The sequence below is a fragment of the Hippopotamus amphibius genome, chromosome X (assembly GCF_030028045.1).
Source record: "Hippopotamus amphibius kiboko isolate mHipAmp2 chromosome X, mHipAmp2.hap2, whole genome shotgun sequence".
Taxonomy (NCBI): domain Eukaryota; kingdom Metazoa; phylum Chordata; class Mammalia; order Artiodactyla; family Hippopotamidae; genus Hippopotamus; species Hippopotamus amphibius.
In genome coordinates, this window is record NC_080203.1 from 88,309,417 (window position 1) to 88,453,595 (window position 144,179).

At 37.9% G+C, this 144,179-nt stretch overlaps 1 protein-coding gene across 1 annotated transcript; it reads right to left on the minus strand.

Moving 5' to 3' along the window:
• Positions 1-1,516: 1,516 nt before the first annotated feature.
• Positions 1,517-80,200, minus strand: KLF8 (KLF transcription factor 8). Its single transcript, XM_057718436.1, has 6 exons — positions 79,588-80,200; positions 63,893-63,966; positions 50,858-51,422; positions 48,149-48,254; positions 47,352-47,491; positions 1,517-3,529 (listed from the first exon to the last, which is right to left on the minus strand). The coding sequence occupies exons 1-6, from the start codon at positions 79,592-79,594 to the stop codon at positions 3,348-3,350; spliced, it is 1,074 nt and encodes a 357-aa protein (XP_057574419.1). The 5' UTR covers positions 79,595-80,200; the 3' UTR covers positions 1,517-3,347.
• Between the last annotated feature and the right edge of the window lie 63,979 nt (positions 80,201-144,179).

Here is a 144,179-nt window from a genome sequence, read left to right on the forward strand (position 1 = left end):
GGACAGATATTAATTGAGGGACTCCTCAAAACTGTCAAGATCATAGGAAACAAGGAAAGTCTGAGAAATTGTCACAACCAAGAGAAGCCTAAGGAGATATGACTACTAAATGTGATGTGGCATCCTGAACAGGATGCTGGAAAAGAGAAAGGATATCAGGTAAAAACGAAGAAAATCTGAATAAAGTTTGGACTTTAATTAATAATAATGTATCATTATTACTTCCTTAATTGCAACAAATGTACTATTCTAATGAAAGATGTTAATAATAGGGAAAACTGGGTTTGAGATATAGGGAAACTGTACTATCTTCACAATTTTTCTGTAAACCTAAAGCTTTTTTAAAATAAAAAGTTTATTTTAAAAGAAGTTATTCTCACAAACTTTCTGTCTTATGCATAATTCACTACACCTAATGTACTCAGCCATTCATATTCTTCACAGTTTTTCCTGAATTTTCCAATCATAATTATCAATAGTAATGTTTAACTGCCAATCATCTACAAATGGAGGAATTCCAGTGCAACAAATTCCAAGATATTATTCAACCCTATCGAATAAGGCCATTTTCCATGCCCTAGGCAACTATCCACATAATGGTGGTTTGCTGGTGTGAGCACAGCAAATTCAATTAATTCCAAATGCTACCTAAAAGAGACAGTTCTTCTCCATCTCACTATTCAGCAAAGTTCTATGTGCTTTTGGTGTGGTACAGTATTACACTGTATTTGAGTACCTGTACTCCATGAAATACTCTTAATGAATGTTGACATATTTCTTAAAGAATATGTAAATAATTTGTAAAGATTTTATCATTATTTGGAGGGAAGTGGGCAATGAACATAGGATTAGAATTGTTTCCTGACCATAGACAATTAATAAAGCATTAACAAAGTCCCTCTTTCCTTTGCAGGAAAAAAATTTGAATAAAGGCTTAGAGATGTCAGGGATACCAATATTTGGAATCCTAATCTGATTATCCTAGTTAGTACAACACTCCGTTTGATAGCCTTTATTTATAAGTAGATCTTATTCTCCAATGCAAAAGATCCTAAGGTCTGAGGAGCACAGGTCAGTTATGAACTCTGGAAAAGGAGTCTCAAATCCAAACTCTGGAGAAAATGGGTAAGCCCTTGGACTGTACTGTGAAATATCATATCAACTACTCAATTATAAGCTTAACTTATGTATGATGGTAATTCATCTTTAACAATCTGTTTTACAGCTGCATAGAAGTCCCCTTTAACAGACTGGCCCTTAGCCCTAGATATTTCCTAGTGCTTTAACAATTAGTCTACAGTGTGGAACTTGCACACCAAAAGTCAGGGTAAAACCTACATCAAAATAACAAGGCTAAAACAGTAAAAATGTACATATCATTTTGAAAAATACAGGTAGTCCTTGAATTTATGAGGGTTTATGGTCTGGAAAGACATTGTAATTTGAAATGAGGTAAATCAAACCTGAGATATTATAGAAAGTTTTAGAATAGAAAAATTGTGTGCCTAATGTTATATATCAATGACAAGCACATTTTACTTATGGTTTAGTCAACTGTAAATGACTTTGAAGTATAACATACAAAATTGGACAAATACTGAGACCAATCATGTAAATTTTTCTTTAATTTGGTTTAATAATGTGATCCCTGGGAGAATGGGTGTGCAGGTTTGTAAGGCCTCAAGGAAACATCTGGGGAAGGAATCTGACCCGTATTTGTCTCATCTGTAAAATATTAATGAAGGGTAGGACTAGATAGTTAATAGGATCCTTTCTTGGTGCTAGAATTCTATGATTTAGTCAGAATAGGTGGTCTTGGGAGGTAATAACCTAAAGTATTCAAGAGATACTGGTTGAATATCTGCCAAGGAAAAGGGGTACTATATGAAGACGACCTTTTCCAGGAGAGAGGCTGTGTTCACAATTAAGTGATGCAAAGCCCCCTCCCCCACCCCAGGAGAGGAAATATGCCATGTGGAGGTAGATCTGAGGTCCAGGGCCTGGAACAGAGGGTTTTATGTCCCACAGACTATTATCAAACAGTATGATTAGGTAACCAAATGTGTATATTATACAACATGCTATAATGGCTAAAAGAAATGGCTTAGATGTTCACAGTAGTTGCACATCAAATTGCTTTCTGTTTGTCAGTTTTCACTAAAAACCTCTTATATTCCATTTGAAACATAGGAATGCATGCTAATAATGTCATGAAATTAACACATGTTTTTCTTCCAACCCCTCACCTCTGTATAACATGGCCCCAGTGTGTCATTTCTCATCATGTAATATGCACGTAACAGTTGCTTTATGTAAACAGAAGAATAAACAGTACAGTGTAGCCCTTCAAGACATTGTCTCAACAGATTGCCATGTGAATGAGGCTTGTGATTACAGCATTTTTGATACCCTCTCTAAACAAAAGTCCCCCTCTATTTGTTTTCAGGATCATCTTGGGTCTACTTGTTCTTGTCACTGCCCAGCTTTACTCTCTTGGAACACTTTTTACCCTACTGGCATGTCACAGTGTGCTTTGAATTTTTTGTCCAAATTTAACCTAACAAAGAATGTAATTGTGCAGCAAAATCTTTAATCCTGAAGGAGGAGGACGAAGAAGAGTAGGAGGAGAAGGACAAGAAGATCCTTCATTCCCTTTGATGGACTAAATAAGCAAGAAGCACCAGCACTGTCTGAAAACCAAACTATAAGAACAAATAGGATTGGATTTACAAAACCTTTGAGTTTGGTATGAGACTCATCTTATTCACCGAGAATGTGCCCTATACTCAGGACCCAAATCCCTGTAAATCTTACCAACCAACTACAATGTTATGCCCTCTTTTGTCTAGGAAATTGAAAGAAGTCATTTTAGGACACTACTAACCACTTTGATGTACTGATTCAAAAATATGGATAAGAATTCTATAAAACAAGAGGAAAATAAGAACAAAAAGCAGCGTATGTTTGTTCACAGCCTTGAATTTGATTCCTGTTTTCTTACTGTAGGAAAAATGTCCTATCTCATAACAGGGGCAGCAGGGGCAACCATGGGTGCCGCACTGGAATTCAACCCATGCGGAGGTTGAAAAAATTGGAGACTAGACAGTGGAGAAATGAAGGTGGAATATAAAGAGTCCCCATGGAAGATCATCTGTCTTTTCCCCCAATCTCGTCAGCCTGGCTCAGTGAGTTGTTTTCCAATCCCATTCCAGAGGCAAGCTGAGTCAAAGAGGAAAAGATGGTCATGAACTCATTGTCTGGCACACACACACACACACACACACACACACACACACACACACACAGGAAACCGACCAGTGCAGCTCTTCTAGTGCAGTCTGTGCAGCTCACATGGTGTCATGGCGCCGGCGGTGCAGAGACAGATGGTCAGAGCGAGAAAAGCTACGATTGCAGTCTGTGCACCGGAAAGGCTTGATGCCTGTGTGCTTGCGGAAATGGCGGGTGAGCTCATCTGAGCGAGCAAATTTCCAGGAGCAGCCATCCCAGGTGCATTTATAAGGCTTCTCTCCTTAAAAAAAAAAAAAAAAAGGGAATATGACAAAACAAAGAAGTCAGAAAAGAGACTTTTGAATACTGGAAAGATAAAAGAGTACATAATCTTTTATTTTTTTTTAAATTTTATTTATTTATTTATTATTTTTTGGGGGGTACACCAAGTTCAATCATCTGTTTTTTTGTTTGTTTTTTAAGCTCTTTTTTTTAAATTTTTTTTTTTTATTTTTTTGGGGGTACACCAAGTTCAATCATCTGTTTTTATACACATATCCCCGTATTCCCTCCCTTCCTTGACGCCCCCCCCTCGAGTCCCCCCCACCCTCCCCGCCCCAGTCCTCTAAGGCATCTTCCATCCTCGAGTTGGGCTCCCTTTGTTATATACAACAACTTCCCACTGACTATTTTACAGTTGGTAGTATATATATGTCTGTGCTACTCTCGCTTCGTCTCAGTTTCCCCTTCACTCCCCGCCCCCTCCCAAACCTCGAGTTCTCCAGTCCATTCTCTGTATCTGCGTCCTTGTTCTTGTCACTAAGTTCATCAGTACCATTTTTAGATTCCGTATATGTGAGTTAGCATACAATATTTGTCTTTCTTAAAAGAGTACATAACCTTTTATTAAGGCTTCTCAAATCTTTGACATTTTCCACTATATCACAAGGTAGTAATTATATTTTCTCCTCTAATACCTCCCAACAAATAGTCTAAAATAGAGCCATGCACAGAGGAAGAATGTGTGATTAACTGGAATGGGTCCTGAGCTAAGACTCCAGGTCTTTTTCTGTGATAGATCAGAAACTCAATGGCATGGAATGGGGTGAGAAGCGTTTTTGAGATAGTTATGTACTCAATATCCCCAGGTTGCACCTGGATTATATATGGAATATGTATGCTCTGGGTAGAAAACTAAATGAAAAAAAAGTAATATAAAAAACATTAACACAGTATGACCCCATAATGGTGTATATATCACATAACATATTTATATACTCAGAATAAAGGCAATGATATCAACACACTTAAATGTAAATTATGAGAAAAATTATTAACAGTAAGTGAATATCCAGAAAATGAGGATGAGAATGGTGAGACGAGGACTTTTTCTTTTTACTTTTCACCTTTCTGTACTGTTGGAATGTTTTAATAATCATGGTGTTGTATCATAAAAATTTAAAAGTAAAAAGGTAAGAAGCTATATGAGCAAAAAATAAATATTAACTGCGGTTAAGTTAAGGTCATATGATTAGGGTAATGATTGTTTTCTTTTTAATCTGTTTCTCTACTTCCCATTTTCTACAATAAGCATGTATAATCTTATAATCATAAATAAGCGATGATGAAGATATTGGGTTGGCCAAAAAGTTCATTCGAGTTTTTCTGTAACATCTCATGGAAAAACCCGAATGAACATTTTGGTCAGTCCATACAGAATGCATTGGTATTTTAATTGTCTCTCTTACTATGGCTCTTTCTCCCCTTTCTCCTTATAAATATTCCAGGGCATTTTATTTTATGCTGTTCTAAATTCTGGTGGCAATCTGGTTTACATATGCTGTTTTTCAACTTACTGCTCAACACTTACCAGTCCTCCCAAGTACTTACTAAGTAACTGTACAGCTTTCAAATAATGGGCAACAGAATGGAATTCAATCTGACTCACAGTTGTGGACAATACCAAGCATTAAAGATGCCAATTACTGATCATTTCAATATTCAGAAATTGCTGCATTAGCTGCTAAGAAGAATGTGATAGAAATGGATGTATTGTAAACAAAAGATGGCCAATGAAATGTTATAAAATGAAAAGAAGAAGCTACTGAATGGCTATGCACTACACAACACACACACACACACACACACACACAGAGTGTAGGTAGGATCCCATTTATATTTCCTAAACATCTCTACCTCTGTGTCTGTCTGTGTCTGTCTCTCTCTGTCTCTGCATCTGTCTGTCTCTGTTTCTCTCTCTCTCTCTGTTTCTTTCTCTCTCTCTGTCTCTCTCACACACACACCAAACAAAGAGAAAAGATCTGGAAGACTACACAGCAAATTATTAACAGTGGAAAAGAGAATGAGACTGCAAATGGTGTTGAGAGTGTGTAAATGAGATTTTTCAGTTTGGTCTATATAATTCTATTCCATTTCCACACCTCCCAACTGTCACATTGCTATAAATTTTGCTGCAATCTCTCAAGAATTCCTCCTTAGAATTTTTATCTTCTCTACAATCAAATGAAGAAAATTTGACTTGTAAAGCAGTGACATCCTGTGGTGATAAGAGCTCATTGCTAGAATACAGAGATTACAGAATTCAGCAAGGAGACCAATTTTTCCTATTGCAAAAGCTGTTACCTCTTATTATCATTGAACAGGCTCTTGTTTGTGCCAATGCACTTCATATGGCACAACACGACCTTCATCAATACATCACTGATATTGAATAACAAAACATACATAGGGAAAATAATTCATAATATAAGGTGTACATATTAGCTATGTGAGAAAGCTAAATAATCCAAGATTATCTAGTTACAAGGCTAGATAATCTGTGGGCTAGTGTGAAGGTATTAAGCTTGAAGCATGGGTAGGTTTTAGATGGGTAGAACAGAAGGCAGAAAGCAACCCAGTCAGTTAGGGGCATGGGCTGGTAAGAAAGTACAATAAACGATGCATGGGGTCAGCCATCCTGAAGCATGGGGTATCTTTACAGAAGTTCCATGAGATGGTCCCTATTACAAAGGCCAGACTAAAGAATTTGGATTTTAGCATGAAATGTAGTGACATACCAAACAGGGGGGCAGTGAGAGTACTCTACCTAAGATATAGGCAATAAGGGGATGCACTGACTATAAAGAAATTTAAAACAAAATAAACTAAAAGTTTCCTCTTTGTTATTATCATGTTCCAATTGTAAGTCAAGGGTAAGATACTCCTTCTGGCTATGACAGACAGCTCCCACTGCCCCTTCCCTCTTGGTACACCACTGCCAGAAGGCAATGACTGGGGATGGATGCAACACTAAACATTTTATAACTCAAAAGTGATGATCAAAGTTGAATATTGAAATGATCTAGCCATGATATGCAAAATAGATTATAATGAACACAAGGCTACTGGTGTAATCGATTGCCTGGCACATACAGGTACTCAAATTTTTGAATTGATGAAGGAATCAAGAGTAAATGTAACAGAAGATTGAAATAATAGAATCAGAAATAAGAGAAGAAACATTACAATGGATGCATCAAAAACAAAAAGGATCATAAGGTGTAGAGAACCACAGAGGACACAGAGGACAATGACTTGGAGTAACAATCCTGAGAGCACATGACTGGCTACATGGCTGCAGGCAGTTCTGAAAGCAGAACTAGTCTCAAGGAAAATCACTGAGATAAAGCAGTCATATAGCCCATGGCTCCAGGCTCCAGCTCCGTGTTAAAGATAAACTATCTCCCCGAGTAATCATAAGAAACAAGGTGTTCTGCCTTTTTCTCTAATTGAAGCATATACCTCGTGATGTCCATTATCATGATTTATAATCTAGAATGCAAGAATGCTTTTTCTCAATAAATACGCTATGGGAATCAGAGCTTGGGATTCTAGACTGGCTTGGTCTTGAGTCCCCTGACCCCATGCTTTCCTATACTCTTGTGTGGATTTCCTTAATTCTGCCATGCCACTCATATTCAGGTTCGTTCATGTGGATGAGATCTCCACAATAAGGGACAATTATAAACAGTTTTATGTCAACAAACTAGATAACATAAGAAATGGATAAATTCCTAGAAACATAACCTACAAAAATTGAAATAAAAAGAAATAGGAAGCCTGAATAAATCAATAACAAATAAAGAGATTGAATCAGTAATCAAAAATCTTTGAACAAAGAAAAGCCCAGGATCAGAAGGCTTCACAAGTGAATTCTACAAAACTTTTGAAGAATTTATACGAATTTTTCTTAAACTTTTCCAAAAATTGGGAGAGGAAGGAACACTTCCAAACTCATTCTATGAGGACAGCATCACCCTGATACCAAAACCAAACAAAGCACAAGATAAGAAAACTATATGCTGAAATCCTTGATAAATACACATGCAAAAATCCTCAATAAAATCCTATCAAACTGAATTCAACAGCACCTTAAAAGGATTATAGACCACGATCAAGTTGGACTTATCTCTGGGATAATGCAAGGATGGTCCAATGTATTTAAATCAATCAGTGTGGTAAAACACATTAACAAATTTCAGAGAAAATCTGCACGATCATCTTAATAGATGCAGAAAAAGCACTTGAAAAAGTTCAACATCCATTCATAATTAAAGGCAGAAGAATCAAGATGGCGGGATAGGAGGATATGTGCTCACTCCCTGTTGCAAGAGCACTGGAATTACAACTAACTGCTGAACAAAACAATCATTGACAGAAAGACACTGGAACTCACCAAAAAAAAAAAAAAAAAACAAACCACCCCACAACCAGAGACAAAGGAGAAGCCACAATGAGATGGTAGGAGGGGTGCAATAGCATTAAAATCAAATGCCATAAATGCTGGGTGGGTGACTCACAAGCTGGAGAAGAGTTATACCACAGAAGTCCTGAGGGTTCTGAGCCCCATGTCAGGCTTCCTAACCTGGGGGTCCAGCAAGGGGAGGAGGAATCCCCAGAGAATCAGACTTTGAAAGCCAGTGGGATTTGATTGCAGGACCTCCACAGGACTGGGGGAAACAGAGACTCCACTCTTGGAGGGCACACAAAAAAGTGTGCTCACCAGGACCCAGGGGGAAGGAGCAGTGACCCCAGAGGAGACTGAACCAGACCTACCTGCTGGTGTTGGAGGGTTGCCTGCAGAGGTGGGGGACAGCTGTGGCTCACTGAGGAGACAGGGGCACTGGCAGCAGGGGTTCCAAGAAGTGCTTGTTGGTGTGAGCCCTCCTAGAGTCCACCATTAGCCCCACCAAAGAGCCTGTAAGCTCCAGTGCTGGGTTGCCTCAGGCCAAATGACCACCAGGGTGGGAACACAGCCCCACCCATTGGCAGATGAACAGATTAAAGTGTCACTGAGCTCCACCCACCCAGCCCAACCCACCATCATTCCCTCCCATCAGGAAGCACCCACAAGCCTCCTAGACAGCTTCCTCCACAAGAGGGCAGACAGCAGAATCAAGCAGTATCAGCAGTATTTCATCTTGTGGAACTGAAAATCACAGACACAGAAAGAGAGAGAAAATGAAAAGGCAAAACACTTTGTACCAGATGAAGGGAAAAGATAAAACCCCAGAAAAACAACTAAATGAAGAGGAGATAGGCACTCTTCCAGAAAAAGAATTCAGAATAATGATGGTGAAGATGATCCAGGACTTTGAAAAAAGACTGGATGCAAAGATTGAAAAGTTGCAAGAAAAGTTTACCAAAGACCTAGAAGAATTAAAGAACAAACAAACAGAGATATGCAACACAATAACTGAAATGAAAAATACACTAGAAGGAACCAATAGCAGATTAACTGAGGCAGAAGGATGAATAAGTGACCTGGAAGACAGAATGGTGATAATCACTGTTGCAGAAAAGAATAAAGAGAAAAGAATGAAAAAAACTGAAGACAGCCTAAGAGACCTCTGGGACAACGTTAAATGCACCAACATTTGCATTATAGGGGTCCCAGAAGGAGACGAGAGAGAGAAAGGACCTGAGAAAATACTGAAAGAGATTATAGTTGAAAACTTCCCTAACATGGGAAAGGAAATATCTACCCAAGTCCAGGAAGCACAGAGAGTCCCAGGCAGGAAAAACCCAAGGAGAAACATGCCAAGACATATAGTAGTCAAATTGACAAAAATTAAAGACAGAGAAAAGGTATTAAAAGCAACAAGGGAAAAATGACAAATAACATACAAGGGACCTCCCATAAGGTTAACAGCTGATTTCTCAGCAGAAACTCTGCAAGCCAGAAGGGAGTGGTATGATATATTTAAAGTGATGAAAGGGAAGAACCTACAACCAAGAATACTCTACCCTGCAAGGATCTCACTCAGATTCGACGGAGAAATCAAAAGCTTTACAGACAAGCAACAGTTAAGAGAATTCAGCACCACCAAACCAGCCGTACAACAAATGCTAAAGGAATTTCTCTAAGCAGGAAACATAAGAGAAGAAAAGGACGTACAGAAATAAAAACAAAACAATTAAGAAAATGGTAATAGAAACCTACATATTGATAATTACCTTGAATGTAAATGGACTAAATGCAGCAACCAAAAGACACAGACTGGCTGAATGGATACAAAAACAAGACCCATATATATGCTGTCTACAAGAGACCCACTCCAGACCTAGGGACACATACAGACTGAAAGTGAGGGGATGGAAAAGATATTCCATGCAAATGGAAGTCAGAAGAAAGCTGGAGTAGTGATACTCATATCAGATAAAATAGACTTTAAAATAAAAATTGTTACAAGAGACAAGAGAGGACACTACATAAAGATTGAGGGATCAATCCAAGAAGAAGAGATGACAATTATAAATATATATGCACCCAATATAGGAGCACCTCAATACATAAGGTAAATTCTAACAACTATGAAAGAGGAAATTGACAGTAACACAATCATATTGGGGGACTTAACACCCCACTTACACCAATGGACAGATCATCCACACAGAAAATTAATAAGGAAACAAAAGCTTTAAATGACACAATAAATCAGCTTGATTTAATACATATCTATAGGACATTACATTCAAAAACAGCAGATTACACATTCTTCTCAAGTGCACATGGAATATTCTCCAGAATAGATCACATTTTGGGTCATTCATAATTAAAATGCTCAAAAAAATAGGTATATAATATGTTACCTCAACACAATACAAGCCATATAGGACAACAGCTAACATCATAATCAATAGCAAAAAACTAAAAGCTTTTGTCCTAAGATCCAGTACAAGGTAAAGAAGCTGACTCTTCCCATTTCTTTTCAATATAGTACTGGAACTCATAGAGCATTTTACAAGAAAAGGAAATAAAAGGTATCCAAGATGCTCAACATCTCTATTAGAGAAATGCAAATCAAAACTACAATGAGATATCACCACACACTGGTCAAAATGTCCATCATTAAAAAGTCTACAAACAACAAGTGCTGGAGAGGGTATGGAGAAAAGGGAACTCTTCTAAACTGTTGGTGGGAATGTAAGTTGGCACAGCCACTATGGGAAATAGTATAGAGGTTCCTTAAAAAATTAAAAGTAGAGTTGCCATATGACCCAGCAATCCCATTCCTTGGCATATATCTGGACAAAACTATAATTCAAAAAGATACATGCAACCCTATGTTCAAAGCAGCACTATTCACAATAGCCAAGACATGGAAACAACCTAATGTCCATTGACAGATGAATGAGTATTAGCCATAAAAAAAGAATGAAATAATGCCCTTTGCAGCAACATGGATGGACCTGGAGATTATCATACTAAATGAAGTAAACAGGAGAAAGACAAATATCTTATGATATCACTTATATGTGGACTCTAAAATGTGACACAAGTGAACCTATTTATGAAATAGAAATAGATTCACAGACATAGAGAACAGACTTATGGCCAAAGGGGAGAGGGTGTAGGGGAGGGATGGATTGGGACTTTAGGGTTAGCAAATGCAAACTATTATATATAGTGTAGATAAACAACAAGGTCCTATTGTATAGCACAGGGAACTATATTCAATATCCTGTGGTAAACCATAATGGAAAAGAATATAAAAAGAATGTATGTATATATATAACTGAATAATTTTGCTCTACAACAGAAATTAATGCAACATTGCAAATCAACTACACTTCAATAAAAGAAAGGCACCCAAACCAGAAAGGAGAAAAAAAGTTATCTTCATTTACAGATGATATGATCATACACATAAACAACCCCAAATTTTAAACAAAAAACTGAACTAAACAATTTAGAACTAATTAAAGAATTCAGTAAACTTGCAATATACAAAATCAAAATAAAAAAAATCACTCACGTTTCTAAACACACACAAAAAAGTATCTGAAACAGAAGTGAAGGAAACAATACAATTCAAAATAGGTACAAAAAGAATAAAATACTTAGGAATAAATTTAACTAATGAGGTTAAAGACTTGTACACAGAAAATTATAAAACACTGATGAAGGAAATTAAAGAAGACCCAGATAAATGGAAAGACATCCTATGTTCACAGATTGGTAAAATTAATATTGTTAAAATATCCATAATACCCAAAATGACCTACAGATTCAATGTGACTCCTAACAAAACCCCAATGGTATTCTTTACAGTAATAGAAAAACAAAAGAATTCTAAAGTTCATGTGGAACTGCAAAAGACCCTGAATAGCCAAAGTACTTGTGATAAAAAAGAACAAGATTGGAGGCATTGCAAGTCCTGATTTTGAAAGGTATTACAAAGCTAGTAATCAAAATAGTAAAGTACTGACATAACAATAGACATACAGACCAATGAAATAGAGAGCTCAGATAGAAATACATGCATCTACAGTCAACTGATCTTCAACAACATGTCTATAACAAACAATGGGAGAAGAATATCTTCAATAAATGGTGTTGGAAAAACTGGATATCCACATGCAGAAAAATGAATTTGGACCACTATCTCATATCATATACAAAAATAAACTCAAAATGGATTAACATTTTAAATGTAAAACCAGAAACCATAAAACTACTAGAAGAAAACACAGGGGAAACTTCTTTACTTTTATTGAAGTATCCTCGATTTACAATTTTGTGTTAGTTTCAGGTGTAGAGCAAAATGAATTGAATCATTTCACTGTATACCTGAAACTAACACAACATTGTAAGTGTATATATATATATACATATATATATATACATACATATATAATATGTATATTTGAAGTTATATTTATACATGTATATTTCTTACCAGATTATTTTCCATTACAAGTTATTACAAGGTATTGAATATAATTCCCTGTGCTATAGAGTAGATCCTTGTTTCTTATCTATTTTATATATAGTAGTTTGTATTTGTTAATCCCATAAATCTAAATTATCCCTCCCATAATCCCTTCCCCTTTGGTAACCATAAGTTTGTTTTCTGAGTCTTGTTTCTATTTTGTATATAGATTCTTTTGTATTACTTTTTAGATTCCACACATAAGTGATATTATATGATATTTGTCTTTCTCTGACCTACTTCACTGAGTATAGTAGTTTCTAGGTCCATCCATGTTGCTGCAAATGGCAATATTTTGTTCTTTTTTATGGCTAATATTCCATTATATATATATTATATCTTCTTAAACCAATCCTCTGTTGATTGGTACTTGGGTTTTTTTCCATGTTTTGGCTATTGTAAATAGTGCTGCTATGAACATTGGGGTGCATGTATCTTTTCAAATTAGAGTTTTTGTCTTTTCTGAATATATAACCAGGAATGGGATTGCTGGATCATATAGTAACTCTTTTAGTTTTTAAAGGAATCGCCATACTGTTTTCAACAATGGATGTACCAATTTACATTCTCACCAACAGTGTATGAGGTTTCCCTTTTATCCATACACTCTCCAACATTTATTATTTGTAAATTTTTATAATAGCCATTTTGAGCAGTGTGCAGTGATACCTCATTGTGGTTTTGATTTGCATTTCTCTAATAATTAGCAATGCTGAGCATCTTTTTATGTCCCTGATGGCCATCTGTATGTCTTCTTTGGAGAAATGTCTATTTAGGTCTTCTGCCCACTTTTTGATTGAGTTGTTTGTTCCTTTTATATTGAGTTGTATGAGCTATTTGTGTATTTTGGAAATTAACCCATTGTTGGTTGAAAAATTTGCAAATATTTTCTCCCATTCCATAAGCTGTCTTTTCATTTTCTTGATGGTTTTCATTGCTGTGAAAAAGATTTTAAGTTTGATTAGGTCCAACTTGTTTATTTTTGCTTTTATTCCTTTTGCATTGTGAGACTGATCTAAGAAAATCTTCCTATGATTTATGCCCAAGAATGTTTTCCCTATAGTCTCCTCTGGGAGTTGTATGGTGTCATGTCTTATATTTAGGTTTTTAAACCATTCTGAGCTTATTTTTGTATATAATGTAAGGGAATATTCTAATTTCATTGATTTATATTAAACAGTCCAACTTTCCCAACACCATTTGTTGAAGAGGCTATTTCTCTATTGTATATTATTGCCTTCTCTATCATAGATTAATTGACCATAAGTGTGTGGGTTTATTTCTGGGCTTTCTATTCTGTTCCATTGATTTATGATCTATAAGTCTGTTTGTGTGCCAACACCACAATGTTTGGATTCCTATAGCTTTTTAGTATAGTCAGAATTCTGGAAGGGTTATGCCTCAATTTTCTTCTTTTTCCTCAGGATTGCTGTGCCAATTCTGGCTCTTTTCTGTTTCCATACAAATTTTAAGATTTTTTGTTCTAGTTCTGTGAAAAATGTCATGGGTACTTTGATAGAAATTGCACTAAATTTGTAGATTGCTTTGGGTAGTGTGGCCATTTTAACAATATTAATTCTTCCAATCTAAGAACAGGGGATATCTTTCCATTTTTTGAATCCTCTTCAATTTCCTTTATGAATGTTTTGCAGTTTTCATATCCTAGGTTAACATCATTCTTAAAATTTTTTGATGTGACTTTAAATGATATTGTTTCATTGTTAGTGTGAAGAAATGCAGCAGATTTCTGTATATTAATCTTGTATCCTGCTAACTTTCTTAATTCACTTGTTAGTTCTAATAGTTTTTGTGTGGAGACTATAGGATTCTTTCTATATATAGATGATCATGTCATCTGCAAATAGTGACAGTTTTACCTCTTCCATTCTAAGTTAGATACATTTTATTTCTTTTTCTTGTTTGATTGTGGTGCCTAGAAATTCCAATACTATGTTGAATAGAATTGGTGAGAGTCAGCATCCTTCTTTTGTTCCTGAATTTAGCTGGAAGGCTTTCAGCTTTTGAGTATTGCATTGGCTCTGAGTTTGTCATAAATGGTTTTTAATATGTTGAGATATGTTCCCTCTATACCCACTTTGGTGAGCTTTTATCATGAATGGGTGATGAATTTTGTCACATGCTTTTTCCTCTATTGAAATGATCATGTGGGTTTTGTCCTTTTTGTTAATGTGGTGTATCACATTGATTTGCATATGTTGAACCATCTGGAATGAATCCAATTTGATCATGCTGCATGATCCTTTTTAGGTATTGTTGGATTTGGCTTGCTAGCATTTTGTTAAGGATTTTTGCATGAATATTCATCAAAGATATTGGTCTGTAATTTTCTGTCTTTTTTTTTTTTTCTTTTTTGTAGTGTCTTTGGTTTTGGTATCAGGGTGATGGTGGCTTCAGGGAATGAATTTGGGACTGTTCCATCCTCTTCAATTTTTTTGGAATGGTTTCAGAGGCATAGGTATAATCTCTTCTTTGTATGTTTGATAGATTCCCCAGTGAAGCCATCTGTTCCTGGACTTTTGTTTGTAGGAAGTTTTTAAAATTACAAATTCTATTCCACTTCCAGTGATTAGTCTGGTCAAATTACCTGTTTCTTCTTGAATCAGTTTTGGCAAGCTGCATGTTTCTAGAAATTTAATTTCCTCCAGATTATCCACTTTTTTGTTTACAACTTTTCATAGTATTCTCTTATAATTTTTTTATGTCTGTGGTATCAGATATTTCTCCACTTTCATTTCTTATTTTGTTTATTTGGGTCCTCTCTCTTTTCTTTTGGGTGAGCCTGGCTAGAAATCTGTTGATTTTGTTTATATTTTTTTTTTTTAAAGCTCTTGGTTTTATTGCTCTTTTCTATTTAAAAAAATCTATTTTATTTATTTCCTCTCTGAGTCTCATTATTTCCTTCCTTCTTCTGACTTTGCTATTTCTTATTCTTCTTTTTAAAAATTCTTTTAGGTGGTAGGTTAGGTTGTTTATTTGGGACTTTTCTTATTCCTTGAGGAAGTTCTGTATCACTAAGAATGTGCCTCTTTGAAGTGCTTTTGTTGCATCTCATAAATTTTGTAAGGCTGTGTTTTCATTTTCATTTGTCTCGAGGTATTTTCTGAATTCTTCTTTGATTTCATCCTTGACCCACTGGTTATCTTAGAGCATTTTTAGTTTCCATGTATTTGTTCTGTTTCTGTTTTTCTTTCTGTGTTTAATTTCTAGTGTCATACTGTTGTGGTCAGAAAACATGCTTGAAATTATTTCTATTCTCTTAAATTTGTGAGGCTTGTTTTGTTACCTAGTATATGGTCTATACTAGAGAGTATTCCAAGCACACTTGAAAAGAATATGTATTTTGATGCTTTGTTTCTTTTTATATTTTGGATGTTGTGTTTTGTAGATATCAGTTAAGTCCAGCTGGTCTAATGTGTCATTTAGGACCTCTGGTGCCTTATTGAATTTTCGGTCTAAATGATCTGTCCACTGATGTCAGTGGGTGTTAAAGGCCCCTACTATTGTTGTATTATTGTCCTTTTCTCCCTTTATGTCTGTTAGTATTTATTTTACACATTTAGGTGCTCCATATTGGTGGCATGTATTTAACAAGTGTAATATTTCCTTCTTGTATTGATTCCTTTATAATTATATAATGTCCTTCTTTTTCTTTCTTTACAGCCTTTGTTTTAATGTCTACTTTGTTTGATATGAGTATTGCTACCCCCACTTTCTTGTCATTTCCATTTGCATGAAATATCTTTTTCCAATCCCACACTTTCAGTCTGTGTGTGTCCTTTGCCCTGAAGTGAGTCTCCTATAGGCAGCATACTGTAGGTTTTTTTTTTTTTAATCCAATCTGTCACTCTGTGTTTTTTGATTGGAACTTTTAGTCCATTGACATCTAAAGTACTTATTGATAAGTATGCATTTATTGCCATTTTAAACCTTGTTTTCCAGTTGTTTTTGTAGTTCTTCTTTGTTCATTTCTTTGTTCATTTCTTTTTCTTTTTCCTTTTGTGGTTTAAAGATTTTTTGTAGTATGCTTGAATTCCTTTCTCTTTTTTTCTTTTTTTGTGTGAATCAATTGTATGTTCTTGATTTGTGGTTACCATGGAGTTCAAGTATGTTGACCCATAACTATATCTACCTGCTTTGAATTGATGACCATACAAGTTCAAACACATTCTAAAAGATCTACAGTTTTATACTCCCCTCTCCCACATTTCATGATTTTGATATGCTGTTTTACATTTTCATGTTTATCCTTTTGCTGATAATTGTAGTTATAATCACTTTTACAAAATATTTTGTTTTTTAATATATATATATATATATATATATATATATATATATATATACTGGCTTATTTAAGTGATTTTCAATCTTTGGATATATTTACCTTTCCTACTGTGATTTTCCCTTTTCTATAGATTCTTGCTTCTTTTCCACTTAGAGGAGACCCTTCAACATTTCTTTTTGGGTAGCTTTAGTATTGCTGAGGTCTTCTAGTTTTTGCTTATCTGAGAAATTATCTCTCCCATTCTGAAATATAATCTTGTTGGATAGAGTATCCTAGGTTGCAAAGTCCTTTCAGGACTTTGAATATATCATTCCACTCCCTTCTTGCCTGCAATGTTTCTGGACAAAAATCAACTAATAGTCTTATGGGGGTTCCCTTGTAACTGTTTTCCTCTTGCTACCTTTAGAATCTTCTGTCTTTCACTATTGCCATTTCAATTATGATATGTTTTGGTGTGGATCTGTTTGGGTTCATCTTATTTGAAACCCTCTGTACTTCCTGCACCTCAATATCTGTTTGCTTCTTTTGTTTTAGGAAGCTTTTACCTATAATTTCTTCAAATACTTTTAGATCCTTTTTTCTTTTTTCTGGAAACCCTATTATGCCTAAGTTGGCATGTTTTATATTATTATGTATATCTATGTTGCTTTCTTTCTTTTCTTTTTTTTTCCATTTGTCTATCTGTCTGATGCTCTGGTTGGGTGTTTTCCATTGTTCTATCTTACAGATTACTTATTTGTCCTTCTGTCTCATTTACTCTGATATTCATTGCTTCTAGATTGGTTTTTATCTCAGCAATTGAATTGTCTAATTTTGATCAGTTAATCTCTATTTTTTATACTTCCTGGTTACAGTGATCTATATTTCTATTGATAATATTTCTTAATTCCATTAGCTTTTTTTACATCCTTTTTGAACTATGGGTCTAGTAGACTGGTGAGGTCTACTTCATTATTTGTTCTTTCAGGGGATTTCTATTATTCTTTTAATTGAAAGTAGTTCCTCTGCTTCTTACTTTGATTTACTTTGATTTAACTTTCTCTGTCTGTCTGCATTTAGGAGAATCAGTTATGTACTCTGGCTTTGAAGGGGTGTTTTTATGTGGGAGCCTCCCTGTGTAGACTCTGTGTATCCAGTATGTTTTTTTGTGAGGGCTGGTTTTGATATGGATGCCAGCCATTTATTTCTTCAGAGTGTGCTGGCTGTTATCCCCTTGACAGGGGCTGTGATTGTGTCTAGAGTCTGTGCTGAATGTAAGGTGGGGCTTCCTTTTTTGCTCTATGGCTGTCACAATCTTGTTGGAGGAGGTTGCTCCCCAGTTGTTGGAGTAGAAGAATTGAGGGTCAGGTTTGATCAGGTTCCTTTGCCCTAGAGTGAGTGCCCTGTCCCAAAGGAGGTGATTGCTGAAGCAAGTGAGATCCATGTGGTCACAGTCAACCTATGTGGTGTCTGTGTAGGAGTCCACAGATTTGCTCAGAAGCAGCTGAAGGTCATGTACCCCTCTCTGCTGTGTTTGTCCCAGATCCAGTGCAAGGTTGTCATGTGAAGTAGGCTGGAGCTGAGGGTTGAGGCATTGCAGCTGCAGGACTCTTGGTGGCTGTGCTACTGCCTGGGTTCTGGGCTGCCACTGTCTGCCCCAGGTCTGTGCCAAGCAGTGGTGTGGAATCAGCAGAGGTATGTTGCTCTTGCTGGGAAATGAACCTTGCATGCTCCTGCCCCGGGTCTGTCTGCTGGAGACTCAGCACCCAGCTGCTGCACATTCCTGTGGCACCACCCACCACTCATGCTGACAATTTCTTTTGGGGATGGACCCTCCACCACCATGTCTACACCAACAATGTGCTCTTCAGCAAGGGAAAGCTTCTTGATATTGGTCTGGGCAATTATTTTTTTGGATATACAACCAAAAGCACAAGAAACAAAAGCAAAAAATAAACAAAGGGATCCCATCAAACTAAAAACAATCAACAGAGTGAAAAGGAAGCCTGTGGAATGGGAGAAAATATTTGCAAGCCACATATCTGATAAGGGGTTAATATCCAAAGTATATGAAGAGATACAATTCAACAGCAAAAAACCCAAAGAGCTCAAATTAAAAATGGACAAAGGACCTGAATGGACATTTCTCAAATAAAAGACATGCAAATAGTCAACAGGTATATACAGAAGTCAAAATGTATATGCTCAATTTAACTATTCATCAGAGAAATCCAAATCCAAATCCCAGTGAGATATCACCTCAGACCTATTAGGATGGCTATTATCAGAAAGACAAAAGATGACAAGTGTTGCAGAAGATGTGGAGAAAAGGAAATCCTTGTACACTGTTGGTCAGAATATAAATTGGTGCAATCACTGTGAAAAACAGTTTGGAAGTTCCTCAAAAAAATTAATATAGAATTACCATATGATCCAGCAATCCCACATCACAGTATATAGCCAAGGGAAATGAATTATTATTTCAGTGAGATATCTGCACTCCCATGTTCATTCAGCATTATTAACAACAGCCAATATATGGAAATAATCCACGTGTCTGTTGAGGGATGAATGTATAAAGAAGATATGTTTAATACATACAATGGAATATTATTCAGATTTTAAAAAAGGAAATCCTGCCATTTGTAACAACATGGATGAACCTAGAGGACATTATATTAAGTGAAATAAGCCAGATTCAGAAAGAAAAATACTGCATGATTTCATGCAGTATTAGGAAGGCATGCAGCATGTGTAATCTAAAAACATCAAACTTAGAGAGGAGATCAATATGGCAGAGTAAGAGGACACTAAGCTCATCTCCCCCCACAAACACATCAAAAATACATCTACATATGGAACAACTCTTGACAAATACAAACTGCAGGCTATCCAAAAGGCTCTTCTATAAACAAGGCTGTAAATAAAGATCCACAGAGAGTCAGGAAGAAGGGAGAAGCAATGATGTTGGGACCCATGCCCCTAGTAGGGGGCACAGAAGAAGCGAGTGTATCACAGACTCCAGGATCCTCCCTAGCAAGTGAGAGGTTTGAGCCCACCTATTGGGCATCGCAGCCCTGTGGTTTGACACTGGGAAGATGAGTACCCTTAGCTGGTCTAAAGACAAGTGGGGCTTACTGGAGGGCTGTAGGAAGCCAAGACTCTGCTCGTAAAGAGCAAGTGTACATGCTTTCTGACTCTCAGGAACAAGGTAGAGTAGGTAGATTGAAAATGGCCTGGGGCTTTAGTTGGTTTCCTATAACCATCGCAGTGCAGACCCCAGCTTGCACTTTGTGCCTGTTCCAGTCCCTCTTTCTCTAGCTCAGTTTTCCACTAGTGAAAAGATTTCTGTTGCTGAGTATAGTGCACATTTTGGAGGAAGGGGGATGGAGTTTGCTTGGTCCTGGCCCAGAATCTGAACAGAGCAGGGATGGCCATTGCTTGTGTGTGCAAGGAAGTAGCAGATTGGGAACTACCTGAAGCTGTGACTGGCATGCCAGGACCATCCCAGAGCATTTCTCACCTGCACCTGTTACTTGCTCCAGCTCCTCTTGTTCCAGTACTGCTCTCCTCTGAGGCAAAGGTGATGTTGCTAGGAAGCAGGGGTGCACATACTTGAAGGAAGCAGAGATGGTTTGTACCTGAACATGCACCTGAATGGGACAAGGGAAGCTATTGGCAGTGAGCAAGTGGAGGCTGTGGATTGGAAGCTGCCTGAGGCTCTGAATAGTTTGATGGGATCATCCCAGCATACACCTGCACTTACTCTGGTGCTGCTCTCCACTAGGGTGGAATTGCCCTTCCATGGGAGAGAGTGCACACTGAGAGGAAATGGAAGCAGCTCAGACCTGAACCTCAGGGCCTCTGCTTCAGCACCTTGGGCCCCTAGCATGATGTCAATAGGGTGGTGATAGCCATAGAGCATAGGAAAAGACCTATCTCACACCTGGAGCAGGCTCTGGCCTTTCCATCTCCAGGCCTACATCCTAACAAGGTGGTAGTTGCCAGCACACATTGGGAGAAAGTATGATCCACACTCACTTCATATCTAGCTCTCCCATCAAAGCCACTGGGCACATGCAGACTGCATAGCAATGTCCCCACATAAGAATACCACTTCAAGACGAGAATAGGTAACTGCATCATGTAATATCATAGAGTCAGAGAAAGTTAAACAAAATGAGAAGTCAGAGGAATTTGTTTCAAATGAAACAAGAAAAAAAAAAAAACCTGACAAAACCCCCTAATGAAACAGAGATAATACTAGCAATGCAAATCTAACAACACATTAAGAGGATCATGCATCATGATCAAGTAGGATTTATCCCAGGGATGCAAGGATTTTTCAATACCCACAAATCAATCAGTGTGATACACCACATCAACAAATTGAAGAATAAAAACAAATGCAGAAAAAGCTTTTGACAAAATTCAACACCCATTTATGATAAAAACTCTCCAGAAAGTAGATGTAGAGGGAACATACCTCAACATAATAAAGGGCATATATGACAAACCTACAGTTAACGTCATATGCAATGGCAAAAAGCTGAAAGCATTTCCTCTAAGATCAGGAACAAGACAAGGATGTCCACTCACACCACTTTTATTCAACACAGTTTTGGAAGTCCTAGACATGGAAATCAGAGTAAAAAAAGAAATACGAGGAATCCTAATTGTACAAGAAGAAGTAAAACTGTCACTGTTTGCAGATGACATGATACTATATATAGAAAATCCTAAAGGTGCTACCAGAAAACTACTAGAGCTCATCAGTGAATTTGGTAAAGTTGCAGGTTACAAAATTAATATGCAGAAATCTGTTACATTTCTATACACTACCAATGAAAGATCAGAACAAGAAATTAAAGAAACAATCCCATTTACCATCACATCAAAAAGAATAAAATACCTAGGAATAACCTACCTGAGGAGACAAAAGACCTGTACTCTGAAAACTATAAGACTGATGAAGGAAATCGAAGATGACACAAACAGATGGAAAGACACACCATATTCTTGGATTAGAAGAATCAATAATGTCAAAATGGCTATATTACCCAAAGCAATCTACAGATTCAGTGCAATCCCTATCAAATTACCAAGGGCATTTTTCACAGAACTAGAACCAAAAACTCTTAAAATTTGTACAGAGACACAAAAGACCCCAAATAGCCAAAGCAATCTTGAGAAAGTAAAATGGAGATAGAGGAGTCATGCTCTCCGACTTCAGACTATACTACAAAGCTATATTCATCAAAAGAGTGTATGGTACTGGCACAAAAATAGAAATATAGGTCAATGGAACAGACTAGATAGCCCAGAAATAAACCCACACACCTATGGTGAATTAATCTGTTACAAAAGAGATGAGACTATACAATGGAGGAAAGACAGTCTCTTCAATAAATGGTGTCAGGAAAACTGGAAAGTTACATGTAAAAATGAAACTAGAACACTCTTTATCACCATACACAAAAATAAACTCATAACGGATTAAAGACCTAAATGTGAGACTGGACACTAAAAAACCCTTAGAGGAAAACACAGGCAGAACACATTTTGATGTAAATAACAGCACTATCTTTTTTGATCCATCTCCCAGGATAATAAAAATAAAAACAAAAGTAAATGAATGGTCAATGCAATCCCTATCAAATTACCAATGTCATTTTTTCACAGAACTAGAACAAGAAACTTTACGATTTGTACGGAAACACAAAAGACCCCAAATAGCCAAAGCAATCTTGAGAAGGAAGGACGGAGTTGGTGGAATCAGGCTTCCTGACTTCAAACTATACTACAAGGCTAGAGTGCTCAATAGAGTATGGTACTGGCACAAAAAAAGAAATATAGATCAATGGAACAGGATAGAAAGCCCAGAGATAAACTATGGTCAACTAATCTATGATAAAAGAGACAAAGATATACAATGGAGAAAAGGCAGCCTCTTCAATAAGTGGTGCTGGGAAAATTGGACAGCTACATATAAAAGAATGAAATTAGAACACTTCCTAACACCATACACAAAAATAAACTCAAAATGGATTAAAGACCTAAATGTAAGGCCCGACACTATAAAACTCCTAGAGGAAAAATAGGAAGAACACATTTTGACATACATCACAGCAAGATATTTTTTGATCCACCCCCTAGAGTAATGGAAATAAAAACAAAAATAAATAAGTGGGACCTAATGAAACTTCAGAGCTTCTGCACAGCAAAGGAAACTATAAGCAAGATGAAAAGACAACCCTCAGAATGGGAGAAAATAGTTGCAAATGAATCAACAGACAAAGGATTAATCTCCAAAATATATAAACAGTTCATCCAGCTCAATATCAAAAAAACAAACAACTCAATCAAAAAATGGGCAGAAGACCTCAATAGGCATTTGTCCAAAGAAGACATATGGATGGCTAACAAACACATGAAAAGCTGCTCAACATCACTAACTATTAGAGGAATGCAAATCAAAAGTACAATGAGGTATCACCTCACACCGGTTAGAATGAGCAACATCAGAAAATCTACAAACAGTAAATGCTGGAGAGGGTGTGCAGAAAAGGGAACCCTCTTGCACTGCTGGGGGGAATGTAAATTGATACAGCCACTATGGAGAAGAGTATGGAGGTTCCTTGCAAAACTCAAAATAGAGTTACCATATGACCCAGCAATCCCACTACTGGGCATATACCCAGAGAACACCATAATGCAAAAAGACACATGCACCCCACTGTTCATTACAGAACTATTTACAATAGCCAGGACATGGAAGCAACCTAAATGTCCATCAACAGATGAATGGATAAAGAAGATGTGGCACATATATACAATGGAATATTACTCAGCTGTAAAAAGGAATGAAATTGGGACATTTGTAGAGACATGGATGGACTTAGAGACTGTCATGCCAACTGAAGTGAGTCAGAAAGAGAAAAACAAATATCATATATTAACACATATGCAGAATATAGAAAAATGATACAAATCAACTGGTTTGCAAGGCATAAATAGAGACACGGATGTAGAGAACAAACATATGGACACCAAGTGGGGAACGTGGGGAGGGTTGGGGGGGAATGAACTGGGAGATTGGGATACCAAATTGTACACTCTAAATATATGCAGTTTATTGTATGTTAACTGTATCTCAATAAAAGTTCATATAAAAAAAAGTAAATGAATGGGACCTAATTAAACTCAAAAGCTTTTGCACATCAAAGAAACCTTAAAGAAAACAAAAAGACAAACCACAGAATGGGAGAAAATATTTGCAAATGGTGTGACCAACAAGCAAATAGTCTCCAAAATTTACGAACAGCTCCTGCGGCTTAATATGATAAAAACAAACAACCCAATGAAAAAATGGGCAGAAGACCTAAAGAGACATTTCTCCAAAGAGGACATACAGGTGGTCAAGAGGCACATGAAAAGACGCTCAACATCACTCATTATTAGACAAATGCAAATCAAAACTACAATGAGGAGCCGGGACCAAGATGGCAGAGAAGTAGGAAGCAGAGTTCACCTCCCTCCACAGAAATGTTGAAAATACATCTATGAGTAGAAAGATTCACACAGAACAGCTACTGAGTGCCAAGAGAAGACCTCAGATGCCTGAAAAGACAAGAAAACCTCCACATAACTGGGTAGGACAAAAGGAAAAAGAAAAAGAAGGAATCAGGACAGGGCCTGTGCCCCGGGGAGGGAGCTATGAAGGAGGAAAGGTTCCCACACCTTGGGAAGGCTCCTCACCACTGGAGAAATTAGACTGGATGGAGGGAGAGTTTTAGAGCCTAAAAAGGGAAAGCAGCAATCAGTTTGTGGAAGGCAAAATGGAGAAGAATTCTTCTGTTGGTGAGGGGGAGTTTCAGGTGCTGAAGCTTAAACTCCAAAGGTCAGTCCCAGAGAGAGGCCCAGCGTTAGGTGTGGAAACAACCTGAAGAGGTTGGGCTGTGGCAGATGAGGGTGTACTAGGAAGAAGACTGGGCCCACAAGAGAGGCAAGGCACCACTATTGGGAGGCGCACAAGGAGGGGGTGGGACAACCATAACAACTTTTATCCCTGTGAGCACTCCCAAGCAAAAGGACAACACCCACAGGAGCTCCAGGGGTGGCTGTGGGTTGCTGCCACCATCCTGGGGTCTAGAAGTGGGTACTGGCAGCCTCTTCCAGGCATGTGGGAAGATGCCAGGCCCCACACATGCTGACCAAGAAGGGCATGGACAGATCCAAACACTAGCAATTCTGCCAACAGGCCCCAGGACCTGCCTCCACTGTCCTGGGGGTACACAGAAACCTCTCACTACTAGGAAATATGCCAGTTGGTGCCTCACTGTCTCAGGAGGGCACAGATAACTCACCCCACTTGTCCCCACTGTCCCAGGATCATGCAGAAACCTCTTGCTCCTAGGAAATCTGCCAGTGGGTGCTGGCACCTGCCCTGCTGTCCTGGGAGCATGCAGATAACTCCCCCCACTAGGAAATTCACCTAGAGGAGCGGCTGAAACCACAGTTGAGCCCCAGGGGCTATGTGACTAAGGAAGAAGATCTGAAATATTTCCTCACAGCTGAGTGAAATGCAGAGTTACATTTCTGCTGATGGCTCCCTAAATTCAGTGCTTGCAAAACATCTGAAAGGACAACAACTGCTCTTGCAGTTTAGAGGGGTCTGGCTTTAGCAGCTGTGGGCTCTGTGGGCATGTACATGTGGGGGTAGGGCCAGGCCAGAGTTTGTGCTGCCTCTATAGCTCCCATAGTGGGTCCAGATGCATGACTACTGCAGTACTGAGAGCTAACCTCAGTGGATCTGCACTTGGGGCTGGGTGAAAATAATACTTGAGTCACCAGGGGCAATTGCTGGCATATGCACAGTTAAGGCAGGATGAAGAGCAGGGCCAACAACAGCATACTTTGTAAGCCCAAACAATGGGTGAAAGGAGACACAAAAGAGTACATTCACAGGTGAACAGCTCCAAAGGAGGAAAACTCAGTGGCTTCTCTTCCAGTGGGAGTGCTCCAATCCCACCTATCTTGCACCACAGATCAGAATCACAGCTTAGAAACAGACCTAGGATCTCTACTCCAACAGCTAGGGAGCAGACATGGCCCCTGAAAAGGCAGTGAAAACCACAGAGCAAAGGGGAGAACCTGCTCAATACCTAGGGCAGGCTCTGATCACCACAACACCAATCAAACCTCCTATCAAGGGGATAACAGCACAAGCCTCTGAGCCAACCTCACCCACCAGGGGGAAGACCCTAGAAACAAGAGGAACTAAAAATCTGCAGCCTGCATAAAGGAGACCACAAATACAAAATGACAGTTTGACAAAATGAGATGACAAAGAAATATGTTGCAGACAAAGGGCTAAGATAAAAACCGATGAGGACAACTAAATGAAGAGAAGATTAGCAATCTGTCTGAAAAATAATTCAGAGTAATGATACTAAGATGATCCAGTATCTCAAAAACAGAATGGAGACATGAATCAAGAAGATAAAAGAAAAGACCTAAAAGAACTAAAGAACAAAAAAAGAGATGCACAAGATAGTAACTGAAATGAAAAATACACTAGAAGGAATCAATAGCAGAATAACTGAGGCAGAAGAACTGATAAGTGACCTGTAAGAAAGAATGGTGGAGATCTCTGCCACAGACAGAATAAAGAAAAAAGAATGAAAAGAAATGAAGACAGTATCAGAGACCTCTGGGACAACATTAAATGTACCAACATTTGAATTATAGTGGTCTCAGAAGAAGAAGAAGAAGAAGAAGAAGAAGAAGAGAAGAAAGGGCATGAGAAACATTTGAAGAGATTATAGTTGAAAAGTTCCCAAACATGGGAAAGGAGATACCCACCCAAGTCCAGGAAATGCACAGAGTCCCAGGCAGGATAAAGTCAAGGAGGAACATGCCAAGACACATATTAATCAAGATAATAAAAATTAAATACAAAGAAAAAACATTAAAAGCAACAGGGAAAAGCAACAAATAAGCTACAAAGGAACCCCCATAAGGTTATCAGTTGATTTTTGAGCAGAAAATCTGCAGGCAAGAGTGGAGTGGCAGGATATATTTCAAGCAATGAAAGGGAAAACCCTACAACCAATAATAGGTTTCCAGCAAGGCTCTCATTCACATTTGATGGAGAACTCAAAAGCTTAATAGACAAGTGAAAGCCAAGAGAATTCAGCACCATCAGACCAGCTTTGCAACAAATGTAAAAGAACTCTATGCACGAAGCACAAAAGAAGAGAAAAAAAGAGGAAAAGACCTACAAAAACAAACCCAAAACAATTAGGAAAATGTCAATAGGAACATACATATTGATAACTGCCTTAAATCTAAACGGATTAAATGCTCCAACCAAAAGACACAGACTGGCTGAAGGGACACAAAAACAAGACCTGTATATATGCTATCTACAAGAGACCCACTCCAAACATAAGGACATATGCAGACTGAAAGTAAAGAGATGGAAAAACATATTGCATGCAAGTGGAAATCAAAAGAAAGCTGGAGTAGACTTCCTAGGTGGTGCAGTGGTAAAGAATCTGCTTGCCAATGCACGTGACACGGGTTCAATCTCTGCTCTAGGAAGATCCCACATGCTGTGGAGCAACTAAGTCCAAGCATCACAACTATTGAGTCCGTGCTCTAGAGCCTGTGAGCCTGTGGCATTTGAGCCCATGTGCTGCAACTACTGAAGCCCATGTGGTTAGAGCCCATGCTTTGCAAGAGAAGCCACTGTAATGAGGAGAACACACACCACAATGAAGAGTAGCCCCTGCTTGCCACAACTAGAGAAAGCCTGTGTGCAGCAACAAAGATTCAATGCAGCCAATAAATAAATAAATAAATAAATAAATAAATAAATAACTTTATAAGAAAAAAAGAAAGCTGGAGTAGCAGTACTCATATTAGACAAAATAGACTTTAAAATAAAGGCTGTTACAAGAGACAAGGAAGGACACTACATAATGATCAAGGGATCAATCCAAGAAGAAGATATGACAATTGGAAATATTTATGCACCCAATATAGCAGCACATCAATATATAAGGCAAATGCTAATAGCCATAAAAGGAGAAACACACAGTAACACAATAATAGTGGGGGACTTTAACACCCCACTTACACCAATGGAGAGATTAACAAGACAGAAAATTAATAAGGAAACACAGGTCTTAAATGACACATTAGGCCAGATATACTTAATATTTATATTTCACCCAAGAGCAGCAGAATACTCTTTTTTCTCAAGTGCACACAGAACATTCTCCAGGAGAGATCACATCTTGAGTCACAAAGCAAGCCTCAGTAAATTGAAGAAAAATGAAATCATATCAAGCATCTTTTCTGACCACAATGTTATGAGACTAGAAATCAACTACAGGAAAAAACTGTAGAAATCACAAATATATGGAGGCTAAATAATACCCTACTAAATAACCAAAAGTCACTAAAGAAATCAAAAAGGAAACAAAAAAAAATACCTAGAAACAAATGACAATGAAAACACGATGACACAAAACAGGGGATGCAACAAAAACAGTTCTAAGAGGGATGTTTATAGCAATACAATTCTACCTCAAGAAAAAAGAAAAATCTAAAATAAACAACCTAACCTTACACTTAAAGCAAAGAGGAAGAAGAAAAAGCAAAATTTAAATATAAAAGAAGGAATGAAATCAAAAAGATCAGAGCAGAAATACATGAAATAGACAAAAAAATAGCAAAGATCAATGAAAATAAAAGTTGGTTCTTTGACAACATAAATAAAATTGATAAACCATGAGCCAGACTTATCAGGAAAAAAAGGGGGAAGAAGCAAATCAACACAATTAGAAAGGAAAAAGGAGAAGTAACAATTGACACTGCAGAAATACAAAAGACAATGAGAGATTACTACAAGAAATTATATGTAAATAAATTGGATAACCTGGAAGAAATGGATAAATTCTTAGAAAAGTACAATCTTCCAAGACTGAATCAGGATAAAAATAGAAAATATGAACAGACCAATCACAAGTATGGAAATTGAGACTGTGATTAAAAATCTTCCAACCAATAAAAGCCCAGTCCCGGATGGCTTCACAGGTGAATTCTATCAAACAGTTAGAGAAGAGCTAACACCTATCCTTCTCAAACTCTTCCAAAATAGAGCAGAAGAAGGAACACTCCCAAACTCATTCTACAAGGCCACCATCACCCTGATACCAAAACCAGGCAAAGATGTCACAAAAAAAGAAAATTACAGGCCACTATCACTGATGAATATAGATGCAAAAATCCTCAACAAAATACTAGCTAACAGAATCCAAAAGCACATTAAAAAAATCAAACCCCATGATCAAGTGGGGTTTATCCCTGGGATGCAAGGATTCTTCAATATATGCAAATCAATCAATGTGATAAATCATATCAACAAACTGAAGGATAAAAACCATATGATAATCTCAATAGATGCAGAAAAACCTTTTGACAAAATTCACCATCCACGTATGATAAAAAACTCTTCAGAAAATGGGCATAGAAGGAAATTACCTCAACATAATAAAAACCATATATGAGAAACCAAAAGCCAACATCGTTCTCAATGGGGAAAAACTGAAAGAATTCCCTCTAAGAACAGGAACAAGACAAGGGTGCCCACTCTCACCATTATTATTCAACATAGTTTTGGAAGTTTTAGCCACAGCAATCAGAGAAGAAAATTAAATAAAAGGAATCCAAAGTGGAAAAGAAGTAAAATTGCCACTCTTTGCAGATGACATTATATTATACATAGAAAATCTGAAAGACTCTACCAGAAAACTGCGAGCACTAATTGATGAATTTAGTAAAGTAGCAGGATACAAAATTAATGCACAGAAATCTCTTGCATTCCTATACACTAACAACGAAAGAGCAGAAGGAGAAATTAAGGAAACTCTCCCATTTACCGTTGCAACACAAAGAATAAAATTCCTAGGAAAAAACCTGCCTAAGGACGCAAAACACCTGTATGCAGAAAACTATAAGACACTGATGAAAGAAATCAAAGATGATAGAAACAGATGGACAGACATACCATGTTTCTGGATTGGAAGAATCAATATTATGAAAATGACTGTACTCCCCAAAGCAACTTACAGATTCAACACAATCCCGATCAAATTACCAATGGCATTTTTCACAGAACTAGAGCAAGAAATCTTACAATTTGTATGGAAACGCAAAAGACCCCAAATAGCCAAAGCAATCTTGAGAAGGAAAGATGGAGTTGGTGGAATTAGGCTTCCTGACTTCAAACTATACTACAAGGCCACAGTGATCAAGACAGTATGGTACTGGCACAAAAATGGAAGGTCAATGGAACAGAACAGCAACATGTCACAGAATGAAATTAGAACACTTCCTAACACCATTCACAAAAATAAACTCAAGATTGATTAAAGACCTAAATGTAAGGCCAGACACTGTAAAACGCCTAGAGGAAAACATAGGGAGAACACTCTATGACATACATCAAAGCCAAATCCTTTTTGACCACCTCCTAGAATAATGGAAATAAAATCAAGAATAAACAAATGGGAAAGATGGCAGAAAAGTAGAAGGACAAGGAGTGCATTCCTCTCCACAGATGCATTAGGAATACACCAAAAGTGGCAATAATTCCCACAGAGATCCAGCTGAACACCAGCAAATGACCTCGGACATCAGAAAAGACTGCAAAGATCCCAACATAGCCGGTAGGGAGGCATTTGAGACTATCAAAGACGGTGAAGCGGCTGAGATGTGGCAAATGGGAGGGAGTGCGAAACACACAGAGGGTCCACACCACCGCTCAGCATGCCAGGACTGAGACGTCGATTCACAGCTAAACAGGGGGTCTGGGAGTGGTAGCGTGGGAACCGGAGAGCTGGTTCAGGGTGAGAAACATTCTTGGTGGTGGGGAGTCAGACCGAGGGGAAAGGAGGGAAGAGGTCCGCAGCAAGGAGTGCCTACTGTAGAGAGCTGCAACACCATAGCGGCAGCTGGATACTGCTGATTCACAAGCAGGGGGGAGGAGCCGCAAGTGCAGCCTCTCTCTTGGCACCTGTGATGGACAGAGGAAGGACCCCCCGTGGGCCAAGCTAATGCTCTCAGGGATAACAAAGGCCTCTGGGTGGGGCTGGCTTAGAGTACCTGCAGCTGAGAGACAAAAGCCCTGCAGAGTGGCCCAAATCTGAGACATTCTGTTTAAACCTGAGCTGCCAGCATCCCTCTGATACAGGCACCGCCACACCCTATGGAACCACTGAGTCCCAGACAGGGTGCCACTGCTTACGCACTCCCAGGGGAAGGAACCATTATTGTGCCCTCTCCCTCCCCACACACCAGTGCTTACAGAGGAACAATAAAGGAAGCTCTGCTTGTCACAGAATAATACAAAAAACCCAAGGCAGGTAGAAGGACACTTACAGCTGAGACCCCAAGGAAACAGATATATTAGTATTGATTCTATTGAACTGGTCCATTCTGGAGACAGGTCTAGTGTTTTGTTTTGTTTTGTTTTTAATTACGAGCTTAGTCCTAAGGGATCTACAAGTTTTTATAACATTTTTTATTCCATTTTTATTCCATTTTTATTTTTAGCCTTTTTATATATTTCTATTTCTAGCTAAGTTTTTTGTAGTGCTGACTGTATCTCTCCTACCTTCTTTTCATCCCTATATTTTATACATTTCTATTTCTTTCTTTTTATTTTCATATTTCCAGTCACACAACACTCTTCTGTTGCCCTGTCTTCTATCCCTTTTTAGTTTATTTTATCTTAATATACTTATAAGCAATATTATCGATCTGCTCTGTATCCTTGCTGTATTCTCCAGATGACACACTGCTTTGGTATTTATTGTTAGGTTTTTGTCTTTATCTTAGTTCTAAGTATAATTGTCTGATTTCACTCTGAGAATCTTCAGTTTGTCTGGTGGTACTCTAGCTCTTTATTATATTTGATTCCAGCTTTCAATATCTACCTGGATTTGTGATTGTGTGTGTGTGGTGTTATTTGTTTCTTTGTTTTTGCTTTTGTTTCTGTTTTGTTCTGTTTTGGTTTTGAATTTCTATTGGTTTTCTCTTTGAATGTCTGATAGCATACTGGGGTTCTTCTGTCAGGTTTTTCTAGTGCCTTATGTTCTATTGGATTCAGTATTTGTGTGTCTTATACATGTATGCATTTCCTTGACTTAGTATATTTTTGAATCAACACTCTGTCATTAGTCTGGGGCTTGGACAGTCTTCTGTAAACCCCTTTATAGATGGGACAAGCAACCTCTGAAGTTTGGACTACCATGAGAAAACAAAGAAACACCATGCAGGCAAAGGAGCAGGAAAAAAACCAACAAGACCAAATAAATGAAGAGGAAAGAGGAATAATGCCTGAAAAAGAATTCAGAGTAAGGATAGTAAAAATGATACAAAATCTCAATAATAAAATGCAGAAAATACAAGAAACAGTTAATAAGCACGCAGAAGAACTAAAGAACAAACAAACAGCAATGCACAACAAAATAACTGAAGATAAAAATACTCCAGATGGTATAAACAGGAGAATAACAGAGGCAGAAGAAAGAAGAAGTGAGTTGGAAGATAGGATGGGGGAAATAACTGTCACAGAGCAGGAAAAAGAAAAAACAACAAAAAGAAAGGAAGACAGTCTCAGAGACCTTGGTGATAATATTAAGTGCAACAACATTCAAATCAAAGGCATCCCAGAAGAAGAAGAAAAATAGAAAGGGTCTGAGAAAATATTTGAACAGGTTTTAGTGGAAAACTTCCTCAACATGGGAAAGGAAATAATTAATCAAGTCCAAGAAGCACAGAGAGTCCCATACAGAATGAACCCAAGGAGAAATACACAGAGGTATATATTAATCAAACTAATGAAAATTAAACACAAAGAAAAACTATTAAAAGCAGCAAGAGAAAAGCAACAAATAACATATAAGGGAAAACCCATAAGGATAACAGCTGACTTTTCTACAGAAACTCTGCAGGCCAGAAGGGAATGGCAGGATATACTGAAAGCCCTGAAAGAGAGAAACCTACAGCCAAGAATACTCTACCCAGCAAGAATCTCATTCAGATTTGAGGGAGAAATCAAAAGCTTTCCAGACAAGCAAAAGTTAAGAGAATTGAGCACCAGCAAACCAGCCTTACAACAATTGCTAAAGGAACTTCTCTAATTAGGAAACACAAGAGAAGGAAAACAACTACAAACACAAACCCAAAACAACTAAGAAAATGGCAATCGGAACATACATGTCAATAATCACCTTAAATGTAAATGGATTAAATGCTCCAACCAAAAGACACAGACTGGCTGAATGGATACACAAACAAGACCCTTCTATATGCTGCCTACAAGAAACCCACTTCAGACCAAGGGATACATATAGACTGAAAGTAAAGGGATGGAAAAAGATATTACATGCAAATGGAAGTCAAAAGAAAGCTGGAGTAGCAATATTCATATCAGACAAATTAGACTTTAAAGTAAAGACTATTACAAGAGACAAGAAAGGTCACTACATAATGATCGAGAGATCCATCCAAGAAGAACATATCACAATGGTAAATATCTATGCATCCAACCTAGGAGCAGCTCAATACATAAGGCAAATGCTAACAGCCATAAAAGGGGACATTGACAGTAACACAATAATAGTGGGAGACTTTAACACTCCACTTACGTCAATGGACAGATCATCCAAACAGAAAATAAGTAAGGACACACAAGCTTTAAATGACACATTAGACCATCTTGATTTAATTGATATTTATAGGACATTGCATTCAAAAACGACAGAATACACTTTCTTCTCAAGTGCACACGGAACATTTTCCAGGATAGATCACATCTTGGGTCACAAATCAAGCCTCGATAAATTCAAGAAAATTGAAATCATATCAAACATCTTCTCTGACTGCAACACTATGAGACTAGATATCAATTACAGGAAAAAAAACTGCAAAAAATACAAACACATGGAGGCTAAACAATATACTATTAAACAACCAAGAAATCATTAAAGAAATCAAAGAGGAAATCAAAAAATATCTAGAAACAAATGACAATGAAAACACAACAACCCAAAACCTATGGGATGCAGCAAAAGCAGTTCTAAGAGGAAAGTTTATAACAATACAGTCCTACTTTAAGAAACAAGAAAAATATCAAATACACAAGCTAACCTAACACCTAAAACAATTAGGGAAAGAAGAACAAAGAAACCCCAAAGTGGGCAGAAGCAAAGAAATCATAAAGATCAGAGCAGAAATAAATGAAAAAGAAAGGAAGGAAGCAAAAGCAAAGATTAATGAAACTAAAATCTGGTACTTTGAGAAGATAAACAAAATTGATAAACCATTAGCCAGACTCATCAAGAAAAAAAGGGAGAAGACACAAATCAACAGAATTAGAGATGAAAAAGGAGAAGTAACAACAGATACCACAGAAATACAAAAGACCATAAGAGACTACTACAAGCAACTATATGCCAATAAATTGGATAACCTGGAAGAAATGGCTAAATTCTTAGAAAAATACAATCTTCCAAGACTGGACCAGGAAGAAATAGAAAATATGAACAGACCAATCACAAGTATGGAAATTGAGGCTGTGATTAAAAATCTCCCAACACACAAAAGCCCAGGGCCAGATGGATTGACAGGCGAGTTCTATCAAACATTTAGAGAAGAGCTAACATCTATCCTTCTCAAACTCTTCCAAATAGAGCAGAAGGAGGAACACTCCAAAACTCATCGTATGAGGCCACCATCACCCTGTTACCAAAACCAGGCACAAATGTCACAAAAAAAGAAAATTACAGGCCAATATCACTGATGAATATAGATGCAAAAATCCTCAACATAATACTAGCTAACAGAATCCAACAGCACATGAAAAAGATCATATACCATGATCAAGTGGGGTTTATCCTTGGGATGCAAGGATTCTTCAATATATGCAAATAAATCAATGTGATTCATCATATCAACAAATTGAAGGATAAAAACCATATGATAATCTCAATAGATGCAGAAAAACCTTTTGACAAAATTCACCATCCACGTATGATAAAAACTCTCCAGAAAATGGGCATAGAAGGAAATTACCTCAACATAATGAAAGCCATATATGAGAAACCAAAAGCCAACATCATTCTCAATGGGGAAAAACTGAAAGAATTCCCTCTAAGAACAGGAACAAGACAAGGGTGCCCACTCTCACCATTATTATTCAATATAGTTTTGGAAGTTTTAGCCACAGCAATCAGAGAAGAAAATTAAATAAAAGGAATCCAAAGTGGAAAAGAAGTAAAATTGCCACTCTTTGCAGATGACATTATATTATACATAGAAAATCTGAAAGACTCTACCAGAAAACTGTGAGCACTAATTGATGAATTTAGTAAAGTAGCAGGATACAAAATTAATGCACAGAAATCTCTTGCATTCCTATACACTAACAATGAAAGAGCAGAAGGAGAAATTAAGGAAACTCTCCCATTTACCATTGCAACACAAAGAATAAAATTCCTAGGAAAAAACCTGCCTAAGGACGCAAAACACCTGTATGCAGAAAACTATAAGACACTGAGGAAAGGAATCAAAGACGACAAAAACAGGTGGAGGGACATAGCATGTTCTTGGATTGGAAGAATCAACATAGTGAAAATGACTGTAATCCCCAAAGCAATGTACAGATTCAACGCAATTCCGACCAAATTACCAATGGCATTTTTCACAGAACTAGAGCAAGAAATCTCATGATTTGTATGGAAACGCAAAAGACCCCGAATAGCCAAAGCAATCTTGAGAAGAAAAAATGGAGTTGGTGGAATCAGGCTCCCTGACTTCAAACTATACTACAAGGCCATAGTGATCAAGACAGTATGGTACTGGCACAAAAACAGAATGAAGGTCCATGGAACAGAATAGAGAACTCAGAGGTAAGCGCAAGCACATATGGGCACCTTATCTTTGACCAAGGAGGCAAGAATATACAATGGAAAAAGACAGCCCCTTCAATAAGTGGTGCTGGGAAAATTGGACAGCTACATGTAAAGGAAAGAATTTAGTACACTTCCTAATACCATACAAAAAAAATAAACTCAAAATGGATTAAAGACCTAAATTTAAGGCCAGACACTGTAAAACTCCTGGAGGAAAACATAGGCAGAACACTCTATGACACACATCAAAGCCAAATCCTTTTTGACCCACCTCCTAGAATAATGGAAATAAAATCAAGAATAAACAGATGGGACCTAATGAAACTTTAAAGCTTTTGCACAGCGAAAGAAAGCATAAACAAGACAAGAAGGCAATGCTCAGAATCGGAGAAAATATTGCCAATGAAGCAATCTCCAAAATATACAAGCAGCTCATGGAGCTTAACACCAAGAAAGCAAATAACCCAATCCACAAATGGGCAGAAGTCCTAAATAGACATTTCTCCAAAGAAGACATACAGATGGCCAACAAACACATGAAAAGATGCTCCTCATCACTAATCATCAGAGAAATGCAAGTCAAAGCCACAATGAGGTATCACCTCACACCAGTCAGAATGGCCATCATCACAAAATCTGGAAACAATAAATGTTGTGGAGGGTATGGAGAAAAGGGGACCTCTCCTGTACAGTTGGTGGGAATGTAAGCTGGTACAGCCACTATGGAAAACAGTTTGGAGGTTCCTTAAAAAACTAAAAATAGAGCTATCATATGATCCAGTAATCCCACTACTGGGCATATACCCAGAGAAAATCATAATCCAACAAAAACCATGTACCATGTTTATTGCAGTCCTATGTATAATAGCCAGGACATGGAAGCAACCTAAATGCCCATCAACAAATGAATGGATAAAGAAGATGTGGCATATATACACAATGGAATATTACTCAGCCATAAAAGCAATGATATGTAGCTATATGTAATGAGGTGGATAGACCTAGAGTCTGTCATACAGAGTGACGTAAGCCAGAAAGAGAAAAACAAATATTGTATGCTAACTCATATATACGGAATCTAAAAAAAAAAGAAAAGAAAAGAAAAGATACTGATGAACCCAGTGACAAGACAAGAATAAGGATACATATGCAGAGAATGGACTGGAGGACACAAGGTTGGGGGGGCAGGGAGCAAAGGGGAAGCTGGGACAAAGTGAGAGAGTAACATAGACATATATACACTACCAACTGTAAAACAGATAGCTAGTGGGAAGTTGCTGTATAACAAAGGGAGATCAGCTCGATGACGGATGATGCGTTAGAGGGCCAGGCCGGGGCGGGTGAGGGGGGAGTTGCAGCAGGAGGGAATATGGGGATATGTGTATAAATACAGCTGATTCACTTTGGTGTACCTCATAAGCTGGTAGAAGAGTGTAAAGCAATTACATTCCAATAAAGAGCTTAAAAAAAACAAACGAATCGATAAAGAAGATGTGTCACCTATTTACAATAGCCAGGACATGGAAGCAACCTAAATGCCCATCAACAAATGAATGGATACAGAAGATGTGGCATATATATACAATGGAATATTACTCAGCTATAAAAAGGGATGAGATGGAGCTATATGTAATGAGGTGGATAGAACTACAATCTCTCATACAGAGTGAAGTAAATCAGAAAGAGAAAGACAAATATTGTATGCTAACTCACATATACAGAATCTAAAAATGGTACTGATGAACTCAGTGACAAGAATAAGGACGCAGATGCAGAGAATGGACTGGAGAACTCAAGGTATGGGAGGGGGCTGGGGGTGAAGGGGAAACTGAGACGAAGTGAGAGAGTAGCACAGACATATATATACTACCAACTGTAAAATAGATAGCCAGTGGGAAGTTGTTGTATAACAAAGGGAGTCCAACTAGAGGATGGAAGATGCCTTAGAGGACTGGGGCGGGGAGGGTGGGGGGGACTCGAGGAGGGGGGGAGTCAAGGAAGGGAGGGAATACGGGGATATGTGTATAAAAACAGATGATTGAACTTGGTGTACCCCCAAAAAATAATAAAAAAAAAAAGTGGGGAAAGCGGGGAAGGTTGTGGGGGGAATGAATTGAGAGATTGGATACCAAATTGTATGCTCTAAATATATGCAGTTATTGTATGTTAACTGTATCTCAATAAAAGTTCTAAAAAAATAAAAAAAAAAGACGTGCCGCATGTGTACAATGAATTATTATTCAGCCATAAAAAGTAATGAAATTGAGTTACTTGTAATGACGTGGATAGACCTAGAGACTGTCATACAGAGCGAAGTAGCCAGAAAGAGAAAAACAAATACCATATGCTAACTCATATATATGGAATCTAAAAAACAATGGTTCTTATGAACCCAGTGACAGGGCAAGAATAAAGATACAGATATAGAGAATGGACTTGAGGATACGGGGTTGGGAGCGGGCGAAGGGGAAGCTGGCATGAAGTGAGAGAGTAGCATTCACATATACACACTACCAAATATAAAATAGATAGCTAGTAGGAAGTTGCTGTAGAACATAGGGAGATATAAACTCGATGATGGGTGATGACTTAGAGGGCTAGAATAGGGAGGGTGGGAGGAAATTGCAGGAGGGCGAGGATATGGGAATATGTGTATATATACAGCTGATTCACTTTTGTGTACCTCAAAAACTGGCACAAGAGTGTAAAGCAATTATATTACAATAAGAGTTTAAAAAATAAAATAAATATAAAATAAAATAAAATATTCACTAGAAAAAAAAATAACAGCAGACTAGGTGATACAGAAGAATGCATAAGTGACCTGCAAGGTAGAATGATGGAAATCACCCAATCAAAACAGCAAAAAGAAAAACAAATTTTAAAAAATTAAGATAGTTTAAGGAACCTTTGTGACAATTTCAAATGTACTAACATTCACATTATAGGGCTTCCAGAATGAGAAAAAGGAGAAAAGTATTAAAAATTAATTTGATGAAATTGCAGGTGAAAACTTCCCAGATGTGAAGAAGGAGACTGATATCCAGGTACAGGAAGTATGGGGAATCCCTCCCAAGACATTTCATAATTAAAATGGCAAATATTAAACACAAAGAGAGAATTCTAAAGGCAGCAAGAGAGGGATTGATTAATATGGAGGAGGAAGAGGACGTGGAGCTCATCTTACCCATGAACACAGCAAAAATACAACTGTACATGGAACAAGTTACATGGAAAACTAACTGAAAACTGGCAGACTCTTGTACAACCAAGGCTGTAAGGAAGATCCACACGTAATATAGGAAGGAAAGTAAAGTCATTGGGGCAGGATCTGTGCCCCTGGGAAGGGACTCAGAGGAAAGGGGAGAATACACAGGCAGACACCTGCCCTTGGGAATGAGCCACGAGAGCTATAGATTGGGCACCCAAGTCCTGGACTCCTGTGTGTGGCAGATGAGTCCACTTGGCTGGTTGGAGGAATGATTGGACTAACAGCAGGTCTGTGGGAAGTCTGGACTTCACTAGTTACAAGTGCGTGCGTATGCTGGCTTGTTCCCAAGTCAGGGTGGAGAGAAGATTAATCTAGTGGCAGCCAGGTTTCCATGATCTCCTCTGTGTGCATCCCAGCCTGAGCCCAGCAAATGCTTTGGCCCTGCTCATTTCTTGTCACAGTGTGGCACTGGATCTAGGGTCACCATGACCAGGAAGAGAAGACTTGGCCATAGAATGCAGAGGAGACTCAGTCCTGGGGAGAACCTAGGTAGAGTGGTGGCAGCCATTGTCAGTGATAACTCAAGCAGTGCATCAGATGCAGCCCAAAACTCTGGTGGTGACCACTCTACCACAGCTCATGCTCTGATATATGTTGAGAATCCCCATAGGACTCTCACCTGCCCTACAGTGTGACTCCACAACAGGGTGGGTACAGCAGAAGCTGGGGACTAAATCAGCTGTGAGGGACAAGGGAGACTTCCATCCAAGGCTGTGTCTGAGCCAAGCAAGGCAAACAATTGTGGGTGCCTCCACAGGCAGTAAAATGGTGACAGCTTCAACTTCTGCCTATAGCTGACATGAGCCTAGAGCCTGCATAGAGCCTCATTGCTGCAGCTTTCTGCCCCTCTGGGGCAAGGGCCCCAATTCTGGGAGAAGTGAAAACACACACTTAAACAAAGCCAACTTAGGCCTTACCTTCAGGAGTTCCACTCCAGCAACATGGGATCAGACCTCATCCTTGCTAGTGCCATGACGGCTAGTGAGCAGAGGGGAAGTTCTGCCTCACAACCAGCTCCATCTCTAGTTTCTCCATCTCCGACCCCACCAAAGTGATAGCTGTCAGCACACCCTGAAGAAAGAAATGACTTGCATCCACCTCAAATCCAGCTCTCCCACCAAAGATATTGGGCACACACATTCTGTACAGGGCACTCCCATATAAGAATACCCCTTCAAGAAAGCAGTAGGTAACTGTTTCACCTAAATTAATAGACAGAGAAATTTAAGCCAAGTGAAAAGGCAGAGGACCTGCTCTCAATTGAAAGAACAAGAGAATATCCCTGAACAAAAAAAATGAATGATGAAACAGAAATAAACAATTTGACAAAGAATTCAAAGCATTGGTAACAGAAATGTTAACTAAGTTAGGGAAACAAATAGATGAACATAGTAAAAATTTTAACAAGTAAGTAGAAAACATTAAAAAAGCTCCATTCAGAAATGAAGAATTAAATAAGTGAAATTAAAAAAACCACATGGGAAGGAATGAATAGCAGATTGAGTGACACATAAAAACACATCAGTGATCTGGAAGGTACAATAATGGAAATCACCCAATCAGAAGAGCAAAAATAAAAGCAAATTTAAAAATAAAAACAGTTTAAAACTTATCTGGGATAACATTAAGCATATCAACATTCACATTATAGGGGTCCCAGAAGAAGAAGAGAGGGAGGAAGGGATTGAAGATGTATTTGAGGAAATTATGGCTGAAAACTTCCCAAACTTGAAGGAAACAGATATACAAGTACAGGAAGCACAGACGGTGCCAAACTAGATTAACCCAAACAGATCCACACCGAGACATACCATGTTGAAAATAGCAAAATTTAAAGGTAGAATTATACAGGAAGCAATATAAAAACAAAGTCATATACAAGGGAATCTCCATAAGACTATCAGCTAATTTCTCTGCAGAAACTTTACAGGCAAGAAGGGAGTGGTGGGCTTCCCTGGTGGCACAGTGCAGGGGACATGGTTTCGAGCCCTGGGCTGGAAAGATTCCACATGACACAGAGCAACTAAGCCTGTGCACCACAACTACTGAGCCCATGTGCCACAACTACTGAAGCCCATGCACCTAGAGCCCATGCTCTGCAACAAGAGAAGCCACCACAATAATAAGCCTGTGCACCTCAACAAAGAGTAGCCCCCACTCACCACAACTAGAGAAAGCCCACACATAGCAAGGAAAATCCAACATAGCCAAAAATAAAATAAAAATAGTAAAAATTAAAAAAATAAATATAATGGGATTAAAAAAAAAGAAGGGAGTGGTATAATATATTCATAGTGCTGAAAGAGAAAAAAACCTGCAACCTAGGATTCTCTACCCAGCAAGTTTATCATTCAGAATCAAAGAAGAGATAAAGAACTTCTTGGACAAGAAAAAACTAGAAGAGTTCATCAATACTAAACCTACCCTAAAAGAAATGTTAAACAGTCTTCCCTAACTGGAAAAAAAGTAAGAATCTGTTGGAAAGGGGAAATCTCACCAGGAAAGATAAATATATAGTAAGGATTGTAGATCAAACAATTAAGTAAGCCAGTACAAAGATTAAAAAGACAAAAAATTGTAAAAGCAACTACAACAGCAATAAACAGTTGAGATAAACATGAAGATGAAAAATATGACATAAAAAGAAAAAAACCCCAAAATGTGGGGGAGGGAAGTAAAAATTGCAAATTGTTCAGAATGTGTTTGAACTTAAATGACTATGAGTTTAAAAGTGTAGATATAACTATAGGTCAACATATATGAACCCCATGCTAACCACAAATCAAAAAACTAAGGTAGAGATCCAAAAAATAAAAATAAAGGAATACAATAATACTACTTAAAAAAAGCCATCAAACCACAAGGGAAGAAAAACAGAAAAAGAAATGAACAGAGAAGAACTGCAAAAACAAACAGAAAACAAGTAATAAAATGGGAATAAGTACATATCTATCAATAACTACTTCAGATGTCAATGGACTAAAGGCTCCAATCAAAAAAACATGGTGGCTGATTGAATACAAACACAAGACCTATCTGTATGCTGCTTACAAGAGACTCATTGCTGAGTTAAACACACATACAAACTGAAAGTGAGGGGTTGAAAAAAGATATTTCTTACAAATGGAACAAATATGAAAGCAGAGGTAGCAATACTCAAAGAAGACAAAATAGACTTTAAAACAAAGGCCATAACCAAAGACAAACAATGGCATTATATAATGATAAAGGAATCAATACAAGAAGATATTTTGTTAACATATATGAACCCAATATGGGAACATCTAAATACATAAAGCAAAATGACAATAATTCAATAACAGTAGGGACTTTAACACACCACTTATATCACTTGACAGACCATTTGTACAGAAAATCAGTAAGGCAACAGTGGTCTTAAATGTCACAATAGACCAGTTGGACTGAATAGGTATCTATAGGACATTTGATTCCAGAACAGCAAAATACACATTTTTTTTTCAAGTGCTCATACAACGTTCTCCGGGATAGTTCTCATGCTAGGCCACAAAAGAAGCCTCAATAAATTTAAGAGGATAGAAATAATATCACGTAATTTTTCCAACCACAATGGTATATAATTAGAAATCAATTATAAGAAGAAAAATGGGAAAAGCACAAACACATGGAGACTAAACAACATGCTTCTAAAAAACCAATGGTTCAATGAAAAAATCAAAAAGGAAATCAGAAAGTACCTCCAGATAAATGAAAATGGAAACACAACTTTCCAAAATCTATGGGATGCAGCAAAAGCAGTCCTAAGAGGGAAGTTTATGTCAACACAGGCCTACCAGAAGAAACAAGAAAAATCTCAAGAAAGCAACCTAAACTTCCATCTAAAGGAATTAGAAAAAGATGAACAAAGAAAGCCCAAAGTCAGCAGAAGAAAGGAAATAATAAAGATCAGAGAAGAAATAAATAACATAGACACCAAACAAAAACAAAACAATAGAAATGATCAATCAAATCAAGAGCTAGTTTTTTTTGAAAAGATATACAAAATTGATCAATCTTTAGGCAGGCTCATCAAAAAGAAAAGAGAGAGGATACAAATAAACAAAGCAAAGGAAAGAAGAAGAAATAACAACAAATTACACAGAGATACAAAAAAATCAAAAGAGAAAACTATCAACAGTTATATGTCAACAAAGTGGAGAACCTAGAAGAAATAAACAAGTTTCTAGAAACATACAACCTTTCAAAACTGAACTAGAAAGAGACAACCTAGTCAGACTGATAATTAGTAGTGAAATTAAATTTGTTACTAAAAAAAAAAATTCCCAGCAAACAAAAGTTCAAGATCCAGTGGATCCACAGGGAAATTCTATTAAACCTTTAAAGAAGAGTTAATACCTATCCTTCTCAAACCATACAAGAAATTGCAGAAGATGGAGTATTCCCAAATTCAATCTATGAGGCCACCATTACCCTGATAGCAAAATCAGAAAAAAAAAACTCTTAGAAAAAGAAAATTATGCACCAATATCTCTGATGAATACAGATGCAAAAGTCCTGAACAAAATATTAGCAAATCAAATCCAACAGTACATAAAAAGTATCATACACCATGATGAAGTGGGACTTGTTCTAGGGTGGAAAGAATGGTTCAATATTTGCAAATCAATCAAAACAGATTAACAAAAGGAAGAATAAAAATCACATGATCATCTCAATAAGCACTGAAAAAGCATTTGACCAAATTCAGCATCCATTTATAATAAAAACTCTCAAAAAGTGATCATAGAGGGAATATACCTCAACATAATAAAGGCCATATGTGACAAGCCTACAGTTAACATCATACTCAATGATGAAAAGATGAAAGCTTTTTCTCTAATATAAAGAACAAGACTAGGATGCACATTATTGCCACTTTTACTCAACATAGTATTGGAAATTCTTGTTGGAGAAGTTAAACAAGAAAAAGAAGTAAAAGGCATCCAAATTGAGAGAGAGGTAAAACTGTCACTATTTATAGATGACATAGAAAACCTGAGGTCTATACCAAAAAACTATTAGAACTGATAAATGATGTCAGTAAAGTTACAGGGTACAAGATTAATATACAGAAATCTGTAGATTTTCTATACCCTAATAATGAACTAGAAGAAATACGAATTAAGGAAACCATCTCATTTACAATCAAATAAAAAAGAATAAAATACTTGAGAATAAACTTAACCAAGGAGATGAAAGACCTATACTCTAAAACTATAAACCATTGATAAAGGAATTTGAAAATAATACAAAAAATGGAAAGATATTCCATGTTCTTGGACTTGAAGAATTAATATTGTTAGGATACCCATACCACCCAAAGCAATCTACAGATTTAATGCAATCTCTATCCAAATACCCTTGACAATTTTCACAGATCTAGAACTAGTAATCCCAGTTTTGCAAGATAAATAAGTCCTAAAAATCTAATGTGTGACAATGTGACTATAGTTAACAATATTGTATATTTGAAATTTGCTAAGAGTATGGATCTTTGGTGTTCTCACCACACACACACACACACACACACACACACACACACACAAGGTAACTTTGTGAGGTGATGGATATGTTAATCAGCTTGTTTGTGGTGAGTATTTAAGAATGTATACATATATCAAATCACCCAATTTTACATCTTAAATATAAACAATTTTAATTTTCAACTGTAAAGTTGGAGAAGAAAAAGAATAAATTAAGACAGAAAGCCTGTGTGGGAGTGAGAATGGAATTGAAAGGATACAAATAATAGCTCACATTTATTGAGAGTTTACTATATCTCAGACACTTTTCTAACTGTTTAAACTATTAATATTCCCAGATAAGGAAACTGAGGGAAAGAAAGGTGAAGTAACTTTCAGCTAATGAGTGAGACTGGGAGTCAAATCCAGGCAGTGTAGTTTCACAGTGTATGCTCTTGGCTATTCTGTTTACATCCTCAATAAAAGAACTATTTGAAGAAGGAAATAATAGTACTTTAGAAACAAGTAACTGGGGGTATAGAGAATGCTAAGAATCAATGATTAATTTTGAGCCTGAGTGAATGCGTGATGCTGTGATTAAAAACTGGGGCTTAACTGTATGTTTAATGGAAATTGTTGTATCTGTATTTTCTGCTTTGTGTGATTGTAAGCTCAGAGGAGATGAAAGGCTGCACTGCATACTAGAGGTGGTATCCAGATAAGCAAGAGCCTCATGGCTCTGTGCTAAGAATGTCTACCAGAGACAAGGATATCACTCTCTGGAACCCCTTGCAATGAACCCCAATCTTTATCAGGCAATAAATCAGGCATTTCTTCAGCTGCCTCAGTTGCAAAGAACTTGAGGAATACCAGCAACAGAAAAAAAGTATACCCAGGTTGCGTACCAAGGTTGGGTTCCAGGGGACTTTTCCCACTTACCGAATGTATGGTCTTGACAAACTCTCTATCTCTGTAAATGGTACTTCTATCTACCCAGTCACCCAAAAAAGAAATCTGAGACACTCATCAGTGTCCCCTCAATCATCAATGACTTCCTTCTCTCCACATTCACTCCTAACATCCTATCCATTCCATCTCATCACTTTTTGTCTGCAATCACTACAGTAGCCTTTCTTAAGTGGTCTTCCCCCTTCTACTCTTGCACCTCAATGCTTCTACCACTAACTACCATACTCAATATGCCTAGCTATGCTGGACATCTGTTATTTATCAGAACAAGGCAAGCTTATTCCCATCTCACAGCTTTTGTTCTCTACCCAAGAACACTCTTTACTCAAGCTTTTGCATAGCTGGCTCCTTTTCATATTGATTCTGCTAGTTCATATGTGAGTTTTGCTTAAAAGTTTGGAACAAACTTTTTAAAAAAATACTTATTAGACAATTGTGGAAATTTGATATTAAGGAATTTTTCTATGTGTTAGTAATGTTGTGCCTATTGTTAAACATCTTTGTCTTTTAAAGGTATATTCTGAAGTATTTATGACTAAGATAATATGATGTCTGGAATTTGCTTCAAAATAATACAGTGGGGAGTGGGAGAGTTGGTAGGAGTGTGAAGAAATAAAATTGGGCATGTACTAATACAATTATTGAAGTTGGGTGAAGAGTACATGGGAGTCCAGTAAACGATCTACTTGTGCATGTTGAAAATTCAGGTTTAAATATTTAAACATAATATACATATTCAGTGGAATCAACTTCCATCCTAGGTGGGGGAGACACAAATCAAACATCAATAAATAAGAAGAGTGTTATAGGAACATTGGGACAATGCAGCCTGGAAATCAGTCACCTGTTCACAGCCTTGGAGCACAGCAACTAAGACTGAATTCCTCTATACAAACTCTAATACAGTATATGTTTACAAGAAAAGAGGGCCCCTTCCTCGTTCAGGGTGTCCAAGCCTCACTTCTGAGCTGGAAATGATTGGGGATGAGGATTCTTCAAGGAGAGGGTACAAACTGATGACTGAAAAGTTTCTGGCCCATAGGCAGGTTTCTTTGAATATACAGTGTTATAAAATTTGTTTAATTAGATGCCAACATTCAAAATCTAGGATGTTTCATATAAAAATCTTGATTTTTCTTTAAATGTGGTAATACTTATTTGGAGTTGAGTGATAGTTCTCCTTCAGGTGGAGCAGTTTGCTCACTGTCCCAGTCCCCACCCTCAGCCCCCAGGTCTGCTTTACTTATCCTTTCTAATGGGCACCATTTTTTTTCTAATGAGAACAAATGTGTGTTATAGGTTGGTGGATGGCACTGAGCTCCAAACTCCTGCTTTAATTTCACTGTGCTTTTCTGGGCCGGGGGAAGGAGGTCCAAGAGGGGTGGGATATGTGTATAAATATAGCTGATTCACTTCATTGTACAACAGACACTAACACAATATTGTAAAGCAATTATACTCCAATAAAAAATTAACTGTGCTTTTCAATGCTCAATAAAATTTGTGGGGCTCTGGTAGCAAGGGAGGGAGTCTTATCTTCCTTAATCTTTGCATAAATGTTATGACTTCCCAATTAGAAATAACTATAGGTCCTCAATGGGGATGATGACTATTCAGAAGACACCAGGTTTAGTGTTTTCTTAGGCTGGTTTCATGAAAGCTACCATAGAGTAGAAACGAGATAGGGGTAAAAGCCATGAATGGAACCTGCGCCAGTGAGTATAAATAGATCAGCCTTTGTTTCAAGACTTTCTTCTCTTCCCTTCTCTGAGAGACTCTGTGTGTGTGTGTGTGTGTGTGTGTGTGTGTGTGTGTGTGTGTGTGTGTGTGTTGGGGTTAGGGTAGAGGTGGGCAGACCTGTATGGATTCTGCAGTGGGCTTTCAGGTGAGAGCTTTTGGTGTACACTTTGCTGCATCCTGCAAAATCACATTGGTGAATCCGTCTTCTCTTCAAGTCAAGGGACTCTTCTCCCTGCATTTGGGTCATTGCTGCTGGTCTGAGCAAAGAAAAAGAGATAGGGCCAAATAATGATTTTAAAGTGGAGGCTCAATAATGGACTTACATATAATCGGACCACTTCATACATTCATTTAAATTACGCAAATTTAATACCAGCCCCCCCACCCCCCATCGAGAAGAAATAATTGAAATAGTTCAAGCCATTTCCTCAAGTAGGCCATTCTGTTCAGTAAATGCAGTTCCCAGAAGGCGGTATTGTTTCTTTGGGTGGTTTCTTTTCCCAAGCAGTACGAACATTTCACTCTAATAAGCCTCGTCCTTAGGTTTAAAAAAATGTATTTTTCATCTAACATGGTTGCTAAAACAAAGGCCAATGATAAGGTTGCTTTAAACTTACAGAGATAAACAGAATGCAACTGTACTTTATAGGAAATTTGCAGATTTTCCAAGGGTAAAAATTGATGATCTATAATTAGAACATTATTGTGTCATAACATCCATGTCCACACACGTGTGCATACAAGCTCATATCTTCACTGAAAAGGCAGTTTACCTATATTTTGCTGTCCTCAAATTCTTACTATTGTGTCTGAGAATTTGTTCCACTTTTACTACACACACACACACACACACACACACACACACACACACACACACACAGAGACAGACCTGAAGTAAAGATAAAAGTACTTACTCTTGTACCTGAATACCCGGTAAGGCTGAGGATCCACTCTCAATTGCACTCTCCTCACTGTCACTTGGGATCTCCAGTGGAGACATGGAGGTGGGGTCAACTTTCACTAAAAGCAAAGAAAAGGAGCAGTGTGGGCTACAAATATATGAGCCTCTAATCATTTTCAGGATTTCCAGTTTGGCCACCAATAAGAAGTAGCAGCTAGATAGAGAAATAAAGAAAAAGCAAAGATGGAAGAAGTATATTTGTATGGAAGGAAGAGAAGAGTATTTAAAATTTTAGCATAGCAGGATACAGAGATTCCTTTGAGGGAAAGGTAGTAAAGAGCATTCTGGAGCGTTCTCACTAAAATGAGCTTCTCTAGGATAGTGAGTAAGATAAGATAGTGGGTTTCTCTAGGATAAGGTCTGGGTATGAATCAACTATCCCTAGCTCCCAGGACAGGGTCTGCTCAAGAGTCAGGTTCAATGTGTGTTTGTTGAATCAAACTCTAGTTCCCTGGCTGTCCTCAGATCAGTGCCTAGGCTCAAGCCAGAGGTGAGAACATCTCCTTTGGTTTTTGTGTTCCTAAATGGAAATGAGTCATTGAGATGAAACATAATGAGTGTCTAGTCTATGCTGGCAGAAGCCCTTTAATATATATTGTCAACCATTGGTGTTTCTGATTCCTAACAAAACTCAGTCAGGTGGTCAGCCATCTCCTAGATCTAGTGAAAGCTTCTTTTTAGTGAAAGTTCTAGTGAAAGATCTAGTGAAAGTTTCTTCTATATAGAAGAAACTTAAGGGTGGCAATGAAGTTTGGGGTGGGGAGTATTTGGCAAGCACAGTCACCTCCATATATTGTGTATCATTCACTAAAACGTTTTAAGCATGTATCTGTGTCTGTGTCTCTGCATGTGTATGTGTGTATGTTATAAATGTACTAGTATCCTAAAATTTTGTGTACGTTATGAAAAACAAACAAAATAACATATAATGGGTGAGAAAATATAAATAGAAGTTTTGATGCTTTCTTCTTGTGCTCCAAATATTTTGTGCAACACCTCCCTCTGCCCCTCACCAATGTGTAAGCATATCATTTTGGAGACCACTGTGCTAATGGTCTTAGCTTGAAACTACACTGAACACTTTTAAAATTTACTCTGTTTATTTAAAATGATTCTGATGGACTGATGGATATTATGGGGGGCGGGATTCAAAGCCCATCAAATGATCCCTTGATATCAGCAAATTCTCACACAAATAATTTTATTTTCCCATTTGCTTTTTTGTTTGGCTCTCTCCCTATATGAGAATCGCTAATTGTATTTTAATTAACCCCCTCAGGGGATCTCAAAAACAAGATTGCTATGAACACTTATCATTACCACAATTAACCACTAGTCGATAATGGCATTTTTATTCAAAAGAACACAGCAGAGTCTCTGGCAACTTGATGCTTAGTATGGTCTTCATTCTCCTACACTTAGTGATGGAGTGATCACAAGCATTGAATTTCAAAGGTAGAAAATTCTTAGAAAGTTTCTTTTTTACACTGAGCTAAAATCTGGTTCCTAATCATTTCCACCTACATATCTCCCCTTTGGTCTTTCTCATTCATGCTAAACATTTATCAGCTCCTCTCTGACCTGGGTTTTAGTCCTCTCACCATCTTAATCTTTCTCCTCTGATTATACTCCAACTTCCCAACATCCTTCCTAAAGCTGAACATCCAAAACTGACTGTAATTCTACAGATGTGGTGAAGCTAAATATCTTGAACCACTTCAAGAGGCCATATAATTTTCTTCCATCATTCTCCATTACAAACTAGATATGCCCCTAGGAGGTGAACTGGGTGGCTGGGGGATAGTGGGAAAGGGAGATAAACATACCTTTCTGAATTCTGAACTTATTTTAAAAAATAAATAAAAGGTAAGATTATAGCATATGAACTCTCTCCTGGACAAATTTTCAAAGTTGTTCATCAAATTATTTGTTACAAGACAACTACTATCTACCACTGTGCTCTCTGGAGATGCACAAATTAAAATAAGATAGAGTTTTGTCCTCGAGCAATTTACAGTTAACTTGAGAAGAGTACCCATACACTTGTAATACAGGCATGTAAAAAAGTAATATGGAGGGTGATAGATGCCAAATGAGGTGGAACACAGGAAAGATGGCAAAATTTCAAAGACTATTTTACCTGTAGGGAAGAGAAAAGGTACAGTGTTGGGAGAGGCAGGGAAGTGTGTAGGGCTAGAAATATTGTCAACTTTTCTACCAAAGCATTCCTAATGGCATAGGAGACTAAATACATCCTCCTGGAAAGTCCCAGAGTGGGTGCCTTAGTAGCTTAAAACTATATTTGAAGTTCATGTTTAATCCGAAAATATTATTCTAATATTATATTTTTCTCTTTAATAAAATCATATTTTAAAAATATAAAATGTTTTAAATTATTATCAAATAATATAGAGGTTCCAGAAAGATACATAGTATTTCACTCAAAGATATGTATACCCCAGTTTGAGAAACATGGGCTAAATGAAAAAGATTCATTGTACATTTGTAAGCATCGAAGAGACTTCATAAAAACAGCATTTATGAAAAACTGCTCTTAAAACTGTATGCCAGAATAATTGGAAAAGAAATAGGAGATAGGATATTCAAAAAGGGGATAGATGAAGGAAGGTAAGGTCCAGCAAAGGGGCACACTGATGCTCACCTGATCCAGCATTTTTGCCATCTCCTCCAATGAGTGGGACTGTAATGGCTGCAGAGCTCCCATCTGCAGGCAAAGTAGTATACACCATGGGCAGTGACTGCACCACCACTGGGATGGCCTTCAGGCTACCCATCTTACTTGGCAGATTGACTGAGGGGATGGTGTGAATCACATGTAAGATCTGCTGGCCACCAGTGCCCTGAGAGGAGGCCAGGATAGAGCCTGGAGTCAGAACTGTAGGGATGTTTGCTGAAGTGCCTGTGTCTGATGTTGAAGTGGACACTACAAGAGTCTGGGAAGCAGACTGTGGCTTGGGAGGACGTATTGGAGCTTGCAACATACTGGCAGGCTGAAGAGGAGCCTTTGGCTTGTGAAAGGAGAGGTCAACTGGTTCCACCTGGGGCAGGTTGAAATCATTAGCCAGAAGTTCTTCTGGGGGCTCAATCTTGATGTCATTTAACAGTGCTGGGTTCTCCATGGGATTAGCATCCAGGAGTGGTGAAGATGTCATATTACCTCTGTTTGCTGTCTTAAGGGAGTCTCTAATTTGAACAGGGCCAGTGACCTAAAATAAATACATAAACAAATGAGAGGTGCAAACAGTGAGTGTTAATACCCTAAAGAATAGACATGTGAGCAATGAAAGAAAGAAATCTCTATTCTCTTGTCATGGACAGAATATACAAGGAGTTGAGAAAAACGAGGTAAGAGGAAAAAGATGAAAAAATAAGAGTAAAGAGGAAAAAGGAGGGAAACTTTATTGAGTACCAGCACCAGGCACTGTATAAGGCAATTGATACAAATTATTTCATTTAATCTTTACAATAATTCTGCAAGATTAATTAGAATCGACACGTCTGAGTATCCTCTATAAGTACTGTGTTAAGCCCAGTGAGGGCACAAATGAATAAGGTATATCCATGAAGTACATACTAACATACCAACTATAATGATAGAATACCATGAGTAGCTTATGCCATACCATAATAAGTGATACAGCAGATATACAAACAAGGTATTTTAGAAAAAGAAAAGGGAATGACTCATTCTGTCTAGAAGATCAAGGAAGGTTTCAAGGAGGAAGTGATATTTTAGATGGGCCTTAGAGAATTAATAGAAGTTCTGTAGGCAGAGAAAGGGTAAGAAAGATATTTCTGTCTACAGAGATATAACAGACAGTATGCTTAGGGAATCATAATGCATTACAGTCAGTTGTATTATATGCTAAATCTGTGCAAATTTTAAACTTAAAAATACTAATTAAGGGACTTCCCTGGTGGTCCAATGGGTTAAGACTCCACACTTCCCATGCAGAGGGCACAGGTTTGATCCCTGGTCTGGGAACTAGGATCCCACATGCTGTGTGTTGCGGCCAAAAAAACCAACCAACCAAACAAACAAAAAACTATAGGGAGGGTGGGAAGGAGTCGCGGGAGGGAGGGGATATGGGGATATATGTATAAATACAGCTGATTTACTTTGTTGTACAGCAGAAACTGGCACAACAGTATAAAGCAATTATACTCCAATAAAGACCTTAAAAAAAAAAAAAGACCTCATCCCAACTCAGGCCTTGTTTGTGGTCCACATATTGCTTCAATCTGCTCCTCTAAGACATGTCTTCTGTGATTTCTGCCACTGTTTGACATACTTCTAATGTAATCCATCCCTCAAGGGTGGATTCACTCCCATCTAGGTAAGGTAGGCAGTAGAATTCTGTTGGTGGGGAGGGGGAGGATATGGAGAAGTTGTCAAGAATGGCTCTGCTGAACTTAAAAATCTCTTGTCCTCTGAATCCCTCAAATCAACTTAAGCTCCTATTTTTCCCATATTTCCTACTTGTCCCTTCACCTAACTAGCGCCCTTCCCAGATTAAAGAGCAGAATCCCAGGAATCTCTGGGATAACAGAGATTCAATAACACTGAGAAATAGAGTTACAACAGAAAGCATAAGAGGTTAGGTTGGGAATTCCCTGGTGGTCCAGTGTTTAGCACTCAACTCCTTCACCACCATGGCCTGGGTTCAACCCCTGGTTGGGGAACTAAGATCCCGCGAGCCATGGGGCATGGCCAAAAAAAAAAGAAGTTAGGTATAATATCATTTTTCAAGAAGTATATAGGTCATGGGTGCAGATATAAAAATAGTCCGCCAATATACATTAAGGAAAGATCTAGTTAAATTTTCCGGGACTTTCTGGACTCTATGCTTTAGGCTCAGAAACCTAATGAAGCTGAAGTTCTGAATGTTAAATATAGAATGGAGATACTTTGGCAACCTTATCATGTTTTGCTAAGTAGAGGCCATCTCCTAGATCTTGAGTGTTGCCCAGAATAATGCTATGAGTTCAAGGCCTTGTGCTTAGCTAGTACTCAATCCACAGTTATTCATTGTATTGACAAACATATTCAGGAAAATCCAAGATGGAAACTGACTGATGAAAGTATAGAACTTAAAGAACATATAGGCTATTCTTATTGACTTGATGAGATAAGATGTTGCAGGGTGCTGCTTCAGCAAACCATCATGAGTTGTCCTTCTGTAGACCAAGTCTGCCCTGTGGTCTAACAATTCTTAACAAAACCCTGTCCACAATAGGGCTTCAATCATTACCCTTCTTCTGCCATCATCACAAGACTTTAAAAGAAATGTTGGAAGGCCAGTTGTGTGGGTTGTATTGTTTTAATAGTAACTTCCTCAAAGCATATCATCACATACTTCCTTCTGTACATCACTTTCAAGTGTACCTGTTATGCCTGAATGAATTCAGCCTGTAGCAAGGATTCTCTGGCTTGTGAATACTGTATTCTGCATGTATACTTCCTCAATAAAACAGACTGTGCTTGAAAGCAGCTCTCAAGGTTTACCTTACTGTTTCTTGCTTTGTGGCCTGAAAACCTAATGGGATAAGCATTCCATAACTACATATTACTATAGTGAATGATTTTTGTGTGCACTGAGAATTCTTTTAATATGGTCAAAATAATTTTAGTAAGAATTTCAATATACTGTCTGGTTTCTTTCATATTTTGAATATATTTATCTTTATGGTTAAAAAACCCACACACTATCTGCTTTACCTTCTCCTTGTACATAGCAGACAATATTTAAAGGTTCTGGAAAAAATATAACATAAGGAGTGAGTGTGTTTTCAGCCCTACACTTTCAGAGATTTTTAAGAATTCTCACTAAGATGACTCAAGATGGCTCCCCATTCTACTTTTCATTGAATACAATTACCACAGCTTTGAAAGCTCATCTGAGAATTGATTTAAAGCTTGTTGTCAGATTTTTCTCTTTAAATCACCCCTTTTAATCTTCAGGATTGTGTGATGACTTCAGGTTTTAAGTGTTCTGTAGTCAGTCAGTATCATTTTTCAAAGAAAGGGAATACCTTACCCATTTTGTTATTTTAAAACTTCAGTTTGCAGCTTTCTAAGATTTCTGAGTATTTGAAGAAGGTTAGGTATGAAAAAAATACAGAAACTTGGGGGTAATTTGGAGAGGTTTTAATTTCCACAGTCCTTCCCCTCAAATGTCCAGAATTCTAATCACACTTTAAGCTGATTTGAGTTGACAAAAAAGATTTATTGATTGATATATCACCAAAGAAGATAAAGGCACCCAGTGCCTTCAATTCTAGAAAGAAACCCACAGAAAAGGTGATCAATTTCACAAATATTTAAACACTTGAGCATTTGGTGAAGGTAGGTAGAAAGGCCTTGGGAGGTGGAGGGTCAGGGGAATTAATTGCTTAAAACAGCTCTGATTTAGAGCTTGAAAGGGAAGGCAAGGCTAGGCAATCCTGAAGTATATAAAGAAATTGCAGTGTATTCCAAAAATGGAAACTAAAACATTAAGGAGGAGAACAACCTACTGTTACACACAACAGAATGGGTGAACCTTCATGAATGAGCATGAAGAAAGCTGGTTGTCACAGAACACTTTTATCATTTACATTATGTGATGGTCAAAATCAGGCAACATCCGCTATGCTGATGGAAATCAGAAAAGTTAAGTTTCATTTGGCGCATTGAGGAGAGAACAGAGTCAGGCAGTGGTGGTGGTGGTGGTTGTTGTATAGGATAGTTGAGGGGAACTCTTCTATCCTGATCTGGAGGCTGGTTACATTTTTTATATAGATTTCTTTGTTTATTTATTTATTTATTGACTGCATAGGGTCTTTGTTGCTGCAAGCGGGGGCTACTCCTCGTTGTGGTGGGCAGGCTTCTTAGTGCGATGGCTTCTCTTGCTGTGGAGCACAAGCTTTAAGCCCACGGGTTTCAGTAGTTGTGGCACATGGGCTCAGTAGTTGTGGCTCTCAGGCTGTACAGCGCAGCTCAGCAGTTGTGGCGAACAGGCTTAGTTGCTCCGTGGCATGTGGGATTCTTCCTAGCCCAGGGACTGAACCCGTGTCCCCTGCATTGGCAGGCAGATTCTTAACCGCTGCACCACCAGGGAAGTCCCGTTGGTTAAATTTTTACAGATCAGTGTATTCATTGATTTGTATACATTCAAGATCTCTTCGTGTTTCTGTTTTCAACATTTGTTTCAGTTAAAATTGAAAGAAAAAATAAAGAAAAAGAAGTGCCAAAAAGAAAAGAAAAGAAAAGAAAATGAAAGAACAAAATACTCCAGACAGCGCAGCAGGTGGAAAGGAGAGGAAGGAGTATTGTCATGGTAATAAGATAAAACTCAGGCTCCTCCCAAACTGAAAGAGGAAAGCTGCTTTTGTACACAGACCCCTTCTAGCTTTGCTCTAGGTTTAGACTAATCATTTTCATGCCCAGGTACACATGTATGCACATATATGTACACATTCATTGTTTAAGTAAAAAGTCACTTTAATCTGAATCTCCAATCCTTCTCCAATATGGAATCAGGTGTTTGGGTATTAGAGAAAGGAGAGGTGGGTGGAGTTGGATATTATTAGAAAGTTAGACCTAATGTAAACCTAGAAGGATTTTGAATTTTACTTCCCACCATCACAATAACATCAGGAAATGAAGCACTATAAGACAAAAGAATTCATCAATTTGTACAAACTAATGAAATAAGCAATCGTAAGGGGCTGTGAAAAAGTATCAAGCATAGTAGCAGATACATCCAGGCAAAATGAGGTCAGAAATGTATATAGGTAGGTACGTATGCATGTATGTATATGTGTATTAGGTATTTGATAATAAGATGAAACATTTTTTCTTCCTCAAAGCATCAAAGATTGTTTTTGGATGGTGCATTGATAAAGTATTTTATTTAAATAGTTATATATTTATTTATTACATCTTAGAAATAATACATACATAACATATTGTAGTGGGCTGAATGGTGTTCCCTCCAAAAGATATGTTCATGTCCTAATTCCCAGATTAGAGAATTCTCCTGGTTTATTTGGGTGGGCCCTAAATCCGATAACAAATGTCCTTATAAAAGGCACACAGAGGAGACACACATAGGAACACAGAGAAGAAATCAATATGAAGAAGCATGCAGACATTGGAGTGTTGAGGCCAAAAGTCAAAGAACATCTTCATCGACCAGAAGGTGGAAAAGGCAAGGAACAGATTCTCCTCTAGAGCTTTGGGGTGGTTCGAGGCACTGACAACACCTTAATTTTGAACTTCTGGCCTCTAGAACTGTAAATTTCTGTTGTTTTAAGCCACCCAATTTGCAGTAATTTGTTGTGGCAGTCCTAGGAAACTAATACCCCAAATCAAACCCCAAATTCTTCAGACTGCTTGGGACAAAACTAATATAGGTATTTATTTATTTTAACACATACGATCTAATTTTTTAAGTAAGTAAATAATATTGATGACAAGGATATGGCAGAAATTGTGAAAGTGGTACACAAATAATTGAAGTTTGGGAGACAAAAATATCACTGTGTAAATGAGATATTTACATGAAGTCGTTGACAATTAGAAAACAAGTAATAAGCAGAGCCACATGAGTGAATAATACAGATAATTTAGCATTCCAGGAGCTCAGGGCACTAGAGATTAGTGAGAGTTGTGGTTATCAGTGAAAGTTTTATGGAAGAGATGAAACTGGAATTTGGGCTCTACAGAAAGTGTGGGATTTGGTAAATTAAACAGGCTGATTGAAGCACATTCCAGACAGAAAGAATGCTATGGGGAAAAGTGTCACTGAGAACCATTGAGAAATGTATGACCCAATTAGATAACATTATAGAAATATTGTTAACGCTCTTGGGTATATTAGTGTTGATGTAATTATGTAGGAGAATGTCATTAGTTGTAAGTGATGCATGCTGAATTATTTAGGCTTGAAATTTCTTGATGTAAGTTACTTTTGAAGGCAAGAAATGAGAAAAAGAGAGAGAGAGAGGCAGAGAAAGAGAGAATATATGCAACTATTTGAGAATATGTGCCAAAATGTTAACAATATTAAGTTGGAGTGGGGAGGAGATGTATGATACAATACGAACCCTAGATCTGTTCATACACTTTGTCCAAGAAATCCTACTTTTGAGAAATAATCAGAAACTATAAACAAAGGGCAGGTGACAAGCAAGTGCTCATTCATTACATGGTACGGTGATGTAGAACTTCAAAGAAGTGAGAGCAGGATGTGTGTACTAAGCTAGACACCCATCCACCAATCCTACCTCATGACATAAACAAATCTTATAATGAACCAAACTAGGAGGCTTCTGCCCACTAGGATATTGACAGCATTGCATTGTTATAGAACACAAGCTCTGGGCTTGGGACATGGTTAGTGTTCTGCGGCCATGTACCACAAGTACCCTAGCTTAACTAGAAACAAGATATCTTGGAAATGGCGAGAAACAAACAAACAAACAAAAAGCTTAAATCATCTACTATCCAGAATTTTCTATACATTGCACCAATTTCAAAGTGACCTCAAATTCTGGAACCTTAGTATACTTAATGCATGGAAAAACATTTTTGGAACTGTACTTAGCTGTACTGAGATTTCAAAATAAGGTAGCTATCCACGCTTGACAATATCTCACTGAATATTTTTTTCATTACAAGTTTAATAGATTTTTTAAGCTTCTTATTGGAGTATAATTGCTTTACACTGTAGTGCCAGTTTCTGCTGTACAACAAGTGAATCAGTTGTATTTATACCTATATCCCCATATCCCCTCCCTCTCAACTCCTTCCTTCCCTCCCTATCCCACCCCTTTAAATCATCACCCATCATCCAGTTGATCTCCTTGTATTATGCAGCAGCTTCCCACTAGCTATCTATTTTATATTTGGTAGTGTATATATGTCAGCGCTACTCTGTCACTTCGACCCAACACCCCTTTTGCCCCCCACACACCACCCCTTGTCCTCAAGTATATTCTCTGTATCTGCATCTTTATCCTTGCCCTGCCACTGGGTTCATCAGTACCATTGTTTTGAGATTCCATATATATGAGTTAGCATACGGTATTTGTTTTTCTCTTTTTGGCTTATTTCACTCTGTATGACAGACTCTAGGTCCAACTACCTCACTACAGATATCTCAAATACATTCCTTTTTATGGCTGAGTAATATTCCATTGTATATATGTGCCACATCTTCTTTATCCACTCATCTGTTGATGGGATTTAGATTGCTTCCATGTTCTGGCTATTGTAAATAGGGCTGCAATGAACATTATGGTACATGTTTTTTTGGGATTATGGTTTTCTCTGGGTACATGCCCAGTAGTGGGATTACTGGATCATATGATAGTTCTATTTTTTAGGTTTTTAAGGACCCTCCATACTGTTTTCCATACTGGCTGCACCAATTAACATTCCCACCAACAGTGCAGGAGGGTTCCCTTTTCTCCACACCCTCTCCAGCATTTATTGTTCCTAGATTTGTTGATGATGGCATTCTGACTGGTGCGAGGTAATACCTCATTGTGGCTTTGACTTGCATTTCTCTAATGATTAGTGATGTTGAGCACCTTTTCATGTGTTTGTTAGCCATCTGCACATCTTCTTTGGAGAAATGTCTATTTAGGTCTTCCGCCCATTTGTGGATTAGGTTATTTGCTTTTCTAGTATGAAGCTGCATGAGTTGCTTGTATATTTTGGAGATTAATCCTTTGTCCGTTGCTTCATTGGCAAATAATTTCTCCCATTTTGAGGGTTGTCTTCTTGTCTTATTTATGGTTTCTTTTGCTGTGCAAAAACTTTTAAGTTTCATTAGGTCCTGTTTGTTTTTTTATTTTATTTCCATGATTCTAGGAGGTGGGTCAAAAAGGATTTTGCTTTGGTTTATGTCACAGAGTATTCTGCCTATGTTTTCCTCTAATAGTTTTACAGTGTCTGGCCTTACATGTAGGTCTTTAATCCATGTTGAATTTATTTTTGTGTATGGTGTTAAGAAGTGTTCTAAATTCATTCTTTTACATGTAGCTGTCCAATTTTCCCAGCACCACTCATTAAAGAGGCTGTCTTTTTTCCATTGTATATTCTTGCCTCCTTTATCAAAGGTAAGGTGCCCCTATATGCATGGGTTTATCTCTGGGCTCTCTATCATGTTCCCTTGATCTATATTTCTGATTTTGTGCCAGTACCATACTGTCTTGATCACTGTGGCCTTGTAGTATAGTTTGAAGTCAGGGAGCCTGATTCCTCCAGCTCCGTCTTTCCTTCTCAAGATTGCTTTGGCTATTCGGGGTCTTTTGCATTTCCAAACAAATCATAAAATTTCTTGTTCTAGTTCTGTGAAAAATGCCATTGGTAATTTGATAGGGATTGCATTGAATCTGTAAATTGCTTTGGGTAAGATAGTAATTTTCACAATGTTGATTCTTCCAAGCCAAGAACATGGTATCATCTGTTTGTATCATCTTTGATTTCTTTCATCAGTGTCTTATAGTTTTCTGCATACAAGTCTTTTGCCTCCTTAGGCAGGTTTATTCCTAGGTATTTTATTCTTTTTGTTGCAATGGAAAATGGGAGTATTTCCTTAATTTCCCTTTCTGCTATTTCCTTGTTAGTGTATAGGAATGCAAGAGATTTCTGTGCATTAATTTTGTATCCTGCTACTTTACTAAATTCATTGATTAGTGCTTGCAGTTTTCTGGTAGAATCTTCAGTATTTTCTATGTATAATATCATGTCATCTGCAAAGAGCAACAATTTTACTTCTTCTTTTCCACTTTGGATTCCTTTTATTTAATTTTCTTCTCTGATTACTGTGGCTAACATTTTCAAAACTATGTTGAATAATAATGGTGAGAGTGGGCATCCTTGTCTTGTTCCTATGCTTAGAGGGAATGCTTTCAGTTTTTCACCGTTTAGAATGATGTTGGCTATTTGTTTCTCTTATATGGCTTTTATTATGTTGAGGTAACTTCTATTCCCACTTTCTGGAGAGTTTTTATCATAAATGGATGTTGAATTCCGTCAAACACTTTTTCTGCATCTATTGAGATGATCATATGGTTTTTATCCTTCAATTTGTTAACCTGGTGTATCCCAGTGATTGATATCTGTATATTGAGGAGTCCTTGCATTCTAGAGATAAACCCCACTTGATCATGGGGTATGATCTTTTTAACGTACCATTAGATTCTGTTTGCTAGTATTTTGTTAAGAATTTTTGCATTTATATTCATCAGTGATATTGGCCTGTCATTTTCTTTTTTTGTGACATCTTTGCCTGGTTTTGGTATCAGGGTGATGGTAGCCTCGTAGAATGAGTTTGGGAGTATTCCTTCTTCTGCTCTATTTTGGTAGAGTTTGGGAAGGATAGGTGTTAGCTCTTCTCTAAATGTTTGATAGAATTCACCTGTGAAGCCTCTGGCCCTGGGCTTGTGTTTGTTGGGAGATTTTTAATCACAGTCCCAATATTAGTGCTTGTGATTGGTCTGTTCATAGTTTCTATTTCTTCCTGGTTCAGTCTTGGAAGAGTTTACATTTTAAGAATTTATCCATTTCTTCCAGGTTATCCAATTTATTGACATATAGTTGCTTGTAGTAATCTCTCATGATCTTTTGTATTTCTGTGGTGTCAGTTGTTACTTCTTTTTAATTTCTAATTCTGCTGATTTGTGTCTTCTCCCTTTTTTTCCTGATGAGTCTGGCTAATGGCTTATCAATTTTGTTTATCTTCTCAAAGAACCAGATTTTAGTTTTACTGGTCTTTGCTATTGTTTCCTTCATTTATTTTTCATTTATTTCTGATCTGATCTTTATGATTTATTTCCTTCTGCACACTTTGAGGTTTTTTGGTTCTTCTTTCTCTAATTGTTTTAGGTGTAAGGTTAGGTTGTTTATTTGAGATTTTTCTTATTTCTTAAGGTAGGATTGTATTGCTATAAACTTCCCTCTTAGAACTGCTTTTGCTGTGTCCCATATGTTTTAGGTCGTCGTGATTTCATTGTCATTTGTTTATAGGTATTTTTTTGATTTCCTCTTTGATTTCTTCAGTGATTTCTTGGTTGTTTAATAGTGTATTGTTTAGCCTCCATGTGTTTGTATTTTTTACAATTTTTTTTCCTGTAATTGATATCTAGTCTCATGGCGTTGTGGTTGGAGAAGATGCTTGATAAGATTTCAATTTTCTTGAATTTACTGAGGCTTGATTTGTGACCCAAGATGTGATCTACCCTGGAGAATGTCCCATGTGCACTTGAAAAGAAAGTGTACTCTGTAGTTATTGGATGGATGGTCCTATAAATATCTTCAAGTTTAATAGATTTTTTTATCTAACTCTTATACTCACCTTCCTCTTAATATTTACTATGACAAAGCACCAGCAAACAGCAACCGTTTTGCAACAATTAGCAACTTTGGATGTGCTAATAGTTCCTAAATGGCAACAGCTACAAGCAAGGTAAATAAGACATTACATTGGCTTTAACGTCATTAAAACAGTATAAGGGCATCTCATCCATATGCACATGTAAGTTAAGCAAATTCAATTGTACACCAAAAGCAAAGCATTTAATGATTTTAAAACTTTTTTTTTCTGAAATATTACTCCTAAATGTCAGCGAAGTAGTTTATCTGGTGACTTACATAAAAAAAGAGGTCAGTACTGGATACACAAAACTGTATACCCAAATACAGGCAATTTAAGGGATTTTCAAGGATAATGTTAACTGTATTTGGTTTTCACTTATGCAATGACTTTAGAACTCAACCTTGAGCAAAATGGGACTCCCACATCTTACACAGAGTGCTTAGCTGAAAAAATCAGATAATCTGTTTTGAATTCTTGTTCTGGGAATGCCCAAGGTCACAACTTTCTTATCTGTAAAATGGGAACATTAAGAATACCTACCTGTGAATGTCAATTTTGTCAGCTAGACTGGGCCGGGTGCCCAGATACTTGGTCAAACATTATTCTGAATGTTTCTGTGAAGAAGTTTTTTTTGGGTGAGATTAGCATTTAAATCATTGAACTTTGAATAAAGCAGATTACCCACCATAGTGTGGGTTGGCCTCATCCAATTACTTGAAAGATTTAATAAACAAAGACTGACCTCCTCCAAGGAAGAACAAATTCTTCCAGCAGTCTGCCTTTGGACTAGAACTGTAAATATTCTATGGCTCTCCAGCTTGCCAGTCTACCCCATCAGATTTTGGGTTCGCTAGGATTCCATAATCATGTGAGTCTATTCCTTAAAATCTTTCTCTCTTTGGGGTGTGGAGAAAAAAGGAATCTTCCTACACAGTTGGTGGGAGTGTAAATTGAAGCAGCCACTGTGGAAAACAGTATGGAGGTTCCTCAAAAAACTAAAAATAGTATTGCCATATGATCCTGGGCATATATCTGGAACATGGAGAACAGACTTGTGGTTGCTAAGGGGGAGGGGGTTGGGGAGGGATGGATTGGGAGTTTCGGATTAGCAGATGCAAACTATTATATATAGAATGGATAAACAACAAAGACTGTATAGCACAGGGAACTATATTCCATATCCTGTGATAAACCATAATGGTAAAGAATATGAAAAAGAATGTATATATACATTCTGAATCACTTCGCTGTATAGTAGAAATTAACACAACATTGTAAATCAACTATACTTCAATAAAATCAATTTAAAAAATCTTTTTCTCGGGAAATCCTGGTCGTACAGTGGTTAAGAATCCACCTGCCAATGCAGGGGACGTGGGTTCAATCCATGGGCAGGGAAGATCCCACATGCTGAAGAGCAACTAAGCCCTTGTGCCACAAATACTGAACCTGGGCTCTAGAGCCTGTGAGCCACAACTACCAAGCCTGTGCAGCACAACTACTGAAGCCCACGCACTCTAGGGCCTGCGTGCCACAACCACTGAGCCTGTCTGCTGCAAGTACTGAAGCCCACATGCCTAGAGCCTATACTCTACAACAAGGGAAGCCACCGCAATGAGAAGCCCACATACCTCAACGAAGAGTAGTCCCTGCTCGCCGCAACTAGAGAAAGCCCATATGCAGCAACGAAGACCCAATGCAGCCAAAAATTAAAAAAAAAATTCTTTCTCAATATATAGGTAGATAGATATATTTGGATAGATCTATAGATATAGATATACTTTTATTTTATATGTAAAGATGTATCTTTATATATAATATATATTACTTATATATATAGACTTATAGATAGAGATAGATACATATTTTATGTATATCTATAGATATAGAGATAGAGAGAGATGGAGAAATACACATTCTGGTGGTTCTGTTTATCTGGAGAACACTGACTAACACACTATCCAACAGAGTTATTGTGAAGATTAAATAAGACATTGCATTTAGTCTTCAGAGTGCCTGAAATATAGACTAGTGCTAGATAAATGATTGCTGTTGTCTAACAAGTGTCTAATTTTATCCCTATAGCCTTGATTTCAAAAGTTATGCTTATTTTACACCAGATTTACTCCCCACTTAAACCAGAAACCCAGACATGAAGCTACCTCCTGGAAACGTCCCTTCATTCACCCCTTCTCAATCCCCAACATGTTGTTAGAAAGAAAAATGAGCTTTAGCTTTATGACAATTACTGGGTACTCAACATTATTATGGCTCAATATTAGTATCTCATTTTCGTGATAACTGACCTGTTTGAATATATGCATTGAGCCACCTTCAGAATTAAGTTGGACCTCCAAGTTGTTTATGAGTTGATCCATATCTGGAAAAGAATCAAGGGAAAGACAATTTTAAAATAAAATTGAACCACTATATGCATACAGTATGCCATTTACCCCTGGTTACTCCTGTTTGTATTCTATGAACATTATTTTTCCGGACTTACTAGATACTGAGAAGTCACTATTTGGACAACATTCTAATTTACATATTCTACTCACCAAGATAGCCCTGATTGGTCCCCAAAAATATTAGCTGCCTCCTCCCCTCACATCCTGTATGCACATGAATCTGTTTCTTCCAACCTCTCCAACTAGCACTACCTTCAGAGGAATATCATCATGGCTACATAGTTTCCAGAATCTTCCCCTTCCTGGCCTAGTTCTCATTCTAAGGGGTTCCATGCTTCTGTGTGGATATTTACCCTAATGCATTTGCTTACACATTAGCTCCAAATCTTTCTAAGGAAGCATCTTATCTTTCTACTTCTCTTAAACATACAAGCCAAGTGGGGTTAATACAAGCAATTTTCTACTTCCTTTTTAGATACTTTTTCCTCCTTTTTTGTTTTGTTTTTTAGTTTATTTTTTTAATTGAAGTATAGTTGATTTACAATGTCATGTCAGTTTCAGGTGTACAGCACAGTGATTCAGTTATATATATGTATATACATATATGTATATATATACTTTAAAAATATTCACAACCTAAAATTTGAGAATTCTGTTTTATTAAGCAGGAATTTTTAGGACTTCAACCCCAGGAGGCAGCATCTCAAGTAACGCTGAGAGAACTGCTTAGAGGAGGTGAGGGGAGAGCTAGGATATATAGGAGTTTTGCAACAAAGGGCAGGTAGTCAGAACATCAAAAGAGTACTGTTAACTAAAGAAAACCAGAAATCCCAAGTTAAGGAAATGATTGTAATGGTGTAGGGCAGCTGAATGAAGCCGCGAAGTGTTTACTTTCATATGAGGAAAAAGTAAACATTTGGTGGCTTCATTCAGCTGCCCTACACCATCACAATCATTTCCATCATTAGTTTCTACCAGCGCCTCTTCAACTAGATTTCCTTTGATTTAGCTACATTCTAATCTCACTAGACATGAAAATATAGGGCAAGGAAGATGAATTCATAGCTTGCTTTTGACTTAATTGGTCAGTTTCAGATCACATTGTGTCTACAAGTCGATTACAATTAGTTTCCTCATTTATGACCTGGTTGCATTTCAAAACATAGCCCATAAATCAGTTAATTGTTTTGGATGTCAACTACATTTACCCATAGAAATATTCATTTTACAGGTCACTTCACAGTAGCCTTTTAAGACCTAATGCAGTTAAAATACAGCAAATGAACAATCAGCAAGGATACAAATTATAATACAGCCACACAAAAAAGTAAAAGATAAACCTATAAATAATTCTTTTATTTATTAACTGTCAGGAATTGAGGAAACCGATCCTAATTAGATAATTAGATAGGTAATAACACACAATGAATCTTCTATTGAGATTATGAGGAAAATTTCTGGGCCACTATCAAAGAGTTTGGAGAATTTTGACACTCTAAAATATCTCCAATTTTATCTCAAAACACATTTTCTTTTCTTATCCAAGTATATGAGCAGAACTTCTCACATATATAGTCAACATTCACCATATATTTATGCATAATTACTATGTGTCAGAGGTTACTCTAGGCACATTGTTATCAGTTTTAGATCTGGGTCAACCAGACATGGAGAGTCAGCAAGTACAGCAGAGAGCACTGACCTGGGAGTTAGATGCCCAGTAATTACATCCTGTAAACTTTGTCAAGGCATTTTTCTTCCTAAGCCTCGACTTCTCCACGTAGAATTAAAATATTTAAAATTGTTCTGTGCAGAGTCCTAAGGCTTCTATGAAGCCTCTTTAGGGGTAGGGGTTTGGGTTAATGAAGGAAGAAGCATATTAAGGAATAAGCACAGTAGAAATCAGATGCAGAAAACTCTAATTTCCAAGCGCTTTGAAGGCAGAGATTTTCATCTTTGATGTTTTTTTCGGTGATGTAGTTCAAGGGCTTAGAATAGTGTCCAGCATACGGTAGGTGTTCAATACATTTCTGAAAGTTTTTGATGAGTGACAGAAAAGGATAATGAAGTGTGTTTTCTCAAGTACAGGAATTGGACAAGAGTGGGAAAGAATAAAAGAAAATTAGAGAGGTTATGTATGAGAGATGTTTGAGGTGTAATTAACTGTGAAGTATGAGGTGCCAGAGAGTGCAGCCTTTTCTGATTTCAAGAAGGAGGGGAGGGGACTTCCCTGGTGATCCAGTGGTTTAGAATCTGCCTTCCAATGCAAGGGATGCAGGCTTGACCCCTGGTAGGGCAACTAAGATTCCCACATGCTGAGTGGCATGGCCAAAAAAAAAAAAGGCTAGAAGCTAGACTTTATGGTCCTTCTTCTAAGGAAGGGAGTAATGGAGGAAAAAATAAAGGAGGTGAGAGGGAGGAGGATTGAGCCCCATCCACAGCAGGTCAATGTCTCATATATTCAGGACATCACAAACCATGCTCCAAGGACCATGACCACAGAAATTTCACAAGATTACATTACCTTTATCATATTCCAAGTTTATTTTATGACCCACTGTTTTCCACAGTGATCTGCTTTTTTTTATGAAAGTGAACAGTGCCTCTAAGGGACAGGAGCAGGTGACTGACTAGTAAGAACACATCCCACTCTTTAGGACTTCCCTGGTGGCGCAGTGGTTAAGAACACATCCCACTCTTCGGCTCGCATTGAGGAGGAAAAAGTGTCTAGGGATGAAGTGAGAAGTTAAGCCTTTAAGGAGGAAAGCAAAACAGAGTCACTGGAGCCTACAACTACAAAAGAATGTAAAGCACTGGGAATCCTGACACTGACCTATGAAGGTACCTATTATCTTAACAAGATAGAGCATTTTGACAATACAAATAATCCTTCACATGCATCTACATAACTTTACAGTAGGAAAATAGACAGCTTTCATATATCATTCCCATTTCACAGATAATGAATTTGGAGCCCCAAGGTCACATAGTTTAGAGGTGATGGAGTCAGAACTGAAACTCTTATCCTCTAACTCAAATTACAGTGCTCCCTCACTGCTTTCTAATATCCCAAATCTGGTGAGCACCTTCTTCCTAAAACACTGTCTGCTGAAAGAAGAACAAGTTTAAGGACAATGAATCAATCATTTTGGAAGATCTTGAGCGGAAATCATTCACTTTCAGCCTCTGACCTATAAGAATTTCTGGAACTGCTTGAAAAATGAAAATCAATGTTTTAGGGTTTTGAGATTATAGATATTTCTTTGAAAATATTTGTCATTTTTATTAGAAAAAGGTAACTAAAGTACAACTAGATACACATATATTTTCAGACAGTTTAATTGTATATCTTCCAGGGAAATAGAGAGTTTTACGATGGGCCTCTGGGAAAACCTTCAAGATTGAGGCTACTCTGAGCATGACATTAACAATAGAAAGGTGGGACTTCTCTGGTGCCACAGTGGTTAAGGATCCGCCTGCCAATGCAGGGCACATGGGTTTCATCCCTGGTCTGGGAAGATCCCACATGCCGCAGAGCAACTAAGCCCTTGCACCACAACTACTGAGCCTGTGCTCTAGAGCCCACAAGCCACAACTACTGAGCCCGAGTGCTGTGACTACTGAAGCCCACGTGCCTAGAGCCCATGCTCCACAACAAGAGAAGCCACTGCAATGAGAAGCCTGCCCACCACAATGAAGAGTATCCCCCACTTGACACAAGTAGAGAAAGCCCGTGCAGCAATAAAGACCCAACAAAGCCAATAAATAAATAAACAAATAAATAAAAAATAAAAAATAAATACACAATTAAAAAAGAAAAAACAATAGAAAGGTGATATCTAGGAATAAACCTGCGTAGGGAGGCAAAAGACCTGTTTGCAGAAAACTATGACACTGATGAAAGAAATCGAAGATGACACACACAGATGGAGAGACATACCATGTTCTTGGATTGGAAGAATCAACATTGTGAAAATGACTGTACTACCCAAAGCAATTTACAGACTCACAATCCCTATCAAATTACCAATGGTATTTTTCACAGAACTAGAACAAGAAATCTTACGATTTGTATGGAAACGCAAAAGACCCCGAATAGCCAAAGCAAGCTTGAGAATGGAAGATGGAGTTAGTGGAATTAGGCTTCCTGACTTCAAACTATACTACAAGGCCACAGTGATCAAGACAGTATGGTACTGGCACAAAAACAGATAGGAAGATCAATGGAAGAGAAGAGAGAATTCAGAGGTAAACCCAAGCACATATGGGCAACTTATCTTTGACAAAGGAGGCAAGAATATACAATGGAAAAAAGACAGCCTCTTCAATAAGTGGTGCTGGGAACATTGGACAGCTACATGCAAAAGAATGAAATTAGAACACTTCCAAACACCATACACAGAAATAAACTCCAAATGGATTAAAGATCTACATGTAAGGCCAGACACTATAAAACTATTAGAGGAAAATAGGCAGAACACTCCATGACATAAATCAAAGCAAGATCCTTTTTGACCCACCTCCTAGAATCATGGAAATAAAATAAAAAATAAAAAAATAGGACCTAATGAAACTTAAAAGCTTTTGCACAGCAAAAGAAACCATAAACAAGACAAGAAGACAACCCTCAGAATGGGAGAAAATACTTGCCAATGAAGCAACGGACAAAGGATTAATCTCCAAAATATACAAGCAGCTCATGCAGCTTCATACCAAAAAAGCAAATAAACCAATTCACAAATGGGTAGAAGACCTAAATAGGAAGTTCTCCAAAGAAGACATCATATGGCCAACAAACACATGAAAATGTGCTCAACATCACTAATCATTAGAGAAATGCAAGTCAAAGCCACAATGTGGTATCACCTCACACCAGTCAGAAGGCCATCATCAAAAAATCTAGAAACAATAAATGCCAGAGAGGGTGTAGAGAAAAGGGAACTCTCCTGCACTGTTGGTGGGAATGTAAGTTGGTACAGCCACTATGGAAAAGAGTTCAGAGGTTCCTTATAAAACTAAAAGTAGAACTACCATATGATCCAGTAATCCTGCCACTGAGCGTATGCCCAGAAAAAACCATAATCCAAAAAGAAACATGTACCATAATGTTCATTGCAGCCCTTTTTACAATAGCCAGGACATGAAAGCAACCTAAATGCCCATCAACAGATGAATGGATAAAGAAGGTGTGGCATATATATACAATGGAATATTACTCAGACATTAAAAGGAATGAAATGGAGCTATATGTAATGAGGTGGATAGACCTAGAGTCTGTCATACAGAGTGAAGTAAGCCAGAAAGAGAAAAACAAATACTGTATGCTAACTCATATGTACAGAATCTAAAAAAAAAAAAAAATGGTACTGATGAACCCAGTGACAGGGCAAGAGTAAGGATGCAGATGCAGAGAATGGACTGGAGGACACGGGCTTGGGGGAGCGGGGGGCGATGGGGAAACTGGGACAAAGTGAGAGAGTAACATAGACATATATACACTACCACATGTAAAATAGATAGCTAGTGGGAAGTTGCTGTATAACAAAGGGAGATCCACTCGATGATGGATGATGCCTTAGAGGGCCAGGACAGGGAGAGCGGGAGGGAGTCGCAGAGTGAGTTGCGGAGGGAGTCGCGGGAGGGACAGGATGTGGGGATATATGTATAAATACAGCTGATTCACTTTGGTGTACCTCAAAAGCTGGTACAAGAGTGTAAAGCAATTATTTTCCAATAAAGAGTTTGAGAAAAAAAATAGAAAGGTGATAAAAGAACAATAATTACCAACAGTCACTGAGTACTTACTATGTGCTAGGCTCTACGTTGCTAAAAGAACAAATACATTAGCTCATTTAATCCTCATAATTCTGGGCACATTATTTCCCCATTTTTAAAATTAGGAAACAGACACAGAGAGATGAAGTAGCTTATCCCCAAATCACCCAGCTAGTAAATGGCAGAACTGAAATTTGAACTTCAGCAGTCTAGAGCTATCATGAAGCTATAATGCTTCTTGACTTGGGTGCCAGTAAGATCTCCCAACCTCTGCTTGAAGATTACATAATGGAGGGTAAGTAGCTGCTAGAAAAAAAGATACTTAATAAAAGGAGATTGCAAGATCCTTCAATTTCTATCATTTCTTCCAAACAAGGTCATACTTATCACCATAGGAACAATTGGAAAACCCAAACTCAAAGAACCTCCACTTGTGGCACCTCAGCAGGTAGTTTACGATGAGTTTTCTATCCAAGAGTCTCAACATACACAAAGTCTGGAGGGTGTCTGAGGTACTTAGTCCAAATTATAGGAACCACCACCAGAGCAGATACTCGGAACTGGCTCCAAGACAAGAAATGCCTGCAGCTTGTTTTCTCAGCTTTCCTGAACAAAATTAAAGAAAGTAGGGGCAACTGAAATGCTGGGGAAAAAAACATGAATTTAAGAGGAGAGAACATATTATTATGAAAAAAAAGTGAAGACTGACAGCACATACCATGTGAAAGAATGAAATTGAGTATTGCATCATTACTACAATAGCCAGCTAAGCTTGAAGTAGTGAAATAATGTGAAGTAATGAAAAGATAAGGTGATAAGAAACACCAGAAAAAAGCTGTTGTGACTTTGGGCAAGGCATTTGACTTTTCCATGTCTCAGTTTACTCATCTGCAAAATTGAGATACATCAGCTTAGCCCTACCCCTCAGAGGGTTGTCATGAAGAGCATTGTGATAACACATATAAAAATTATTTACAAGATGTAAATGTGAAATCTCCATAAAAGTTTTTGGGAATACTTTTGTCAGAAAATCCAAAACTAAAGTACATAAAAATATGTACAATACATACAGTCACATTTTAAAGATCCAAACCACTCACAATAACAACACCTAATCTTATGATTTTGGTATGTTTTTCTCCAATCTCACATGAGTTCATGTTCTACAAAATCACCTGCAAGGCTTCCAGTGCTTTCAGCCACTTTCATTCCCCCTGGATGCTGATGTTAAGCTCCATTTTCTTTTCCACAGAGAAACCTAGATATGCATGAAAGAAAAATCACCCTGGAATGTGCTAGAGATTAAGATTCTTGATTCTGGAAGAGATGAAAGTTAAAGGGAATTATTATAAATGTCTAAAACTAGTGGATTTGAGGTTCAATGAACTCCAAGCCAGAGTTTTAGTTCTAGTTTAATTACCAAATTGTTGAATAACTTTGGACAAGTCCCATCACTTAAAATAGAAAGTGAAAATAACTCTTGCTCACAAGATCACTGTGAACCTCATAGGATCGTTGTGAGGATCAACTGAAAGAACAGATGTAAAAATATTGTATAAATTAACCTCACATTTCTAGAACTAGTTCCCTTGTCCTCCATCAAACAGGTATATTTATTTTTTTAAAAAAATAATCTTATATGCAAGAAACTGATAGAACTTATGTTAAAAGTGCTGTAGTTAAGAAAGCAGCAGGAACAATGGGAAAATCTTTTACCTAGGAGCTGAAGACCTGGGTTCTAGTCCACTGTTATCTAGGAGTGTCATTTTGAGTAAACTACTTAGCCTTTTTCAGGTCTCTTCCTGTTATAACACTCTATGATATATGACAGAGGACACAGATGAAAGATCTATAGTTTTCCAAGTTTGTACTTAATCTGTGAAGTTGATATCAAGAAAGACAATTAAGTTCTCCACAAACCATTAGGCAAACTTGAGTTCACTCCTACAGCATTTAAAAAAAAACACAACTTTTTAATTTGTACAATTGCAAATGCATACAAAAGTTAAGATGAATTCCATGTGCCTATTCCTACGTAGTTCCAGCTTCAGCGATTTTCAGCTCATGGAAAATCTTGTCTCATCTGTACCCCCAACTCCCTCCCCCACCTCAATGGCTACTTTTAGGCAAATTCCAGATATATTTCATTCCTCTGGCATTTCCAAAGGGACATAATTAATCTTCACAATCTCCGTGAGGTAGGTACTACTGTTGATTCCATCATGCATATTGAAGAAATACAGGCTCAGAGAAATTAAGTAACCCCAAGGTCACAGAGCTGGTAAATTACTGGGATTTGAATCCAGGGATGATATCTGATACCAACAGTCTTTTTCTTCCTTAAAGTAATTGCTACTATCCTGCACTTTGAAATAGTTTGATTATGTTGAAAATAATAATAATGGAGATGTTTTTATATATTTGTTGTATGCTCTACTATTGAACATTTGAAAAGAATATTAAAGGATTCACACTAACTGTGATGTTAATCATCAGACAAAACCTCTAGGAATACAGAGCTTCAGCTTGGCACTGAGGCATTGGTTTAGAAAAAGGCCAAAAAGCCACAGCAAATCAAGCTTATCGCTCTGCAACATCATGTAAAATCTCACGCAATCCACTTTGTTACTTTATACTATTGTCTCATGCAATAGTCTCCTCTAACAAATTAAACATGGTGCCACTGCAGCAACCATAAAGAATGTACAACAATACAGTGGTCTTTGCTCATGCCTAGTACAAGTGCTTAAGGGCAGAGACTTTATCTTCTGAATGGTCTCTCCACTCACTGCCTGAGCTACCTGGCTCAGGAGCACCAAGTCCTATAAGAGTCCTGGGCCATCTCAATTTGTAGGACCCACGGAGGTCATGTAAATAAAGGTACCAATAACAATAATCATTGTTATTTTCAAGGCTACATATTGATTCTAGGATCTAGCTACAAAAAACTGGAGGAGCTACATTGTGCATGTTTATCAGAACTATTTTTTAAAATAAGAAAATGAATAGATTCACATCACACATTCTTATTCTCATTGAAGATGAAACAACTAAATCATTGACAACACAGAAAGAAACAACAGTCCTGGAAAAATCAGCCCCAAATAATTACTAGTTAAGTATCTGTTCAGCATTGTGAAGACCTTTCTGAGGATACCGTACCTTGTTTGTGAGTTTGTATTTCAAGGGAAATGAAATGGAAGAGAAATGCAGAAAAGAATGAAAGAAACTCTACAGAAATAAGTGATCAGTTTTTTAGAAAGAAAAAAATGGAGTTAAGTCAAGGAATTTGGATGGTTATATTTGGAAAAAAGGAAGTAAGGGAAAGGAAGGCTGTCCTGATAATTGCCTTCAAAGGCACATGTTAGGTATTAGGAGAAAGCAGAACTGCTATCTTATTATTGGAGATTACAGTTGACTTAAAGAGGAATTTACTGATGATAACCAAGTCTTTATAGATAACTTACTAAATAGTCAACACTGTAGTAGACACAGTGTATACATATGGAGCGGGGAGCAGATAATACCAAGCTTCTACCTGGTCTCTACCTTCAGGAGTTTTGCAGTGTACGTTAGATAGAGAAAATTGGCAACCTACTGAAGATGCTGGCCTGGTTCTCACAGTGATGTTAAAAATTAAAATCAAATTAGCTGATAATCTTTTTTTCCTCACCCTGTATTTATTTGTTTATTTTTATTTTTTATTGAAATATAGTCAATTTACAATGTTGTGTTAGTTTCAGGTGTACAGCAAAGCGATTCATATATATATATGTGTGTGTATATATATATATATATATATATATACACATTCTCTTTTAAAAGCTGATTTCTCTTTTTTTTAAATTCCATTTCTTGCTTTTCTGAAAAAGTTGAGAGATCTTACAACATGGAATCTACATTGGCACAAGAGAAAAATTAGCTGGAGTTGATAAATGGCTGCCTCGTTTTTACATGACATGCTTCTGTCATTTTATTGGGCCCTGTAGAGATCTGAGCTCCCAAGTCTATTTAGTGAGATATAACTATGCATCAAACAATAACAACCAAACATTACAAGATAATAGATGCTGAAGTGCTTAATTATGATTTAACACTAGGAACACTAACTAGAAGAGGAGATAACTGAAAGTGGAATAGTCAGAAAAAATTCCAAAGAAATGGTTTGTGGCGAGGTCAGCCTTGAGGAACTAAGGTCAGTCAAGAAGAGACAGAAAGCAAATCCAGATGAGATGAAGAGTAGACTATACACTCTGTGAAGGCAAGGGTCCCATCTAAATTGTTCGCTATTCTAACCCCAGCTTCTAGCATAATGCCTGGAACTTTGTAGGCACCCAGCAAATGACTGTGGAGCAAAGGAGAATGGCATAATTTTAAAAATGTGTTTTATGGAAGATATTCTGGCAGTGTTCTACAGAATAGAGAAGGCAAGAAGAATCAAGGTAGAACTAGAAACTATTGGAATATTTTACATGCACTGTGGTAAGCGCTTACAAAGGTGTCACAAACTCAATACCTGGAGGCACCAGGCAGGTTAAGATCACCTAGGCCAAATAGGGAATATGGTGAACTGAGAATATATGTCCTGTCTAAAATGGAAAGGAGGAAGCAGTTCACCAACTCCAGGAAATTGTTGACAAGAGGGAATACTGGTTCGGTATCTTCTGATTATTTAAGAGAAGCTGGAATTCTAGAGTTTTAAGTAAAATATGATTTTTAAATGTTGGCTATCAACAATTTTTTAAAAGTGTGGGTCTGAGAAAATTGACATACTACTACAGACTGAATTCTATCCCCTCCCCCCCAAATTAATATGTTGAACTCCCAACACCCAGTGTGACTGTATTTGGAAGTGAGGCTATTATGGAAGTAATTAAGGTTAAATGAGGTCATAAGGGTAGGGTCTTCATCCAATGGGATTAGTGTCCTTATAAGAAGAGACATCAGGGAGCTCACTCTCTTTCTCCAGGAGCACAAAGAAGAGGTCATATGAGCACACAGGGAGAAAGCAGCCATCTGCAAGCCAGGAAGAGGGCCCTCACCAGACCCCGATCATGCTGGTACATTGATCTTGCACTTCCAGCCTCCAGAACTGTAAGAAAATAAATTCCCATTGTTTAAGCCAGCTGGTCTATATAGTGTTTTGTTATGGCAGCTCTAGCAGACTAATACACATACCCATAATTTTTTTTACTGCTATTACAAACAACACTGCAAAAGTTTGGAAATATCTTAAATGTCATTCAATAGAAAACTGTTTAAATTGTGGCTCATCCATACAGTGAAAAACTGTGCAGTCACACAAGGGAATGAGATATTTCTTTACATACAGATATGGAAAGGTCTCCAAAGTATATTTTTAAGTAGAAAAAACAAGGTGCAGAACAATATGCAGAGTGTGTTACTATCTGTGTATAAAAGGGAAGGGGGACAAAAACTACTCATTTGTTTGATATGCATAAAATGTCTGTGGAAGAATTTCCAATAAACAGATAACTTTAGTTGCCTGAGGCAAGTAGGAGTCAAGACTAGGAGAGAGACCCTTTATTGTATATCATTTTGTATATTTTGAATTTTGAGTGATATAGAATGCATTACTAATTTAAAATACATTTTTTAAATAAATTTATTTATTTATTTATTTATTTATTTATTGGCTGCGTTGTGTCTTCATTGCTACACCCGGGTTTTCTCTAGGTGCAGTGAGCGGGGGCTACTCTTCATTTTGGTGAGCAGGTTCCTCATTGCAGTGTCTTCTCTTGTTGTGGAGCACGGGCTCTAGGCACATGGGCTTCAGTAGTTGCGGCACATGGGCTCAATAGTTGTGGCACACGGGCTTAGTTGCTCCGCGGCCTGTGGGATTTTCCTGGAGCAGGGATCGAACCCATGTCCCCTGCATTGGCAGGAGGATTCTTAACCACTGTGCCACCTAGGAAGTTCCTAAAATGCATTTTTAAATGAAAGTTTTATTAATTTAGGGGAAACAAAACACATGTGTAGGCTGTATTTGGTCTGCAGTTTAATTGGTTGTACCTCTAGACTAAATTAAGGTGGTGACAGTTAGAATAGAAAGAAAGGAACTGATGTCAGATACAAAGGGAAAAAAACATCCCAACATAGCCCTTGACAACCATGAGACAAGGAAACTGAGGAGGAGAAAAGAGTTGATGAGAGCCTTTTGAGCATGGAATATGGGAACCACAACAACCATTTTCCCCCATTGCTTAGTACGCTGTCATGCATTCTTCTAAGTACTTTACCAAATTAGCACATTTATTCCTTATTGCAACCCTATGAGGTAATTTCTACTATTATCCTCAATGCAAAGATGAGAAAACTCAAGTGCAGATTTTAAATAACTTCATCAAGATTATGATGATGGTAAGCTGTAAGGACCAGGTAAGTGAAAAGAAGAAGTCTTGAATGAGGGGTGAAGGAAGAGTCTAGGGGTGATCACAGATTCTATTTTAGAAATGATGAGTTTGAGGTTACAAAAAAATATCAAAATGCTAGTGATTTGATGCCTGGATTGGCATCAAATACCCGGATTTGGCTCTAGAGTTAGGTTATAGCTCCCTAATTTAAAGTGTTTAATACTTCCAGAGTTTGGTTTGCCCACATTACATCTATTTTGTCTAAGTACACAGATCTTTAATTTTTTATACAAAGCACCTAGATTGTTACAGACTTTTAAATCCAGCTTCCTGTCTCACTGAATTACCTTCCTTTTTTCCAAAAACCAAACATTTAAATAAAATAAACTACTCTAAGTAACAAAATGATGAGACTCTTCACTTAAGAAAGATGTATTAGAAGTCAGGCGCTGGATCCTATGTTTTACTTACATTATTTATAATCACAAAATACTGTATTATTTTACAGGTGAGGAAACTGAGGCTAGATGATAAAGCTGAGTTGGGGATAATAAACACAACAGAAACCCAACTTCAAGTATACAATCTGAATTGAACACGTTATTATATGAGAATCAAAAAGTACATCAAACAAGGTTTCAAATCATCTTTGGATAAACTAATGAGCCTGATACGACAATGTTATTCACCCACACTCTACTTAGTAATGAGATGACAACTGTATTAGATGATCATCTAGGTCAGTCATCCCAATCAAGTTTTCCTTCACTGACAAAAACATGACATTTTGGAGCTAAATCTTAGAAGATCATCTACAATATATGTACCCGTGGGATACACATATTTACATGGGAAAGTTAACTGGGTAAGTGCTTTGAAGAAACAATCATAGTAATGTCCTCAAGCACCTTTCTGTCTGAAAAGGGGGTAAGGGCTTAGATACGTACACAAATAACCAAAATACAGGGAAGAGAATTGTGTAGGATCTAAATAATGAAGGTAAAGTGATATGAAAACTCAAAAGAGTTTATTTCTATATGCAAGAATCAGGTAAGGTTTCATAGAAATGGCATTTGATTTAGGATTGATAATGAAAGGAATATTATAGATACTGTTTTAAGGAAAAAAATCATGAAAACAAGTACAAGGCAGTTCATTTATGATGAGTATCCACTGAGCAGAACAGACAGGAATGTACAATTTCTAAGGAATAGTTGAGGAGATAAGGAAAGCTTGATGTTGGGGCTAAGGACTAAAACAGGACTTGAAGGAAGATTGAAGTTTAAATGGGTGGGCAAAAGAAGTCATTTAAGATGTAAGGAATAGAAAATGAGTTTTTAACAATTTTTATCAGTGTCTGACACATAGTATGCCAACACATGTTTGCTAAATCTTCTCATTATTCATCAATGTGAGTGAGATAATAAACTACAATTGACTCAAGGCAAGGGTGAATATATAAAAGTGTCACATAATAATAATGCCCCTGCCAGGATGAGAAAAGGTTGATCTCCCTCACCACCAGATACACACAATCTGGAGAGATGAAAGATGACTAGACCAGGCTTGGTGACTTGGTTGTTGGATTCAGTTAACTGAACTAATAAGGGCCCCATTTCAGAAATGCATATACTAGAATGATAGGGATTGGGGGGATTGAAGAAATGGTGGTGGTAATCTAGTTCATGTTTTTTCCCCAATTTTCTTTCCAGGGTATCCTGAAAGCCTTAACAAGAGGTACCCATAGCTCCCCAGAGCTCTGAAAGTAGGGCCATTAACTAGTCTGGTCTTGAGGATGGAAAGGATTCACTTATCACTTTTACTTTTGAGTTTATATTTCTGCCCTTCCTATGTTTTCTGCCTGTCTACCTTCCAAGCTAACCTGAAGACACTGTTTCCAGCCCATTCTGTGTTCCCAACAGTCACCAAAGATTAACAATGCTCATATATAAGTGTCCTCCCCAAAATTCTGAAGAATGGGATGAGGTCATCTGTAAGTCACTGGTTTCCGTTGTCCAAAGATCCTGTTGGCTATATCATTCTAGTTATGTTGTCCAAAGAATGACGGGAAAGGTAGGCTAGTGGCCCTTTCTCTCAGAGGTGCTAAAGTCCAGTGAGAACAATGCTACATCAGAAGGAAGCAAAGCCTATATTCTAGTTTCAGCCTTTGTGCAAATTAATTAAATAGTATGAGGTCTCCTTTCACCCCCTGTAAGGTGTTTTAAGGACAGCAAAACACATTCTATCAGCAGTGCTCCAGAGAAAGAGTCTCAAACTGAGTTGGAAGTGAAACTAAGATATACATGGAGTGGCAGCCTCTGTCACATACACTAAGGTATTTAATCTACCCAAATATCTTTTGAGATAAGACTATCAATCCATATTCTCTAGAGGAGAAAAGCAATGCCCTGGGTCACATGTCAAGTGGTGGTATTAGGATTTCAAAGCAGATCTGTCTGTTACCCCAACCATCACAGTCTCCATCAGCTTCAAATTCAAACTTAGAGTTTATCTTCTTTGCCTAGTTATTATCGCAGTTAGTGCCATCAGACTGCTGCTTAATAAACGTTTTTCTTTACAATGTAGACAGTACAAAAGGAAATAAAGGATGGTTCCTTTGACCATCTGTTTGTATTTATTTTTCCAAAGAATAAGTTTTATTTATTTTGCGGTTTATTTTCCCCCAAATTCTTAGAGTTAAAAATAAAAAGCCCACAAAAAGGCAGCTCTTCTAAGTGACCACTGCAAATCAACACTCTCCAGCAATCCCAGCAATTCGGCCCAATCCTCCACCAACACAGACAAACCAACCGCCTTGGCCACGTTTTGAAGAGCTAGGGCAGGGCCTAGGCTTTCTCCTCTAACCAAGCCCAGCCCCTCCTTAAAGAGCCGGCACGCCCAAAGCAGCTCCTCCCAGGCGGCTGCCTTCAGGGCCTCGCCGTTCAATAGCCTCGTCTCAAACCTTAACCCCTTGCCCTTCTTCCTTTTAGAAGCATCTCTAGGTAGCGGCTACTATTTAGGGGGGTTACCTGGGAACGCTGGCCTTCCGAATCCTGTTCTCTCTGGTAGCAACTTTGGCTGTGTGGAGTTAAGTCAAAGACAAACCTTACCGCTTAAGGAAAAATGAGAGCGCCAAACCAGGGCGGACTAAATTAAACAAATGCATCCATTTGTGCCCCCCCTTCATTTCTCCCACAAGGTTCCCCAAAGTATTCCTCCCCTTCCGAACCCCTCTTCGCTCAGCCCTTTAGCAAAGTCATTTTCCCTTGAGTTACATCTGACTCCACATAATGTTTGTACCCTTCTCTCCCCACCCCCACCCCACCCCCGCACTCCCTCTTCTAAAACCTATAGAAGTGGGGAGTGGGAGTGGGGGTGGGGTGGGGGGTAGAATCCAGGGGGAGGAGATGGGAGTAGGTGGGTTCTAATTCCGGAGTCACTTACCGCCCATGTCACTAGCTGGGGACTCCTGAAGTGTCCGGAGCTCATGCGGTCCTCTGAGAGGCTCATACTCCTGATCGCAAGACAGCTGTTTCCCTCACACCCGCCCCTGTCTGACAGCGCGCCAGGCGACTCGCTCTAGCCTTCTCTTTCTCGGCCCCCCACCTCCTCTTTTTCTCCTGGCTGGAAAATGAGGAGGAGGGCCAGAGCAGACAGAGTCGATTCAGACCCAGCGGGGCCACCCTTGAAACAAGGGAAACAAAGCTCTCAAGCATCCAGCCCCAAATTGGGGAGCCAGCAAAGCCGACTTCCTAAAAAGAATCTTCCCCTTGCTGCCAATGCTCTTTTAGCTCTTTTCCTCGGCTAAAAATAAAGTGGGTTCGCTGGGCCCAAGTGGCCAAGGTTGAGGATCCTCCGTTCCCCTTTCACCTCTACCAATTCAGTTCCGGCCAAACCCACTCTCCACCCATCCTCTGAACTCCACACACCCTTGAAGAGAGTGCAGGGACTAAGAGCTAAGAAAACCAACCCAAACCCCAAAGCGCTACTTGAATACAAAGTTGAGGCGGAGGACTCCTTCAAGACAGGAACCTACGAGAAGATACCACAAGAGGATCTCTCTTTACTGCAGTTGTTGCTGCTGCACACCCCAGCGCTTTCCTAAAAAGAAAGAAGGGAGGGGCAAATGCCTACGATTGGTGGAAACACACAGGGGCACCCCAGCCTAGGACAGGGGCTTCAGCAAAAAATGGCAAGAACTGGTGCGGGTACTCTGGGGCGAGGTTTCTTGGGGGCACTTAGCTGCCCCACTGGGGACCTCGCGTTCATGCGGGTCAGTACCAACAGTGCTAGCTGGGCAACCCGAGTGGGTGGGGTGACTTGTCTCTAGCCTGGCTAGCCCCGGAGAAGAGGTGTGACTATTGTGAGGGTGGAGTTCCTTAAAAGGGACAGGCAGCCGCTAGAGGAGAGTGCAGAGTGGAAGGAGGTGGAGAAGGGTGGGGCTGAGACCAAGGAGGGAGAAGGGAGGGGGTGGGGCGGGGCCGTGGGCGGAGAGCTCTGGTCTTGCCCCTGGCGGCAGTCTTTCAGTCTCCAGCAGCAGCAGGTACAACTCAATCAATTTCAGTTTCGTATTCACAAAGAGGCTTGCAAGCACACCTTTTGGTCACCTATCCATTTGCGCGTTTAGCTAACTCACCGAGGGAGAGTGAAAGAGATGTGGGAATTGGAGGTGGGGGCTGTCTAGCAAGAGAGGAATAGGGAGAGGGAAAAGCAAGAAAGCTGGCAACTGAAAGATATTTATACTCCTAGCTCTCCATGGTAACAGTGTGACACTAGCAAGGACAGCGAGGTCACAGTATCTTCTCTGGGAGGAGACTGAGAGCAAAGGAGAATGGAGCTGGGGGCATTTTCTAGCAAGAGATAAGGGAAGGGGGTGAAGGTGAAAGGGTGGGCGGAGAATAAGGAGGAGTTGAAGGAATTGTGAATACAGAAAGGTTCTCTTTAGTCTCCCAGATACCAGACCTCTAAGAATAGAGTCCTCAACCCCCTGAGACGACCTCTCTTCCAGGCATTGTGGAAGATCCCTGCAGAGCTGAATCCATAGCAAAACAGCCACATTTCCAGGATTTCTTTGCCCTTGCTTGAAAGTCCCTCTCTAAACCATTTGTTAGGAGGCCAGGAAGTCACAGGCAACCATAGGCCTTTTTCAGTGCCTCTTTACCACTACAATTCTTTTAAAGGGGAGGAAAGAAGAGAGAAGAAACAAAGCAGAGGGAAGGAGGGAGGAGAGAGACTGGAGAAATAATAGCTACTGTGTATCAGCACCTAATATAGGCAAGCCACTAGGCCAGGTGTTTTTTACATTCATCATTTCTCATTTATTCCTGATAACAACCCTGGAGAATAGGTGCTATTATACTCTCCAAACCCCTTCTATATTTTTCTTTCTTTCTTTCTTTTCTTTTCTTTTTCTTTTTTTTTTTTTTTTTTGGCCACTCTGTGTGGCTTGTGGGATTTTAGTTTTCCAAGCAGGGATTGAACCTGAGCCCTCAGCAGTGAGAGCATGGAGTCCTGCACTGGACCATCAGGGAATTCCCAAGCCCCTTTTTAAAAATAAGAAAACTGATGTTTACAGCCCAGTACTTCCCAACACACATATGCCCACTTGCTTGATATTTCTGCCAGAATGTCTCTTAATCATCTCATCTTTTCTTATTCCACCCCAAACTCAATTATTCCTCTTTTAGTTCACCTGAATGACATCACCATGTACCCCAACATCCAAGGCAGCACGCTGAGACTCATCCTTTAACCTGCTGTGATCTGAACCCTGCCTACCTCTCAGGCAGCAGAGCTTTTGCTAATTTCCTTGGCCTTACCTGTATTACAAATCCTTGAGAATGCCAGGTTATTTCCATCCTCTATGTTTTGGCTCACCTTTCTTTCTCTATCTGAAATGGCCTTAACTCTCTGTCTACCTCCTTGAAAGGACTAATTCAAGATCATCTCTCCTCTTTACTTAATTCCTTCAGGCAGAACTGACCATTGCTTCCTCTGTGCCTTTCTCTACCTCAGGGTGTTACCGAGTCCAAGCTCACTCTGCTCGCTGCACAGCAGGCCAATGAATCGGAGACGAGGTGTTTCGACGAGGAATACGACCTTATTTGGAAAGCCAGCAGACCAAGAAGATGGCAGACTTGTGTCTGTCAAAAAACCATCTTATTGGGGTCTGGATGCCAGTTTGTTTTATAGAATCAGAGAGGGAGGGGCCATGAGGAAGTAAAGTAAAAGGGCCATCAGTCTTACAAAAGATCTCCAGGAATGGCCAGCCTTGGTGAGCGGATATGTTAATTTCAGCCATTCACACCGGTGGGCAGGGCAGATTGTCTGCCTGTGAGCTGAACAGAGACACTTTAGTTCGACATTCAGGCAGAGGGGCAGTGTTCCCTGAGGCAGGCCATCATGTATGATTACAAATAACAAAAGCAACAAAAAGGAAAGGTTAAAGTCAAAGAAACAGATCTAACATGGAGTCCGATTTAGGTCTACACGCAACATTCCCCACTGTCAATGTCCACTCCACAATCTTGTGGAAAAAAGGGTGGCAATGTTCTAACTGCTTCATCAGATGGATTTTTCTGGGAGTGTCCACCATCGGTGTCAGTGTTCCAAATGTTGAGATTTGTCTTTTGTTCCACTTTGGAAGTGTAAACCTGTAAACTTAAAAATATTCACAACCTAAAAGTTGAGTTATCAGGACTTTTGAGGGCTCAAACCCACGTGCTGGGACTTGAACACAGCTAAGCTCAGATTGGGACTCGAACCCACGTGACCGGGACTCAAACCCGGCCAAGACCCTGATTGGGACTTGAACCCAAGTGGCCACACCTCAGGTTAAAGAATCTAGCATTTTTCTATGTATGGGAAGATGCAAGAGGCTGGGCTCACTGAAATCATTTTTTTTTCATGTGTACCACATCTGTCTAGGGTCTGTATCCTATATTTTCACATCCTGCGTTTCCTCAGGGCTGACCATAGAAAGTGGCTGCAGTCTTATGGTTGCTAGATGGCAGGTATTTTTCTCTTTCCTGAGTTTCTTCAGGGTTCACCAGCTCACATTGGAGGCCTGCAACCACTGATGACTGATCCTCTCCTCTTGGTCAGGAATTTGACCAGTATTTGGGAGATATTTCATGATGAAATTTTGTCCCATGGTGCTGGGAGGCTTATCCCAGGTCAGGCAAAAATTCTTGATCTGCCACTCCAGGTGCTAATTTTGGATTAGACCCTAGTGATAAAGATTCTCTGGATCCTCTGTCTAATTATGATCCAGGAGACATTTACCCTTGATGCTTCTTCCCATACCTAGGATCACATTATTACAATTTTAGCCATAGAAGTTTAATTGGAGGCCTAGTTACACGTTGGGTACTGCAAGAGACAACAATCATAAAATAGACAGTATATAAGTAACACAGCTAGTAACATTGACAAAGACATAGTGCAGCAGGGAGACACAAAGCACAAGGAATTTGTAAACAAAGAACAAATTAAAATAATGATTAGTATAACTAGTTGTAATCCAGCTGCAATAAAATATCAAATCCACAGGAGAGACAACTGGAGACACCAAATTCTGGCAGGATCAGGTAGAGAGAAAAAAGATAAAATGTTTTGTCTTTGTTTACATAGGCATACTTTATCACCTTGTTGTAGGTCATAACATAAAAGGTTTTTTCCAAAAAGCAAGGATTAAAGCCAGTATATTTCCCAAAGCCATAAAGTTACAAATCATATTTACCAGTCCACTCAGTCCAGTGTAATTAATTTGCATTGATCTGGATGAAATAATCAAGCTTCCCATTAGTTTTTGTCATTTGTTACCCAGTCCAGTGATACTATCTAAAGGAAACTTACATTTGTTAAAAAGTTCCTTTTAAAGCATCAGGACATATCAGAAGTTAGGGATTCCATATAAATTTTGGAATATCCATATAAATGACATTTATCCATACACCATAACCTAAGGTTCATCTCCAATCACTTGACAATGTTTTTGAAATAATTTAATATACCAAATAAACTTAGCTTGACATCTCTCTCTCAGATGTCTCAGAGATGTTTTTTCCAAGTATCCCAGAGTCAGCTGGAGGCTAAAAAGCTGTAGTCATATTTTGATATTTGGGAAGTTTGTTAAAAATATCAAAACAGTTTTAAAACACAACAGGATCATAGGACACTGTGAAACAATACTTATTCATTTAACCAAAGTCACAAAACGATTGAAAGAAAACAAATATGGATCACCTAAGGGTGCAGAAACTCATACAATCTGTTATCAAAAAAAAGAGCATTTTTTTTAATGGTGGCGCACAGGTTTAGTTGCTCCGCGGCATGTGGGATCTTCCCTGAGTAGGGATCGAACCCGTGTCCTCTGCATTGGCAGGTGGATTCTTAACCACTGCGCCACCTAGGAAGCCCCAAAAAGAGCATTCTTAACAGATCAAATTCCAGTTGTACTAGGTTACTTAACAAATCCATTTACTTAGTTAACTTCAATCTAACTTTGCTTAATCCTGACCATATACAAAACTTCAGTAAAATGTAATTCCATTTCTCATAATTTTCTGAAATGTTTTATTATTTTCAGTAACCTAAAAGCTCTTACCTCATTTACATTTTACTTTAAAGTTTCATCATATCAAGTTATTTTTCTTGCTTGCTGACAAATTTGCAACAGATATAACAAGATTTCATTTAACATCTATTAAACCTAGGTACAGTGAAAATACTATACTTAATGTTGATGGCTCTAATAACATGTCTATATTAATTAAATCAACAAACATTAATACCAGGTATTAATTTAATACTAAATATTTCCCAGTTCACATGAACCTGAAACTCATTTAGCTTAATTTCTCTGTGTTTAGAAATGTTTGCTTGGTAAACACTTACTTTTCTTCAAGCCAATTAAATAGAGCTCATTTACAGATTAACCTCAACAATGTTATCCAAAGACAAGACACATACAAACACAGAAATAAACAGAGAGACATCATAGTTCTCATTTCAAAAATTCAGCTCTGAGTCAGATACAGCAATGTAAAATCCCATCAGTTTTACAAAAGGTTGGATCGAGATTTGGTTTCTGGCAGATGGAACAAATCAAGGTCACTTGTCTAGATGGCCAAACCCTACTAATATTTATGGAAAACAAGTCAAGTTCTAAATTACTGTACCCTCTTTTTCAAAATTTGCATTTTAAAAAGATGGTAGAGATAAGGGTTTTTGAGAAGACCAGATAGGACATTTGCATCTCAAAGATGCAAGTTTTTCCTAGGATGACTTTGTTTCCTCTTTGTTGGTTTCTTAGCAGACAAAGCCATTGCAATTCTTTGGGCCTTTTGCATATTTTTCTGAGTTTGTTAAACCTTTTCAGCCATATGCCTATTATTGAAAGCTGAATAAGCCAATTGGACATTGGAGTCTGAGGACCAGCAGTTGCTTTCTGAATTTTGCATCTGATGTCTGGGGCAGACGGGGCCATGCAATGCCTAGCCAAAAAGGGCCTGTACCTTGGGGGGAGGAGGGATCTATCTTCATTTGGGATCCATGTCCCTGTAGGTGAGGTTCCCTAGTTGGCCTTCTAAAGGTTGTAAAAATGAACAGTTTTGTACTTCTCCAGAAAAACTCCCATGACCAGGATAGACTGAGATGTTTTCTTTGCCACAGAATATGTGGCACCTGTATCTATTAGAAAGTCAGTCAACTTGCTCCCCACTGTCAATGTTACCCAGGGCCCCTGTGGGGAAATCAGAATTGGATGCCTCATGCCCAAGGGAGTCTCCTGGTCTCTTACAGGATATTGGGCAAGGGAAATTGCCCTGCTGCAGAAGTGGCTCCCAGTCCAAATTGGGTACCCTGTCGAGTACCTGTGCTCCAGGGGTTAATATCATGTTCCCCACTCTTATTTTTTTTCTTTCCTTTTAGAACAGGTTTCACTCTCATTTTCTCTCTCTTTCCTAGTAGAACAGGTTTTCCCTTGGGTTTCCTTTCAGATCTCTGCAGCATAAGGTGGCAGCCCTCTGATTCCTTTTCCTCCTGATGCAATAGCATAAATGCTGTTACCTACAGAATCTCATCTCTTTTCCCTGCTCTTTTGCAAAACACTTCTAATTGCTAGATGGTATAATAATTGAGTGAGCTATTCAGGGGCCATCATTCTTCTAATCCTAACAAATATTGGGTCCATACCTGATTAAAATAGTATATCATGCTTTTCTTAGTCACAGGCTCACAGCTCTGTTATATCCATTTACCTAAAATACACCCCAAAGGGCTCTCCTTTGGGATTGATGGAACATTTTCCATTTTATAAGTTTGATAACACCAAAACACAGAAGATGCAAATTCCTATACAAAAGGCACAAATTCTAGCATTGATGCACACAAAACCAAGACAAGACCAAGACGAAAACCAACGAACTAGTTCCCAACTCGGGTAGACTTACCCTACAAAAACCAATGAGCTAGTTCCCAACAAGCCGGCTCACCAAATCAGGTAAAGTCTAACAATAATTCACCCCTCTGACAGGTCCCCCAACCAAATTGGCTTGTCCCATAAAGGAAAAGCCCAGATTGAGGGGGAATATGTTCCCGGTGTGCACACCAGAGTGACTTACCCTCCAGAATCAAATCGAGTCCATGGACTCATAGCCTTAGATGGAACTGAAGCTCCCCAAATGGAACCAAAATTCCCCAAATGGAACCGACATCCCCCAAATGGAACTGAAGTTCACCAAATGGGACTGAAGTCCGCCAAATGGAACCGAAGTTCCAGAATTGATTCAAGTCCATTGACTCGTAACACAAAAGGATACACAAAACCAAAACAAGACAAGACCAGGACAAATGAACCGGTTACCAAATTGGGTAGACCTACCCTACAAAATCGAGTCCATGAACTCACAGAAATTGGTCAGTTCCTTGCTTCAACTGCCAAGCTCTGGGGTAGCCGATGCCGCTTCAGGGAACTTTGAAGGGAAGATCCTCAGGACAAATGGTCCTGGCAGCTGCTAGGGCCTTGCCCCAATATTCCCTGACCAGGGCCGGCTAGCCACAAGCAGCAAGGCTCCTGGCTGGCTAAGCCAAATTTGTTAGCGAATCCAAGCACACTCTACTGGCCACACAGCAGGCCAATGAATCGGAGACGAGGTGTTTCGGCGAGGAATACGACTTTATTTGGAAAGTCAGCAGACCAAGAAGATGGCAGACTCATGTCTGTCAAAAAACCATCTTATTGGGGTCTGGATGCCAGTTTGTTTTATAGAATCAGAGAGGGAGAGGCCATGAGGAAGTCAAGTAAAAGGGCAGAATAGAGAGGGAGAGGCTGTGAGGAAGTAAAGATAAAGGGCCACCAGTCTTACAAAAGATCTCCAGGAATGGCCAGCCTTGGTGAGGGGATATATTAATTTCAGCCATTCACACCAGTGGGCAGGGCAGATTGTCTGCCGGTGAGCTGAAGAGAGTCACTTTAGTTCGACATTCAGGCAGAGGGGCAGTGTTCCCTGAGGCAAGCCATCATGTAAGATTACAATAACAAAAGCAACAAAAAACAATGGTCAAAGTCAAAGAAACAGATCTAACATGGTGTCCGATTTAGCTCTACAGGGCAACAAAGGCACATATTTGTTAATATAATTGCCTGCCCATACTAGACTATAAAGTCCCTGAGGTTAGGCACAAGATGTTATCATCTCTGTAACCTGGGTGCCAGGTATTATTATTAATAATAATAATAGTAATTGGCCATTAACTATGTGCCAAACTCTTCTAAGCCATATGTGTGTGTGTGTGTGTGTGTGTATATATATACTTACTGAATATATATAAATGTATATATGTTTTATATACCACAGCTCATGGCATAAGCAGGACTTTTCCTTTATATTCTTTGCCTCTTGACACATCAGTAATCAGCAAGTGGCCTTGTAAGTCACATGAAAGGGTGTGGGAAAGCAGGTATGGAGAACTACAAACTGTGATCAAATTCCCTCTCCTTCTGGGAAGCAACACAGACTCTCCTTTGTATTAGCTTCCTAATACAATAGGATTAAATAAACCAAATAGCTACCTGTAATATCTTCAACTCCTTCCATCCCCCCCCAAAGGCTTAAGGAGATTGCCTGCTTGAAGTAGCAGCCTGTGCTTTCTTATATATAACCAAAGAGTCAGATGAGGGATGTAAGAGTTAAGTTAACCATGGAACAAATGAACAACAGCTAAGAAATATGCAGATACCCCAAGTGTCAGGCCCCAAGATATGCTATTTTCCCCTTTCCCTCTTCCTCCTCTTCATCCTCCTGCCTCTCCTCCTCCTTTTCTTGAAAGCCTGATGACAAACTACTAGGGTGGAGCCCAGTCTGAGGGCTAGAGGGAGGGGAGGAAAAGCCTCAGTAAGAGGACTCCACCCTCCCTGCTCCCAGTAGAACAACAACAAAAAAGAAGTCTTGGGGAGCTGGGGCTAAGAGGAAGTTGGGACAGAAAGGGGTGAAGTGAGGAAGGGAGCAGAGAGCAAGGGGAGATAGGGGCCCACCACAGTAGAGCTTGTCTGAGGAAGTGGTATATAAACAGAAAAGCCTGCATTCTTAAATCACTGTTGTCCATGGAACAACAAAAGTGCAGCTGAAAGTAGTGCATAGTTCAGATCTAATAGGAACAAAATTGCTCTCCTCATCCTCTTTCTTCTTGTTCTGCAGTTCCCCAGAGGGCATATACCCTCTTGAGCTCAGCTAGAAGGAGACCTTTTGCCCCTCTGCTAATGTTGAACCAGTGTTAATTTCCTCACCTATGCCAGAAGACAGTGCCAAGTTCTGCCAGCAAAGGATAAAGATATTTTAGAGAAGGAAATCTAGTTAGTTGAGAAGAGAAAGCCTGGAAGGAGATTGTAGGAGAAAAACAATGACTTAGTTTACAAACTGTACAACCTTGGGCAAGTGACTTGACTTCTCTAAAAGTCAGTTTCCTCACCTATTTCCTTTAAAAGTATACTGCTAGTATGTCTCAGAATTGTCAAAAGATTTAAAGAGATGCAGAGGTGGCCTTACAGTGAAATTAATGAAGCTTGAGCTTCAAGGCCCCTCATTTGAATGGGCCCTTTCCAAGACCCTGGGATGGATCAAACAGTGTGTTTTTCTTAAAAGAGGGTCCCCAAAGCTGTATAAGCTTCAGGCCCCACAAAACCTGAATCTGCCCCTGATGAGATTATAGCCTACAAAGCACAGCACCTCACAAAAAGGAAGCACTCAAAATAGGGTAACTATTATTCTTAGCAATGGCAGCTCTTAAATCTACAAGCTTTAGATTCAGTCCCTTTCTGGACATAGATATTGGGAACATGCATCCATGTTTCCTATAACTCCCATACTTGTGTATATGAATAACTTATAAAAATTAATATCTAAACTACTTGCTTGAGACATTCAGAGGCATGACTAAATTCACCTTAGGAATGGCCAATGGGCCAGGAGCAGTTGACCAGGGTTTGAAATTCTCTTGAAGAGCACCATCTTAGGCAAGTTCTAGCAGGCCTGCTACCATCCACGAGTTTAGTTGTGCCTCAGGTTGCTAACTTTATGAGCAGAGCTTGACTAGCAGTGTGTGTGTGTGTGTGTGGGTGGGTGGGTGTGTGTGTGTGTGTGTGTGTGTGTGTGTGTTGGGGCTAGAGGGTTGGGTATGCATGTATTTTTCACACCATTTAGACCCTAGATGCTACCACACCTGTAAATTGAAGGAGAGAAGAGGTTTTATAATCAGCAACCAAGCCAAAGCAGAAAAACTGGGATCCTCAGCCTCATCTGCAGGAAAGGAATAACATCCTTGGCCTGGCCCCAAAAATGTATATTCCTGAGTTAGGGAAGGATTCCATTGAGTATATAAGATAGAGACTTGCATTCTTGCTTTCATATTAAACAAATAAATATAGGAGATTGTCTAAGGAAATGTATAAATAGAACAGGAACTTCTTTATGACTGAGCTGGATTCAGAGAGGCACCAGGGCCCTGCAGCCCCTCCCCACCCCCTCCCCCCACCAAGGCAGGCTCATGATTATCATCCTTACATTACCACAAGTAGCTTTCACTTCCCTAACAGATGGGTTGTATCCATCTTCCACTGGTCCCCAAACCGATGGGAAAGTGGTTTTCTCTCTCCTGACTATTGTAGGCTTATCACTTCCCCGAGAAAGTAAGAGGTAGAGAAGAAAGAAGGTGGGGAGTATGTCTTTGGCACTTTCTTAAAACCTTTCCACTGGCATACCTATTGAAGTACTGCACCTTTATTCTTTCCTTCCTCTGCTCTTTGTTTGTCCAAATGGTCCTGTATTGTGGTAGCTCTTTCCTCTCAAGTCAATATCACAAATATAGTTGTAGCAGCCTACCATTAAGCCACAATGACAGCACATTACCTTTTCACGTCAGGCTAGTGAATTTAAAAGAGTAAGGCAAGCAGATTAGCAGTGGTAATTCACTTCAAAAGGTGAGATAAATGATTTGATCTGGGAATTGAGTCCATAGTATGTCATGGGGATATAGGCAACTGCACCTGTTTACATGGTGTAAACACAGCTGAAATGATCAGGACTATGTGAAAAACAGTGAAAAAAATATACACAAATATGATGAAAATAAAACATTGGAGGCACACACTAGAGGCAAGAGTTAGTCACCCAAGCACAGAATGTTGTTGTAGGAAGGGCCTGAAGAGATCATTTCATTCAGAATTTTTCAACATGTCTTAAGCATACCAACAGTGGTATGAAGGATTATCTTAGGCGGTACAGAGTTAAATATTTTCTAATAGTATGCATTTATGGTTGCCTTCTATTTATGGGGAGTTAAACTGGTTTTCTATTTATGGTAGTGATATTTTTGATGAAAAGTTTTAGTAAAATAAGTCAATTTATTTAAGGAAGCATATTAAATAAATAATAGTACAGGTAATACTCAGATATGGTCTAATCCATGAAGGTGAAATGTAAATAATTGAACTTTAACAAACAATGATTGAATCTAATTATCTTCCAAATTCAGGAGTTCCTTTATTAGACACTTCGGTTTAAAGGAGGGTCTAACTCCCAAATCAATAAACGTACAGCAAGCCTGCCTCCTCCTCCTCCTATGCCCATGACAGAATTGCTAATATAATATGGAAGATTTCCACTGAACTTGGATAAAACCTTATACTGTTTCTGAACACACTTCTACAGCAAGTTTTCCTTGAACCTCCAAGTTTGGGCTAAGGGGGTCTCTTCTGGCCCTTATAGCACGCTGACATAATTCTTTCATAAGACTCACCACATTACAGTACACCTATCTTTTTACATGGCAGTTTTATTAATTTGACTGTCAGTTCCTTGAGGTTAGTTTGATCATCAGTAGTTCAATCATCTTTATATTTTTACCTGTTACCACAGTACTTGTCATGTAACAAGTACTCAATAAAAATTGGTAGAATGGAATAATTTAGAGACACAGTGTCTGGGTGTGAATACTGACTTCACTGCTTACTAGCTGTATGACCCTGAACAAGTTATTTAATGTATCTGGGCCTTAGTGTCCTCATCTGTAAAATAGGAATAATAATAGTACCTACCTCATAAGATATTGAGAGGATTATGTAACTTAATACATATACATATGACATGCTTAGAACAGTACTTGGCACAGACTAAACACTATACAAACTTTTGCTATCATTATGTTGAACTGAAATATGCCTTTTGAAACTTCTACCTATGCATCCTGGGACTGACATTTGGAGAAACAAAGAGCAAGGCTACTCCTTCTTCCATGCCATGGTCCCTCAAATGTCTCACCTTCTTTTCCTTCCCATAAACATCCCTGATTGCTTAATCCATCCCTTACATAATATGGTTTCCATACCTTGAGCAACCTGGTTTTTTTGGTTGGTTAGAGCAAAATGATCAGAACTCCTAGGAATGCTGTCTAACAGAGACCAACGTACTTTCCCATATTGTTTACCAGGTAAGCAAGTGCAAGGATGAGTATAAATATCTCTATTACCAGAAAAGCAGAGATGGGGACAAAGGAAGCTCATCCCAAATATAACAATGAAAACTTGGAAAGAATCCGAATGTTCACAACAAGATGTTGGGTAGCTAAATTATAGTGCATGCATATGATTACACAACTATTCAAATTTAAGGTTTTCTAATACTCTCAGTGACCATGGAAAATATTTATGTAATACTGTTAAGTGTAAAAATAGGACACAAAAGTATACTTACACTATCAATTAATTTTTGTTCAACATACATGCCACACATTTTTACCACAGAAACAAATACATTTTAGTATTAAAAAAGTATAGCTGTAGAGTTTTAAGACAACTTTATTTCTTAAAAATTTTTTTCTATAATGAGCATGTATTATTTTTACAATTGGAAAAAATATTTGAGTTGGATGTCAAATTAAAGTTGTAGATAGTTGAAAGATTATGGGAAGTTTCCTTTTTTATACTTCTCTGTTTTCCAAATTTTGTATAACATACTTGCATTATTTCTATAATTAGAATAAAACAAATAGGATGAATTGATGTTAATCATCATCTTAGCATAACCCTCACTTGCCTGAATCACATCGGCTTAAAGAAAGGATACTCAAGTAGCATGTATATGTAACACTAGTAATAGGAACCCACTCACATCATTTCTTACCTAGATTATTGAAATAAACTCCTAATTAGTCTTCCTGTCTCCACTTTTGCTCTCATGCACTGTACCTAGGATGGATTATTCCAAAATCAGAAATTTCTCAAAGGGGTCTTATTGCTCTCAAGATAAAAGCTAAAACCTATCAGTGTGACCTACAAGCAAGGCCTTCATAAATGTTTCATACATTTTTCCCTAGCCTCATCTTCTCAACCAGGACTTGCCACCTGCTCAGGACAATGCTTTGCAAGCCAAAGTACAGGAATTCTGGTTGAATGTCCCTTTTCCCTCTTACACATTTGGCAGAACAATTTTCCTTAGTAACAATAACCACAATTTTTAATTGAGTATGCTGTGCATTTGTGTGATTACTTTTTTTCTTTATCTGTCTCTCCCACTAGACCTCTTTTTTTTTTTGGCTATGCTGTGCAGCATGCAGGACCTTAGATCCCTGACCAGGGATCGAACCCATGCCTCCTGTATTAGGAACGTGGAGTCTTAACCACTGGACCACCAGAGAAGTCCCTAGACCTCTTTTTTTGTGAAGGCAGAATCCAGGTAAATTTTACTCTCAGATATGTAATCCAGTGCTTGGAAAAGAATAGATGCTAAATAAATATCTGTTACCTCACTGACAAGCTAACTGAATAATATCCTTATCTGCTTTTTCTTTTTCCTTTTTTTTTTTTTTTTGCTAAGTGTTCATTTTTGACTGTTCTCCTCTATAAAGCTCCTGAATGTGCCTGGATGGCAAGGGGTCATAGTAGTGGGGGTATGGTAAAATAGAGTAGGTTTTTCCTATTAATAATAATTGGGTAAAGAGCTTGGGGCTGAAGTTAGTCTACATCTCTGTAATAATTATAATAACAATACACATGAATGGGGTGTAGTCACTCTTCTAAACACTTTACCTATAGAAAGACATTTAATTCCTGCAACAATCTTATTTACAGATGAGGAAATTAAGGTGGAGATAACTTAAGTAACTTTGCCAAAATCACATAGCATATCACCCTTTTCAGTTATCCTGACTGAATCTGGATCCAAAGAATATGGGACAAGCTCCAGTATCCTCAGAAATAGGTTCTAGGGATATGAGTAAGAAACTATTTTAAACCTGCACAAGTTTTGAATAGGGAAGTCTTATCTAATGACCCCAGTAGGAATGAAGCAGGAGGCACTTATTCCATGGTGACCAAAAAGGCCATTTGTTGTAGAATTATTTCTGCATTTAGAATTTTCTTTAAAATTAGTGCTGACAATTCCAGTCAATATTATTGTTCTCATTTTAGAGTATCAGAAATGCACAGTATTTGTGAAAAAGTGCCTTGCACAGAATCGAGATTTTGTGACAGCACTTAAAAACTCCAGTATATCATGGCTCTCATGTTTGAGTGTACATTAGAATCACCTGGACATCTTGCTAAAAACAGATTGCAGGGCACCACCCCAGGTTTTCTGATTTAATAGGCTGTGGGTGGGACCCAAGAATTTTCATTTCTAGCAAGTTCCAGGTTATGCTGATGCTGCTATTCTGGGGACCATACTTGGAAAACTAATGGTCTGAGTTTTGCCCTTAGGGTAATGGGAACATACATCCTGCTAGCCTGTTATTGCTCTACAGGTATTAGAAACCAACAGTTGACTGATCCATAGGAAATACTTTTTGTTGATTTTCAGAACAAAGAATGCTTTCTATGGTTAATAATTTTTTCTATTTTATAGAAGCAGCTAATAATAATGACTACCATATTCTGAGTACCTACTTCACTGCAAAGCACTTTATAGACATTACCTCATCTACTACTCACTACAACACTGAGATTCTCATTTTGTCCTGGGTAGGAGCTGAAGGCCCAGCGATGAAAAAGGTGGCTGAAGACAAAGGTGGCTCTGAAGAACACAACTGGAGAGAATAAATCATCATCATCACCATCATCATCTAACATCAGTGGGACACTGTGATAAGCCCAATATTGGCCTTATTTAATCCATGTGACCACCCTCAGAGTTAATATCCCAGTCTTATAGCCAAGTATATGCTAATGTGTGTGTGTGTGCTTACCCTCTACAGCCTCCAAATGCTCAGTGGGTCTCAGGCTTTTGAATTCACCCATTTTGAATTGGGTAGATGGGGAAGACAGCAATGTAAGTGGCAGAAGGAGAGGATACTGGAGAGAGGCTGGAGGTCAATGGGCATCTCTACCATTGGTCCAAACCTGGATATCCCTGGATTCTAGCCTTATGATGGGTAAGGATCATATTTTTGGGAGGTTATTTTTGTCTGAGAAAAAAAATGAGTCTGGTAGCTTTGGCAATGGCCCATTCCCCAGTTGCTAATACTAGGGCTTAGAACCACTCAGTATTAATCATCTATCTGCACAGGAGTCCTGGCAGACCCATTCCTCCTGTTGGAGAAGCTGTAATAACTGGCCACTCACCATCTGTGTTTGATGATACTCATTCTTCAGAGAGGTCTCCAAACAGCTTTAGATTCCTTCAATAGCCTATCACAGGCAGAGCCTAAAAAAATCACTTGGCCAAGGCTTCACATTCTCTAAAGACATCAAATTTCAACTTTTGCCTTTATTGCCAAATTGCAGCATTGAAAGATTTTATCATATAAATTCAAATGTGGAGCCCATGATTGGTCCATACTTCCTGTCGTACACTATTATTGATATTTATATATAAGAATTCTTAAAAATCTTGTGAATAGCATTGTATTATGAATGCTTATTTAAAATGTCATTTTGTTTAATGTGATAATTTAAAACAAACCACAACTTTGAAGACATTTCTGATATTTCATTTAAAAATATTCTGAGAATTTCAACAAAAAGAAGTAATCCAGAATCCTTTGATCACTGTGACGTCTGGCCCAATGTAGACTCCCTTCCCCAAACTGACTCTAGAGTCCCTAATCCCACAGCTTTACTCTCTCAAGATGAAAGCCTAACCTAATCTTCACAAACCCTTTTGCATTTCTACAAACCTGTATAGAGAACTTCTGAAAAGGAGATTTTTTTCCCCAAATAATCTAGGGTTAAATTAAAAGGGTTTTTCACTGGCCTTCTAACTTTCCTTACTATTTATGCCTAATTACAGTGAGGCTAAATAGCAATTATGTATATCAATAAAAGTATGTTAGATTAACTTTTACATTCTAGTTTGATAAAGTTACTAAAACATTATGAGTCTTTTTGATCTTCATAGTATATTGCTCAGGTAGAATGATGATCTGCTTATAATAAAAGTGAAAGATTATTAGTTTTAAGACAAGACATTAGCAGTATGTTTATTGCCAGCTTTGTATATAGGACACAGCCAACTTAGGAATTATCATCATAGAACATGTTTGGAATCAGAAAAAGGACTGTATTGTTTTATCATACCCCAAAATACATCTGCTACTGAGCAGGACTCTTTGCTTTCCATCACCCTAACCCAAACTCTGGGTTTAGCTCCCAGAACTCTAGCCTAGGTATACTACCTCACTACCCTCTGTTTGTAGCAGAGGAGAGTTTGGACACTTTATCTGGTACCTCAGACACTTATAGAGTTCTAAATTAATTGAATCCAAAGCATCAAGGTTCTTCATTCCTGCCCCTAGAAACAGGTTAACTTTGGATCCTCTCTGTACAGATACAGGCACTGGTACAGGTTTTCCTTTCTGCCATTGGTATGTGATGCAAGTCAGATGATTCTGCCTCTTACTAGGGCCACTGCTGCAATGGATGATCAGTAGTCCTATCTCAGACCCAACTGGTTGTTGGGATCCTGCCATTTACATCGCTAGCAGTGATTTCACTCCCACCTGGTCTGTAGCAAGTGACCCCAGCTATAGCCAGGAATCTATAAGCTAGGCCTTCCTACCCACTATCTGTCCTTCTTCAGTGTACTGTCCCTTTCTCATTAATCTCTCTCCATATTACCGATCCTAATTTACTTCTTCACTTCAATGTTCTGTCTGTCAGAATATTTGTTAATTCCAATGTTGTTTTCTTATCTCAAAGGCATAATTCCCTCTGTTCAGTAAGTTCAGTAAAATCCCCAGAAGGAATGTCTACTAGGCTACTGGGAGGGGCAGAAATCCCCTCCATAATACCTTTTGTTCTAACTCTTGGGTCCATTGAATATTATCAGCCTTTTAAAGGTACAATTGAGAATGACATGGAAGAATCCTGGATTCTACAACCCCAGTTAGTTAGAACCTGGAGCAATTAGCCTCTCATTTAGTTCTAGAGGATTCTATCAGGGAAGCATTATCAATAATAAATTCTTCTTCCACAGCATCAGAGTTGTAGTGATGTTCTGGTTTCTAATGGGCATTCTACATATGAAAGCATTGCCAAGATGTGGCTCACTATCCTTGAGTATGCCTCTAACGCAGAAAATCATTGAGTACTAATTTTTGCTATTAGTTATGCTCTTCAAATAGGCAACACATACTTTCACTACTATTGTGAAAACCATTGTGCACAAGTTCATGTTTGTTTGGCTTATACTATATGCTATGGGAGAAAGACTTGAGGTATCAAGAGAGATCAGAGAAAGCTTACCTGAGGTTGAGTAAACATTTACTAGGCCAAGAGGGAGTACATAGGAAGAAGAAATACCATGGGCAAAGACCTGGCAGCATTAGGGTCTTATATATAGGGCTTTATATATGTCCAAAAACCCAAAAGGCCAGACAGGTTGGAGGACAGTGAGAGTAGTACAAGTTGAGGCTGGAGATACAGGAAGGGGCCAGACCATACAGAAGTTTATACAGATCCTAAAGAATTTTGTTTTCCTCCAAAGAGCCACTAAATATTTTTAGCAGAGGAGCAACATAATCAGATATGAATTTTGAAATGTATCTTTGGCTGTATTGTGGAGATCAGATTGGAGGAGGCTGTGGTAAATTAGGGGAGACAAGCTAGGATGTGTAGGAGTTCAGCAATAAATAATTATAATTTAGATCATAGCTTAGATTATACCTTAGGTAGAGGCTGTGAAGATGCAGAGAAGTATACTGATTTTAGAGAAACTTAGGATGTCCTATCAATAGAATTTGGTAAAGGATATAATATTGGAGGTAAGGGAGAGGGAAATGTCTAGGATGATTCTTAGAATTCTGACTTGAAAAACTGGATAGTAATGTCATTCACTGAGGAATAATGTAAAAAAACCATATTTAGGGAGGGAAGATAATGAGTTTGGTTTTAGATGTGTTGAGTTTGAGGTGCCTTTTAGGCAATGCCAAGTAAGATATTGGATATGTGAGTTTCTGAGGAGTTACATGCTCACTGTAGAGGACCTCAACCTTATAGAGCACTGATTGCTTCTGCAGACCTCAGGTACTGTTCTACTTTATATAAAAGCATTTTCCAGAGCTTCTACTTGGGGTTCTCTTCTAACAGCATTTTAGACTTAAGTAGGGGAGATTAATTTGCAGCCAATTTTTCCTTTCTTTTTGCAAAATAACTTCTCTCTTGAATCCTCCAACCAACTCTTATTGAATTAGCCATCTCTAAAATAGTGGGGACTTCCCTGGTGGCACAGTGGATAAGAATCCACCTGCCAATGCAGGGGACATGGGTTCGATCCCTGGTCTGGGAAGATCCCACATGCCACAGAACAACTAAGCCCGTGTGCCACAACTATGGAGCCTGCGCTCTAGAGTTCACGTGCCACAACTACTGAGCCCACGTGATGTAACTACTTAAATCTGAGCACCCAGAGCCCATGCTCCACAGCAAGAGAAGCCACCGCAAAGAGAAGACTGTGCACCACAACGAAGAGTAGCCCCCACTCACTGCAACTAGAGAAAGCCCGAGCACAGCAAGGAAGACCCAACAGAGCCAAAAATAAACAAATAAGTAAATGAATAAATTTTTAAAAATAACATAAATCCTGATTTAAAAAAGAAGTTGTGTTTAAAAAAATAAAATAAAATAGTGAGGACTTCATTTTTTTTCTTTCAATCTTTATTGGAGTATAATAGTTTTACACTGTTGTGCCAGTTTCTGCTGTACAACCAAGCAAATCAACGGTATTTATACATATATCCCCATATCCCATCCTTCTTGAGCCTCCCTCCCACCCTCCCTATCCCACCCCTTTAGGTCTTCACCAATCATCCAGTTGATCTCCCTGTGTTACGCAGTTGTTTCCCACAAGCTATCTATTTTACATTTGGTAGTGTATAAATGTCAATGCTACTCTTTCACTTTGTCCCAGCTTCTCCTTTCCCCATTTCCTGTGTCCTCAAGTCTGTTCTCTATGTCTGCATCTTTATTCTTCCTCTGTGATTAAAAATCTTCCAACAAGCTGGGACAAAGTGAGAGAGTAGCATAGACAAATATATACTACCAACTGTAAAATAAACAGCTAGTGGGAAGTTACTGTATAACAAAGGGAGATCAACTAGATGATAGGTGATGCCTTAGAGGGCCAGGACGGGGAGGGTAGGGGGAAGTCACGGGAGGGAGGGGACATGGGGATTTGTGTATAAATACAGCTGATTCACTTTGGTGTTCCTCATAAGCTGGTACAAGAGTGTAAAGCAATTATATTCCAATAAAGAGCTTAAAAAAACATTATGAGGGATTAAACTAGTAAACCTAGCTAGAAATGATCTCAGAATGAAAACACAAGTTGGAAAATTGGGAACTGCTGTACATCCCTGCTAACTCTAACTTGCTCATAAACTCAACTTTCTGAAAAAAAAAAAAAAATCTTCCAACAAACAAAAGCCCAGGGCCAGATGGCTTCACAGGCGAAGTCTAGTAAACATTTAGAGAAGAGCTAATACCTATCCTTCTCAAACACTTCCAAAATAGAGCAGAGGAAGGAATACTGCCAAACTCATTCTATGAGGCCATCATCACCCTGATACCAAAACCAGATAAAGACGTCATAAAAAAAATTACATGCCAATATCACTGATGAACATCAATGCAAAAATTCTTAACAAAATACCAGCAAACAGAATCCAACAGCACATTAAAAGGATCATTCACCATGATAAAGTGGGGTTTATCCCAGGAATGCAAGGATTCTTCAATATATGCAAATCAATCAATGTGATACACCATACTAACAAACTGAAGGGTAAAAACCATATGATCATCCCAATAGATGCAGAATAAGTTTTTGACAAAATTCAACACCCATTTATGATAAAAACTCTCCAGAAAGTGGGCATAGAGGGAACCTACCTCAACATAATAAAAGCCATATATGACAAACCCATAGGCAACATCATCCTCAATGGTGAAAAATGAAAGCATTTCCTCTAAGATCAGGAACAAGACAAGGGTACCCACTCTCACCACTATTCAACATAGTTTTGGAAATTTTAGCCACTTCTTCATTTAACATACATATCACCAATGTAATAGTGGTTGTCTCAATTTGTTAGTTACATTCTCTTGATAAGAACAAGAGCAAATAGTTATCGAGTGCTTAATTTGTGATACATCTTATTTGATAGACTCTGGAGATACCAAAATGAATTAAGATCTGTTCACTTTATGCAAGAGACTCATAGTCTATTGATCAAATTGGCCACCTACCTCTGTCCTATAGCATATAACTTAGCAATAGTTATATTTTTAAATTGGAAGGCCACTGATGTGTTGAGCACCTGTTATGTGTCAAATATAAAACTGGTATTTGAGATGTACTTGTGCATGGAAGGCAGTATAAGGTAGTAGTTAAAAGAGAGTAAATTTTGGAGTTAGACTGCCTGAGTTCTAATCCTGTCTCTATGACTTGAGTAAGTTATTTATTCTTTCTGTGCCTCTGTTTCTTCCTCTCTAAAATGAGACTAATAGTAGTACCTATGTATAGTAGTTTGGTACAGCTGCCATAGCAAAGTGTCACAACTGGTTGGCTTAAATAACATAAATTTATTGTCTAACATTTCTGGAGGCTGGTAGTCCAAAATCAAGATGTCAGCAGGCTTGGTTCCTTCTGTGGGCTGTGAGGGAAGGATATATTCCAGGTCTCTCTCCTTAGTTTGTAGATGGCTGATTTATTTTCATATCATCTTCCCTTTACACACATCTCTATGTCCAAATTTCCCTTTTTTTAAGGATGCTAGTCACATTGGATTAGGGCTCACCCTAATGACTTCATCTTAAGAAATTACATCGGCTATACTGGGGGTTGGGACTTAAACATATGAAGTTTGGAAGGGGAGACACAATTCAACTAATAATGCTATGTCACAGGATTGTTGTGAAGATTAAAAAAGAGCATCATAAATTACTAAAAACAATTCCTGGCACATTGTGCACACTCAATGAATGTTAACTATTAAGCTGTATATTATTTCATTTAATCTTTATACCTATGGCCCATATTAAGTAGGTAATTTTTAACAATTAGGACACTGAGACTCAATGTCACACAGCTAGTTATTGGTACAATCAGGATTGTAACCTAGCTCTCTGACTTGATCTCAAAGCTGATGCATGTTTCACTATACCATGAGGCATCATCAGGTGACTAGGTTATTGTCTCTGTGAAACTGCCATAGAGATATTTTCAGGTATGGTCGATGACTTCAAGCATTGGTGCTGGGATCCCACTGTCTGTGGGTCTCCAATTAGCAACAGTAATAGGTCATATATATCCTTTGTCATCTAAGATAATACCGCCACCAGACCACCCAGGCTAACAACAGTATCACTGAGAATAAGGGTCTATCTAAGCAATCTGGGAAGAAATTTAGGTCCTCAAAAGTCTATTTGTTCTGTTGATTTGCATCTTCTCCCTTTTTTTCTTGATGAGTCTGGCTAATGGTTTATCAATTTTGTTAATCTTCTCAAAGAACCAGCTTTTAGTTTTATGAAAGAAATGAAAAAGGAGAAGTCACAACGGACACCTCAGAAATACAAAACATCATGAGAGACTACTACAAGCAACTATATGCCAATCAATTGGATAACCTGGAAGAAATGGATACATTCTTAGAAAAATACAATCTTCCAAGACTGAACCAGGAAGAAATAGAAACCATGAACAGACCAATCACAAGTACAGAAATTGAGGCAGTGATTAAAAATCTCCCAACACACAAAAGCCCAGGACCAGATGGATTCACAGGCGAATTCTATCAAACATTTCGAGAAGAGTTAACACCTATCCTTCTCAAACTCTTCCAAAATATTGCAGAAGGCGGAGCACTCCCAAACTCATTCTACGAGGCCACCATCACCCTGATACCAAAACCAGGCAAAGATGTCACAAAAAAAGAAAACTACAGACCAATATCACTGATGAATATAGATGCAAAAATCCTCAACAAAATACTAGCTAACAGACTGCAACAGCACATTAAAAAAATCATACACCATGATCAAGTGGGGTTTATCCCTGGGATGCAAGGATTCTTCAATATACGCAAATCAATCAACGTGATACATCATATCAACAAATTGAAGGATAAAAACCATATGATCATTTCAATAGATGCAGAAAAAGCTTTTGACAAAGTTCAACATCCATTTATGATAAAAGCTCTCCAGAAAATGGGCATAGAAGGAAATTACCTCAACATCATAAAAGCCATATATGACAAACCAAAAGCCAACATTGTTCTCAATGGAGAAAAACTGGAAGAATTCCCTCTAAGAACAGGAACAAGACAAGGGTGTCCACTCTCACCACTGTTATTCAACATAGTTTTGGAAGTGTTAGCCACAGCAATCAGAGAAGAAAAAGAAATTAAAGGAATCCAAATTGGAAAGGAAGAAGTAAAATTATCACTCTTTGCAGATGACATGATACTATATATAGAAAACCCTAAAGACTCTACCAGAAAACTGCTAGCACTCATTGATGAGTTTAGTAAAGTAGCAGGATACAAAATTAATGCACAGAAATCTCTTGCATTCCTATACACTAACAACAGAAGAGCAGAAAGAGAAATTAAGGAAACTCTCCCATTCACCATTGCAGCCAAAAGAATAAAATACCTAGGAATAAACCTGCCTAAGGAGGCAAAAGATCTGTATGCAGAAAACTTTAAGACATTGATGAAAGAAATCAAAGATGACATAAACAGATGGAGGGATATACCATGTTCCTGGATTGGAAGAATCAACATCGTGAAAATGACTGTACTACCCAAAGCAATTTACAGATTTAATGCAATCCCGATCAGATTACCAATGGCATTTTTCACAGAACTAGAGCAAGAAATCTTACGATTTGTATGGAAACGCAAAAGACCCCGAATAGCCAAAGCAATCTTGAGAAGGAAAAATGGAGTTGGTGGAATCAGGCTTCCTGACTTCAAACTATACTACAAGGCCATAGTGATCAAGACAGTATGGTACTGGCACAAAAATAGAAAGGAAGATCAATGGAATAGAATAGAGAACTCAGAAGTAAGCCCAAACACATATGGGCACCTTATCTTTGACAAAGGAGGCACGAGTATACAATGGAAAAAAGACAGCCTCTTCAAGAAGTGGTGCTGGGAAAATTGGACAGCAACATGTAAAAGAATGAAATTAGAACACTTCCTAACACCATACACAAAAATAAACTCCAAATGGATTAAAGACCTACATATAAGGCCAGACACTATCAAACTCCTAGAGGAAAACATAGGCAGAACACTCTTTGACATACATCAAAGCAACATCCTTTTTGACCCACCTCCTAGAATCATGGAAATAAAATCAAGAATAAACGAATGGGACCTCATGAAACTTAAAAGCTTTTGCACAGCAAAAGAAACCATAAACAAGACTAAAAGGCAACCCTCAGAATGGGAAAAAATAATTGCCTATGAAACAACGGACAAAGGATTAACCTCCAAAATATACAAGCAGCTCATGCAGCTTCATACCAAAAAAGCAAATAACCCAATCCACAAATGGGCAGAAGACCTAAATAGACATTTCTCCAAAGAAGACATACAGATGGCCAACAAACACATGAAAAGATGCTCAACATCACTCATCATCAGAGAAATGCAAGTCAAAGCCACAATGAGGTATCACCTCACACCCATCAGAATGGCCATCATCACAAAGTCTGGAAACAACAAATGTTGGAGAGGGTGTGGAGAAAAGGGCACTCTCCTGCACTGTTGGTGGGACTGTAAGTTGGTACAGCCACTATGGAAAACAATTTGGAGGTTCCTTAAAAAACTACAAATAGAACTACCATATGATCCAGTAATCCCACTCCTGGGCATATACCCAAAGAAAACCATAATCCCAAAAGAAACTTGTACCATAATGTTTATTGCAGCACTCTTTACAATAGCCAGGACATGGAAGCAACCTAAATGCCCATCAACAAATGAATGGATACAGAAGGTGTGGCATATATATACAATGGAATATTACTCAGCTATAAAAAGGGATGAGATGGAGCTATATGTAATGAGGTGGATAGAACTACAATCTGTCATACAGAGTGAAGTAAGTCAGAAAGAGAAAGACAAATATTGTATGCTAACTCACATATACGGAATCTAAAAATGGTACTGATGAACTCAGTGACAAGAACAGGGAAGCAGATACAGGGAATGGACTGGAGAACTCGAGGTATGGGAGGGGGCGGGGGGTGAAGGGGAAACTGAGAAGAAGCGGGAGAGTAGTACAGACATATATATACTACCAACTGTAAAATAGTCAGTGGGAAGTTGTTGTATAACAAAGGGAGTCCAACTCGAGGATGGAAGATGCCTTAGAGGACTGGGGCAGGGAGGGTGGGGGGGAATCGAGGGGGGGGCGTCAAGGAAGGGAGGGAATATGGGGATATGTGTATAAAAACAGTTGATTGAACCTGGTGTACCCCCCAAAAAAATAAAATAAAATAATAATAAAAAAAAAAAAAAAAAAAAAAAAAAAAAAGTCTATTTGTAGCTCTTCTCTCCCCTAGATACTCCAACAATCCACCTGTTAGACTGTTGAACAATGTCAGAATTCTGCATGCTACCTCTGCAGAGATGGATTCTCTCTTCTTCCCTTGTATGCTTAAATATTTGCAAGTGGAGTCTTAAAGGGCTTGGCAATGAGAGGAATTATTGACATACTTCCTGTCATTCCTCATAAATCCCAAGAAATTACTGAATTATTGGCATTACATAGGGCATCCCCAGATATCAATGGTCAATGTTTCCATGGCTCCATGTTGTTCCACTTGATATAACTCATATATCTTACCTAAGTCTAGCACAGCAGGAATTTGTTGAGGGATGACTTAGGTCCAGCCTCACTTAGGCTACTGGGTTTTTGAGGAGCCTCCACATAGAAGCCTGTAGAAGTTTTGCCTTAAACTGTGACATAATCTGCAAACACATTTTCAAGTGATCTATGACTTTCGCCACCTTTTTATTGGCTATTGGAACATGGCATTGTTCCTCAAGTCCCTCAGAATAGTCTCTAAAACTGACAGAATCTCACTTGACAGCAAAAGATGTAGAGACATATCCCTACTCATGGCTATCTTGTAGTATTTGCCATAAAAGTTCAGCATTGAAAATAAATGAACATGGTGCCTAAATCATTGATCCACTTTGGTTTGCACATTTAAAATCTGATAAATAATGTATATTTGATTTTACCTAAAAATGTACACTGGTGGGCAAGAGGCAGTATACTTCAGAACATGGATTCTGAATCAAGATCGCCTGCACTGGAATATTGTCTCTATTACTTACTTGTATTGTGACCTTGGGTAAGTCATTTAACTTCCCTGTGCTTAGGTTCCTCTTTTGTAAAATGGGAATGGTGAGTCCACAGATTCATATTTTCAGGCTTAGAGGGTCTTGTAGGTGGCTCTCTTGAAGCCAAGAGTCATGAATGAAGCTCAGCAGTGATGGGCTTTTCCAGCTAATGCTGTACTGTGAACTCATTTCCCAGTCTCTTCCACTAGGTTGGCACTAGGGAGGATGCCAAATCAAAACTACACGGCTCACATGTGGCAACACCATTGCCTTATGCAGCTGTTTTTCTAGTCCCTTATCACAAGGAGAGATTCACTCACTCTCCTTTTAGAGTGGCCAGAAATTCAACCACATACGACCTATGCATACGTCATCTTCCCAATCACACACACAAGAACTTGTAGGCAGTTGATCACAGGTGTGGAGACCTTGGATAGGTTCTCTCAGGCTTTCAGTTAATGAACTCTTTTCCTCAAAGCCTGGCACTTGTCACACCTGTGGCATTTCTAAAGTAGAAATCAGCCAGAACACAAATGCTTCCTCCCTAGAAGCAGAAATCACACTCTCAGGGAACACCTACTGTAGTTATTAGCTAGTCAGCTAAGAGTGGAACTCTAAAGTCTGCCTGAGACTCTCCTTCAATGCTGGTGATCAGAGAATCTTGGGATACTAAAGAACCTTGAAGAATGGGAAATGTGGCTCACATTTAAGGTTCACATATACAGAATAGTCCCTTACCTCTGTAGAAACCCTGTGCCCATAAATACAGGTTTTACAGAATAGATTCCATTCATTCTCTATCTCTACATCAGTAGTACTCAATGTATGATCTACAAATCCCCTGGGGTCACTGAGACCCTTTCAGGGGTTCTTTGTGGTCAAAAATATTTTTATAATAATAGGAAGACATTATTTGCCTTTTTCACTGTGTTGATATTTGCTCTGATGGTGCAAAAACAATGATGGATTACACTCTTTCAAAAGGACCTAAAAATAAACTGTTTCAAAATTGAACTTATGATCTCCACATCCCTACTCCATCCCCTGCTCCCATCATGTCCTGTTTCTTTGTTCCCTGTATTCATGTGGGCCCTGCCATATTTGATTCATTGCTAAGTACTGTCAATTTCACTTCCTAAACTCTTTTCAAACCTGTCCACTTCTCTTTGTCTCCACTGCTATTACATTAATCTAATACACTACTATCTTTTTTTGGCCTTTTAACTGGCCTCCCATCTTCCATCCCAGTACCCCTACAGTTGTGTTATCTAGAAGCAGCAAGAGAGATGTAATTAAAGTGGAAAAAAGATCATGTCCCTTCCTTACCCAAAACCTTTCAATGGGTCTTCTCTTTACTCTTAGAAGAAAACATAATGTCCTTAACAATATGTATAAGTTCCTGCATGGATAGAAGTACCTACTTCTGTGTCTTCAACCTCAACTTGCTTCCACTCCCTTTTTCTCTCAGCAACAGCCATACTAGACTTCTTTCAGTTTCTTATCTTTGCCATGCTCCCTCCTGCTCCATATAGTCTTTACCTATGATATTCTCTCTTTTTGGAGTGATAATCTCTCCTGTTTCTGCCTGGTTTACTAATTCTTTTTAAAGGCAAGCTTTCTTTGATCTCCTGAAGAGGTCAAATCATCCATTATAGCATTTAATAACATCATATTTTTTCTTTGTTACACTTATCATAGATATAAGCTTATATTCATGTGATTAATGATAATTATCAAGAAACTAAAGTCTCCTATCAACAACCATGTAAGTAAAACATCTTGGAAGGGGATCCTTCAACCCTAGTCAAACCTTTAGATGACTAAATCCCTGGACAATATATATGTTCCTGACACGTAAGGAGAAGGAGAAGGAAGAGTTCCAGAGGGAGCAGCCCAAAGGCAGGAGGGAAGCCAGGAGACTGAATAATGGAGACCAAAGAGAGGCTATCTTTGAGGAACTACAGGTTAATAGCATCCAATGTAGAATGTCTGGGGAGGAGTTCCCAAGCTTCCATATCCCTGCTGGCTCACTTCTCCTTCATCAATCCAGATGATAAATACTCATTTGATAAAATATCTAGTGCATATGTCGGATGCTACACAGTGTGCTGGAATTGTTGCAAATATCAAAATAGATCTGCCTTCAGGTAGCACTCACACAAAGATGACAACACCAAAGCAACATCTAAGTTTTTTAAAAAGCTAATGTGAGTTTTTAAAAATAAGCATCAATGTCAGCTCTGGTGGCAAAGGGCTGAGGTAAAGGCAAGGAGAAGGAAATCTGCTATACTGGAAATAGGGCTCCATGTTTATCCCATTATGGATTTCATCTGAGGTAAAGATGTTAAGAAATCCTCACTGTGGGCTCTCTTTCTCACCCTCTTCACTCACAGTTGAGTCAAGATGACCTTTGGACTATGGGACCAAGGAAACAAGTTTGGATGTGGCCATTTGACTTGGAGAGAATCCAAAATTTAAAATCAGTTCATGCTCTAGTGCTTTGCACAACAGAGAAGCCTGAGCCTTCACTCCAAACTGACCTCTTGCCCAATGTATGGGTAGAACAAAAATATCTCTTGAACCCAGTGCTTAGCAGCAAACATTTTGAATGGCAAAAAATAATAATATACAATTTTTTTCATGGAATCCCCAGCATTTAAAAAGATTAATAAAAGTCTCTAAAGTTTGTCAAATTGTAGATTTTTTAATGTGACGGTGGAGTTGCAGTGATACTTTCTTGCTGTTAAAGTGTCATTAATGGTGGGGTTATGGGGAGAATTCTGAATTTAAGGCTATTCTCAGAGCAACCAGCTGAAGGGTCGGGGTAGTACAGAAGAAAGGCCTTTCAAATTAGAACCAGAGAAAAGCACAGATATCAGAAAAGGGCAGATCCAACTTCCTGGGGTGGGAGGAGAGACCTTACAAAATATAAAGAAACCGAAGATTGATGTCATGAGTGGTCAATAAGAAGTCACTGAGACTACTGAATGCATTTTAAAATTTGAATCACCACTGATATCTAGAGTATGATTGACTATTTTAAACTTGAAGCTCTTTTGAATGAACTGACCAGGCATGCAAATCTCAAATTATAATGAGTTTATGTCTTGGAAATTTTCTTCCTTTAAGAAAATAAAGTTTATGAATTTTTTGGGGTGTGTGTGTGAGTGTGTGTATCTAAAGGGACTATGATGTGGAAAAGAAAGTTCAAAGCATAGGACTGATAGGTAAAAAACAATGTTTCCATTCTTACCCATTTTTGTTAGGCTCAAGAGTCCGGGAGGAATGTGATTTGATCACAAATGAGAGACTGGGTTGTGTAGAAGGATAGAATTACATTTACATCTTGGCATACAAAAAATCAAAGATTATCCTGATACTTATGCCTTGGATAACCAGGAAAACAGTACTGCTATGATGCCTAAAAGGAAAAGTTGGGTGGAGGTAACTCTTAAAAGGCTAGTGAAGAACACTATTTTTGCCCATGAGATGGACATCTCACCATATCCATGGTCCTGACCTGTGCTCTGCGTTTCTTCTTAAAAGTCAGAAGGTGTGAGTTGGTTTTTCTAGATAAGAACCAGGAACCTGATGATTAAACCAATGCCATAGGAGCACTCAAGGCTGAACTTTGGAAATTTTATCTCCCCAAATATTACCGTCCTCCTCACTCTATCCTTCTTTAGATCTGCATTTCATATGTAAACATACACATTTTCTTTGCTTTTCCATGAAGACAAAAGTGGTATCATGTACTCTTTTACCTTACTAATCCTCTCTGTGCCCTTTACTCCACTTAGTCTTTTCCAGGTTCATACAGGTTAGTCCAGGGCACTGTCACCAAGAGGCTAAAGAGTACAGATGAACATTTCAATTGCAGCTCTGCTGTTTGAGTAGAGTAACAAGTTATCAGCCACATCACATTTACCTGTCTAGAGCAAATATAAGCTTGAAAGTAGAAAAAAATTTAAATGATAACATATGCATTTCCAAGTAATAACTGTTACAATAGAAATCTATAAAAATAATAATATAAACACCCAAAGTAATAACAATCAATATTTTTGAGTGCTATGTATTAGTATTAGACACTGTTCTAATCAGGCCACACATATTAACTCATTTAATCTTACAACAGCCCTATGAAGAAGGCTCTATTATTGTACCAATTTTACAGATAAAAAAGCTGAAGAGAATTTGCCCCTCATTACATAGCTAATAAGTAACAGAACTGGAATTTGAACCCAGACAGAACAGCTCCAGAATCATGCTCTTAACTATTATGCTATATTGCTTTCTTTTTTTTTTTTTTCTTTCTTTTTTTTTAAGACAATAGGCTCAGTAGTTGTGGCGCACAGGCTTAGTTGCTCCGTGGCATATGGGATCTTCCTGGAGCAGGGATCGAACCCGTGTTCCCTGCATTGGCAGGCGGATTCTCAACCACTGCGCCACCTAGGAAGCCCTATATTGCTTTCTATGAGAGAAAATAATTTTGAAATATAAAAATCTATGTTGAAGTATATAGAATTTGTAAAAAGCTGATGAATTTTCAATATTGAAATTGAATACTAAAAAACCTGTCTATAGATGGCTTTTCTTTTTTCATCTCATGATAATTTTTAAATTCCTAATATATAAAAATTTTATAAATTTCTCATATGTAAGGAAGGGATGCAGACCAACATTTATTTGTGGCCTAATTCCATCCTCACAAAAACTCAAGAGAGGGTTATTATGTCCAAGGAGACACAGCCAGTAAGCCCTGTAGCTAAAATGCTATTAGGCCTATTAGAGTTGAGAACTAAACTCATCTTACAATAACATAAACAAGTCCTCAATGGACCTTGGAGGTTGATGAGGTTAATTTTACAAAATACATGAATAAAGAAAACACACAACACACAGAATATTTTCACTCATTTCTATAAGCTGTGACTTAAGGTAGATATAGGTACAACCGATTTTCTCAGTTGCTTAATGACATCATTGCTTATGTTGAAGTCTAGATTTACTACTCTTTCCTCAATTCAGTTTTTACATCTCAACTTCAAGATCACTTACCCACCTTCTGGATGGATTTCAGTACTTTCCTCACATACTTCCTCTCCATTTCTCCTGTGGTCCTTCTTAGAAGGTCAGGACATGTACCTGATAAACCCGCTAATACCTGGATAGGTGGGTACCTATCACACCTCCACTTCAGTGGGCAGAGCCACCACTAAGACTTTTGTTATCACTCAAAACTATGCCCTCTTCTAGATCTTGAACTCTGTAATTCCTCTCTCTGACCACCACCTTTTATTGTTCCAAATTCTTCCTCTCCCGTTATCCTACTGAACCCGTTCTTGAACCTTACCATTATCTCTAGGCCCTGGATACCCCCCTATTCTTCCAGGCTATTAGTTCCTCTCTACCTTTATTTTTTGCCCAGCCATTTCAGTGATACTGCCCACAACATTCTCAGTTGCTCTGTGTCCTTCTACTTTGCAAATTGCTAACTTCAGGTAAACCCTGTCATCTTTGTTTTCTCTTACTGCACCTGAGCTGCAAAGCCTTGCTGGAGAAAGTTGATAAAATGGGTTGATAGGTTTCAATACCTATGCTCTTCAGCCTGGGTGAACCCTTCCTTCCCAACTACCTGGGAATTATTTTACTTCATTCCTGGTCAACTATCGTATTCCCTGTAGAGGCACTCATAAATCTTCTCCAACAATTTTAACTCACTAGTCCCAAGCCTACTCTCATCAGTACCTACAGATGACCTCATTGACATGTTTATGGAGTATCAAGATCAAGGTCCAGCTGATATAAATTTTCATTACTTCGTTCGTCTGAACGAAGTACAATTCTCTCCATCTTTTCCTATCCTTTTATCATACCCCCAATTCTGAAAAAAAATTCACTTCTCCTCTATGGAAAAGTTTGGTTCAGGGCCCTCTTCCCTGGAAACTTGCTTCAACAATTTTTGCCCTTCCTATCTCGTATCTTCTATCTGTACTACTCCATTCTATACTTCCCCTAAACCTATAATCAGGGTTCTTAATTCTATTTTAAAATAATATTACAAGCAAAAAAACCCCAATATTTTCCTTTGATTCAACTGCCTGCACCATCTTCTATTCTCATGGACTTTTCTTCCATTGCATGAATTTTATTTTATTTTTTCCCTTTAAAAAGATTTTTATTGAGGTATAATTGACATACAACAAATTGCATACATTTAAAGTGTAAAATTTTATATTTTTCTTGTTACTCATCTATTTTATATACATTAATGTATACATGGTAATCCCTAGCTCCCAATTCATCCCCCACAACCCCCTGATCCAGCTTTAACGCCTTGGTGTCCATAGGTTTGTTCTCTATATCTGTGTCTCTCTATTTCTGCCTTGCAAACTGGTTGATCTATGCCATTTTTCTAGATTCTGCATATATGTGTATGATATTGTTTTTCTCTTTCTGACTTACTTCACTCTTTATGACTGTCTCTATGTCCATCCATGTCTCTACAAATGACCCAACTTCATTCTATTTTATGGCTAAGTAATATTCCATTGTATATATGTACCACATCTTCTTTATCCATTTCTCTGTTGATGGACATTTAGGGTGTTTCTGTGACCTGGGCTATTGTAAATAGTGTTGCAATGAACATTGGGGTGCATGTATCTTTTTGAATTATAGTTTTCTCTGGGTGTATGCCCAGTAGTGGGATTGCTGAGTCATATGGTAATTCTATTTTTAGTTTTTTGAGGAACTTCCATACTGTTCTCCATTGTGGCTGTATTAATTTACATTCTCACCAACAGTGTAAGAGGGTTCCCTTTTCTCCACACCCTCTCCAGCATTTATTGTTTGCAGATTTTCTGATGATGCTCATTCTAACAGGTGTGATGTGATACCTTCTGGAAGTTTTGATGTGCATTTCTCTAATAATTAGTGATGGTGAGCATCTTTTCATGTGCCTCTTGGCCATCTGTATGTCTTCTTTGGAGAAATATCTACTTAGGTCTTCTGCCCATTATTTGATTGGGTTGTTTGTTTGTTTTTGATATGGAGCTGCATGAACCGTTCACATATTTTGGAGACTAATCCTTTGTCTGTTGAATCATTTGCAAATATTTTCTCCCACTCTGAGGGTTGTCTTTTCATCTTGCTATAGTTTCCTTTTCTGTACAAAAGATTTTAAGTTCCATTAGGTCCCACTTATTTATTTTTGTTTCCATTTCCATTACTCTAGGAGGTGGGTCAAAAAAGATCTTGCTGTGATTTATGTGAAAGAATATTCTTCCTATGCTTTCCTCTAGGAGTTTTATAGTGCCTGGACTTACATTTAGGTCTTTAATCCATTTTGAGTTTCTTTTAGTGTATGGTGTTAGGGAAAGTTCTAACTTCATTCTTTTGCATGTAGCTGTTCAGTTTTCCCAGCACCACTTATTGAAGAGGCTGTCTTTTCTCCATTGTATATCCTTGCCTCCTTTGTCATAGGTTAGTTGACCATAGTTTATCTCTGGGCTTTCTATCATGTTCCATTGATCTATATTTCTGTTTTTGTGCCAGTATCATATTGTCTTGATTACTATAGCTTTGTAGTATAGTCTGAAGTCAGGGAGTCTGAGTCCTCCAGCTCCATTTGTTTTTTCTCAAGATAGCTTTGGCTCCTCAGGGTCTTTTCTGTCTCCATACAAATTTTAGGATTTTTGGTTCTAGTTCTGTAAAAACTGCCATTGGTAATTTGATAGGGATTGCATTGAAAGTGTAGATTGCTTTGAGTAGTATAGTCATTTTCACAATGTTGAGTCTTCCAATCCAAGAACATGGCATATCTCTCCATCTGTTTGTGTCATCTTTGATTTCTTTAGAATGTGTCTTACTTTTTTCTAAGTATGAGTCTTTTACCTCCTTAGTCAGGTTTATTCCTAGGTATTTTATTCTTCTTGTTGCAATGGTGAATGGAATTGTTTCCTTCATTTCTCTTTCTGACCTTTCATTGTTAGTGTATAGGAATGCAAGGGATTTCTGTGTGTAAATTCTATATCCTGCCAATTTACCAAATTCATTGTTTAGTTCAAGTAGTTTTCTGGTGACTTCTTTAGGATTTTCTATGTACAGTATCATGGCATCTGCAAACAGTGACAGTTTTACTTCTTCTTTTCCAACTTGGATTCATTTAATTGCTTTTTCTTCTCTGATTGCTGTGGCAAGGACTTCCAAAACTGTGTTGAATAGTAGTGGTGAGAGTGGACATCCTTGTCTTGTTCCTGATCTTAGAGGGAGTGCTTTCAGTTTTTCTCCATTGAGAATGATGTTTGCTGTGGGTTTGTTGTATATGGCCTTTATTATGTTGAGGTAGGTTCTCTCTATGCCCACTTTCTGGAGAGTTTTTATCATAAATGGGTTTGAATTGTGTCAAAAGCTTTTATGCATCTATTGAGATGATCATATGGTTTTTAATCTTCAATTTGTTAATTTGTTGTATCACATTAATTGATTTGCATATATTGAAGAATCCTTGCATCCCTGGGATAAATCCCACTTGATCATGGTGTATGATCCTTTTAATGTGTTGTTGAATTCTGTTTGCTAGTATTTTGTTGAGGATTTTTGAATCTAAATTCATCAGTGATATTGGTCTGTAATTTTCTTTTTTTGTAGTATCTTTGTCTGGTTTTGTTATCACAGTGATGGTGACCTCATAGAATGTGTGTGAGAGCTTTGCTTCCTTTGTAATTTTTTGGAAGACTTTGAGAAGGTTGAATGTTAGCTCTTCTGTATATGTTTGATAGAATTCACCTGTGAAGCCATCTGTTGCAGGACTTTGTTAGAAGATTTTTAATCACAGTTTCAACTTTATTACTTGTGATTGGTCTGTTTATACTTTCTATTTATTCATGATTCAGTTTGGGAAGGTTATTCTTTTCTAAGAATTTGTCCATTTCTTCCATGTTGTCCATTTTATTGGCATATAGTTGCTTGCATATAGTGTCTTATGATGCTTTTTATTTCTGCAGTTTCCATTGTAACTTCTCCTGTTTTATGTCTGATTTTAGTGATTTGAGTCCTCTCCCTTTTTTTCTTGATGTGTCTGGTTAAAGCTTTATCAATTTTGTTTATCTTCTCAAAATACCAGCTTTTAGTTTTATTAATCTTTGCTATTGTTTTCTTTATTTGTATTTCATTTATTTCTGCTCTGATCTTTATGATTTCTTTCCTTGTACTAACTTTGTGTTTTGTTTGTTTTTTCTCTAGTTTCTTTAGGTGTATGGTTGAATTGTTTATTTGGCATTTTTCTTGTTTCTTGAGGTAGGATTGTATTGCTCTGAACTTCCCTCTTAGAACTGCTTTTGCTGCATCCCATAGGTTTTGGATTGTTGTGTTTTCATTTTCATTTGTCTCTAGGTAATGTTTTATTTTCTCCCTGATTTCTTCAGTGATCTCTTGGTTATTTAGTAACATATTGTTTAATATCCATTCATTGGTCTTTTAAATCTGGTGTTTTTGATCTGGACTTGGTGTCAGTTGTGCCTGTGCATGAGGCCATTAAGAGTGGTTTTTCCATTCCCTATATTTCTGTAGTTTTCCTGGGCATATTCCCCGTCAGTTTACAAAGCCAGGTTATTTTAGGAGCTTGTCTCTCCTGTACAGGATTTAAGGGTTGAGATGACTGGTGTGGAGCTCATATCCCTCACCCCTCAGGTAAAAGGTCTGAGCCTTTGTCAACCCTCCTGATTATGGTTTGCTATGACTGGGGTGTGAGTTTTTCCTTGGCCAATACTTATCTCTGCTTCTTCTTACCATCTTAATGCTGTCTTTTTACACTTTGTCATGGAGACTCTGTTCATCTAGTTTTCTGGTCCATTTGCAAGGGAAGTATTCCATATGTAGTTGTAAATTTATTGTGTTTGTGGTAGGAAGTGAGTTCAGAATTTCCCTATGCTGCTTTCTTGAAACCTCTCCCCATATCCAGTTATTTCTATGTTACATTTTCATGGTTTTGTTTTATTTTTGCTCCTCTGATTGAGTGAATTCCACTGCCCTGTATTTTAGTTCACTGATTCTTTCTTCTAAGTGATCTAGTCTACTTTTGAAACCCTCTATTGAATTTTTCAGTGTATTTCTTTTATTCTTAAACCTTGTAAATTTTGTTTTGTAGTTTTTAGTATTTTCTGTTTATTTAAAATCTCAATTTATTTATGTATTGCTCTTTGACCTCAGTGAATATCTTTATGATCATTATATTGAACTCTCTATCAGGTGAATCATGTATCTCCATTTCATTAAGGTCTCTTTCTGTATATTTATCTTGTTCTTTTGTTTAGAAAATATTTCTTTTTTAAAAAATTTTTCTTGGCTCTCTCCATTGATTTTTGCACCTTAAAGAAAACAACTACCTCTCCCAGTCTTAACAGAGTGGTCTCATGTATGAGGTAAGCCTTGCCAATTATCCCAGGCCCAGCTCCTGATTGTCTCTCCAAACTTTGTGATTATCCAGGCCACCTCCTTTATTTCTAGTGGCTTCCAGTAATGAGGGTGTGCCAATACTCATCAGTGTCCCAAAGACAAGCATCACATTTGATAACTAGGTTTAGGCTTATTGGAAGCTAGACCTCTATGCACCAGCTTGGAAAGTATGTTGCTAAGCCCCTTAATAGGAGAAACTTGGAAATAAGTTTTTGTCTGTTCCTTTAACACTGGTCCCAGGTGTGTAGCCATGGGAGGGAGGTGAACCTGTTCCCACTGAGAACTGCTTCTTTGTTTGCTATAATCCTGTGGGACACATATATGCAAGCTCTGTTTGCCATCATAGCCATGCTATCCAGGTGCCTATTCCTTGAGAAGCAACCACAAAAACTGGGAAGCCAGATGTGTGTTCAATCTCCTTCAAGGGATATATTAGTAAATTGGAGGGAAATAGATGGTAAAGTTGTTTGTATGTGTATCCATCAGATTCCCTGGTATCCAGGAAGGATCATAGCCAATCTTTACATGAATGCTGAATTAGAAGCTTGACCCTCAGGAAGAATTTCTTAAAGTATGTAAATGGAACACTTTCAGGCAAATACCAGAATATGTGTATTTTTGCCTTCTCTATCTGTGCTGTTCCCTGGGGAGATGGAGAGTGCTTATGCTTTATAAAAATTGCTTCTTTTTTGCTATAGTACCATGAGATTTATGAATGCAAGCCCTGTTGGCTGTTAGAGCCAGGTGATCTGGGGACCCTTTCCTTGGATGGCAGCTGCAAAAACTGGGGTGCATAGTCTGTTCAAGCGTCCTCCAGGAAGTTAGTGGCAACTTGGAGAGGGCTATAAGGAGAAGGTGAAGAAGATGTCCACCACTTACCTGGTCCTTGAGGCAAATCAAAGCCAAAGTCAGCTCCTAGATGCATGCTAAATTAGAAGTCTGAGTTTCAAGCAGAAGCTCTTAAAATATGCAGATGGATCCCTTTAAAGAAAGACTTGGAGATGAACATTTTTTTCTGCTCCTTCTGTGCTGAGCCATGGGGAGATATCCAGTTAAGAACTATTTGTTTGTTTGCTACAGTCCTATGAAACTTTGCAAATGGAAGCCCCATTGGCTATCAGAGCCAGGCAATCCAGGGACCCATTCCTTTGAGTGACAGTGCAAAAGCTCAGGTGCAGACATATTACAACTCCCTCCAGAAAGATACTGGTGATTTAGAGAAAGCTAGAAGGAGATAGTTTGGGAGATATGCACCAATTTCCCTATTCTCTGGAAGGATTGCAGCCAGCTCCTACATATGTGCTACATTAGAAGCCTGACTCTCAGGCAGTAGCTTTCAATTTCAACTAATTTACTTTAACTGTAAATTGATGAACTTCTTCACTTTAAAAGAATAGAGTGGCTGAGTGGATAAAAAACCCATTTATGTACTGCATACAAGGTACTCACTATCTTTAAGGACACACATAGGTTCAAGGTGAAGAGATATAAAAAGATATTCTATGCAAATGGAAACCAAAAGAGCATAGGGCCAGCTACAGTTATATCAAACAAAATAGACTTTAAGTAAAAAACTATACCACTAGATGAATAAAGTCACTATCTAATGATTAAGGAGTCAATTCATCAAGAGGATATAAAAATTGTAAATACATATGCACCCAACACTGGAGCATTTAATATATTAAGTCAATACTAATAGATATAAAGGCAGAAAGAGATAGCAGTGCAATAATAGTAACATACATCAATATCCTGCTTTTACCAATTCATGGATCATTGAGCCAGAAAATTAATAAGGAAATATTGAAATGGAACTATACTTTAGACCAAATTTGAGGTCTAAAGAGGTCTAACAAACATGTACAGAAAAGTCTGTCTAGCAGCAGCAGAATACACATTTATTTCAAAGGCACATGGACACTCAATAGATCATGTAATATCACAAAACAATTCTTATTAGCAAATGTAAGATTGAAATGATACTGCCTTTTCCAAAAACAATAGTATGAAATTAAAAATCACTACCAGGAGATAAGCTTGAAAATTCTCAGATACATGAAAATTAAACAACAGACAACTGAACAACTTAATAAGATTGAATCTTGAAGTAGTATACAATATGAACAGACTAATAATGAGTAAGTAAATGATTCAGTAATCAAAAACTTACAAAAAAGAAAAAAGAAAAGAAAAACCCAAGACCAGATAGTTTTACTGGTGAAGTCTACTAAATATTTAAAGAAGTAACCCCAATCCTTCTCAACTCTGAAAAATTGAAGAGGTGGCAACACTCCCAAAATCATTTTATGGGGTGAGCATTACCCAGATACCAAAGCCAGATGAAGACACTACAAGAAAGGAAAACTATAGGCCAATATCTTTGATGAAGTGTACATGCAAAAATTATCAACAAAATACAAACAAACTTAATTCAACAGAGCATTAAAAGGGCCATATATCATGATCAGGTGAGACTAATCAATGGAGTGCAAGGGTGGTTCAACATACACAGATCAGTAGATATGATACACCACATTAATGCAATGAATGATACGAATCTTATGATGATCTTAACAGATGAAGAAAAAGTATTTCATGAAATTCAAAGCACTTTTATGATAAAAAGAAAAAAAACTCTCAACCAATTAGGCATAGAAGGAACTTACTTCAACACAATAAAGGATGTTTATGACAGGCCAACAGCTCACATCATAGTCAATGGTGAAAAGTTGAAAGCTTTTCATCCAAGTTTGGGGGAAAAAAGGGTACCCACACACATCAATCCTATTCAACACAGTATTGGATGTCCTAGCCAGAGCATCAGGCAAGATAAATAATTAAAGGCATCCAAATTGGAAAGGAAGAAATGAAATAGTATGTGGAAGACATGGTCTTATATAGAAAAAAACTGAAGACTCTACCAAAAATAAAACCTGTTAGAACTAAAAAAAAATGAGTTCAATAAGTTGCAGGATATAAAATCAACATGCAAGTATCAGTTGTATTTCTATACAATATCTATGAAGCATTTATCTGAAGAAGAAATAAATAAAGCAATATCATTTACAATAGCATCAAAAAACAATTAAATACTTAGGAATATATTTACCCATGGGAGTAGAGCTAAATACCAAAAGCTATGACATTGATGAAAGAAATTTAAGTAGACGCAAATAAATGGAAAGACATCCTATGTTCATGGATCAGAAGAGTTAATATTGCTAAAATGTTTATACTAGCCAAAGTCTAATCAATACAATCTATATCAATATCCCAATGGCAACTTTTACACAAATAGAATAACAACCCTAACATCCCTATGAAACCACAAAAGACCCAGAATAGCCAAGGCAATCTTAAGGAAAAAAAAAATGAAGTGAGGCATCACACTTCCTGTTTTCAAACTATATTACAAAGCTAGAGTAATCAAAACAGAAGCTGGGACAAAGTGAAAGAGTAGCATTTACATTTAGACACTATCAAATATAAAATAGATAGCTAGTGGGAAACAACTGCATAACACAAGGAGATCAACTCAATAAGTAGTGATGACCTAGAGGGGTGGGTTAAGGAGGAAGGGAAGGAGGCTCAAGAAGGAGGGGATTATATGTACAAATACAGCTGATTCATTTTGTTGTACAGTGGAAACTGGCCCAACAGTGAAAAGCTATTATATTCCAATAAAGATCAAAAGAAAAAAAAAAACAACAGTATGGTACTGGGATGAAAACGAACACATAGACTGATGGACCACAATTGAGATAAATACATGCATATAATGACCAACAAATATTTGACAAGAAAGTCAAGAATCCTCAGTGGGGAAAAGATAATATCTTCAATAGATGGTGTTGGGAAAACTGGATATTTACATGCAAAAATATGAAACCGGAGGCCTTACACCACTCACACACACACACACAGAATTGAAATAATTAAAGACAAGTATAAGACCTAAAACTGTAAAAATTCTAAAAGAAAACGTAAGTAAGAAGCTCCTTGACATTGGTCTTGGCAGTGATATTTCGGATATGACACTGAAAGCTTAAGCAACAAAAGCAAAAGTAAGCAAGTGGATTACAACAAACTAAAAAGCTTCTGCACGGCAACATATCATCTACAAAACGAAAAAGCAACCTACAGAATAGGAGAAAATATTTGCAAATGATCTCTCTGATAGGAGGTTAATATTTAAAATATATAAGGAACTCATAACACAATAGCAAAATAACAATAATCAGATTTTAAAATGAACAGATTATGAATAGACATTTTTCCAAAGGAGACAAACAAATGGCAAACAGATATTTGAAAAGATGCTCACATCACTAATCAAGGAGATACAAATCAAAACCACACTGAGATGCCACCTCACACCTGTTAGAATAATTGTTGTCAAAAAGACAAGGGATAGCAGATGCTGGTGACAATATGAACAAAAGGAACTTTGATACACCATTGTTTGGGATGTAAATTAGTACAACCACTATATAAAGGATCCTCAAGAAATTTAAAATAGGATTACCATATGATCCAGCAACCCCACTTCTGGGTAAATATACAAAGGAGATGAAATCACTATCTCAAAGAGTTATCTGCATGCTCATGTTCATTGCAGCATTATACACGATAGCCAAGATATGGAAACAACTTAAGTGTCTATGGGCAGATGTATAGATAAAGAATATGTGGAGATATATATATATATATATATATATATATATATATATATATATATATATAATTACTATTATTTCAATTCAGCAGCCATAAAAATGAAGGAACTCCTACCATTTTTGACAACATGGATGGACCTCGAGGACATTAAGCTAAGTAAAATGTCATTCAGAGAAAGAAACACTATATGATTTCACTTATAAGTAGAATCTAAAAAGGCTGAGCTGATAGAAACAGGGTAGAGTGGAGGTTGCCAGGGCCTGGAGGGTGGGGGAAATGGGGAGATGGTGGTCAAAGGGAATACATTTTCAGATACAAGAGAAATGAGTTCTAAGGATCTAATATACAGCATGGTAACTATAGTTAACAACAGGGTATTGTATACTGGACATTTGCTAAAAGAGTAGATATTAAATGTTCTCACCACAAAAGAAAATAATGGCATGTTGAATTGTATTGGAAACATAAACAATTTTGATTAAATTCAACAAACTATTAATCCTTTTAAGGTTTTAACCTTATATCTACAATGAATAAAGTTCTATATTTAGTATGGAGATTCAATCTGGGGAGTCAGAAAGATAAATAACACAATCTTTGCCTAAAAGGAACTTACAATAAATTTATAATAAACAGAAGTGTATGTATTAAAAAAATAGGTAAAAAAGAAAAAATGAATTACTTAAAATTAGGCCCTAATTATTTCAAATATTACTCCATGTCTTTATTGCTTTGTTCTTATCCCACTTGTATAAATTACCAAACTCATTACGCAACTCTACATTCCTCATTGTTAGTGAGTTTACATCATTTCTTAAATATAAAAACATTTTCAAACTTTAAAATAAAGTATCCTCCAGAAGCTTCTTTTGTTTACTAGGGGAAAACACATTAAGGCTACTATACACTCCCTATGGTTTATAAGTAGAAAAACGGAAATCATGATAATGACTCTATGGATGTGATAATGTTTGGAATACTCATAAAAGGTAAATATTGATTCACTTACCAGAGGGCTATAATCAAGGCAGAAACCATAAGTCCAGACCATGCAGAACTTTGTAAGTCATATAAAAGGTTTGGATTTTATTCAAAATATAATGGAAAGTTTTTTTCTAGGTGAGAAGTGGATTGTTGGGAGCAAGAATGGAAGCAGAGACCCGTGAAGAGGTGGTTATGTTAGTCCAGGTAACAGATCTTGGAGCCTGGGACTTGAGTGGTGGTGGTAGAAATGAAAAGAATTGGGCACATTTATGTTTATAACATCCAAATGGAAACATTTAATTGATAATTGGATGTAAAAGTCTGAAATTCAGGACAGAAATCAGTGCTATAAATCTAGATTTGGGGCTTACCTAAATAAGATTTTATGAGATTCAAATGGATAAGGTACAAAGCATAGGCTGGAAAATGGCTGGTGCACAGTGTCTCAAAAATTCACGTAAAATTGAGTTAGTCATTCATATTAAAAAATCATGAGACATTACACAAAGTTCCAGATTTCTGGTTTATCGTAGAAAATCCAAAGATTTGGCAACACTATGCTTGCATTCCCACTGAAATTGAGTAGTGTCCATCCCTTTTAGATGTGGCATGCATAATCTAACTTCCCAAAATCTGTATTCAGTTGCTTTCATTTCTTTATATTACCTGCCTGGCCTCTGTAGGTATTTGAATTTCATGTCCAGTCTAGGACAATAAGATAGCTTCACTTTATAAAAAGTTATATTTGGTGGAGGGAGAAAGTAGAAGATCCAAGAAGGAAGAGAGAAGAAGAGGACACACTAGGAGAAGAAAGCCTCATCACAGAAGACAATGGAGGAGAAAGTTACAAGGAGGGGCATCAGTGGTGTTAAATGCCCCCAAGAAGAATCAAGCAGAATGATGTCTGAGGAGAAGTTCCCCCTGGTGGTGATTAGGGAAACCCTTTGAGAAAGCAATTTCAGTGGAGTAGTAGAGGGAGAAGTCAGATTGAAAGAGTATCACTAACCACTGTATCTATCTATTTAATGGGTTTATTAGTTTCCTGGGGCTGCTATTGCAATGTATGAAAAACTGGGTAGCTTAGAAAAACAGAAATTTATTATCTCAAATTTCTGGAGCCTAGAAGTGTGAGATCAAAGTGTTGGCAGGGATTGGTTTCTTCTGAGGACTATGAGGGAAAATCCACTCCATGCTTGTCCCCTAGCTTCTGATGGTTTACTGGAAATCTTTGGTTTTCCTTGACTAGTAAGAGCACCACCTTGATCACTGCTTTTATCTTCACATGGTGTTCTCATGTAAGCATGTGTATGTCCAAATTTACCCCTTTAGTAAGGACACTATACTAAATTAGGGGCTCACCCTACTCCAGTATGACCTCATCTTTACTATATTGCAATGACCCTAATTCCAACTAAAGTCAAATTCTGAGGTACTAAGCATTAAGAATTTAACATAGAAATTTGGCAGGAACACAGTTCAACCCATAAAAATGGGTAAATGCCCTAGGGCTGTCTGGGCATTTTGTCTTTTCAAAATCAGATGAAACGTACCTCCGCAGCATTATGACAATTTGGCTAGGCCTGTGATCTTTACCACAGCTCATTCCCCACCAGCATTTAAGATCTAAACTTTGGCCAACTCTGGAGTCCCAAGTGCTTCCTTATTCCTTACTTCATCCTAGCTCTCATCTTGAACCTAATTTTAGCTCTGGTGCCAAAGACATAAAGGGTGTCAGATCTTGTTCCTCACTCCAGACTTAATTCCTGTTATTATCCACTTGTTCTCCCCCATAGATTTCCCCTTTGTCCCTGTTCTGAGTAAATTACCCAGTAATTGACAATGGTTAACCAATGTGGTGGTGGTGGTAGGATCTCCTACTGCAACTCTTTGGTTGCTCTTAAGTGAATTTTGGCCACCAATTACATATTCTCAGAATGGCCTCATGGGAAAGAGTTCCTGAAGCTAGAATATGGTCAGGAAGTAGTGGCAGTGAGTATGGACTGCTCATTCTAAAATTCAGGTAATGGGAAGATGGTGGAGTGGAAGGACGTGCACTCACTCCCCCTTGCAAAAGCACTGGAATCACAGCTAGCTGCTGAGAAATCATCCACAGGAGAACTCTGGAACTCACCAAGAAAGATATCCCACATCCAAAGACAGCAGAGAAGCCACAGTGAGACAGTAGGGGGGCGCAATCACAATAAAATCAAATCCCATAACAACTGGGTGGGCAACTCACAAACTAGAGAACAACTATACCACAGAAGTCCACCAAGTGGAGTGAGGGTTATGAACCCCATATCAGGCTTCCCAAACTGGAGGTCTGGCAATGGGAGAAGGAATCCCAAGAGAATCAGACTTTAAAGCCCAGCAGGATATGATTGCAGGACTTCCACAAGACTGGGGAAAACAGAGACTATACTCCTAGAAGGCACACACAAAGTAGTGTGCATATCAGGACCCAGGGTGAAGGAGCAGTGATGCCATAGGAGACTGAATCAGACCTAACAGCTAGTATTGGAGGGTCTCCTGTAGAGGTGGGGGGCAGCTGTGGCTCACGACAGGGACAAGGACACTGGCAGCAGAAGTTCTGGCAAGTGCTCACTGGTGTGATCCCTCCCAGAGTCCACCATTAGCCCCACCAGAGAGCCTGTAACCTCCAGTGCTGGGTCTCCTCAGGCCAAACAACCAAGAGGGAGGGAACTCAGCCCCACCCATCAGCAGACAAGTGGATTAAAGTTTTACTGAGTTCTGCCCACCAGAGCAACACCCAGCTCTACCTACCACTAGTTCCTCCCATCAGAAAGGATGCACAAGCCTTTTAGATAGCCTCATCCACCAGAGGGCAGACAGCAGTAGTAAGAACTGTAATCCTGCAGCCTGTGGAACAAAAACCACAATCACAGAAAGATAGACAAAATGAAAAGGCAGAGGACTCTGTACCAGATGAAGGAACAAGTTAAAATCTCAGAAAAACAACTAAATGAAGTGGAGATAGGAAACTTTCCAGAAAAAGAATTCAGAATAATGATAATGAACATGATCCAGGACTTCAGAAAAAGTCTGGAGGCAAATATAGAAAAGATGCAAAAAATGTTTAACAAAGACCTAGAAGAATTAAAGAACAAACAAATAGATAAGCAATACAATAACTGAAATGAAAGCTACATTAGAAGGAATCAATAGCACAATAACTGAGGCAGAAGAATGGATAAGTGACCTGGAAGATAGAATGGTGGAAATAACTGCTGTGGAGCAGAATAAAGAAAAAAGAATGAAAAGAAATGAAAAGGACATGAGACTTCTGGGACAACATAAACACACCAACATTCACATTATAGGGGTCCCAGAAGGAGAAGAGAGAGAGAAAGGACCTGAGAAAATATTTGAAGAGATTATAGTTGACAACTTCCCAAACATGAGAAAGGAAATAGCCACCCAAGTCCAGGAAGCACAGTCTCAGGCAGGGTAAATCCAAGGAGAAACATGCCTAGACACATAGTAATCCAATTGAGAAAAGTTAGACAAAGAAAAATTATTAAAAGCAACAAGGGGAAAATGGCAAATGACATACAAGGGAACTCCCATGAGGTCAACAGCTGATTTCTTAGGAGAAACTCTGCAAGCCAAAAGGAAGTGGCACAATATACTTAAAGTGTTGAAAGGGAAGAACCTACAACCAAGAATTCTCTACCCCACAAGGACCACATTCAGATTCAACAGAGAAATCAAAAGCTTTAGAGACAAGTAAAAGCTAAGAGAATTCAGCAACACCAGATCAGCCCTACAAAAAATGCTAAAGGAACTCCTCTAAGTGGGAAACACAAGAGGAGAAAAGGACCTACAAAAACAAACCCAAAACAATTAAGAAAAGGGTAATAGGAACATACATATTAATTACCTTAAATGTGAATGGATTAAATGCTCCAACCAAAAGACACAGTTTGGCTGAATGGACACAGAAACAAGATCCATATATATTCTATCAACAAGACACCCATTTCAGATCTAGAGACACATACAGACTGAAAGTGAGGAGATGGAAAAAGATATGCCATGCAAATGGAAATCAAAAGAAAGCTGGAGTAGCAATACTCATATCATATAAAATAGTTTTTAAAATAAAGAATGTTGCAAGAGACAAGGAGGGACACTACATAATGATCAGGGGATCAATCTAAGAAGAAAACAAAACAATTATAAATACATATGCACCCAGTATAGGATCACCTCAATACATAAGGCAAATTCTAACAACTCTAAAAGAGGAAATCAACGATAATAGTGGGCAACATTAACACCCCAGGTACACCAATGGAAAGATCATCCAGATGGAAAATTAATAAGGAAACACAAGCTTTAAATGACATAATACACCAGATAGATTTAATTTGTATTTATATGACATTCCATCTGAAAATAGCAGATTACACTTTCTTCTCAAGTTTACATGGGACATTCTCCAGGATAGATCACATCTTGGGTCACAAATCAAGCCTCAGTAAATTTAAGAAAACTGAAATGATATCAAGCACCTTTTCTGCCCATAGCACTATGAGATTAGAAGCAAAATACAAGAAAAAAAAACTGTAAAAAACACAAACACATGGAGGCTAAACAATACACTACTAAATAACCAAAAGATCACTGAAGAAATCAAGGAGAAAATTTAAAAATACCTAGGATAAATGACAACAAAAACAGAATGACCCAAAACCTATGGGATGCAGCAAAAGCAGTTCTAAGAGGGAAGTTTATAACAATACAATCCTACCTCGAAAAACAAGAAAAATCCCAAATAAGCAATCTAACCTTACAGCTAAAGCAACTAGGGAAAGAGGGACAAACAAAACCCAAAGTAAGTAGAAGGAAAGAAATCATAAAGATCAGAGCAGAAATAAATGAAATAGAAGTAAAGAAAATAACAAAGATTATTAAAACTAAAAGCTGGTTCTTTGAGAAAATAAAATTGATAAACCTTTAGTGAGACTCATCAAAAGAGGGAGAAGACTCAAATCAATAAAATTAGAAATGAAACAGAAGTTACAATGAACACTGCAGAAATACAATGCATCATAAGAGACTACCATGAGCAACTATATGCCAATAAATTGGACAACGTGGAAAAAATGGACAAATTCTTAGAAACATATAATCTTCAAGATTTAATCAGGAAGAAAGAGAAAATATAAACAGACCAATCACAAATAATAAAATTGAAACTGTGATTAAAAAATCTTCCAACAAACAAAACTCCAAGATCAGATGACTTCACAGGTGAATTCTATCAAACATTTAAAGAATAGCTAACACCATCCTTCTCAAACTCATTCAGAAAATTGCAGAGGAAGGAACACTCCCAAACTCATTCTATGAGATGACCATCACCCTGATACCAAAACCAGACAAAGATACTACAAAAAAAGAAAATTACAGACCAATATCACTGATGAATTTAGATTCAAAAATCCTCAACAAAATACTAGCAAACAGAATTCAACAACACATTAAAAGGATCATTCACCAAGATCAAGGGATGCAAAGATTCTTCAATATTTGCAAATCAATTAATGTGATACAACAAATTAACAAATTGAAGATTAAAAACCATATGATCATCTCAATAGATGCATAAAAGCTTTTGACACAATTCAAACCCATTTATGATAAAAACTCTCCAGAAAGTGGGCATAGAGAGAACCTACCTCAACATAATAAAGGCCATATACAACAAACCCACAGCAAACATCATTCTCAATGGAGAAAAACTGAAAGCACTCCCTCTAAGATCAGGAACAAGACAAGGATGTCCACTCTCACCACTACTATTCAACACAGTTTTGGAAGTCCTTGCCACAGCAATCAGAGAAGAAAAAGCAATTAAATGAATCCAAGTTGGAAAAGAAGAAGTAAAACTGTCACTGTTTGCAGATGCCATGATACTGTACATAGAAAATCCTAAAGAAGTCACCAGAAAACTACTTGAACTAAACAATGAATTTGGTAAATTGGCAGGATATAGAATTTACACACAGAAATCCCTTGCATTCCTATACACTAACAATGAAAGGTCAGAAAGAGAAATGAAGGAAACAATTCCATTCACCATTGCAACAAGAAGAATAAAATACCTAGGAATAAACCTGACTAAGGAGGTAAAAGACTCATACTTAGAAAAAAGTAAGACACATTCTAAAGAAATCAAAGATGACACAAACAGATGGAGAGATATGCCATGTTCTTGGATTGGAAGACTCAACATTGTGAAAATGACTATACTACTCAAAGCAATCTACACTTTCAATGCAATCCCTATCAAATTACCAATGGCAGTTTTTACAGAACTAGAACCAAAAATCCTAAAATTTGTATGGAGACAGAAAAGACCCTGAGGAGCCAAAGCTATCTTGAGAAAAAACAAATGGAGCTGGAGGACTCAGACTCCCTGACTTCAGACTATACTACAAAGCTATAGTAATCAAGACAATATGATACTGGCACAAAAACAGAAATATAGATCAATGGAACATGATAGAAAGCCCAGAGATAAACTATGGTCAACTAACCTATGACAAAGGAGGCAAGGATATACAATGGAGAAAAGACAGCCTCTTCAATAAGTGGTGCTGGGAAAACTGAACAGCTACATGCAAAAGAATGAAGTTAGAACTTTCCCTAACACCATACACAAAAATAAACTCAAGGAGGAGACAGGAAGATGGTGGAGGTATAAGACTTGGAGATCACCTTCCTCCCCACCAATACATCAAGAACACATCTACATGTGGAAAAGCTCCTATAGAACACCTTCTGAACATGGCAGGGACCTCAGACTTCTAAAAGGTGAAGTAAATCCCCATGTAACTGGGTAGTACAAAAGGAAAGAAGAAAAGGAAGAAAAAGAGACAACGGAATCTCAAGAAGACTTGCCCCTCTGTGAGGGAGCTGTGAAGCAGGAAAGGCTTCCACACACTTGGAAGCCCCCTCACTGGTGGGGACCTATGGGGAGAGCTTTGGAGCCCCTGAAGGATAGAGAAATAACAGGTGCATGGAGGGCAGAGTAGAAAGATTCCCATATGGAGGATCCATGCAAAGCAGCACTCCTCAGCCTGAGAGACTAGTCTGCTCACCCACAGCGACTGGTAGGGGATGGGATCCAAGGTTTAGGCTTTGGAGGACAGACACCGGAGAGAGAAAACTGGGGCTGGATGCATGAAAATAGCTTGGAGTAAGGGGGTGTGAAGTGGGCCACAGCTAGCTGGGAGGGAATCTGGGGGAAAGCCTGTGCCTGATGGAGAGGTGTAGACCTTTGTTTTGGGGTGATTGAGAGGAACTTGCTGCTCTACAAGCTCACAGCCTGCAGAACAGCGCCGGTATAAGCACCACCTTGGCAGCTGCTAAACTGGAACACAGGGCCTGCCAGCACAGCCACCAAGTACCGGTACTGTGTGTAAGGCAGGTCATTTGTCACTCTTTCCCTGCAAGACATGAAGCCTGCCAATGCCAAGGGTCCCACGTTCAGAACCAAATTCCCTGGGAGAATGCAAGGCACACCTCAGGCTCACTGATCTCTGTTACCGCAAGCACTCCCAAAATTTCAATTAGACTGCCATAGCCCTCTCTCCCTCTGACCTGAATTTTCAAGTGAGCACCAATCACCCTCTTTGGCGCCCTCTTGCCTGGGTGAGGAACTGACTCCTGAGAGCAGCCCACACACAGAAAAGGGACCAAAACCATAATTGATCCCCAGGGACTGTAGCTCCAAAGAAGAGAAAAGGAAAAAGCCTCAGGAGGAGCAGATTTAATACCCATAAGAGGCTTGATAGACCCTTCACCTGTGGATGACCTGAATAAGAGAGTGTTTCCACAATAGACACTGTAGACGTAGGGGGCAACTGAGGAATGTGAGGGCAAATACATGCAGGACTAATACCAGATCACAGTCTGAGCTCTCCACAGTCCCCCACCCCCAGCAGGTGCAGAGAACTACCTAGAAGTATTGGAGGACTTCCTGTGCAAGCGTGTACATCTCCTTCTGTGATTTTGAACTGCTTAGTGTTGCTTTTACAACCTCTCTTGGGGATTTCTCTGTTATTTTCCTTTCTTCCTTTTTTTTTTCTTTTTTACTCTCCTTCTTCCTCTTTTTCTCTGTACTGTGCAGCTTCCATGGTCTTGGTGCCCTGGCTGGGGGTCAGACCTGGAACTCCAAGGCAGCAGAGCTGAGTCCAGATGTTGGACCATCATAGAACTCCTGACCCCATGGAATATTAATTAGCCAGTGCTCTCCCAGAGGTCTCATTCTCAACACTGAGATCCAACTCCACCTGAAGGCCAGCAAGCTGCAGTGCTGGATACCTCAAGCCAAACAACTAGAAAGACAAGAACATAACCTCACCCATTAGCAGACAGATGGCCTATAGTCATACTAAGTTCACAGACACACCCAAACATACCAACAGACATGGCCCTGCACATCAGGATACAATCCAGCTCCACATACAACAATGCAGGCACCAGTCCCGCCCCCCATCAGGAAGCCTCCACAACCCACTGGACCAACCTCCCCACTGGGGAAAGACAAAGAGTTAAGAAGAACTATGACCCTGAAGCCTGAGGAAACAACACCCCAAACCCAGTAAGCTAAACAAAATGAGAACACAGAGAAAGATGCAGCAGATGAAGGGACAGGTAAAAACCTACAAGACCAGGCAAATGAAGATGAGATAGGCAGTCTACCTGAAAAAGAATTCAGAATAATAATAGTAAAGATGATCCAAGATCTCAGAAATAGTATGCAGGCACAGATGCAGCAAATGAAAGAAATGTTTAACAAGGACCTAATAGAACTAAAGGATAAGCAAACAGTGATGAACAACACAAAAATTAAAATATTCTAGAAGGAATGCAGAGAAGAATAACTGAGACAGAAGAACAGATAAGATACCTGGGAGATAGAATGGTGGAAATAACTTCCATAGAGCAGAGCAAAGGAAAAAGAATGAAAAGAATTGAGGACAGTCTTAGAGACCTCTGGGACAATATTAAACATACCAACATTGAATCATAGGGGTTCCAGAAGAAGAAGAGAAAAGGAAAGGGTCTGAGAAGATATTTGAAGAGATTAGAGTGGAAAACCTCCCTAACATGGGAAAGGAAATAGTCAATCAAGTCCAGGAAGCACAGAGAGTACCATATAGGATAAATCCTAGGAGAAACACACTGAGACACATAATAATCAAACTATCGAAAATTAAATACAAAGAAAACATATTAAAATCAGCAAGGGAAAAGCAATGAATAACATACAAGGGAAACCCCATAAGGCTACCAGCTGATCTTTCAGCAGAAACTCTGCAGACCAGAAGGGAGTGGCAGGCTGTATTTAAAGTGATGAAAGGGGAAAACCTTCAACCAAGATTATACTACCCAGCAAGGACCTCATTCAGTTTTGAATGAGAAATTAAAAGCTTTACAATCAAAAACTAAGAGAATTCAGCACCACCATACCAGCTTTACAACAAATGCTAAAGGAACTTCCCTAGGCAGGAAACACAGAAGGAAAATATCTACAAAATTAAACCCAAAACAATTAAGAAAATAGCAATAGGAACATACATATTGATAATTACCTTAAATGTGAATGGATTAAATGCTCCAACCAAGAGACACAGACAGGTTGAATGGATACAAATGCAAGACCCATATATATGCTGTCTAAAAGAGACATACTTCAGAACTAGGGACACATACAGACCAAGAGTGAGGGGATAGAAAAAGATATTCCATGCAAATGGAAATCAAAAGAAAGCTGAGGTAGCAGTACATATATCAGCCAAAATAGACTTTAGAATAAAAACTGTTACAAGAGACAGTGAAGGACACTACATACTGATAAAGGGCTTAATCCAAGGAGAAGATATAACAATTGTAAATATCTATGCATCCAACATAAGAGCACCCCAATACATAAGGAAAATGCTACCAGCCATAAAAGGGGAAATTGATAGTAACACAGTGATAGTAGAGGACTTTAACACACCACTGGCACCAATGGACAGATCATCAAAACAGAAATTTAATAAAGAAACAGAAGCTCTAAATGAGACATTAGTTCAGAAGGACTTAATTGATATTTATAGGACTTTCCATCCAAAACTAACAGAATCCACTATCTTCTCAAGTGCACTTGGAACATTCTCCAGGGGATCACATCTTGGGTCACAAATCAAGCCTTGGTAAATTGAATAAAATTGAAATTGTATCTAGCATCTTTTCTGACCACAAAATTATGATACTAGAAATCAATTACAGAAAAAAAAACTGTATAAAACACAAACACATGGAGGCTAACACTCTACTAAACAACCAAGAGATCACAAACGAAATGAAAGAAGAAATAAAAAAAAACCTATAAACAAATGACAATGAAAATGCAATGATCTAAAACCTATGGGATGCAGCAATAGCAGTTCTAAGAGGGAAGTTCACTACAATACAATCCTACCTCAAGAAACAAGAACTTCGAATAAACAACCTAACCCTACATCTAAAGCAATTAGAGAAGGAAAAGCAAAACAAAAACAAAAACAAAAACAAAACAAAAAACAAAACAAAACAAAAAAAACCGAAGGTAGCAGAAGGAAAGAAATTATAAATACCAGACCAGAAATAAGTGAAAAATAAATCAAAGACACAATAGCAAAGATCAATAAAACTAAAAGCTAGTTCTTTGAGAAGACAAACAAAATTGATAATCCATTAGCCAGACTCATCAGGAAAAAAAGGGAGAAGACTCAAGTGAACAGAATCAGAAATGAAAAGGAGAAATAACAATTGACGCTGAAGAAATGCAAAAATCATGAGACTACTACAAATGAGTATATGCCAATAAAATGGGCAACCAAGAAGAAATGGACAAAGTCTTAGAAATGTACAAACTTCCAAGATTGAACCAGGAAGAAATAGAAAATATGAACAAACCAATCACAAGCACTGAAAAAGAAACTGTGATTAAAAATCGTGCAACAAGCTAAAGCCCAGAGCCAGATGGCTTCACAGGCGAATTCTACCAAACATTTAGAGAAGAGATAACACCTATCCTCCTCAACTCTTCCAAAATATAGCAGAGGGAGGAGCACTGCCAAACTCATTCTACAAGGCCACCATCACCCTGATACCAAAACCAGACAAACATGTCACAAAAAAAAATTACAGGGGAGTATCACTGGTGAACATAGATGCAAAGTTTCTCAACAAAATACTAGGAAACAGACTCCTACAGGACAATAAATGGATCATGCACCATGATCAAGTGGGATTTATCCCAGGAATGCAAGGATTCTTCAATATACACAAATCAATCAATGTGATACACCATATTAACAAACTGAAGGATTAAAAACCATATGATCATCTCAATAGATGCAGAAAAAGCTTTCAACAAAATTTAACACCATTAATGATAAAAAACTCTCCAGAAAGTGGGCATAGAGGGAACCTACTTCAACATAATAAAGGCCATATATGACAAACCCACAGCCAACATCATCCTCAATGGTGAAAAACTGAAAGCATTTCCTCTAAGATCAGGAACAAGGAAAGGGCGCCCACTCTCACCACTATTATTCAATATAATTTTGGAAGTTTTTGCCACAGGAATCAGAGAAGATAAAACATAAAAGGAATCCAAATGGGAAAAGAAGTAAAACTGTCACTGTTTGCAGATGACATGATACTATATATAGAAAACCCTAAAGATATTTCCAGAAAACTATTAGAGTTAATCACAGAATTTGGTAAAGTTGCAGAATACAAAATTAATGCACAGAAATCTCTTGCATTCCTATACACCAACAATGAAAAATTAGAAAGAGAAAGTAAGGAAACACTTCCATTTACCATTGCAAAAAAGGAACAAAATACCTAGGAATAAACCTACCTAAGGAGGCAAAAAACCTGTATGTAGAAAATTAAAAGACACTGATGAAAGAAATCAAAGACAACAATAATAGATGGAAAGATATACCATGTTCTTGGATTGGAAGAATCAACATTGTGAAAATGACTATACTACCCAAAACAATCTACAGATTCAATGCAATCCCTATCAAGTTACAAATGGCATTTTTCACAGAACTAGAACAAAAGTTTTACAATTTATATGGAAACACAAAAGACCCCAAATAGACAAAGCAATCTTGAGAATAAAAAACAGAGCTGGAGGAATCAAGCTCCCTGACTTCAGAGTATACTACAAAGCTACACTAATCAAGATAGTATGGTACTTGCATAAAAACAGAAATATAGATCATTGGAGAGAAAGCCCAGAGATAAACCCACGTACTTATGGTCACCTTATTTTCAACAAAGAAGGCAAGAATATACAATGGAGAAAAGACTGCCTCTTCAATAAGTGGCACTGGGAATACTGGAGAGCTACTTGGAAAAGAATGAAATTAGAACATTCCCTAACACCATGCACAGAAATAAACTCAAAATGGATCAAAGACCTAAAACTCTTAGAGGAAAACATAGGCAGATCACTCTATAACATAAACCAAAGCAAAATCCTTTTTGACCCATCTCCTAGAGTAAAGGAAATAAAAACAAAAATAAACAAATGGGACCTAATGAAACTTAAAAGCTTTTGCACAGCAAAGGAAACCATAAGTATGATGAAAAGACAACCCTCAGAGTTGGGAGAAAATATTTGCCAATGAAACAACTGACAAAGGATTAACCTCTAAAATATATAAGCAGCTTATGCAGCTCAATACCAAAAAAAACAAATAACCCCATCCAAAAATGGGCAGAAGACCTAAACAGACATTTCTACAAAGAAGACATACAGATGGCCAACAAACACATGAAAAGATGCTCAACATAACTAATCATTAGAGAAATGCAAATCAAAACCACAATGAGGAACCACCTCACACCAGTCAGACTGGCCATCCTCAAAAAATCTAGAAACAAATGCTGGAGAGGGTGTGGAGAAAAGGGAACCCTCCTGCACTGTTGGTAGGAATGTAAATTGGTATAGCCAGTATGGGAAACAGTATGGAGGTTCTTTAAAAAACTAAAAATAGAGTTACCATATGACCCAGCAATGCCGCTATGAGACATATACCCTGAGAAAAGCATAATTCAAAAAGACACGTGTACCACAATATTCATTGCAGCTTTATGTACAATAGCCGGGACATGGAAGCAACCTAAATGTCCATTGAAAAATGAATGGAGAAGGAAGATGTGGCACATATGTACAATTAAATATTACTCAGCCATAAAAAGGAATGAAATTGAGTTATTTGTAGTGAAGTGGCTGGACCTAGAGTCTGTCATACTGAGTGAAGTAAGTCAGAAAGAGAAAAACAAATACCAAATGCTAACACATATATATGGAATGTGAAAAAAAATGGTATTGACGAGCTCAGTGGCAGAGAAAGAATAAAAATGCAGATGTAGAGAACAGACTTGAGTACATGGGGAGGTCAGAAGGAGAAGCTGGAATAAAGTGAAAGAGTAGTATTGACGTTTATATACTACCAAGTGTAACATAGATAGCTAGTGGGAAGCAACTGCCTAATACAGGGAAATCAACTTGAAGATTGCTGATGACCTAGAGGAATGGGATAGGGAGGTTGGAGGGAGGCTCAAGAGGGAGAGGATATGGGGATATATGTATAAATACAGCTGTTTCGCTTTGTTGCACAGCTGAAACTGGCACAACAATGTAAAGCTATTATACTCCAATCAATATCAAAGAAAAAAAAAAGAAAACCTATAATAGATACACAAATGATAAAGAGAAAGAAATGAAACATACCAGTATAGAAAATCATCAAAGAGGTAGAGAGCAAGAAAGGAATGAAAAGAACACAAGAATTACAAAACAACTAGAAAACAATGAACAAATGGCAAATGTCAGTAGTAAATCAATACCTATCAACAACCACTTTAAATGTAAATGGACTAAATTCTCCCACCAACATAGAGTGGTAGGATAGATTAAAAAAAAAAAAAAAGACCTAACAATATGCTGCCTATAAAAGATTCAATTCAGTTTTGAGGACTCGCATATGCTGAAAGTGAAGGGATGGATAATGATATTCCATGCAAAAGAAAATCAAGAGAGAGTATGGGTAGCTATACTTATACCAGACAAAACAGACTTTAAACCAAAGATTGTAATTGGAAAAAAAAAGGGGGTTATCATTGAATGATAAAGGAGTCTACTCATCAAGAATGTATAACATTAGTAAAATTTTAAGCACATAACAGAGGAGCACCTAGATATAAAAAACACATAGTAATAGATCTGAAGGGACAAATAGCAGTAGCAATACAATAATAGTTGGGGACTTTAATACCCCACTTTCATCAATGAATAGATCATCCAGACAGAAAATTAGTAAGGAAACATTGGCTTTAAAACACACATTAGACCAGAATTAACAATATCTACACAACGTTCCATAAAAAGTATTAAATATGTGAGGTGATGGATGTATTGACTAACTCGATGGAGCAAATCGTGTCACAACATATATATACATATATCTAATCATCTCATTGTACACTTTAAATATAGTATAATTTTGTTTTTCAATTATACCTCAATAAAGGTGGAATGAATCATAGATATAATAGTTTATTTTAATCTGATAACAACTTAACTTTGGTAACACACAAAAAATACACACTTTTACGCCCCTTACCAGCATTTTATGTTTTCAATGTCACAAATTACATTTTAGTTTTTATGTACCAATTACAAGTTTTTGTAGCTGTGGTTATTTTTAATACTTTTGCCCTTTAACCTTTACACTAGAATTACATTATTAACACACTATCATATCACATTAGAGTATTCTTATTTGACTGTATATTCACCTTAACTAGTGTGTTTTATATTCTCACATGTTTTCCCATTTCTAATAATTATCATTTCCTTTCAACTTGAAGAACTTTCAGAAATTTTTTTGTAAGCCAGATCTAGTGGTGATAAAATCCCCCAGATTTTGTTTGTCTGGGAAGGACTTTATTTCTCCTTCATTTGTGTAGGACAACATTGCCTGGTCAAGTATTCTTTCTTGGCAGTTTTTTTTTCTTTCAGCACTTTAACTATATCATCCTACTCTTCCTGGTCTGTAAGATTTATGTTGAAACATCTGTTGATGTTCTTATGAGGGTTTTCTTTTATGTAAGGAATTTCAAATTTCTGCTGGTTTTAAGATTCTCTTTCATTCATTTTAGGTAGTTTTGCTATACTTTGTCTTGGAGAAGATAATTTGGGGTTGAAACTTTGGGGGGACCTATGAACTTCATGATCTTGAATGTCTGAATCTCTCCCTAGATTCGGGAAGTTATGATTTATTCAAATAGTCTTTCTGTGCCTTTCTCCCTCTCTTCTCTTTCTAAGACTACAATAACGTGTAGATTGGTTCTGTTAATGGTATTCTGTAGTTAATGTAGACTTTCTTCATTTTTTCCCTTTATTCTCCACTGACTACATAATTTCAAATGACCTGTCTTCCACTCTACAGATTCTTTCTTCTGCTTGATCAAGTCTGCTGCTGATACTCTCTATTGTAGTTTTTAAATTTTCATTCATTATATTCTTCAGCTCCAGAAGTTCTGTTTGTTTTTTTTTTTTTTTTAATAATTTCTATCTCTCTGTTAAACTTCCTGTTTTTTTTCCTTTGCATACCATATTCCTGATTTCATTGAACTGTCTTTCTATGTTTTCTTGTAGCTCACTGAGATTCCTTAAAACAGCTATTTTGAATTCTGTATCAGGCATATAGCAGATCTTTATTTCTTAGTGATCAGTTACTAGAGAATTATTGTGTTCCTTTGATGGTGTCATTTTCCCTGATTTTTTCATATTCCTTGGTGTCTTGTGTTTCTGCCTTCACACTTGACATGCAGTCACCTCCTCCAGTCTATACTGACATGGAAAGATAAATACCTTCCATGAGCACTGTTAGGGATTCTGAGGCTTTCTAAAAACTTTTCTAGGGTACACCTACTCTATGCTTCTTGTTCCTTCTTGGAGTGAATTATTTTAACAGCCAATCCAGGTTATGACAGCTTCTCATTTGCTTTCCCTAGGGTGGTGCTTAATGCTCAGATTTGTGTGCTTTCTTCCAACCTTACAGGGTCGAATTGCCTAGTCAGTGCATGTGCTTACTAGCTACCTACAAAGTCTTGTTCTCACTGCCCTTAGGGGTGTGAACAGGAAGCCAGGCCAGTGGTGTGGCTATGTGTAGGTGAGGTACACAGAGCATTGGGGGTACCCATGAGCCAGTTGGGGGGTTCTGAAGGCAATGCATCCCCAGTATTTTGTGAGCAGACTTTCCGATGAATTCCACAAAGTGGTTAATGGGATATATGTTCCTTTGATGCCTTCTGAGAGCCCTGGCTATTGTTCTCTCAGACCCTACCTAACCCCAAGTTCTGCAGCCCACTTCCATTTTCTGATGGGGATAAAAAGAAACAGGTCTCTTTGGTAGCAACTTGCACAGTCGGAAAAGCTGGGTTCTTACTCACATGGTTTCACTTTCCCTATGGAAAAAAATCACAGGCCAAGAAGGTCTCTTTGGGCACTAAGCTTTGCCTCCTTGGGGGAAGGCATGGCATGGGTAAAGTAAAATTGTTCCTCTTATCCTCTTCAATGTGTCTAACCTTGGATATTTTTGCTCTAGCAGTGTGCTGAGTCTTTTCTACTGGACTCTCAGGCTTCCACAAAGTCACCCTCATCTGTGGAACATTGTCAAGATTGGTGTTCTTTGAGGGGAAGATGGTAGAAAACTCCTATTCTTTCATTTTGATGATGTCACTTCTATTACCTATAGTTTTAAATTTGCTCTCCATTCTTTGAAATCCCCCTCAAACAACAATGGATACTAAAAGTGCACTAAGAACTTTTAAGTGTGTGTGTGTGTGTGTCTATAAGGTGCATAATATATAGTATTCACCCAATTTTAAAAATTGAGGTAACATCTACATAGCACAAAAAACACTTTAAATTGTATAACTGTCTCATTTAGTATATTCAAAATGTTGTGCAACCATCACCTCTAATTTTAAAACATATTCTTAATACCAAATAAAAATCCTGTTCTCATTAAGTAGTCACTTCTCATCCTTCTCTCCCTCCATCCCTTAGAACACCTAACCTGCTTTCTCTATGGCTTAACCTTTTCTAGATATTTCATATAAGTGGAATCACACAATATGTATTATTTTCTTTCTGGTTTCTTTCACTAGCACAATGTTTTTGAGGTTCATCCATATCGTAGCATGTATCAGTACTTCATTGCTTTGTAAGACCAAATAATATTTCATTGTTTGGATATACCAAATTTCATTTTTCCATGCATCCATTGATGGACATTTGGGTTGTTTTCACCTTTTGGCCATTGTAAATAATGCTGCTCTAATCATTAATGTACAAGTATTTGTTTGAGCACCTATTTTCAATTATTTTGTGTTTATACCTAGGAGTGGAATTGCTGGGCCATATGGTAAATGTATATTTAGGTTTTTGAGAAACCACTAAACTGCTTTCAAGGTAGGCATATCATTTTACCTCTTCACTAGTAATGGATAAGCATCCCAATTTCTTTGCATCCTCACCGACACTTTTTATTTTTCAACCTAGTGAGTGGGAAGTGCTAGTCCATTGTGATACCTAGTCTTAAACATCTTTTCCTGTGTTTGTTGGCCTTATGCATATCTTTTCTGGAAAAATGCTTATTCAAGTCCTTTGTCCAGTTATAAGTGGGTTGTTTGTCTTTCTGTGGTTGAGTTGCAAGAGTTCTTTATATATTTTCTATACTAGACCCTCTTATGATATGTGATTTGCAAATATTTCCTTCCATTCAGTGAGCTGCCTTTTTACTTTCTTGATAGTGTTCATTGATACATAAATGTTTTCAGTTATGATGAAATCCAATTTATCTATTTTTTCTTTTGTTTGTTTCTTTTGTTTTGTTTGTGCCACATGTAAAAATCCAATGTCAAATCAAGGTCATGAGGATATATTCCTGTTTTCTTCTAAGAGTTTTATAGTTCTCTTACATTTCAGCTTTTAATCCATTTTGAGTTAATTTTTGTATTTGGTGGAGGTAAGGTACACTTTACTCTTTTACACCTGGCTATTTAATTGCCCTGCCACTGCCCGATGAAAAGACTTTTCATTAGCAATTGAATGATCCCAGCAGCTAGAGCACTAATGTTGGATCGTATTGAGCTTGTAATTAATTGAAATCCCCTGTTGTTGTTATTTTTTAAATGAATTCTGGGTTTCCCCTATCTTGTAATAGCTGTCTAGTTGATCCCAAGTATAGAATTTGACATTTGTCACTGATAAATTTTATCTTGTTAATTTTTATTCAATTTTCATTCAACAAGTATTTACTGAATGCCTACTATATATCAGGCACTATGCTTACCAAAGCAGTTCATTTTGGCAAGATTATTCAAATGGTTACAGAAAGTGTAAATTTTTTTTCTTTCTTCCTGTTTTATTGTCAAGTGATGTGTACAACACAAATTCATGATTTTCATTCCATCATTGGGACTTACCTCAAAGGATCAGGAGTATGATGAAGTCAAGAATGATAAGAGCTGTATAGAGGTTCCTCAAAAAACTAAAAATAGAACTACCATATGATTCAGAAATTCCACTCCTGGGTATATATCTGAAGAAAACAAAAACACTAATTTGAAAAGATAAACACCCCAATAATCATAGCAGCATTATTTACAATAGCCAAGATGTGGAAGGAAGCAATTTAAGTGTCCATCAATAGATGAATGGATGAAGATGTGGTATATACAATTTAATATACAATGGACAATAATATACAATATACTCAGCCATAAGACAGAATAAAAAATTGCCATTTGCAACAACATGGATGAACCTGGAAGAGCATCATGCTTAGTGAAATAAGTCAGAGAAAGACACATACTGTATGTTATCACTTATATGTGGAATCTAAAAAATAAAACATATGAATGAATATAACAAAACAGAAATAGACTCACAGATACATAAAACAAACTGGTGGTTACCAGTGTGAAGAGGAATGAGGGGAGGAACAGTATAGGTGTAGGAAATTAAGAGGTAGAAACTACAAGGTATCTATGGCACAGGAATATAGACAATATTTTATAATAATTTACAATGGAGTATAATTTATAAAACTAATGAATTACTATGTTGTATATCTGAAATTAATATAATATTGCAAATCAAGTATACTCCAATAAAAATAATTAATTGATAAAAAAGAATAAGGAGTGAGGTGAAACTCAGTAATGGAATTAAGCTCAGGGATGTGAGAGGGAGCTGGGATGATATGATGGTGTCTCTCATGCAAACCATTAATCCACTCATTTGTACATCATCAGCTCTTTATTGAATACCCACTATGTGCCAGGCAGTATTCTAGACACTAGGGGATATATTAGTAAACAGGAATGATAAATCTCTGCTCTTGTGTTGTTTACATTCAAGTTGGGAAGACAGATAATAAACACATAAACAGATATATAAGGTTTGACAGTGTTAACTACAAGCAAAAGATCGTGAGTGAATGAGGAGTGCCATGCTACTGAAAGGTCTTTGTAGAAAAGCCATGTTTGAGCAGAGGCAAATAATGCATAAGGCATAGGAAGACCTGGGGGAAAATGTTTTAAGCAAAGGGAACAGTCAATGCAAGATCCCTGAGGTGAGAGCATGTCTGGCATATTCTAGGAACAGTGAAGGGGCCAGCATGGCTAAAGTGCAGATAGCAAAGGGAAGAATGGCAGGAGATGAGATCAGAAAGATAGCAGAGGGCCAGAGCTCATAAGAACTTGGAGGGCATGGTAAAAAAAAACTTTAATTTTTAATCTGTGTGAGATTGAAAAGCATCAGAGAATTGTGAGGAGAGGAGTGATAGTATCTGACACATGTTTTAAAAGGATCACTTTAGATCAGGGTCAAGCAAAAAGACCACTAAGTCAGCTATTGCATTAATCCAGGAGAGAGATGATGTTGGCTTGTATCAAGGAAACAATGATAGAGGTATTGAGAAGATCAGAATCTGAAGGCAGAAATGTGATCTTCTTTGGATAGGATGTAGAGCACTAGAGAGACTTCCAGGAGATTACTTCAAGTTTTGGGGCCCCAGCAAATGAAAGGATACAATTATCATTACCTGAAATAGATAAGACAGGGTTAAGCAGGTTTGGTGATGAGGGGGTGAAGACAAGAGTTAAATTTTGGATATATTAGAACTGAGATGCCTAACAGACATCCAAATAAAGATATCAAGTAGGTGGTTACATATATGAGCTATGATTTCTGGGGCATGGTTTTAGCTGGGTATATAAAATTTAGGAATCATTGGCATACGGGTGGTATGTGAAGTCATGGAATTGGATGACAGTACTTAAAAAGTTAGTGTATATAGAGAAGAGCTCTGAAGACTGAGCCTTGTATCACTCCAAAGTTTAATGTTGGGTGAGATAAGGAAGATTCAAAAAAGGAGACTGAGAGGAGATGCCAAAACGCTAGAAGGGAAACCAAGACAGCATAGAAACCTGGAAGTCATGTGAAGAAACTGTTTCCAGAAGGCATGATTAAAGCTATGATTTCATGCAGATAATTTTGAGTAAGATGAAGACTGAGAATTTACTATTGAATTTGATAACTTAGAGGTTATTGATGACCTTGACAAGAACATTTTCAGTGGAGTGGTGGGGGGAAAAGCCTATAGATACACATAACAAACAAAAAGATAGTTTAAATGTTAATTTTATAGGCTTTATCAAAAAGTTATGTGCCTATTAGAGAAGGCATAACACAGAAGGTATAAAATGAAGTGAGCTTTGAAGAGTAAATACAAGTTTGCTGGGAAAAGAAGGAGGAGGGATAGTCCAGATAGAAGTAGCATGAGGCAAGGGCACAAAATTGTTGACTTGCACAATGTGTTCAAGGCACAATAAGCAATCCATTTTAGCTGAAAATATAGGGTTCATGAGAGGGGAAGATTTGCCATGGACATTTTGTGTACATATGCAGCATGAGAGAAAGATTTCAGATGAGACCTTTGGTCATTTGCACCATCAGTTAGTAGTGAAGACATCACCACATAATATTTATTGTGTGAATTTGAGCTTGATATTTTCTTCAAACTATAATAAGTAAGCATTTACTTTGCATTAGTTTTCCCTAGTTAAGGGGGATTAACGTATGAACAGTCTTATTCTACCAGATGTCAAAAATGATACCATAAACTTGCAGAAGTAAAAACAGTGTGATAATGATATATAATTAGACAAAAATTAATAAAAATAATAGAGTTTAAAAATAGACATATATATATGAAGATTTAGTATTTGTAGATGTGGTGGCATTTAAAATTAATTAGAAAAAAGATTATCTAATAAATGGCATTGGATCAACTGGCTATCTGTTTGAGAACAACAAAGTTAACTTCTTACCTAATACAATATAATCCACCCTCCACCTACACACACACACACACAAAATGAGCAAAAATGCAAATAGGCAATTAACAGAAAAATATAGATGGCTTGTAACTTAATTGTCAAGCAAACACAAATTAGACAATAATGAAAGGTTTTTAGCTTCTCAGATTGGCAGTTAAAAAAACTCTGAATGGGCAAGAGTGTGAAGAATCAGATAGTTTTATGCAGTTGGTGAGTATGTAAATTGGTACAGCATTTTTAAGATTTCAAATGTGAATGCCATTTTACCCAGCAATGTCATGCCCAGAAATCTAGCCTACAAGTGTGCAAAGACAGAAGATCAAACATGTCCACATTATCAACATCATCATCACTTTTTTAAAAATTATGTATTTTATTTATTTATATTTGGCTGTGTTGGGTTTTCATTGCTGTGCATGGGCTTTCTCTAGTTGTGGTGAGTGGCGGCTACTCTTCGTTGCAGTGCATGAGTTTCTCATTGCGTTGGCTTCCCTGGTTGTGGAGCACAGGCTCTAGGCATGCGGGCTTCAGTAGTTGTGACACATGGGCTCATTAGTTGTGGCTCACGGGCTCTAGAGTGCAGGCTCAGTAGTTGTGGCACATGAGCTTAGTTGCTCCATGGCATGTCGGATCTTCCTGGAACAAGGATCGAACCCTTGTCCCCTGCATTGGCAGGCAGATTCTTCACCACTGCACCACCAAAGAAGTCTTCTCATCACCACTTTTTAACAAATATTTTATATATGTGATTTTTTTTTGGCCACACAGCATGTGGGATCTTAGTTCCCTGACCAGGGATCGAACCCTCATTCCCTGCATTGGAAACACAGAGTCTTAACCACTGGACTGCCAGCAGAGTCCACATCATCACTTATTGAGCATTACTGTGGGCCAGAAACTGTTCTAAGCATTTTTATTTATACCACTCATTTAATTCCCACAACAAATCTCTGAGTTAAGTAACTACAGTTGACCCTTGAACAACACATGTTTGCACTGCACAAGTCCACTCGTATGCAGATTTTTTTCAATAGTAAACACTA

Excerpts from the sequence above, each read along its gene's own strand:
- KLF8 (XM_057718436.1), bottom strand. Across the intron at positions 51,423-63,892 it reads CAATGCATATATTCAAACAG|GTCACTGGCCCTGTTCAAAT; the intron begins GTCAGTTATCAC and ends TATTTATTTTAG. Across the intron at positions 47,492-48,148 it reads CCGGGTATTCAGGTACAAGA|ACCAGCAGCAATGACCCAAA; the intron begins GTAAGTACTTTT and ends TTCTTTGCTCAG.